Consider the following 144,179-nt stretch of genomic DNA (forward strand, 5'->3'; position numbering starts at 1 on the left):
GAAACGTCCTCAGGCGCATGGTCACTACACCTGTACATACATTATGTAAATCTAATACAGGTAAGAAAATAATCAAACATCAAAAGATCAGTAATTTTGTGTGGCCCAATTGTTTGTAGAAATCACCAAACCAACGATCAAATAAGAATCAATCAAAATGGATAGAAAAAAAATTACATGTATTTACCATAACTTGGATGTGATCCACATCTCACTACGCTTCACCACACCCGTAGAAAATAACTCCTTCAGAGCCATGCCAACCTGCATCACATCCAGTAGGTAGAAAAGTTGGGATTGTAGTTACGAAATAGATGAAATTAATTTTCACAGGAGATCGATCAAATTTGGAATGGACCGAATGTTCCTGATTGATTAGACACCAAAAACATGGACAATACATTTGTGTCGATAATATTTCTACCACATCTTTGCCGCATATTTCTACAAATTAAATCATTCACACTTGATATTCTTCAATTGGGCGATTTCCCTTTACAAGGAATTATAAAGTAAATCTTACCTCCTTTTCGTTATCATACACATAAGCACAGTCGATATGCCTATAGCCAGCCTGCACGGTAACAATAATGAAGATTTTTTTTTATTTTATTTTCGTCTTCTGATTTACTTTTAGCTGCCTGAAAACGAAAAGAAAAACAATAAAAATTACAGATTAATGGCGTCGTAAGAACCTTGACTGCTGTGATCACTGCGTCTCCGACGACACCCGGAGGAGCTTTCCACGTTCCCAATCCGACGGATGGCATCTTTGCCCCCGTATTTAACTCAAAATACCGAGGTCCAAACTCAGACTTTTCTTCTCTTTCCATCTTTCTGTGAACAAGATTAAGAACCAAAAAAAATCACAATCAAACAGAATCTGGAAATAGAAAACAAATGTTATCTTCCTCACCTCCCTCCAACAATCAAATTAAACACTTTACTGCTCTTATAAAAAAAGCCATTTACCCTCTATATGAAAAAAAAAGATGAATCAATGTTTTGCACCTGAAAGAAAAATCCGTACACAGAAACTACAATACAGCACTGACTGTGACTTGTGTGTAACTGAAGTACTGAACTAGAATTTCACAAAAGAATGAAAAGAGTTTGTAGATTTAGATTATAAATGTAACTGTGTGGTACTGGACAGACAACCCTTCTCTATTTTAGAAACGTTTTTGATGATGAGTTTTCCGGCTTTTTTTCACTTAGAAGGAGTTTTCCGGCTTTGATTTCGGAAAATAATGGCCCATGTTTTTGACGGTTTCTTATCCCGTATCCATTTGTCTTGCCGTTGATCGAAATATTAGCCGAATTTTTCGTTGTTTCATCTTTGATGTTTTTGCACGGCTCACATGATTCATCCCTTTCTTGAACGTTCAATCGCAAAGAAAAATTAAAAAAAAAGGTAAATTGCTGAAACCTCTCCCCTTACGTTTTTGGTTATTGTTAAAACCACCCTGAAGTTTGATAATTTCAATTACCTCCCCTAAACGTTTTGACGTAATTGTAAGCAGATTTTCTCCCTTGGAATATTCTAAAAAAATGTATAAAAATATCCATGCATTACTTCTAACAAAAATGTTTGTTTTCTAAGTATTCTTTTCACATAAATTAATATCCCAAACCTTTTCAATCTCTTTTCTGAAATTGATTTTTTTTTTTAGAATTTGCCCTTAATATCAATCACTCAAAGATGAAGGCACAACTTTAAATTCTTTTTGTTTTTGTTATTCATAAAGTTTTTCTTTTTTGCAATAAAAAACAGCCTCAATAGTAATTGTATGGATATTTTTGAACATTTCAACGACTCTTTTAGAAAATTATACCATAGGGGTCTACTTGCAACTTTATCAGAAAGTTAAGGAGATGTGATTACAATTACTAAACTTCAAGGGAGGTTTCAGCCAGTGCCAGAAACTTCAGAGGAGGTTTCCGAAATTTATTAAAAAAAAGAGGGTATTGCCAAGGAAAATAATGGCTTTATGCTCGTTTGAAAAAAAATAAATGCTTAAAAATAATTGCTAAATACTCAATTGCTCAAGCGCATTTGGTGAAAAATCACTTGCTTCAAATAGAGGTAGGTAGTATAGGCAAGGTTCAAAGGGGTTGGCCTATATCGGCATGCGCACACACACACACACACATACATACATACATGCATACATACATACCCTCTAAATCATGGTCTGACCCGAAACACCCCCTATAGGGGCGTGTTGAGAAGGCCACGATACGATACATATCGGCTACATATCGGTCGGTACGGACCAATACATAATGATATTTTGAACCTTGAATATAGGTATTTTCAAAATGATATAGGCCAAGACAAGCAAGAAAGCAATAAACTTATTCAATAAGCACTTAAAAATAAGCTAAATTTTGGGTTTAAGCACTCTCAAAAGTTGGCTAGGAGGGAGTTCACATCTGCATCCCACAATTTCCCACGGCACATCCTCACCTTCTATCCGAAACATCTCCCAATAACAAGTATGGGAGATAATGAGACATGGGGAGATGTTCCCAATAGGTGGTGATGTGTTGTTGGGCATTGTGGAGCGCATATGTGAACTCGCTAGGAGGCTAGGAATAAGAAAGAAAACAATGGCTCTTGTAAAAGCGTGAATCTCTTACCCATAAGCTCTTCCCACATCGCTACCCACAGGACACATCAGGTGCATATTGTGCATATTGTGAATATCTCTGATCTCTCTCTTCTCATTCATGCAAGAAATGTTCCCAATATACGACATCGTAGTGTCTTAACTCTTAAGGGTAAGAATGTGAGTAGGAGATCCAGAGTGCTCTGGTGAGTGTTTGATTTGGTGGCACTAATTTTCTTAATTATTTAATTTTTTATGTAGGAATAACCAAATCAAATCTATTGGTTTTTTAAAATTTCAAACCGAAATTGAAGCAAAAATCAACCGGACCAATTGATCTGTTAACCAGTTTGAACGGTTTGCTTTTTTTTGCTTTTTTGCTTTTTATATTTATATATTATAAATGTCTCTTAAGAGGCATCCAGGTTGGTTCAGTACTTCAGTTAATTGGATTTTCGAATTAAATTACCGGATTTGCCTCAGTTTTCTAGTTTCACGGTTTTTCAAAAACACCCCTACTTCCTAGGGTATTCCTAAAATGTATGTGAAGTTGTCAACCAGGATGGACCCGATCTCAATCTCAAATCAATAATGAAGGGAAACTTATAAAAACATCCCCTAGGTATTTTAGCAATGTTGATCTTATAAACCTTTTTATTGTTTTGACGTAACAAAAACTTCCCATGTAGATTACCAAAATGCCCTTATCTATATATTTATATTACCTATAAAAGTGTGAATAAGGTATTGGATTCTGGATTTTTTTTTACTAAAATACCCCTTCTCTTAAATTTGGTTCTCCTCTATTGCAAGGACATAAAATGTAATTAAAATAATACAATAAAATACACTCAATTACTTCTCATTAAGTCTCACATTTAATTCATTAAATAAATCACATCCTCTCTCATTGAATCCAACATTAATACTTTTGTTTCTCACTATTAAATTCAACTAATATATCTATACACAATAATTATTAATACAATGAAATTTGATATTTTTAAAATAAACCTAGAAATAAAATCATATTTTTCCATATAGGTGGTGGGTAAGTAGTTCAACCATTTGGGCCAAATGGATAATTTCATGATGTCATAAATAAATAATAAAAATTTAAAAATACAAAATATACAAAATATAGAAATTTTGAAAAAAAATTGGACACAATTATATTATTATATATTTGTCATATTAAAAAAATAAGTATGATAGGATAGACATAATTATATGAATGATTGACACTGAATATACAACTTAAAACTGGTGGGAAATGAAACAATTTCCTATCTAGGGGGTTAGTTACTGGTTCAACCTTTCAGGTCAAATGGGTTAACTCATGACGTATAGTTAAAAATAAATATTTTAAAATAGAATAATACAAAAAATACAAAAAAAAATTGGGCACATTTATTATAGGAGTGAGCATAATTCGGTTAAAACCGAATTGAAATTTTTGGTTTGTTTTTTAGGGTTTTGGTTAATTCGGTTTTTAGAATTAGAAATTCGGTTAACTAAATAAATTGGACTTTTATATATCATATGCAATATATAATATATAATATATAATATTATTTATATATTAATATATAATATAATGAAATTTTCTTTCATAATATATATTATATATTATATGTTATAATGTATATAATATAGTATATTAAAAATTGGTTTTAATCGAAATAACTAAAAGCCAAATCGAAAATTTTGGTTTTTTTTATTATTCGGTTTCGATTTGGTTATAAAAATTTTCAATTTATTTGGTTTCATTTTAACTGAATAAACCGAATGCTCACCCCTACATATATAATATATATTTTAATCATATAAAGAAAAATAAATATGATGAATAATAATTATTTTATTAGTGATATAAATTAAATGCAAATTTTAAAACTAGCCTGAAAATGAAACCATTTCCATATCTAGATGGTAGGTCAATGATCTAATCTTCCAGGTAAAGTGGGTCAACCTATGATGTTATAACTAAGTAATAAATATTAAAAAATATATATAATCTCAAAGAAAAATATAAGCTTTGTATAAAGCATTTTGATACAGTTCTAATGCTATATATTCATAATATTAAATATGAAAATAAGAATTACTTTTATTGATGATGGAAATGGAGTACAAGATTTAAGTAGAAAATGCAATTAAAATAATACTATTAAGTGCATTCAATTATTACCTCTCATCAAGTCTCACATTTAAGTCATTAAATAAATCACATTCTCTCTCTCTCTCTCAATACAACATTTATTCTTTTGCTTCTCATCATTAAATTCCACTAATAAATCAATACACAATAGTTATTAATATAATGAAATTTTATATTTTTTAAAATAAACCTAGAAATGAAATCATATTTTTCCATCTAGGTGGTGAGTAAGTAGTTCAACAATTTGGGTCAAATGGACAATTCTATGATGTCATAAATAAATAATAAAATTTAGAAATATAAAAATATAGAAAAGAAATTTTGAAAAATTTGGACACATTTCTATTATTATATATTTGTCATATTAAAAAAATAAGTATGATAAAATAGACATAATTTTATTAATGATGGACATAGACTATAGAACATAAAACCAATGGGAAATGAAACAATTTTCCTATCTAGGGGGCAGATTAGTGGTTCAACCTTTCAGATCAAATGGGTTAACTCATGATGTACAATTAAAAATAAAATTTTTAAAATAGAATAATACATAAAATACGAAACAATTTTTGGCACATCTATAATATTATATATTAATCATATAAATAAAAAATAAGTATGATGAATAATAATTATTTTATTAGTGATATAAATTAAATGCAAAATTTAAAACTAGTCTAAAAACGAAACCAATTTCATATCTAGATGGTAGGTTAACGATCTAATCTTCTAGGTCAAATGGGTCAATCTATGACCATAACTAAGGAATAAATAATAAAAAATAAAAATATAAAATTTTTTATAAATTTTATGGAAATTTTTGAACATGTATTAATATTATATATTCTTCATATTAAACAAAAAAATATTTGAAAAAATGAGAATTATTGTTAGTAAAATTAGAAATAGCTAAAATACAAAAAAAAAACAAATTAATGTATTAACCATAGCCCATTTTCCTGGTTAAATGTTAGTGGTTCTACCAGTAATGACCTCATTTGGTTCTTGACCAATTCGATGTTTTTTTTTTTTTTGCAATAAATTGTTTTAGGTTAAAACATAATAAAAAAATGTGTCCAATTGACAAACCAATAAATCCAAATCTATGGTTCAACCGCATGTTGAAAACTTTGGTAGAAACTATAAAAACATTTGAAGTTAGGTCTTTGAGTTGAACAATAATATATACAATGCCATGTACAATACGCGTGCACTTTTACTAGTCACCGTAAAGGTGCAAACTCTTCAGCAATGCATTAAATTTTTAAATACTAAATTTACACTTGACCAATTTCATTCAAATGTACATTTACTAAAATATCCCAAAAAAGAATTTATTCAGCTTCTTTAACTTAATCCCTCTTACAAGAATGGAAAGAATTATTACCCTTTTGAAAGTTGGAAGCAAAGCATAGTATTAAAGGATAAAGTTGAAATTTTAAACTATGTATTATGATAATATTTTCATGGTGATGAGGGCATTTTGGTAACTTTAATTACTCTATTTCTAAACATATGGAAGTTTAAACCTGAAGGAGGCTTTTAGAATGTTCCCATAGGCTCAATTTGGAAGGAGTATAAATACATATATGTAGAGTGCAATGCCTTGTATTTTGTATTATTTAGTAGGTATTTGTATTGTACATATTTGTATTTGTACTCTTTCCAAACTAAGCCATCAAAACTTATGGACATAGCCCACAAGTCAGGTTGTCTGATTTGAATAATTTCAACTACATCATGCTTGGATTAGGGTTGGGGGCCATTGAAATTTTAACAAATCCTCAATCCAACCCAACCCAAGAAGAACAAAGATTAGCTAAACGCGATGGCTGTTCTACAGGTTGTGAAACCAATGATAATGTTTCACGCCAGAAATAAAATACATAAGATCTGCACCTTTCACAGTGGGGCCCTTGAATTTATTACTGGTGTTGTACATTATCATTGGTTCCATGCACCCCTATAAAAACATATTACATGTGCAGACCTGGTTCAAACCAGAGGCAGACCCAATAAGATCTAACAACTCTCTACAAGGCACAAATTTAGGGCCTATTTGGGAGGGCTTCAGCGTTGATTGAGCTATATTGATTGAACTGCTTCGGAGAAGTTATCAAAATTAGCTTCATGAAAAGTTTGTCAGCTCAATTATATTTTTTTATATTTTCTGGGTTTTTTACTGATGGTGTGCAATCTGGAGGGTCTTCGCTGCATCATCTTCAGATACTCGAATATGGGTGGTTTCCTCCACCGAGGCAGCTCACTCCTCTGTATGCTCGGGTGGAGGCTCTAGTTCAACATCGTCTACCAACATCACCTTGCCATTCAGCACGGCCACGTAGCACTTACGCGATTCCAACTGGTCACCTCGTATAACCCCTACTCCATAGTTTATTGGGAATTTCATTGCCAAATAGTAGGTGGACACGACTGCGCGAAGGGCATGCAGAATGGGTCGACCTAGAATCGCGTTGTAGGGGGGACGGAGTCGCAACCACGAGGAAGGTGTCCTTGAAGCGCACTAAGTTGGGCCATGTTCCCGCTGCAACTGGCACTGTGATGCATCCAAGGGGATTGATTACTTCACCGTTGAACCCTACTAGAGGCGAGTTTATTAGCTGCATATCACTTCATTGTAGTTGTAGTTTTTTGAAAGCTTCCAGAAAAAAGATATTCACTAAACTGCCTAAGTCCACCAATATCCGCTTTACCTCAAAGTCATTAATGACTAGTTTGACAACGAAGGCATCATCATGCGGATACTATATCCTACGAGTGTCATCCTCCGTGAAGTAGATGGGTTCTTTTATCTGAGGTCTTTTCAGTGGATTTTCTACTTCATGTTTGAGCTCCTGAACCAAGGTTTTTCCTGTCGCAATGGTACACCCCGCAACAATAGACCCATCGGTGATCATGTTGATCACCCCGCGGATCGGTTGTCCTCAGGCGGCTGCTGCTACCGAGGTGGTTGGTCATTTTGCCTGTTTGACTTTGGAGCTTCCCTTCTTTGGTCGGCTTGATGGTCTGCTAATTCTCTGCCTTCGCGCAAGATGTACTTCTTCATGTACCCATAGCGAAGAAGCTCTTCAATCTCGTTGTGGAGGTTTCAACAGTTCTCAGTGCTATGCCCGATGTCACGATGGAAATGGCAATAGTAGTTTGGGTTCCTGGTCACCGGATCTCCTAGCAACCTGGGTGGCCACTTGACAAAGGAGGAATCCTTGACCATAATTAGGATTTCTCCTCGCTTTGTATTGAGGGGGGTGTAGGACGCTCTTTCAACAGGTGGGGTCCTGGATCACCAACCTGATCTAGAACCCCTAAATGGAGACTTACTCTTCTTTCTTGGAGACATGCTTCTCCTTGGTGACTTACTCTTCTTTCGTTGATGCTTACTGTTGCTAGCTTCTTCATCTTCCCTTTTTCCTCTTTTCTCCTTACAGTACCTCTACGTTGGGGTTAAGCGCCTCCTTAGTCTAAGTTTTCAGCATCGGAGAGAAACTTCTCGATGGTCTTTGACGGATAAACACTGAGGTGCCATGCGAACTCTTTGTTCTTGACTCCCTTTGTCACCGAATAGCTGGTTCGAGGTTCGGTATCTGTAAGCATTTGGCGTTGAAGCGTGCAATAAAAATTCGGATGTTCTCATTCTCCCTTTGTACCACGTTCAGAATGCTCGCTTGGGACTTCGGGCACTTCTTACAAGTGATGAAGTGGGAATTGAAGCAATCGGAAAACTAGGCCCAGCTAGTAATTGAGCCTGGCGCTAAACTCCTATACCACGTTCTAGCTACCCCTCTGAAAGTAGTAGAAAAGGCGACACACATGCTCGCCTCGTCTACCCCGGCGAGGAGCATCTGAGACTGGAATGCATCGACATGATCACTGGGGTCGTACTTCCCATCGTAGGTCTCCAAAGTTGGGACCTTGAAGTCCTTTGGTCTTGGGGCTGCAAGGATCTCTAACGACAGGGGGGGAGGTCATCTCATCATAACTGGATCCGGCTGTGTAGCTACGGAGCTCACTTCCTACCGCACCCTACTCTACTGCAATGGTTGACTATTCCTAGGTGTCGGGCTATTCCTTTGAGTCCTTGTTGCTTCCACGTTGGTGTCGTTCACCTCCGTGTTGTCTTGGACTTCAATCTTCGTCCACTCACGTTCCCGAAAGCTGTCGCGAGGTGGGAGAGGGTTCCGGCTTCCCACTTCTTCGCGGTCCCAAACTTGCTGATGGATGTTGCGAGGCTCAGAGGGGACTCAACATGAGCCTGCACCTCTGGCCCCGAGTTGTTGTTGATCACTTACTTGGGGCTCGTGGTTCTCTCTCCGTGAATGTTGCTACTGATCGGTTTGTGTCCGGTGGTTGACCACAAGCCGATCGTTCTGATTTTTACTCAGTCCTGTCTCGAGGTGGCGGCTGGTTCCGATGAGGAATTGGAACTTGGGGATTTCCCACACCCCAGGGGGGAGACCGGTGCACAAATTTTGTTGCTGGTTCGGATTCCTATTCAGGTTCGGGTTCTAGTGCTGATGCTAATGTTGTAGCAGTGGGAATTACTGCTAGTAGAAATAGTACTGTTGAAGCTGTCGGAATTGGTGCATTTGATTCATCTGTAGTTGTATGGTTCGAACGCACTGGATTAGTTCGTCGAACTACTGACGCCCGACTCCAAGGGGACCACAGAAGACTCCGACATGGAGAAAGTGGTGCTCACTGAGGTAGCGAGACGTTCAGCAGTTGTGTACCATAATAAGTTTGTTGAGGAGAAATCCCCGAAGTCATGAGGGGGATAGTGAACTGGCTGATGTAGACCGAAGGGAACTCCAGGTTGGTTGTGCTTTGATCTTGTCCCCCAGAGACAATCACCTCGGCACTCTTTCCAGTATTTCTTGAATAAGCCATTTAGTAGGAAATAATTGGAAGGTAAAGAACTTTAGCTTTTCATACGGTTCCTACAGACGACACCAATTGATGGTGTGCAATCTGGAAGCTCCTAGCTGAAAGATTACCTGGAGGCTGGTCGCGTAGCGAACTGGGTCGAACTGCAAGAAAATGAATCAGAGAACCCGGGGAGGCTAACTCAGCGAGGTCGCTCTGATGCTTAAGTTAGTAATGTGATCTTGATTTCGAGCTAAAAGCATAAGTATAAGAGAGCTAGTGAGCAAGTAATCATGCGTACCTTGTGCTAGGGGATTCAAAGTCCTTATATAGTTGAACTGTTGTGAGCCCGAAGGAGCCTCTCTGGGATCTTCGAAGTAAGCGGTAGGAGTCCGTTCTGTTTCGGATGGTGGCCAACGTGCTAGTTGATAAGGCTTATCGTTTCCATCTGATTCGGGCAAGATGAGGATAAGTCCTACAATTACGCGGTATGATCCCGAAAGGATTGGGAACAACTGACGAGCTTCTAGAATCCATCGTGTTCCACCTCGATGCATGCAGCTACCGAGATCCCCTGACTCTGATTTTGTCCGAGGTGACAAAGGTGCCCGAAGTGGCCTGGTCTGCTGAGGTGGCGAGAAGTGTCGAGTCATAGCCTGGCTGGAAGGTTGCATCCACGTGTCTTCTATTCATTAGGTCGGGCCAAATCACCCCTTATCATTCACCAAACACAGCTTCAAGGCTTTATATGTGAGGCCTACCTTGCAACACCGGAAGTCGTTGCATGAAATCCCTTCCAAACCAGCAAAAAATAAGAAAAAAAAAAGTATCAGCTTCCGCAACTGCTGCCACAACCACCACCACCACTATTGGTTTTTTTTTCTCACAGAAAAGATCCAACAATTCCAAGATTATGATGATAACCTTGATGCCAATAGGCCCAATACCTTTCAATTTGGATCTCCTACAATCATGTCCATATCTACCCACATGATATTACAACTGTACATTGGAAATATCTCTCTATGAATAATAACATATAAATACAAGAAATATTCTTAGCGTGTGGCTATAATATGTAAGAGGATGAAATATTTCCCATGTGTGGCTATGATGTTATGAGTAGGTGAGAGTAGAGTTGTCGTTAGGGTGAGCAAAAAAAACCGAAAAAACCGAACCGACCAAAACCAAACAGAAAAATTGGTTAACTGAACTGATCGGTTCGGTTTTCAGTTAACCAGTTTAAAAAATTGACGGTTAACCAAACCGACTAGTATACATGTTTTTTATATATTTATGTATATTATATATATTTTATATATTATAAATTAATAAATACACATTATATATATAAATATATTTATAATATATTATATATTACTTATTATTTAAAATATAATATTTTGTATATATTTTTATAATAAATATTATAAAGTCAAAAAAAACTGAAAAATTAACAAACCAAACCATCAATTAATCAAACCGGTCAACCAATGTTTCAATTCAATTCTGGTTACCGATTTTCCAAAAACCAATACTACCAGTTCAATTCACAAAAAAGGCTCACGGTTCGGGAGCAACCCGAAATGCAGACTCCCTTGTGAATAGGACATCCGAAGTGAATACCTGCACCGACTATCCCATAGCTTTCGCCATCTTCCTCCTTGCAACTACGGAATTTCTGATTTTTGTTCTTTTCTCTTGCGAGTTGGTATATATTTGAAAACTGCTACGTGGATTATTCATCAGTTGCTGCAATTTTATTTCCTTATAAATGTATTTTAATTAGTAACATAGAGTATCTATAAAAGATAATAATTAATAACAAAAAGTTATACCTTCACAGGATAAAGCTAACATGAAACATCACGGAGAATTTTCTTTATAGTGGAGGCACAGAGTTTATTTCAAAGGACAAGAGTTGAGAGGAGATGGTGAAGAGAATCAAAGAACATGGCTTTCCTTTGTCGACACCACCCTATTTTATTTTATCTTCAAATGACATTTGCACGGGGATCAAAATATCAGGCGTATTTGTATTTATAGAGATCCTATTCCCATAATCCTTATAAAAGTAAAAAGAATATATATGAAATTTCGCTCATATCACACTCGTATTAATATTTTTATCCTTGCTCGAAATGGGTTATCAGCAGCCACCCCCGCACCCACCACCACAGCCGCCCCCACAGCCTCCGCAATCACCACCACCACCCCCATCGCCACCTGTGCCACCATCATTACCACCGCCCGCGATGTCTAAAGCGGCGCCTGCACCCACCAAAAAGACCATGCCACCGTCTTTAGCGTCATTGCCGCCGGTACCTCCGCCTCGTTCAACATCACGGGAAACATAGTAACTCGACGAAGGCGTAGAGCCTACCGTGCTGGCTACCTGAGGGCGGTTTGTTTGCCTCCTCTTACGACCACTGCCGCGAAGGCAAGTTAATACGTAAATTAGTAGAATGGCGCCAATTGCAGAGGCGCAAGCAATCAGTGCAATAGCATAGGCTTTCATCTTCCTTCTGTAACAGCTTCTCTACAACTCTGTATTTATATAATATATTTATACAAGCTTGTTCAGTAAATGTTGTGTCATCATGACTTGGTAACACAACAATTTCTTGTTTAATTCGTTGGATTTTTCAAGGAAGGCATATTTGAGATTTCTTCTTGTCAATGAAGTTTAAGGGGCCTGAAATTTAGGTGAAGCATCAAGGAAGATTTCTTCTCTTTGTTGACCCCGTTGGATCAATATCAATAGAAAGCTTCTGCTCCTTGGAAATTTCCTGGTGAGACACAAAGTCAGACGTAGAGGATTTTTCTTTTTTTTATTAATTAACTACCTTGTCTATTACGTGTTAACTACCTAATCTTAATCCATTATAATATTCCCTAATAAAACTAGCATAGCTAGCTATTGGAATTGATAGTATTTCTTTAATCAAAGAGCCAGTAAGAATTGAACTTGAACTACTACTGCCTCCAATAGAATGGGGGTATTATTGGTTAAGAGGGCACATCTGCAGGCACCATTACTGAAAATCTTATAATTATTTTTATCTATTATCTTTTCTACCCTATATGATTAATTATTTGGTAAGCTCTATTTATTTTATTTGTTTTAATGATATTCGTATTACTTTCTAGGGTCCATAAATTTGTGCTCTAGAGAACAAGTTTTGAGTTTTGATTTTGGACATTCATTAATTTTAGTCTATGGCAGGTTTTAAAACATGCACAAAAATAAACATTTTAAGCCAAGCTTCAAAAGAAAAGTTTAAGCCAAGTTATATGGAGACTTAAGAGCTGTGGTGTTGAGAGTGAACCAGTGAACCTGAATGGTCCAATAGTCAGTGTGGGTTAAATCTGATGCCCTAGACCATCACAAGCTGTAGCTGTACCCCCACCCCATACAAATTTATACATATATAATGGATCTGGATGATCAATCCTTGCTAGGGGTGTAAATGGATCGGATCATGATTCGATTCGATCCAATACAGGATTCTATTTGGTTGAATTCGGATCATCCTTGTTTGAATTTTTAGATCAAATAGAATAATAGATTCAATCAGAAATTGGATTGGATTCGGATCACTCCTTTCCAATCTAAGAATATCTGATTCGATATATTATATATTTATAAATAAATATATATATATATATAATACATATATATGTTATTTATTTATTTATAAACATATTTTTATAATTTTTTATATTATTTTATTTTTATAAAAAATATGTATATATTGAAAATAATTAAAAATAATTGTATTTTTTTGTTTTCACATTATTTAAATTAGTATTTTTTTATTTTTTAATAATTTATTAATTTAAAAAAAAAAACAAGTCGAATTGGATTCGATCCGAAGATCCGACTTACTGGTTTGTTATAGCGTTGACGTAGAATTAGACATAGCAATTGGGTTGGGTGGGTCGGGTTTAGGTTGGGTCAAGGTACTTCGGGTTGATTTCGGGTCGGGTTATCAAATGCTAGACCCTAACCCTAAATGTTCAGGTTAGGGTTAACCCATGGGTCAATTCGAGTCATTCCAAAAAACAATTGAAATTTAAAAAAAAATAAAAAAAATTACATGAAAAATGTTAAAATTAAAAGAATTAACCTTAAAATTCCAAATATAAAATAAAAAACTTGAACATTTAACAATTTAAAGAGTAAACAACAAAAAGTAAAGACTAAATAGAAAAAACTAAAGAGTGGAAACTTCTAACAATGCATAAATAATCCCAATTAGACTTGACAATCGGGTCAGCGGGTTGACCCATGACCCAACCCAACCCAATTTTCGGATCGGGTCGGGTTGGTCATTTTCACACTCGAGTAGCTAATATATGAGACCTAACCCTGTTTTTTCGGGTTGAATTGGGTCGGGTTCGTGGGTTGGGTCAACTTTTTGCCAGGTCTACATAAAATTAAATTCCACAACAGCATTGGAAAAAAAAAGAAGGGGTAATGGTGCATGGCACCGAAAACCAGGGGAAAAAAAAAACTTCTTTCTCTTCTTTTCTTATAGTTCTATCTTTGATTTAATATTCCGTGTACAGCGAAAAAGAAAGAGAGCACTGAACAAGGTGAGAGATAGTGCTAACTTAGAAGTCTTTTTTCATTTACTTTTCTCTTTTTGCTTTTCAGTATTAACTATAAAGTAAAAAAGAATAAATGATCTATAACCCACAAATCTGTCAGCAGCAAAGCTTAATAAAAATTAACAAAAAAGGGTCGGGATCTGCTACTCACACATGGGCGCATCACAAGCACATCCATGGTGCATTTGGAACATCTCCCGTGAATAATAACTTATAAGTATGGGAGATATTCCCAATGCATGGTAGGATGTGTGTGTGAGGTTGGTATGAGGCATCCTATGTGAGGAGCAGATCTGGTCTCTACTACTACTATATAAGCAGAGAATAGAATGGTGAAAAAAGGTGAGTAGACCTTTCTTATGTTGCATTCATGGTTTTCAAAACCATACTGGACTAGACAGTCGGACTGGAAAAATCGGGAATCGGTCAGGTGACTGATTCTGTTTTACCCCAGAGCCGTTATTTCGCTAAAAAACATTGATTTGGTCAATAAGTCGTTGATCCAGGTGGTCAAACCGTTTAAACCGTCCAACGATTTGGCTGTTTTTTATTTTTTTAAAAAAAAATAGTTTTTTGTCAGAATGGGTCATCCGTTCAATAAGAACGGTCGGACCATTCGACCTGTGAACCAAACCCCTGACCGGTTTGTTGTCATATTCGGTTTTAAAAACCTTGGTTGCATTCTCCTTGTTTCACCTTTTCTCTTCTTTTCTTTCTTTTTCTAAGTACATTCACTTACTTCTGAGTTCTAAGACATCAGAGACTGTTGGTCTAAGAAAGCTCAATGTTAGGACATTTTTTTTCTTTCTTGTTATGATTGTTGTTAGTAGATCCTTCTATAAAAGATAATGACGACTAGAATTTACCAAATCATTTTAAAGGTTTATCAATGACATGCATTTTTAAACGGTAAAAGAATCTCAAGTTCTCAACAATCAGTAAAAAGTACAAATGGCCTCAAGAATATTTTTGGAATTTTCTAAGGACAATATTTATCCCTCTATATTTAAATTTAATGATAAAAAATGAGGGCAAATAGGGTAATTGGTTCTTGATATTAAATGAGTTAAAAATAGGTAATTTAAAGATATTCAATGCATTCAATCCTCTCTCATTAAATCCAATATTTAAGTTATTAACTTGCACTCATGTTCATTGAATCATATATTTAAGTCATTTTTATTTCTTCCCATCATTAAGTTCTATTAATTAAATTCATACTTAATAAATTAATAATTCCAATAGCATAAAAGCTTATACCTTTAAAATCTACCTAGCAAAAATAGTGTTTTCATCTAAGTGGTGGTAAGAAATTAAATCATTTTGGGTCAAATGGGTTAATCCATGTTGCCACAATTAAATAATAAAATAAAAAAATAGAAATTAAAAAAAATTGAGAACATTTTTAACATACATATTAAATAATAATGAGTATGTTAAATAAGAAATGTTTTTTATTAATGACAAAAATGGAATGTAAAATTTAAAACCAATTGGAAATAAAAATATTTTCCTATTCTCTCATTAAATCCTATATTTAAAATATATTTTTCTCATCATTAAATTCTTGTAATTAAATCCATAATATTAATTTTAATAGTATAAAAATAAATATTTTGAAAAGTAATTAGAAAACAAAACCATTTGCTTCCCTCCCGGTGGTGGGTAAGCAATATGACCATTTAAGGTCAAATGGATTGATAAATAATGTCATAATTAAATAATAAAAAATCAAAATAAATAACTATGAAATGTAAGAAGTATTTTTATTAATGATGAAAATGGAAAGTGAATTTCAAAATCTACTTAGAAAATGGTGTCATAGTCAAATAATAAAATTTTTAATAATAGAACATACAAAGAACCACAAAAATAAAAAAAATAAAAAGATAAGAGAAAATTTTGGGCACATATCTAATATTATATATTTATAAAAAAGAAAATATTTGGTACATCTCTAATATTGTACATTCATTATATTGAACAAAAATAAGTTTTATACATAAGAAATAATTTTATCAATGATGGAAATGTAATACAAAATTTAATGTCAACCTAGAAATCAAACAATTTTTATTTTTAGATGGTGGATTAGTGGTTTGAGTAAAATGATACCATAAACAAACAAAAATTAAGTGTAACAAGTAAAATATATTTTATAAAATGTAAATGAAATATATAATTTAAAGGGAAATTATAATCAAAGTCGGTTGTGCATTTAAAATTAGGTTGCAGGTTGGTCTACAAACCAACCAAACTCTGAAAAATGACTATATTTCAAATTATAAAAACCTCTGCCATGTCATCAGAGGCTTATGTGGCTATTGCCAACATGGGACTCTTATTCCATGTTGAACACAACAGAAAACCTATATTGAAAATAGGTTTTCAGTTTCTCTCCCACTCCCTCTGTCTCTTGATCTCCCCCCCCCCTTCTCTCTCACTTTCACAGTCATCTCTCGATCTCCCGCTCCCTCTATCTCTCCCACTCTCTCTGCTTTGGTCTGTTGCCAAATCAAAACCTCCCTATTGTTCTCCCTCAATTTTTCTCATTCTTCTCCCTCTCTCCCTCTCGATCAAAATCTCCTTCTCCCTCAATCTCTATTGTTCTCCAATTGGTGTAAATTTCATACCCAAGAGTTTCTTGTGAATTTTATCAATTTGGTATAATAATTTTCGAACCATACCAAGTTGGTCTCATGTTTTTTTATACGATCTGATTAATACCATATAAGTGTGTAAGAAAATAAGAAAATAAAAAAAAAAAACTAGAGAGGAAGAGGGAGAGAAACTGAAGGAGAACAATAGAAATCATAGTTTTTAAAACCAAACCGGTTAGGGGTCTGGTTACGGGTTGAACGGTCCGACCATTTGAACCAAGCACCCAGCCCATTTTGACAAAAAATTAAAAAAAAAAAAGTGATCACAATCGTTTGAATGGTTCGAATGGTTAACCGCCCGGTTCAGCGATTCGCTGACCAAAATCAACGATTTTGGGGGGGAAATCCAGTTTTTGGGGAAAATGGAAATGGTTCCCAGTTTTTCCGATCCGATCTGGTTTTGAAAACCATGATAGAAATTCAGGGAGAAGGAGAAATCGACCGAGAAAGAGAATGAGAGATATTGAGGGAGAACGATAGGTAGAAAGAGAATGAGAGAAATTGATATAGAGAACGTAAATACAGAAACCAAAAACCATTTTATTTATTTTCAAATCACATAGTTGTTGAGCAGGTAAAGATGACTATGAATGAAAGAGTGTGAGGAAGATTGACAGAGAGAAAGAGAGAGAAACTAAAAACCTTTTTTTTTATTTTCCAATCACCCAACATTAAAGGGCAATTTTAGTATAAGTTTTTTATTGTGTCCAATATGGATTAAGAGTCCCATATTGGCAATAGCCACATAACCCTCCGATGACATGGTGAGGGTTTTTATAGCTTGAAATGTAGAGTCGTTTGTTAAAGTTTTGTTGGTTTACGGACCAACTTGTAACCAAATTTTAAATGTACAGCCGGCTCCGACTATAATTTTCCCTAATTTAAAACTAATCCAAAAGCAATGTTATTTCTTATCTAGATGGTGGGTCAATGATCCAACTTTTCAAAAAACGCATGATGTCATAATTGAATAATAAATATTTAAGTTTACTTTTAATCATATTGTTACTTTTTTTTTTAATTTTCAATTTTTATCTTAACTATGATATATCTAAAACTCAAGTAATTAATATGAAGAAAATTTTCTCACGTGCAACGCATGTGCTTAATTATTATTAAAATAATATATATATATATATATATATTAAAATAAGTTCTTCAGGCTACAACCCCCACCATTCAAGACACGTGGTCTTCTCATTTTTCTGAAAATCTAGATATGTGGCATTTTCTGAGAAGTTGCAACATGTTAAAGTTCACAATTCACTACCACCATTCAGGCAAGTGGCCTTCTCATTTTCTGGAAAGCTAGACACATGGAAATTTCTGATAAGTTCCTGGTAAAACCCACATCCCACTACTATAGCCCCCCACCTTTCATACAAGTGGCCTTCTCATTTTTTTGGAAAGATAACACATGGCATTTTTTTGAGAAGTTGTTGCTAAAGCCCACAACCCACTACCACCATTCAAACACGTGGCATCATATTAATTTAATAAATAGGATTCAAAAAGTGGGTAGTTTCACTCTAAACATTCTAAATAGACAGTTATTCATTAGCTTAATACATGTTTATCCATAGTCTATTATTAAATACAAATGATGGGACCCATTAAAAGATTACCATAAACCTACATTTGTTTTCAAATAAATTTTTTTCAAAAAGAAAATACTTTATTAATTACAAACTTGATTTAATTTTTAGAAAGCAACCTAATTTAACTTTTAAAAATAAATAACTCAAAATAGATCTATTAAATAAATAGTAAATACCAAATAAATCGGATTATTGTTAACCAATAAAATCTCATTTAATATCTTAAATCAAATTAAAAAAACATAAATTAATAGTGGGTTTCAAATAAAATTGAACTATTAATAATAAAGACGCAAAACCCATATCAAATTTCTTTTAATTTAATTTTTGATAATTAAAAAATAAATTTCAAACTAAACTAGATTTTTTAATTAGTACGGGTCATTCTCTAGTTCACATATCAATAGAAAAGAAGTTGACAATTTGTCATGCAGAAACGGCGCTCATCACCTGATACAGGGCGCATGCAGTTCCATTAGGCTGTGTTTGGTTTGTATGATTTTCCTTGCCTAGTCTTTCAAACCAAACACAGCATTACTGTCCCACTACAATGTTTGCCTTTATTAATAGATTTCTCTAACTAGTTAGACTAGTTCTCTTTCTTGAGATCACATCTGCGCTCCACATGCACGTCTAATCGTGCAGAACATCTCCCAAAGTTGTCAGTGAGAGATGTTCCAATACAGGTTGGGAGCGTAGATGTGAATTCCTCTTTGTTGAACCAAATATAAATTTTGCACCTAGTTCAAATTTGTATCAATTTATTTGTAATTGTGATTTATACCATGCAAAATTTGCATTTTCTGTCTCATACTCTCATTTGCACTCATTTAGTACACCACCTTCCCCCTACCTTCTTTTTGCCTTCATTTTCTTTGGTTTAAACTTTAAAGTGGGAAACTGGGAACCACATCATTCCACTTCCCATTTTACTTCTCAAAAACATACAAAATGAAGTCAACTTCATTTTCCCTATACAAATTTAGTAATAGTTACTTTGTTCTACTTTTTAATAAAGTATGCTTTTGCGCACCCTTCACAAGAACAGCTAATGAAAAAGTACAGTGAGGATATTAAGTTAATGTTAAAGTGTTTTTTTTTTTTTTTCTTTTGGTAAAGAACTCTTTAGATTTTAGAATTGAATCCCTAGGAAAGCCCATCTGTGTGCGCAAAAGCCTAAACCCATGCTTGTTAATAGTTAATGGTGGCATGGTGCTTATCATTCTTCATTTTTGCCAATAAGGAGAAAGACGTTTTTTGATATTATTAAAAAGGGGTCTCCAAATTACCACCTTTTTTTTTTGGGTTGTTAGGCATGCTATGCAATTTAATTTGCATTCATGCAAAAGTATATAGGAAATTAGTTGAGTAACTTATTTTGTTTGTTTGCATTTCAAATTAAGTGAAGGCTGAAATCAGGATTTTGCACACTTCTCATTTACAACACCCGTGCATTCGTACAGGTAGGGGTGGATTCGAGCCGATATGAGCCGAGCCGAATAGTACTAGGCTCGAGCTCGATTCAAGCCAGAACCTTGAGCTCGAGCTCGGCTCGAGTCAAAAGTTTATAAGTTTGAGTTTGGTTCGGCTCGGCTCGTTTTATATTTTATAAAAATATTTATTATATATTTTATAAAAATAAAATTATATATAAAAATTTTATTTTATATTTAAAAATTAAGAATTATAATAATTAATAATTATAATATTTTTATTATATATATTATTTTCTATAATTTTATTATATATATTATATATTATATATATTCGAGCCGACTCACAAGCTGAGCTCTAGTAGGCTCGAGTTCGACTCGTTTATTAATCGAGCCACTAAATTAGGCTCGAGCTCAGTTGAAACCGAGCCGAGCCGAGCTTTTCATGAATCGAGCTCGAATAGCTCGTGAAAAGCTTGTCTCGTTGACACCCCTACGTACAGGTACAAATGAATTTACGGGAAAAAAAATTGAAGCCTTAGCAGTTAGGCTGTGTTTGGTTTGACAAAAAGGGAGGGAAAGGAAGGGATCCCTACCTGTTTTTTTTCAAACCATGCAAACACATCCCTACTTTTCTTTCAAACCAAACACAGTAATCCCTTCCTTTCCCTACCTTTTCTTCCAAACCAAATGCAGCCTTAATGTAGTTACAATTACTGTGATTTCCCTTAAAAACTCTATAAACAAATATCTTGTTAACTTTTTTGAGAAAATACCAGACCAGACCCATCATCATTTTTCCTGCTTCAGGCTACTTTATCGGCCACAGAATTTGCTTCCCATACTATTCCTTACTTGTCAGAAAAAATAAAAGATTTGGACCATTTCACCTTCCCTGCTGCCTTTCTATGCCAATTGTTTGTAACAACCCAACAAGGTGCCCCAGAGAGTCTAATGGTTATCTCAGCTTCCTGTTTTGCTGATCACAGAATGGATAAATGTCTAAACTAAACGAAGTCAAATTGGCCACGTCTTAATGGGGATTAGGATTTTTTTCTTAATTTATTCATATGGATTATTATAGAAGGAAAAGAATATTTAATTTGAACTATAAAAGTTTGAACAGCTCAAGTGTTGGGAAAATCGTCAGTGCAATCATGGTGATGGTGGTGGCAATTGGAGTGAGCAATCTCGTTCCAATTTCCGGCCCACCTGCACATGAAACGCTTGATGCCGGTGAGTAGATGGTGGCCGGGCTTCTCTCTTGTAATATTCCTAATATTAATTAGAAGAACTCATTGGATCATGCAGCTTCAATATATTCTATTCGGATATTCCATTACATCTCTTTCTAGCAAGGCAAGTAGGTGTCTTGCACTAAACATCTTTTTTAATGACAAATAACCATTTGGACTGTTGGAGTTTGGCAGGACCCATGCAACTGTATTTCCTTCCTTTTTCTTTCTAAGCAAAATGGGTTTATTTAGATCATTATTTCAATATTCACAACCTTTCGATTTCCTGGAAACTCTGACGATGAGAAGTCTCTGGTTCAATGTATAAACCAAACCAATTATTACAAGAAACCCAATAAAAGGAGAAAAAAAAAAAAAAAAAAAGAGTGAGTTTCAGATGCTTTGTTTCTTTCGGAACGTGTATAATTAGGAGGAAAAAAAAAGAGTGAGTTTAGTCACAGATGTGAGAATGGTTCACCGCTAGCTTCACGGTTGAAACACTGTGAAAACAAAGGAAATGAATAAGATGGTGAAAAGGCAGAAAATTTATTCAGAAGAAGTAAATAATAGCCAGAACCTAAAAATGAACTGAAATTTCTCTAATCTGTACAAAATAAAAAACTGAAACAATGGTGGTAGTGGGCAGTGGCCTTTGACATCAAACACCATCGTAACCACCGCCGTCGCAACTGCAACCGCTGCCGCCGCTGCCGCTCTCTCCATGTTGGGCAGGTTTAACACCAAGGCAACAGCACATCAGCCCTATCAGTATCATGAAACCCCAAGCCGAGGCCAAGGCCTCCGCCCAATTCAAGTAATACTCCATCTCCTCTGTGTTCGCCCGCTCCCTTCAAGGCGTTCGAGCGTTTCATTATCTCAATCTCCAGCTATCTACGTTACAAGACACAGATCAAATGAACCCACAAGCCATAGTTGAACTCCTCCGCAGGGCCATTTATTACGATAGCTCTTCAGCGACCATACCAGCTAAACTGATCGATGTTCCTGAGCAGACCACAAGAGAGAGAGAGAGAGCGAGAATTAGCTGTAGAAACTAGAGAAAGAGAGCGACGTTTTGTATTGTAGAAATAGTAGTGGTGGTGGCCCGGTGCAAATATTGGCTGAGCTTGAGAGACAGGGACCAAAACAGCTTGGACCAGCCTGTGAATGTAAGAGGAAAAAGTATCTAGCCTCTGCTGGCCCAAAGAACAGACATTTTTTTCTTAAAGAATAAACTAAATATGAAGCACTTTAATAAGATACTGCTTGGTGAGCCGAAATCAAGTAATCAATTTGAAAGCATTGTGTACAATGGATTAAAAAACTCAGGAAAAAAATACTAATTTTGATTCCTAGAAGACCCACCATAGCTTTTATGTAAAGAGTTAAATAATTAGGTATTAAATCAATTTGATTAACAAATTAATGGCATAAGAAGGAAAAAGGGGAATCTTGATCGCTTGGTTTGAACTTTGAAGCATCCTCTCAACCCGAACTTGAGTGTATCATGACCAAGACATCCTCTATTACGCTACTCAAATTGCAAACGGAACAAAATCCGTTGTTTAAGAAATGCAATGCTGGATTGGACCCAGTTTGGGAGGTGGGTAAAATGGAATTGGAGCCTGTAAAAACATCAAAAATTGGGTTGGAGCCCATTAAAAGCATCAAACATCCACACGTTTCATGGCCCAAAACCAAGCAATAAAATTATGGCCCGAAAAAGGGTTTAGAGGAAGGTTCATTATCTGGTTGGTCCCACTTAAGAGATCATGTGGAGTCTAAGAAGTAAGAAACGAGATTGATTCCAGATGACTTCATTGTGGTTTCAACCCAGAATGCCATAATTTCTACAATGACGTCGTTTTTGGATTATAGATTGTCATTTCTCAAGGGTGGAATGTTCGAATAAATGCACAGATGATTTCATTGAACTTTTTGTGATCCAAAGTCCAAAGTTCAAACAATCAAAAATTTAAGTGCAAGTATTGCATATCTTAATGGTATTCCCAAGTCCTAATTAATGTTGGGAGAATCACGAAATCAAGCAAACTCTAATCAAGTTTCAAATATTTTTCTCCCTCTTTGTGTGAATCTATTAGGAATCAATTTAGTAGAGCTTAAAACAAAAAACAAGCACACAAGAACACAATCAAATTTACGTGGAAAAACCTTTCCGGTGTGGGAAGATAAAAAAACCGCGATCACCAAAAACTTCCACTATCAAGAAAGTGATTGTACAAGTGTTCTCTCTATATAAAACTAGAGGCATATAATCAGCAAATCATCAAGAAAATACATTCCTTGGAAACTAACTAATATCTCAAGATAATGGAGAAATCTCACTCAAAACAGAGGTATTGTTCACGGACTCAAATCTCACAAACCAGTTATCCAAATCAGATCTTCACCGTTCATATTAAAGAACATTAAGTCGCGAACATGCCTGCAAAATTTCAACTCAATCGGACCACAAACGACCTTCGATCGAAGCACAAGATGAAAACTGTGCAGGCTGGAATTTGAAAAGTCTGCTCCTTTTCTCTCTCTGTTTTTACACGGGATTCTCTTCCTTTCTCTCTAATCTTCCAGCAGCCAACACCACTAGAAGGTTATTTTCTTTGACTATTTTCATTTGAGCAAAAATACCCTCATCCATGGGCTCAAAAATACCACATGGGCTTCTTGGGCCATCCTCCACATAAGAGGGAAACCCAACAAATCTCCCCCTTTCCCAATTAGGTGGAGGAATTTGCCAACCCGGCGACCAAGCGACAAACCTCAAGTTTTTCTCTTGGTAATGATTTTGTTAACATATCAGAGCCATTATCATTTGTGTGAATTTTCTCAAGTTCAAGTAATTTGTTGTTTAGAGTATCTCTTATCCAATGATACCTCACATCGATATGCTTTGACCTTGCATGAAATGCTGACTTCTTAGCCAAGTGAATAGTACTCTGATTATCACAAAACAGGACATACTTTTGTTGCTTGAAACCAAGCTCTCTCACGAACTGCTTCATCCATAACAATTCTTTACAAGCTTCTGTTGTTGCAATAAACTCTGTCTCTGCTGTAGAAAGAGCAATACACTTCTGCAACCTTGACTGCCACGAAACAGCTCCATCAAAGAAAGTAATCAGATAACCTGAAGTAGATTTACGAGAATCCTCATCTCCTACCATATCTAAATCTGTGTATCCAACTAACACTGGTTTACCACTACCAAAACTAAATGTTAAATTGGAAGTACCTCAAAGATATCTCATTATCCACTTTACTGCATCTCAATGCTTTCTTCCTGGGTTCGAAAGGAAACGACTAACAACTCCAACTGCATGAGCTATGTCTGGCCTTGTACATACCATTGCATACATCAAACTTCCTACTGCTGAGGCATATGGAATTTTTTCCATATCTTCCTTCTCTTTATCTGTTCAAGGGCCTTGATCTTATCTTAACTTAAAGTGGTTAGATAAAGGAGAAGAAACCACTTTAACTTTATCCATATGGAACCTTTCAAGTACCTTGTTAATGCATCGTTCCTATGACATGTAAAACTTCTTCTTTTTCCTGTCTTGACAAATTCAAATGCCAAGAATTTGTTTTGCTGGTTTCAAGTCTTTCATGGCAAAGGACTTACTTAACTGCTTCTTCAGATTCTCAGTCCTTGAAGAATTTTTGCCAACAATCAACATGTCATCAACGTAAAGTAATAAGATAATAAAATCATCATCAGAGAATTTCTGCACAAAAACACAGTGATCAGAAGCAGTCTTATTATAGCCATGCTTCCCCATAACTGACTCAAACTTCTTATACCATTGTTTGGGTGCTTGTTTCAAACCGTAAAGGCTTTTCTTCAACCGGCAAACATAACCCTATTTTCCTTTCACCTCGAAACCCTCTGGTTGCTCCATATAGATCTCTTCCTCCAATTCACCATGAAGAAAGGTAGTTTTCACATCCATCTGCTCAATCTCTAAATCCAGGCTAGCTGCTAAGCTTAAAACAACACGTATGGAAGACATTTTCACAACAAGAGAGAAAATTTCATCAAAATCAATACATTTTCTCTGACTGAATCCCTTGACAACCAATCTGGCTTTGTATCGTGGTTGTGAAGTATGTCCTCTTGCTTCACCCTGTAAACCTACTTGTTCTTCAAAGCTCTCTTACCCTTAGGCAACTTTACCAGCTCAAACGTGTGATTGTCATACAAAGATTGCACCCCATCTTCCATAGCACCAACCCAATGAGCCCTGTTTTCATCTTCCATGGCTTTTGCATAACATTGAGGCTCTCCCTCATCTGTCAATAATGCATACTCATTTGCATCATACCGTGTGGAATGAGGTCGATCTCTAGTAGACCTTCTGAGTGGAATTTCTGGTTCTGGCAACTGATCAATAGTCAGATGATCTGTCTCGACCTACGTAGGAGCATCTACTTCATTAGTACCATGTTGATCATCCTGAGTATTTTCCATCTGTGCTGATAAAGGAATCAGATCCAAGTCAATCAAACCATCACTATATTGATGGACTGCTTTTTCTGTCTTCTCAACATCTTGTATAATCTGATCTTCTATAAATACAACATCACGACTCTTAACTAGCTTCTTCTCAATTGGATCATATAATTTGTACCCAAATTCATCTAGATCATAACCAACAAAGACATTGCCGCGCCTTCACATCAAGCTTAGACCTCTCGTCTTTTGGGGTGTGCACAAATGTCTTGCAACCAAAAACACGCAGATGATCATAAGAAACATCTTTGCCAGTCCAAACTCTGTTTGGAACTTCAAACTGAAGAGGAACACGTGGTGTGAGATTAAGAACATGTACAACTGTATTCAAAGCCTCACCCCAGAAAGATCTTGGCAACTGAGCCTGCGAAAGAAGATATCTTACTCTTTCAACTAGAGTCCTATTCATTCTCTCAGCCAAACCATTCAACTGAGGAGTCTTGGGAGGTGTCTTTTGATGTTGAATGCCTTGATGCCTGCAGTACTCATCAAAAGGACCTAAATACTCTCCCTCATTATATGTTATGATGCATCGCAATTTCTTCCCAGTCTATCGCTCAACTAGAGCCTGAAACTGCTTGAACACGTCTAACACTTGATCTTTGCTCTTCAAAGTGTACACCCATAACTTTCTTGAATAATCATCCATGAAGGTCACAAAATAACAGGCACCACCCAGAGTTCGTCTTCATAAGACCACACACATCTAAATGTACTAGATCAAATATACTGTGTTTTCTTCATAAGACCACACAATACTGTCAAGCATTTCTTGCTTATGTGAGCAAGTCTCTTATGCCACAACTCTGATGTAAGCTTATTTTTCACAGCATTGATAGCGTCTTGTGAGAGTCTTGCTTGCAGTATATACAAGCTAGAATGCTTGTTTCCACGAGCAACAATCATAGCACCTCTAGTAAGCTTCCACTGGCCATTACTGAAGGTGTTGCAATATCATTCATCATCAAGTTTACTTGTAGAGATCAAATTCAAACGAATGTCAGGAATATGCTTTACCCCTCTAAGAAGTAGCTTCATGTCATTATTCATCTCCAAGCACACATCTCCAATACCAACGACTTTGGCCAAGCCATCATTGTCCATCTTTACTGTACCAAAGTCACATGTCGTGTAGGATGTAAAGAAGTCCTTTCGAGATGTGGCATGAATGGAGGCTCCACTATCAATAACCCAACTGGTCTCATGACATGCAACATTGACAACATTATTTTCATAAACAGCAAGAAAGTCTTTAGTAGAAATGGTAGTAACTCTATCATTTTCCTTGTTATCACCACCCTCTTGTTCTTTGCTTTTCTTCTTGTTCTCCCGTTTCAACTATCTACAATATTTCTTAATGTGTCATTTCATGCCGCAATGATGACACTCAACATTAGCAAACCTATTGTACTTACTTCTTCCTTTATCTTTGTTCCTGGAGTCTTTGCTCTTACTCCACCCTCTTCTTTCTGTAACCAAAATCTCTGACTACTGAGACGACCCATGTGACTTTCTTCTCGTTTCTTCATTTAAAATACTGCTCTTAATCAAATCCATATTGATTATACCATTCAGAGCTGAGTTACTCAATGACATTCTGAATGTTTCCCAAGAGTCTGGCAATGTACCCAATAGACGCAACCCCTGAATCTCATCATCAAACTTGATGCCCATTCCAGCTAGCTGATTAATTATACCTTGGAACGTATTCAAGTGATCTGTCAACGGAGTTCCATCTCGATACCTCAAAGCCATCAACTGCTTGATGAGAATCATTTTATTATTTCCCGTTTTCCGAGCATACAACTCTTCAAGTTTATTCTATAGTGTACGTGCATGTGTTTCTCCACTAATATGATTCAAAACATTATCATCTACCCACTGCCTTATATACCCACAGACCTGTCGATGTAACAAGGTCCATTGTTCCTAAGACATATTATTTGGCTTCCTAGTGGCAAACACCGATAAATGAAATTGTTTAATATAAAGGAGATCTTTCATTTTTCCTGTTCAAGTATGGTAATTTGCACCATTCAAAGTAATCACTAGTCAAATTAGCTTCCTTATTCAACACAAGATATTCAGTAACAATAACCACTCTAATACCACTTTGTTGGGAGAATCACGAAATCAAGCAAACTCTAACCAAGTTCCAAAACAGCGGAAATAATATTTTTCTCCCTCTTTGTTTGAATTTATTAGGAAACAATTTAGTAGAGCTTAAAACTAAAAACAAGCACACAAGAACACAATCAAATTTACATGGAAAAACCTTCCCAGTGTGGGAAGATAAAAAAACCACGGTCACCAAAAACTTCCACTATCAAGAAAGTGATTATACAAGTGTTCTCTCTAGATAAAACTAGAAGCATACAATCAGCAAATCATCAAGAAAATATATTCCTTGGAAACTAACAAATATCTCAAGATAATGGAGAAATCTCACCTAAAACAGAGGTATTGTTCACAGACTCATATCTCACAAACTAGTGAGTCAAACCAGATCTCCACCGTTCATATTGAAGAACCTTAAGTCGCGAACATGCCTGCAAAATTTCAGCTCAATCGGACCACAAACGACCTTCGATCGAAGCACAATATGAAAATTGTGCAGGCTGGAATTTGAAAAGTCTACTCCTTTTCTCTCTTTGTTTTTACACGGGATTATCTTCCTTTCTCTCTAATCTTTCAGCAGCCAATACCACTAGAGGTTATTTTCTTTGACTATTTTCATTTGGGCAAAAATACCCTCATCCATGGGCTCAAAAATACCACATGGGCTTCTTGGGCCATCCTCCACATAAGAGGGAAACCCAACAACTAACACACACGGCGTTGCTTGGAGATGATGAGACCTCCGTTCTATTTATTTTTTCTGCAGGTTGTTTTCACTTTCTATGAATTTTATTCTTTGTACATTATAAGAGTGTAACCGAGTAACCGACCACAAACGGGCTTCCAAAAAATATAGGGAGAAAGACGATTCAGCCTAAGGTCAGAATTTATTGGTACAGAATACTGTTAATAGGTGGCAGTCTATGTTAATTCATAGGCGGGTATTAATGCATAGAACGTGGATTGTTATTTATAACTCTCCAATGGAAATCAAAAATCTATATTGAACCTGTCTGTACTTCTATGAAAAATATAAGACGGCATGAAGAATTACTACATGACGAACTGGCTTCCAAAAAATATAATACAATACATCTTATACAATACATATCATATTAACACTTTGAACCTTGCGTTGGTTTTTTACCCAGAAAACTCCAATCTGATGCTATGCTTAAAAAGGCTCTGACAACTAATTTACCCAATGCTGGTCCTACATGAATGATGTTTTGGGAGGGGTGAACTGGACACCGACCTAACCTTTTAGCTGCTAATGGCTGACCTTAAAAAGAACAAGTGTTAAACCAAAATTATCTCAAAAGAACCCAAAATGGTCTTATCAATTATATATACTAAGGCGGGAAGGACCTTGGTCAAGACGACGTGGCCTTCTCTTCCCACAGAATAGGGTATCCGCACGTAAATTTTGTAGTAACGTATGAAGAGATGAGGAATGAGGTCTGGGTTGATGTATTCACACATTTATTCTTGTCTTTTTAGTTAACCATCTCAATCACGTGTAAATATTACGTTGTTCTTCCTCTTTCACTGCAAGTCTCCAACTCCCGAGCTTCCCTGCAGAATTTATTTGCCATTAAGTCTCCCACAAGCTTCCCTGCTTGCGGACTCCGGCGCTCATGGCACCACCCAAGTCAGTGAAGGTGGTGGAGCTATGCAAAGTCGCTCCTGCAGCTGGGTTATTCAGTCATCGAAGTATCACCCCCACTCTTTTTCTTTGACTTGTTCTGGTTGCCGGTGCCACCCAAGCAACTACTTTACTCCTACCGCTTCTCTCATTCATCTAGTCACTTCAGATAGAGTCTCCTTCCCTGCATCAAACACTCACTCTTTCTCACCCTCCTCCACTTCTATCTTTTTGCCGGACATCTGTCATGGCCACCGGAATGTCCCAAGCCCATGATCCATTACGCCCAAGGCGACTTGTTTTCATTAGCCATCGCCGAGTCAGACGACAACTTTGTACAAGGACAAACAGCTACCACCAGCTTGCCTGTCGTCCTTCACATTGCTGTGCGCTTATATCTGGGTATCCTTGGTTAAGTCCGGGGATCAAAGGGTTTCCCATAGTTTTAAAAACCGGATCAGGCCGGATGGTCGGATCGAAAAAACCGGGAACCGGTCACCTGACCAATTCTATTTTTTTCCCAAAACCGTTAATTTTGATCAACAAACCGCTGAACCGACCGATTAAAACCGTTCGAATGGTTTTGACCGTTTTTCAATTTTTTATTTTTTTGTCAGAAACACGCCGACCATTTGGATCGAACGGTCGGGCCGTTCGAACCAGTAACTGGACCCCTGACCGGTCGATCACCGGGTCGGTTTTAAAAACTATGAGGTTTCCCTTTTCGTTCAACGTGGACTGTGGGGCTCGACAGAAGCCTCCGGTTCCCGCCACGTACTTTGGCAACTGCGTCGGGACTCGTGTAGTGACGGCCGAGAGGGCTGATTTGCTGAGGCACGATGGAATTGTCGTTGCAGCATGCTTGATCGAGGAGTCCATTAATGGGTTGGAAGATCCCGACTTCATTGGCGGTTCATCAGCTTTGTGAGAATTGAAAAAGGCAAGATAAAGAAAAAGAAACAAAGAAACAAAACAGAACTAAAATACCTACCCAGGAATAGGAACCGCCGAACCAGGAACCGAAGAAGTTATTTGAAGTAATTGAACTGTAAATCGTTAAAACGGATTCTTGAATCTGATGCCATTAATGCATTTTCAGTCCCAATTTTGATTTTGGTCCAATTTGATGGTCGTTTTCTTCTTCATTTGTTCATTATTTGAGTTTGGCGCCACTGTTCCAGAACAATTTCTGTTATCGTTGGAGCAAATCTCGCCATTAAGGTTCTGTGAAGCGTCGTTGGTCATTTATTACAATTTATTCTGAGGCTTCTCGTAGACTGATAAATCAATCGCTGAGAATTTGAACAGATAAATTTCAAACAACTACCTTCCGCTCCGGGTTCTCTTCCATGGCCAATTGGAAAGTTTTCTGGCATCTAGAAGCTCCTCCTGGATGGGAATTTCTTCTCCCGTAGTATTCCGGCTGAATTAGGTAGGAACAGTTTTATGGTGAAGCGTCGTTGGTCATTTATTACAATTTGTTCGGATTTCTTCCCGTAGACTGAATCAATTGCTGAGAATTTGAACAGATAAATCTTTCAAACAACCAGCTTACGGGTTCTATTCCACGATCAATTGGAAATTTTTTTAGCATCCAGGAATTCTTCCTGGATAGGAATTTATTCTCCCATAGTATTCGTATCGCTCTCCCGTGCTCAGTACGGGTTACTCCGTTTGTATACTGTCTATAAAATTTACCCTTTTATACATGAAATATAACAAAAAAAAAACTAGAACTTTATATATTATTAACTATAATAAGTTCGGGTCTTAATCAATTTAACAGTAAGAACTGGTCTCCACCCAATTATTAATCAGGACAAAACCACAAAAGCAAAACCCACCTAATTGGTTCAGCATGTTGGATAGACCCGACCTGTTGACAAAACCACACACTTCTCAATTGTTTTCATAAAACGGGAGATATTAAGTGTTAAATTAGATCTGCAAAAGATTTACACACACACGAGGGGAATAGATTATCGGAAACAAAAAAAAAAAAAAAAGTAAAACGGCGTGATTTAATTAGTGTTGCACCCTGGAGAAAGTCCAAACCATCACAAGGGGGAATTGAATATAGAAAATAAATCACAAGCCCACGCTATCTAAATTCAAGTCTCATTCATAAATAATGGTGCTACAACCAGATAAAATCATCCAAGAATGGGTGATTGCTTTCCTAAATTGAAAAGCATTCCTAGAAGGCTCAAAAATCCTGAAGAATTTCAGCTCATAAATTCTCAATTGTTTCTCCATAAATGGGAGATATTAAGTATTACACAAATTAGATCTGCAAAAGATTTACATCCAGCGATCTATACGGATATGCAGCTACTTAGGGAGGGGGGTCTGCCAATAACAGCATTTTAGAAGAACAGTGCGGCCGCAGCAGCAATAACCGGTAAAGCCCTTAGCTCAACTTCAGAACACAAACTCGTCAGCCAGCTTACAACCAATTGTAGGATTCCTATGCAGGAGTAGACAATTAATTAGACTACAACTTACATTAACTATAGTCAGGTGTCATATTTCATTCAAATCTAAGCATTCGTGACACCGAAATGAAATATAACTACATAAGTGGAGTTGTTACATTTAAAGAGCAACATATAGCAACTGATAAGGGGCAATTCCAACAGACACTGCCCATTCTGATCACAGGGGAAAAAACAGTTAACATGTAGAAACTAATGTTGCATGGACGTGAACATGAAAATCAGAAGCATACGTGTCTGGAACTCTGCAAGATGATAAACAAAAACTCACAGACACATCTATAAATAAAATATATTCGTCCTCCAAATCTTATCCCAACTACATGGGGTTGGCTACATGAATCCTGTTTCATCATTCCGTTCTGTTTAAAGCCATATCCATTGTTAAGTTATTGGTACTTAAATCATTTTTTACTACTACCCAAGTTCATTTTGGTCTACCCCTAGCCCTTATAACCCCTTCAACTTGCAACAAATCACTGGCTATGCACATAACCAAACCATCTAAGTTAAATTGGGGCTTACTCCTATATTCCTATGAATAACTTCATTTCTGATCCTATCCTTTATAGTTTTTTCACTCATCTATCTCAGTATGCACGTTTCTACCACACTCATTAGTTGGACATGTTGCCACTTGTCTGCCCAACACTCTACTCCATATAGCATAGATGGCCTTACAAATTTTTTATAGAATTTTCCCTTTGATCTAAGTATTCATCTAACACATAAAACTCTAGATGCACCACTTGTCCATCCTGCTCTAATTCTATGGGCAACATTATCCCCAATCTCTCCCTGGTTATGAATTATCGAACCAAAGTACCAGAAAAGGTCGCATTGAGTTATCTCTTGTTCTCCAATCATAAGTGTACCCTGATTTTCACTCCTATTTTTATTATTAAATTTACATACCATATATTCCGTTTTAGTCTTCTTTTTGATAGACCTTCTGTTTTAGTCTTTCAAAACCTCTTATTTACAAGGCATTTGTCCATAAGCTTCATTTTGCATTTAATCCTTCATTAGTTTCATCAATTAAAACAATATCATCAGCAAACAACATGCACCAAGGGACCTCCTCCTGAATGTGTTTGGTCAATTCATCTATGATAAGTGCAAATAAACAAGGGTTAAGTGCCTAGCCTTGGTGAAGACCCACCACAACTGTAAAGTTTGATCTCTCCCATAGGTGTTCTAACATTAGTTGTTTCACCTTAATAAATAAGTATAAACTATTTATACTCAATGTTTAACATTATAAACCTATAGAAAAAATTTTTTTTTTTTTTTTGCTTTTTGAAAGGCAATTTGAACCTAGAGAAAGATAATCTCTGTTAATAAAATTCTGTACATTGTTGCACGGACACTGACACAAGAATCAGAAATGAAAACATGTCATAGCACCCAGACACATAACATAGTCCATATTTTTCAAATTCAAACTATTTACATAGTCCATACTATCAAGAAAGGTCAAACTTTAGCTTTGTTATTTAATAATGGTTTCTAGAAAAAAAAGGCATCCATCGTGTGTATTAATTATTCCTTTATATCAGACAAGTATAGCAAAATGTTTTGGTGAAAAGTCCAACAAGAATCCAGGGAGTGTTGGAGTCCAATGTGTGTCCAACAAGGACACTTCATTAATTTAGGAAAGCCCATGCAACATTGGCAGAAATTGACATAAAAATGCCAGTGATGAAAGACAGCAGTGGTGGTAGAAAGTTTATTCAAAGATAAATGATATAACGAGTGGTTAAAGGTAGCAAAAGGCACATACACACCTCCACAAGGTGCGTTATTAAGAACCTAAGCTCAAGGAAAGACATTCAAGTTTAACTCACAAGCTTCTGGAAGAGTCGGTATCCCCATTCCCCACTACATGGTTGTCTATACACGTGCTGCACTTCCACTAGCATAAATTAAAGCCATACTTTTACATGCTAATAGTTCTACCAGCATAATATGGCTGCATCAAGTCTCTACCTTGCATCCTACTTGACTAGAAGTAGCAGAAGATTCTCAGGTGGAGATAAGGTTGAAGAGCACCTTTGGAATTCAAACTGTATCAAAGAAGTAAAATTTCCTTCCAACAATTTGAACATCTCACTCAATTTGGTCAGTAAAACAGTAAATAAGAGAGGAAGTTTTTGATGAATTCTTCGAGAGGGGTAAATTCAACTCAGGGGAAAATGCCACTTTTATCATTTTGATCCCTAAGACCTTAGATGCCTCCCACCCAAAAGATTTTAGACCTATAAGCCTTGTGGGTAGCATGTATAAAATTGTCTCCAAGGTGTTAGCTGAGAGGATTAAAAAAGTTCTTCCATCTTTAATCTCTCCGAATCAAGGGGCTTTTGTGTTTGGAAGGCAAACAACAGACCAAATCCTTATTGCAAATGAGTGTGTGGAGTTTAAAAAATGGAGAAAGGAAAAAGGGCTAGTTTGCAAATTGGACCTGAAGAAAGCCTATGACTTGGTGGATTCGGATTTCCTTCTAGAAGTGTTAAGGTTGAGAGGTTTTGGAGCGAGATGGTGCAAATGAATAAAGGGTTGTATTTCCTCCTGTCATTATTCCATTTTGGTTAACAGAGTTGCCAGAGATTTCTTTCCAACTAAAAGGGGCCTTCAACAAGGTGACCCCCTTTCCCCCTTCCTCTTCACTCTAATAGCAGATGTGTTTAGTGATTTGATTTCAAGGGCTGATGCCAACAATTTTATACGAGGTTGGAGAATTGGGGGGAATAATGTGGTGGCTACCCATTTACAATTTGCAGATGATATTCTAATCTTTTGCGAAGGAGAAAGGGAGGAAATGACAAATTTACAAAGGATGGTATCCCTTTTTGAAAAGATCTCTAACCTCAAAGTAAACCGGAGCAAAAGTTGTATAGCAGGGTTAAGTAAGGAGAGAGGAGAGGTTGAAAGCCTAGCTAGTTTGTTGCAATGTGGGGTAGGTGAGTGGCCTCTATAGTACCTTGGTCTACCCTTAGGGGGGAACCTGACTTTTGTTAACTTTTGGGATCCGGTAGTAGAAAGATTCACAAAAAGGCCTGCTGGCTGGAAGAGAAACTACATATCTCTAAGAGGTAGAATAACCCCAATAAAGTCAACATTGACTAGTTTGCCAGTCTATTACCTCTCAACCTTTAGGATCCCCTTAAAAGTGGCCAATAAACTGGAGAAACTGATGAGAGACTTCTTTTGAGAGCCAGGGGATACAAAAAAGGTCATTTGGTAAAGTGGGAGGTGGTATCAAGGAGTAGGGATAGGAAACATCAAACTTAGGAACTTGGCACTTCTGAGTAAATGGCTATGGAAGTTTCCTTTGGAACAAGAGAACTTATGGCATAGGGTAATTGTAAGTATTCATGGCATGGTAAATAATGGATGGGACGCTAGTCTTGATCCTAGGGCAACAAGGGCTTCTCCTTGGAAAGAAATTCACAATTTGTTACCGTTTTTCCTTCAGCTGGTCTGGTATGATGCTTGTATGGGTAACAAAGTTCGTTTCTGGGAGGATATCTGGCTTGGGAACATTCCTCTCAAAGACAGATTTCCACCTATTTTTTCATTGTCCCTCAACAAAGGGAGAGTGATTTCTTCAATGCTTGTTAATGAAAACTCTTGGGATCTAGGATTAAGGAGAGGGTTAAGGGAACATGAAATGGGCTTAGTAGATGAACTAATCTCCATTCTTAATACTGCATTCCTGGACCTCTCTTGCCAAGACAGAAGGATCTGGTCAGAGTCCCCTCTGGCTCCTATACCTGTGCCTCTTTTTTCTCCACCCTCCTTCATTCCTCGCACCCAGGAGGCTCCTTTCCTATAAAGGAAGTTTGGTGCAGTCCTATACCCCAAAAAATAAGAGACTTTTGTTGGGAGGTGGTGCTCCAGAAAATTAATACTCTGGATAATTTACAAAAAAGAAGGATGAATCATTGCCTCTCCCCTCATGTATGTTGCCTATGTTTGGGAAATGGTGAGATAGTTACACATCTTTTACTTTCTTGTCCCTTTGCTTCTTGTGTGTGGAATTGGTTTTCTGCCTTATTTGGTTGCAGATGGACTCCTCCCTCAGATGTGACAAGTCTATTCAACCCAAGTTTTTTCCTACTATCAAGAAAAAGGGGAAGAGTGATGTGGAGGGCAACAAGAGCAGCCATCCTTTGGGCCTTATAGGAGGAAAGGAATAACAGAATGATCCAAGGGGCACAAAGATCAACAGAACAAATCATTGACTGCATAGCCATTAAAGTCATACACTGGCTGAAAGTAAGTGACTTATTTAAAGACTTTTCAGTGGATGATATACAAAGGGGTTTCATGTCCTTCAGCCTTCTTGAACACCAGCAGCACAACAAAGGGTAAAATTAAATTTTGATGGAAGCTCCATGGGTAATCCAGGACCCTCGGGAGTTAGGGGAGTCTTTAAGGATGGGGAGGGCAGAATGGTGGCATTATACTCAGGTCCCATAGGAGTGGGAGACTCTAGGAGAGCTGAAATTTTGGCTCTCCTACAAGGCCTGAGATATGCCAAGCAATGGGAATTTCAGAACTTGGAGGTGGAAGGAAACTCTAAATTGTTAATAGGGTGGCTGCAAACAAAGATGTTGGGTGTATGGAAGTTTAGACAGCAAATAAGGGAAATAATCTGCTTGGCAAGGGAAGTTGGAGTAACATTCAAATGGGTAAGGAGATCAGCAAACTCTGTGGCAGATGGCTTGGCAAAATAGGGGACTTTCAGGGAAAACTTCTTTTGGGCTGTATTGTAATTCTTAATGTTATTTTGGGGTCAACACTCTTTGTTTGAGTGGTTGACAGTGTAAAATGTTTTTGATATCCTTGATGAAAGTTACCGTTTCCAATAAAAAAAACAGTAAATACCTTACCGACTCTCTTTTTGTAGAAGGATAATGAAGGCAAGAAAGAGTTTTTACTTTTGTCGTCTTTTTTCTTATTTAGAAGCTTATAGAAAAGAAAAACATGATAATAAAATTCAAGCATTTATCTTGTTCCCTATGTTACATGACATCAGCAAGGTGCCACATAGAGAATTTCCTCTAAAAACTAAAATGTCAGACAGGTCACTGCACCCTTTTTCATCAAAAACATTGAGGGAACTTTATTCCATGGAGAGAAAAACAGCACATCCAAAATGAGATCAATAGATGCAGATAAAGACATGGTCGTAGCACACATGTTGGGAATGGGGGAAGTCGGGCTTCAGCGATGGAGTACTCCACTAGAAGTAACGTATTTCACTGATCAACAAAATTTCGAAGGTCAGTTAACAATCAAGAAAATTAACACCCAGTGACCAAAACCTTGTGAGCTTCCAAGTTTCAATTTTATAACAAAATTAGGGTTTTGTTCAGTATGCATTTATGAACTTTACCACACATCTCGACAGCATCAAGAAATCATTGTATCTTCTAATTTCATTTTGATCAAATTCCAAATTTTTTAACTTATTAAAAAACTATTTAGCTATCAATTTAGAATTTAAGCAGGACTATAGTCCAATTCTCAAAGATCTTTAATAGAAAATTTATCAGAAAATACAGAAAAAAAAACATGGTACATTAACAATTGGATACCAGAAAATCAAGTGTGTGCATGTGTGTATGTATATTTTGCTTCCAGTTAATGAGATAAGTGTTCCAGAGAAAAATGGAAGGAGAAAATTCCATGTACAATCATCAAACCAATCATTAGACTATAATCAGAAATATTCACATCTATAGATATATAGTACAACCACTAGTGTAAGACCCCCAAACATAAAGATACAGAGTGAAGTTTACTCACTTTTATGAACACATAATGCACCCAATTACAGTTCACTATAATTGCGCCACACTGCACGAAATTCTTCACGGAATGTGTTCAGGCGTGCTTTTAGATTAGGTGTTCTAAAGCTTGCATGAAGGATGGTTGCTGCAAAAGAGGCACAATTAGCCAGTAAAAATACATTGCCAAAGAAAAAAACTTAAAAAAAAGTATAAAATATGTTGATGATCATATACCAAGAAGGCCAATGGCAAATGCCCATAGAACTGTAAGGAGACCACAAGACGTGATCCACAGAATGCAACTAACTGGAAAAGGAAAAATAGTCGATTAAGCGATATCAACAATATTATTTCATGGCTAATTTTATACATATGAACTGACTTAAAGTCCAAATACCTGCTGAAAATATCAAGACAAACATCCAACGAGGCTTTCCACATATATGAATTGCTTTTCTAGGTGATGGGCGCCCCCGAATAACAGGCCTGGGGATAAATAGACTTTAAGATAAGCAACAATTCAACTACCCTGAGGACACAAATAAGAACACAACCTCACTTACACCATAGGTGGTCTCATCTTTGCAGCTAAATGTGGAGAGAACTGTCTCACAGTTCTTGTTACCTTCTCATTAAAAGTAACTGCAAAGCTGTAAAACCAGTTGTCAACAACAATAATAATACCATATATGAACAAAACAATTAAAATTTGACTTCTATAAGGATGATGAATCATCACAGCCACTGAAATTAGGTAAACATAAGCAAGATACGACGAGAAACAAATGGATTAAAAATGTTCCTTTTCCTAGCTTTGTTATGCCTTCATTCTATTTATATACCTTATTAACCCCAACCACATGTAATCATGGTTACTTAAAGCAATTGATTTACATATGCAGTGTTATTGTATATATTAGATACAAATGCAAACAAATGAACTTTACAATAACTTCATGGTCAACCCAACCAGTCAATAAGGTACAGCTCTCAAATCACTGGACATTGATTGGTCAAAACTTTGACAACACTGATACCCGATAATTTCTTATCACTAAACTTGTGCTTCCCCTTTCTGAATCAAAAAGGAAGTTATTGTATATACAGTTAGCTTCAACTCAGTAAAGAGGTTCACCAACAGCCTAGCTGATGTTCTTGCTAGGCAAGTGAGTCCACAGAAGCCAGCTGTTTAGGGGTATAGTCCTTATGGAGGAATTATTGTATATAAAAGCATAATGGGCAAGGTAGTTTGGGGTCTTAACTTCAAGGGTTGAGGCGTGCCACTTTGAACTGTATATAAAAGCATATTATGCACTGGCAGTACTGCTTGTACATGACCACGTGAATCCTGTTTTTAAGCAAGAAAACTTTCTGTTATTGATAAAAAAACTTTAATTTGTCTTACATCCTTCTCTATTCAAGTGTTTTCTAGCTATACTTTACAATTTCCAGTGTTTTAAGATTTCTTTGATAGTTTTGTACTTTCTTTTCTTTATTAGTATTCATTAACGATATTCTTTTTTATTAATTCCTTAATGGTATTCTTTTTGCTTTTTTATTACTTCCTGCAAAGCATTCTCAAGGTTTTTTCATTTTGTTGCTGACTTATCCCAAAAACGGACTGATCAAATAAAACTTTCCTGGAAAGCAGATTAAGTTTTCTTATCAAAGCTATTTAAGTTTTTGTCCAAATAGATAAAAGCATAAAATAACCAAAAATGGTAACTGTTGCATTTTCCATATATGACCTTAACCATTTGAGCCCTGGTTTCCAACCATGGATATGGATGTGAAGTTAGGGCATGCCATGGAAAAGGTTTCAACCACAAAATTACATTGCGAATTAAAGCATCCAACACAGACAGATAACTTGGTTGCCTATGAAGATGATAAAATGGTAAGCATAAAGGTTTAATGCTATACAAAGAATGAATTTGAAAAGAAACTTTAGCTAAGGCTTTGGATGGCAGGGAAATTAAAAAAAAAAAAAAGTATTTTCAACAGTTAAAATGAGATGGCATTAAACTAAAAATCGGAAAATTCTGTTTGGAGAGGTGGTAGAGATGGGACCACAGAATTAAGTAACTACATGATTGGCCGGGTCAATCCAATTTGAGGGTGAGACATGGTGCTAGATGGCATGGACTATTACAGATCCCCTCAAAGGTTTAAGATCCCCTCAAAGGTAGAGATGGGACCACAAATTCTGTTTGAAGAGTCTCTCTCATTAAATCTACCCTAGCTAACCTTCCTGTTTACTTTCTGTCAGTGTTTAAGATCCCCTCAAAGGTTTCAAACCTTTTGGAAAAATTAATAAGGAACTTTCTCTGGGAGCCTGGAGAGGAGAAGAGAGATCATAGGGTGAGTTGGGAGGTGGTCTCTAGGTGTAAAACATTAGGAGGTCTAGGGATTGGTAATTTCAAGAAAAGGAACATGGCTCTTCTGGGGAAGTGGTTGTGGAGGTTCTCTTTGGAAATGGATAAATTGTGGACTAAGATTGTGGCTAGCATTCATGGGTTGGAAGACAATGGCTGGGATCCTGGAATCTTGGCAAGGGCTTCAGCAGCTTCTCCTTGGAAATCCATCCACAATTTGCTTCTAGTTTTCTCCCCTTGGATCAGGTATGGCCTAAACTCTGGTAACCGAATAAATTTCTGGGAACATCTTCGAGTCGGGGATTCTCCTCTGAAAGACAAGTTTCCTTCCTTGTATGCTCTTTCAGACTTGAAAAATGAACCCATTTCTTCTTTCTTAGTCCCTTCAGCTTCCACTTCGGGCTTTGGTTGGAACCTTGGCCTGCGTAGGGCAATTAGGGATACGGACTTGGATAGCCTGGTAGCTCTGCTAGCCTCCCTTGAGGGTGTCTTCCTAAACCCTGCTAAGGAAGACACCAGATTTTGGACCCTTTCTAGCTCTAGTACATTTTCTTGTGCTTCTTTCTTTGAAACTTTAACTCAGTCTCCTACCCCCCTGGGGTTGTCCTTTCCAGTTAAGGAAATTTAGAGCAGACCTATTCCTCCTCGGGTGGGGTTTTTTTGTTGGGAAATTTTCCTAGAAAGAATCAACACTTTAGACTTACTCCAAAGAAAGAGACCCAACTATTGTTTACTTCCTAATAGATGTGCTCTTTGTAAAGCTGATGGGGAATCTGGCTACCACCTCATGGTCTCTTGTAAGGTTGCTAAATCTGTTTGGGAGTGGGTTTTCTCCCGTTTTGGGTGTTCTTGGTATCCTCCGGAGACTGTCCAAGGTTTGTTTTCCCCATCTCTTTTCAGTTGGCCTAAGAAGCGAGGGAAGACTATGTGGAGGTGTATTAGGGCAGCGGTTTGCTGGTCTTTGTGGGAAGAAAGAAACTCACGCATATTTTCTAACAAGGAAAAAACTTTGGAAGACTTGTTAGACTGAATCCTTATAAGAGCGGTCCACTGGCTAAAATCTTTGGAGTCGTTTTCAGATTGTCCTATGGACAACTTGCTAAGAAACTGGAAAGAGATTACTTCCACTACAAGATGCAAGAGGACTCTTTGTCTATTCTGGTCCCCTCCCCCCTCGGGCTTTAGAAAGCTGAATTTTGATGGCAGCAGTGTAAGGAATCCAGGGCCCTCTGGGATTGGAGGAGTCTTCAGGAATGAGGAAGGGATTGTTACTGCTTTATTCTCTGGCCCTATTGGAGAAGGTGACTCACTTAGGGCTGAGATCCTTGTAGCGCTTGAAGGAATTCGAAGAGCAAAAGATCTAAATATTAGTCGTTTGATTCTGGAAGGTGACTCGAAGGTGGTGGTTAATTGGTTGAAGACAGAGGACAGTGGTTTGTGGAACTTTAACAATGAGAAAAAACAGTTCTTATGGTTGGGTAGGGACATAGAGATTCAGTACAGCTGGGTGAAGAGGAGTGCCAACTCATTTGCGGATGGGTTGACCAAGCAAGGAGTGACTAGGGAGTCTGTTTTCTGGGCTAGTTTTTAATTTTCTTTGCTTTCCCTGAGTTTTCTGTTTTTTGGGGAGCTAAGTTATTTTATCTCCCTCTGTATTCCTTTCCCTCTATTCTCTTAATTTAATGAAATTGATGTTATTGATCAAAAAAAAAACCACCTTGGAGGTCCAAATGGGCAAGGATATGTTTTAAAGAGGCATATGAATAATTTTAATCAATGGGACAAGTGGGAGTGGGTAATAACGTGGTACCCCCAAACCCATTCTTCATCGTCTCCTTTGAGACATTTTGAGGATTTTGATAAAAATCTAGGCTTGCAGAAGGGGAGAGCACAAACAAAAAGGATCTTCAAGACTCCATTGAGCAGGTGCATAGGGAAGATGATGTATCTCCTCATGATTGTGAAATGGTGGTAAGTGGTGAAGACTTGCACCAGGAGCAAGTTCTGTCCAATAGTAATAGCTCTGTGGTTTAGTTGGTGGATGATGTGGATAAAAGGTGAGGGCAGGAGGGATTGGTAAATGATTGTTACAACAAAGCCATGAACTCAGGTAAAGTGTACCAAGGCAAAGGTCACAACGAGAAAAAAGAGGCAGATGGTCGTGATGTGCTTGCCTGGAAAGATATTGATGGAGGACAAAGGAACTAGACTAGACAATGGGTGCTCAATGCCATGAAGGTTAGTCTCAATCTTTGTGTCATGTAAGACCAGCAAGTAAAATGTGAATGGAATCTTGGACAGTGCTTTGAGAGTCAGTGATGAAGGTAGAGCACCAAATATAAAGGTTTTTTATGATGTCTCAATCTGTAATGTGGTGATGGACTTGGTCCGTAAAAGGACAGCTGCTTAAGGAAGTACATTGATGATCAATCATGCTGGACTGTCCTAGTAAGATAAGAGTATTAGCATTGAGTGAAGAATTAAGGTCATAAATGTCAAAGCCTCGAAGGTTCTCTTGTCTTAGAAGTGATCTTTATGGGGCTGGACTTCGTAAGATGTTTAGGAAAGTTTAAACATGAAGATTTTGAAGGAGTTCTCATTTCATAAAAAAAAAATCTACCAAGAATAAGAACAGAGAACACTTTGATTCATTATTAGTGTTTCTTCCAAACAACAATGGTCTTTGACTTTGGAAAATATATCTGAGGTTGGAGTTGGCTGTAATCAGGGGCAAGTTGTTGCCACACATCCATTGCCGTTAATCACAAAGATGGCAGGTGCATCAAGCTGAATCAGTAGAAGATGGTGTTCAGAAACTAAAAGCTTAGAACTGAACCTGCTTTTGACAATTTCGACAGATCAAGCAGAGAATGTTTAAATGTTGGTAAAAATATGATAAGGATGGGAGAGGAATAATGAAGATGTTGATGTATTAATTAAACAAAAGTTTAAGGTAGGCAATCGTGTGGATCTTAACAAAAGTTTAGGGATATCCTTTTAGGAGGTGGGAAACAGACTAAAAAGGTATTTGGCATTAGAAGAGAAGGAGAGGCTCAATCATCCTAAATCAGCATCTTCAGTACACTTTTAGCAGCCAGATCAGACGTATTGGAAATGTGAGAATGCAGTTGATATTGAGATATAAAAGGAATGTTCAAAGATATAACAGTGTGGTTTTTCTACCGACCTTGTAGGGTCTGCAGAATGAGGTTTTGATTATGTGAAGAAAAGTTTTGGGTATTTGAGATGACAAGGACTGATTTGTTTTGGGTCTGAGAATTGATGATGGGTTTTAATTGGGCTTGGGTGGTCAGTATGTATGTTATTCTATTTTGTCTAATAAACCTTTTTTCTTTACTATCACAAAAAGAACCCACCCATTTTGCAGTGTCTATGTAAAATAGGTTCTTAATACAGTGCTTTGATTCTTTTTCCCCTCACCTAGTGTTAGTTCAACCCTACAACCTTCAGATGGCCTAAGAGAAGGGGCAAGATCTAGTGGAGATGTTCTAGGGTTGCCCTGCTGGTGTGGACAATGTGGGAGGAGAGAAATGCTAGAATTTTCAAAAATAAGGAGAGGAGAGGAGTGAGGAGTCTATTTGGGGCTGCATTTTAAATATCCATTGGGCTAAAACTCTGGATATTTTCCCTATTTTCCTATGATGATATTTGTAGGAATTGAGGAGTTGTAGCAAGGAGCTCAGGAATAAAGGTTAAAGCTGGCTATAGCTTGGGTACCTCCTGAAGAAGGTTTCATTAAGCTTAACTTTGATGCTAGCAGCTTGGGGAATCCAGGACCCACAGGAATTGGGGGTGTGTTAAGAAATGCATATGACAGTATAGTTGCTTTATGTCCAGGTCCTGTTGGTGTGGGGGACTCTCTTCAAGTTGTTCTGCAGGGGGCACAACTTGCTAGGGAGTTAAGGGGGACTTGAAGCTGATAATTGGGTGGCTAAGGAATCCAGATTCCAGACACTGTTGTTTGGGCCTACAGGGAAGCTATGAAAAGAGTCAAATGGTTGACCTCCAATATGACAGTAAGAGTTGGCTAATGGGATAGCTGACTGTTTAGCTAAGTAAGGGGTGCATAGGGATCATCTTTTCTAGGCTCAATTGTAATATGGTAATATTTGGTATTGGGAGGCTGCATCTCATGCCACCTTATGGGATGTTCTTTGTACAAATTGCTTCTGCTGAACTATTAATAAAATATTTCTATTACTTACCAAAAGAAGGCTCTTAATACCTAAAATAGTATCATTACAATCGGCAATGTTGTTACATTTATCAAACCCTTCTCTTCATTGCTCAGATCATCAAGTACTATCTGCAACTATACAAATACTATAATTCTAGCTTTTTCTCCCCTCTTATTCGCACAAGACCCTCCACCACCCAAATTAAATTTCTCTCATTTGATGATGGCTTCCATGGACCCCATTATAGTAAGATCAAATTAGAAGAGTATCTATCAAAAGCAAATTTACATCAATAACTTGGGTGAAAAAAGGCATGCTAGAACATATAAACAAGGATTAGAGATTGGGAGCAACCCATTAGGATAATTGTTACTCTTAGAACCGACCTGGAAAATCTAATAAAAAATGTAATAAGCCAACCATTATGTAAACGCTCCACCCACCACCAATAGTTACTTAAATATATCAAATAGAATGAAATGTTTAATGCATCTTGTTATGCCATGCATGACCTGCATTTGCTTCCAATATATCAATTGTTAATACTAAAACAGAATAACTTCTAAATATGCCAAGTTTATCATACATTACTTTGTTAGTTGCAATTGTTAGTCAAAATGCAAAGTTTTTTTTTATATATCTTTTGAAGGGTTACACAATGGGGGGTAGCCCATCCCCCAACCCAGGTGCAGGGGGGATTCAATCCCAAGTCTCCGCCACGACCAGCAGGAGACCTTACCAACCAGCTGGTTGGCACCTTGCTAGTCAAAATGCAAAGTTAATATCTTTTTAGTGAGCTTACTGGAAATGCGTAAGAATCGTTGAAGATATTAGAATGTTTATCGAGAATTTGAGCGTGTCATGAAGTCATTTGGGATTTTGATCCAAAACACCGCAATTTTCATGCAAGCATCCACTTTACTCTGTTTTATATGAAACTTAAAATCAAAGAGGCATGGTGCAAACCGAAAAACCATATCCATTTGCTATTGCAAGAAGAGCTATTCTGGTATTACTCTTAGTTATTACTTTATTGGAAAAACACACCTACAGAAAGAGTAAAATCACATACCTATCGTTCAGGAAAGCAATGTTTAGGGCTGTTACAAGAGAAGCAACAATGGCAAGAGGCCTCCTTAGAAATCCCATCCCTGTTGAAGATATAATCAAATTAAAATGGCATCCAACACACCAGTAATACATGCTAGCTATTGGGTAACCTTCCTGTTCTTACCAAGTATGAAAATTATCATGATGAAGTAGTTGGTCCGATAACTGTAAATACACATTAAAAAACAACTTTGCATATTAGAAAAAGAAGAGAAACCAAAATTTGAGGAACATGAAAAATCAAATGATAAAACTGATAAATAACCCAAATCATATGCGCAACAGAACTGCGTAAATCACGGTTTTATAAACTGCGTAATTCACGGAAATAAAACCAGAGCACATGGATCAAAAAGAATCCAACAAATGAACTGGGGTTTCTGATCGAGTTACAGAACCGGAAAACAGAGGAGGAAAAGAGGTAGTACTAGTAGAGATTGCACTTGAGACGACTGTTCCATTTGGCGTGTGATCTAGGGAAGGTGAATTTGGAGAAGAACTCAGCAAGGGGACGAGGAGGTGACGACCAGTCCACTTCACGAAGCGCATCGATCAGATCTTCCGTTGTTACGTTTCCCCAATCCATCTCTAAAAATGGTTCGTCCGAGTTAAGAAATTCAAAGAAATTATAAGAAGATTTGCAGACTCGATTTTCGATTTAATTTTTTTCTTAATTCGCAGAGGCAAAAGACCCTTCAATTCCAGAGACTGAAAGATCATGGACATAGACATAGGAATGAAGTTTGTTGTTGCATGATATTCGATACCTTTTTTTACGGTTTGAATTACGAAAGTACCCCTATCGTAATAGATAATTAGATGTTGCCTGGACAAAAATAAATTAAGGAACAGACAGCGGAATGGTGGTGATTCCACATTAGAGTGTCTGAGCCCGGGCTCGAACCGGGGACCTCTAGTGTGTGAGACTAGCGTGATAACCAACTACACCACCCAGACTTGAATGATCTGTCGGCCATTTCGTAATAATAAATTCTATTGACCGAGCCCATGTGAAATATTTTATACAAAGATCTCTTGTCTGAGCCCGGGTTCGAACCGGGGACCTCTAGTGTGTGAGACTAGCGTGATAACCAACTACACCACCCAGACTTGAATGATCTATGGCCGATTTTATAAATAATACTCCGTTCGAGCTCATGTCAAATGTTCGATGAAGAAGTCTCTTGTCTGAGCCCGGGTTCGAACCGGGGACCTCTAGTGTGTGAGACTAGCGTGATAACCAACTACACCACCCAGACTTGAATGATCTATGGCCGATTTTATAAATAATACTCCGTTCGAGCTCATGTCAAATGTTCGATGAAGAAGTCTCTTGTCTGAGCCCGGGTTCGAACCGGGGACCTCTAGTGTGTGAGACTAGCGTGATAACCAACTACACCACCCAGACTTGAATGATCTATGGCCGATTTTATAAATAATACTCCGTTCGAGCTCATGTCAAATGTTCGATGAAGAAGTCTCTTGTCTGAGCCCGGGTTCGAACCGGGGACCTCTAGTGTGTGAGACTAGCGTGATAACCAACTACACCACCCAGACTGGATGGGAATACATACAGTTGATAAAATGAAAATATGGATCCCATGACAGTAGAAATCATGTAAACTCACGAAAAAAGCACATCTGATCGAAAAAATGTCCTGTATTTATATGTTATATTTATGGGGAAATATTCTTTTTGAACAGCTGAATTTCATACTATACACAATTTTTGCTTTCAAGAGATCTCTCTATTCTTGTCTCATGAATAGAATTTTTGTTTATTTTATATATTTTGAAGCACTACACAAAGGAGGGTAGCCCATCGCCCCAAGTGCAAGCGTGATTCAATCCCAAGTCTCCGCATAGGAGACCTTACCAGTCAAAACCGGTTCAGTGACACCCCAATAACCAGACTTGTTCAAAACCCACTGAAAACTAGTTAATTAGTCGCAATTTCATGAAACTACCTAGGGTCCATACATAAGTGAAATTTTAAAATATTGTTAACAATACTTGAATTAAAAACCTCTTATTTTGACAAATTACTTAATTACCACTAACCCACCTCTTTTACTTATGCTACTTAATGACTATTTATTGTACATATTTCATTATCATGCACGTATTTAAAAAAAAATGCAAGTTAAAGGGCTTCAACCCTAGTCATTTGTTTTAAAAATTAGAAAACTTACCATTCATCCACAATATTTAAGCACATTAAAAGTTGTAAACTATATTATATATGGTATTTATGTGACTCGTAGTATATATGTATCACAATTCGACCCAGGTCAAACCTCTGACCCGTGAACCTCTCCCTTCTCTAGTTCTATGCCCAGTCTGATTTTCTAAACATTAAGAATAAGAAAGTTAGCGTCAACTTAAATTTTTTTGGAGTTCTTGGTAAACAAATGAGTTAAATAAGGACAAGGCCGCCTAAGTATATTCAAAGACGTATGTGTCATTCATTATCACATTGCTACTGGTGGCAAGTAATTTTGTTGGTAAGTTATATTATTTCAAATGGCAGCAAATGTAGTTGTAGTTGCATAGAATGTCGATGTGACACAAAAAGGACATGGAACAACCAAGCCCTTCCAAATCTGCTTCAATGTATAAAACAATAAAAAAAAAAACAGAAAATATGTACAATAATTTTAACACATCCCCAATATCATATAATCATCATTATTTAAAGAAGAAACAAATGGGTTGTGGGTTAGTGATTTAACAAATTAGGTCAACTTGATTAAGCCATGATGTTAAAAATAAAATAATATATAATACCATAAATAATGTGCAGAAAAATTAGGAATGCATGTAATATATTATAGGTTAGTAGTTCAATTGTGTGGGTCAAAATGGTTAATTGGTGATATCATAAGCAAAATAAATAATACATAAAAATTATTAATTGGTTTCATAAATAAAAATATAAAAATATAAGAAAATTTAAAAATAATATATAAACAATTCAGGCATGTATTTAATATTATAAGTTCATCACATTAAAAAGAGATAAGTGGGTTGTGGCTTAGTAGTTCAATTGTACAGGTTAGTTGGTTAGGAAATGTATAGATGAAGTTAAAGATGTTAGTAAGGGGTTGTTTAAAGTGAATAAAATCTAGAATCTTATTTGTATAGAACTTGAGAATTGAAACAAAGAGAAGGCATATTGGAAATGAGTGGTTATTAAGAGTTTTTTGCTAGGAAGCCACCAATGCTAATAAGGAAGAAAGTAAAAAACGAGAATAATTTCAAAAATTGAGGGAATGGAGAAAAGGAAAATAAGTTGGGAGGGAAGTAAGAGGTGAAAAATGATGTTATGACAAATGGGGAAAAGGGAAAAGAAAAAAAAAAAGAATGGAGGTGGAAAGGTTAATCTTTGATACTGAGGGAGATCTAGAATTTAGTGGTAAGGGGGACAGGAGGAAGTGTCTCATGTAAGGGATCAATGCAAGTGTATTGGGGAATTTTCTAAGTTGTCTCTATAAAGATCATTAGCTATAATGTGAAAGGCTTAGGGAGTGTGCAAGAAAGATGAGGATGATTAAGGATTTACTAAAAAATGAAAGCATGAAATTACGCTATTACAAGAAACAAATTTTTCATAATCAAGCGGAAGGTAGATTAGGAGTTTTTGGAGATATAAGGATGTAGGTTGGATAGTGACTCCATGGAGAGCATTAAGAGAATCATCACATTTTGGAGGGATAATGTAGTGAAAGCAGTGGAGGAATTGATAGGTATATTTTCAATTTCTATAGAGTTCAAGAATGTAGCGAATGGTTTTGTTTGGGTTTCAAACAATGTTTACAGCCCTAATAACTACAAAGAAATGAACACAATGTGGGAGAACTTGTATGCAATTCAGGGCTTATGAGATGACCCCTAGTGCTTATGAAGGGATTTTAATGTTATATGATTCACTAAAGAAACTAGTAGTTCCAAGTAGACAATAACAACTAATATGAAGAAATTCAATGGATTTATTGAATATTGTGAGCTAAAAGAAATCCCATTATTGCAAAGTGAGGAATTAAGTAGGGTAAAATGAAAGGGCATAAAATTCCATAAGAAATTGTAGTGACTAAAATGTAAAATAAAAGAATAGAATAGGTGCCACTTTTAAAGAATTGATGAATAAAAAATGAGATTAATATATCGGATTAAAAAGTTAGATACAAAGGAATCTCAAAATAATCTAAACGAGGGTGACGGAAAATTGAGAAATCAATTGAAGAACGACATGCAAAAAATGTTTTTGAAAGAGAAAATAAATTGAAAACAGAAATCAAAGAACAAGTGGATTAAGGAAAGTGATGAGAATACTATGTCCTTTAATGATTAAGCAAATGGAATGAGAATAAAGAATTTTGTAATCAAACTAGAATTAGGAGATGATGTGATTACAAATCATGATGAAATAATTAGAAAGTTTATTGACCACTTCAAATTCATTCTTATAAGAACTTTGGATGAGAGATTAGTAGTGGAAAGCTAGGTGATTAAAAAGGAATTTTGAGGAATAAGAGATTAAATAAGTAATGTTTTTAATTGATATAGCTAATGCTTTAAGCCCATATGGCTTCACAGTGGATTTCTATCAAAATTGTTGGAAAATGACAAAATATGATTTGCGTGATGTATTTAAAGAATTTGTAGAAAAGCACATAGCAAGTCATTGAGTTAATGTTACTTGTTTTGCTCTAATCTCAAAGAAGCCTAATGCTAGCCACCGAAAAGACTTTAAGCTGATTAGTTTAGTGGCAAGTATTTACAAAATCTTAGCTAAAGTGCTATCTTTAAATATTAAAATAGTTCTCCTCTTATTTAGCATCCAAGCCCAAAGGGGTTTTCATTTAAGGGCAACAAATAATTGACCAAATTAAATATTGATTGCCAATGAATGTGTAGACGATATGAGAAGGTTTAAGAAAAAAAACTTTGTTTATAAATTGAATATTGAAAAGGCCTATGTTTTGGTAGATTGGTAGTTTCTTTTAGATGTGTTGTGAAATTGCGGGTTTGAAGAGAGGTGCTGTGCAAATGGTGATGATTAGGTAATCTATCATTACTCAATATTGGTTAATGGAAGTGAATGATTTATTTTCAACTTATAGGGGTATTAAGTAAAGGCCCACTCTCACTTAATCATCTTTTATTTTTACTTTAGTAACTGATATTTTTAATAAAATCATCACTAAGGATGATAGTGAATATTTTACAAATAGTTTAAGGACAATTAGAAATTAGATTCTAAACACCCATCTTTAATTTATACATGACTTGTTTTTTATGATGAGGGTACTAGTGAGAGGGTAGCAAATCTATAAGAGTTGATTATAGATTTTAAAATAATTTACAATCTAGAAAGAGTTGTATAGCAAGTATCAATTTGAAGGATAGGGACGTCGAAGCTATTATAGAATGTCTTGAGTGTTCCATCTCCTTTTGGCCGTTGTCCTATTTAAGGCTTTCGTTGGGGGCAAACCTTAAGGAGAGTAGGTTTTAGACTTAGATAGAGAAGTTAAAAAAGAGATTAGCGTTATGGAAGAACAACTGTCTCTTTGCGTGGTAGGATTACTTTGATAAGAACTGCATTGGCAAATTTGTCTACTTATTTCTTGTCTTTAGGATACCATATAGGGATGTTAAGAAATCGGAGAAACTAATGAGAGATTTCCTTTGGAAATCGATACAAGGAAAAAATGACCACCTAGTTAAGTGGGAAATTGTGTAGAAACAATGAGGGTGGGTTGTGTCTAGGAAAGGCGATTCAGAAAAGTTAGTGTTATTGGAAAAATGGTTATGGTGGTTGCCTTTGAAGAGAGAGAGAGAGAGAGAGATTATGGTATGAAATGGTGGAAAGTGTTCATGGTAGTTCAAATAATGGGTGGGATGATAGTGTGTCAAGGCCGACTATTTCAATAATACCTTAAAAAGTCATTCACATTTTTTCCTTACTTTCTCAAATACATAAAGTATGACGTTTGTACTAAAAACACTGTCCAATTCCGTAAGGATATCTAGGTTGAAAATTCCCCTTTAAAAGACCCCCCTCACCCACTTTTCTTTTACTCTTCATATAAGAAATATGTTACTTCAAATTTTATCTCACTTGAGGGAACCACTTAGATCCAAATTGAGATTTTAGCTTTCTTAGAGGGTTAAGAGATGAGGAAATTGATTTTTTTTCTATTTTTCTATATTTATTTAATCAACTTTGCTTAGATCCTTCTAAGTCAAGCAATAGAATTTCGACCCCCAGGTCTAAAGAGATATTCTCTTATTTTGTTTTCAAATCCCTTTATTAGCTCTCTTCTCAATAGGTTTTACCTTCAAAGTAAATTTGGCACAAGTTGGTTCCCCCTAAGATAATGGCTTTTTGTCATGAAGTGTTTAATGGTGTACTCTTTGTAGAACTCATATGGAGGACCATATACTATTCTCTTGTTATTTTTCTGCAAAATTATGGGATTGACTTTTTTTTCGTTGTTTGGGTGCATGTGGAATATGCTAGTAGAAGTTTGAATGATCTTTAACCCTTTTAATTTCAGTTGCCTTTTTTTTTAAAAAAAAAAAAGAGGGAAGAGATATGCTAGAACAATCTTGTTTTGGACAATTTAGGAAGAAAATGACAAACAATAGAATTTTTCAATAGAATGAAAGGAATAGCCAATATGTAAAGGGTTGTGTATTGAATAAGGAATTCACTAGTTAAAGACCTTAAAATGCTTCCATTAACTCTCATTTTCAAATTTATAGAGAAAATAGTCAACGATTGCAACGTGTTCATCTAAGAAGACCAAGGCAGTTACAAAATGGAGTCCACCCTTAAAATTTTACTAAGTTGAAATTTGATAGGAATAGTTAGGGCAATCTAGGGTATTCTAGAATGGAGAGGGGATCTTGATAAATGAGGTTGGAGAGATTGTACTTCTCTACTTAGGCCCATTGGGATTTGGGGATTCAATCAGAGTAAAACTACTAGTAGTCTTACAAGGTGTGCAATTTGCAAACCAATGGGGTATAGGGCAGATTATTATTGAAGGGGACTCCAAGGTGGTGGTGGAATGGTTGAAAAACCTTGATGATACTATGTGGTGCTACAAAATGAAGTCATAAAATTTACGTGATTGACAAGGAATATATTCATTATTATACAATGGGTGAGGAGATCAACGAATGCTTTGACTGATGATTTAGCTAAGCAATGAGCAAATAGTGAAGGTGGTGGTGGAATGGTTGAAAAACCTTGATGATACTATGTGATGCTACAAAATGAAGTCATAAAATTTACGTGATTGACAAGGAATATATTCATTATTATACAATGGGTGAGGAGATCAATGAATGCTTTGACTGATGATTTAGTTAAGCAATGAGCAAATAGTGAAGTCTTGCTTTAGGCTAAGTTGTAATGCTTGTCTTTCTTTTTAGTTTCATTGTAGTCAAATGAGAGATGCTACAATTCATGCCTCTTAAGGGTTGTAGTATGAGTTTAAAGTTCTCTATTATCTTTTGAAGTAATAATATTTTTCTTTATTCATAAAAAAAATTAGTTGTACATGTTAAATGAGTCAACCCTAACATCATATTTGGGTCAAATGGATCAACTCGCGATGTTATAAATAAAGTGATTTTATATGAAAATATTATAATTATTGTAATAAAAGTAATTAGTAAAGAATTATGAGCCCAATTCTTTGTTATTAAAAGATATATTCCCTAGTGTGAACTGCCTTTTTTAAGAAAATTTAAAGAAATTTACTCTTCCATTTTCAATTGGTGTACAATGATATATTGCATGTGCTCGAGGTGTGGCATCTATTGAAAACAAAAAACTTTGCACAAGCATCCAACTAGACATTAAGAGCATATCCTCATGAATTTAACATGTGAAAGAAATTCCCAATATGCGGATAGATATTTTGCTCTTGATGCTTTGTACACATGGACTTATATGGGACCTACAACTTGTGTGCAAAATATTAGCATATTTATTTTTGATAAATTATCCAATCCACTTGCTAAAACTACGATACCAAATTGCCTCAAAATTAAAGAAATCTTGTAGTTGTTTGCTAGTGCCCAAAACACTTTAAATTGGTTTTTATATTCTCCAATAATATCAATTTTAAACTTCAAAAAATTATGTCTATAATGATGATAATCCCTTTGGATTCAAAGTTTGATTCTTATTTGGGAGCATCTATGATTACTGGTAGAGTAAAACAAACAAACTTACAATGAGATTAGAGAGTGAAATAATAGCGAATTGGTGGGTTGGAAGAATAAAAACCCTCTCCCTTGCAGGGAAAATCATTTTGTTGAACTCCATAATCAATTCAATGCGCTAATTTGTGATGAAATCGCCAACAAATGTCAAAGGAACTTTGTGTAGTCAAAATAATAATAGAAAAAAAGCTCATTTATTTGGTGAATTAGAAAAGAGTGTGCATGACCAAGAGATAGGGTGGGTTGGGTATTAAAAATCTCTAATGGGTCAATGAAGATAGTCTTTTTTAAGATTGGTTATAAAATTATCAATGAAGGTAGTGACCTTTGGGTGAGAGTGGTGACAAATATATTAAATATCTTAAAAATATATAACTTTTAAAATGTAAAGAAAAAAAACGGTATTTCTTGGGCTTGGAGGGAGTTTTGAATTATAGATGTCTTTTCTATGAGAGGTGTGGACTGGGTTGTGGAGGATGGCAAATTGATTAATTTATGGAGAGATAAATTAATGGATGAGTTAACGATTAAGAAATTGGTAAATCTTAGATCATCGAATTTTTGAGGATCTTTGTGTTAGTGATTGTATTGTTCATGGAATAATGGTTTGGAAAGAATCACAAATATGTAGTCTTATTCCTTTATCTATTTGGAACAATATCAAAACCATTTTTCTCTCCTCTTACCTTAAGTAAGATAAGTTGATTTGGAGGTTTGATCCAAAAAGGGGAAATTTACTTTTAAACTAGCTTATAATGAAGCATGCTCTTTAACTAAATGTTCAAATGGAATCAATCTATCTTTAAGTAAAATTTAGGGTCTTAAATCCCCCTCCCCAAGTAAATTTTTTGTTTCTCCTCCTCATCCATGGGTTGCTGTCAAAAGCCTTCTTAATTGCTAGGTGTTTTCATATTGATGGGTTGTGCAGCCTTTGTGGCAATGTTTTAAAACTAATTGGAATTGTAGCTGCTTTGACCACTGATTTTTGAGCCAATGGATTTACTCTTCAGACTGAACGGATGACCAATTGCAAATTTTAAAAAATAAAATAAAAACAACTAAAAACACTATACGGGTTGAATAGGACAATGGTTTGACTGCCCAAACTAGTAAATTGCTAACCAAGTCAATGATTATTGGCTAGATTCCGATTTAGGGGTGAAACGAAACCAGCTGGCTAGAGAGTTTATAGGCCAAACTGTCTAATCATCTAAGGCAATGATGGTTCAAAAACCATGATTTGTGGCAAAGATGACCTTTAGTTACGATTTTAAAAATTTATTCTTTTGCAAAACTAGTTTGAAATGTCTTTAAGGCCAAATATTGTGGATTTTAGAGACAATGATAGCTTTATGCTAAAATGTTGGAAGTGGCACAATACGATTAGAAAGAATAATCGCTCAAATCCTTTTTGAGAAGGAAAAATCTAGTTTAATCCTTTAGTCTCTATGGAAGAATAGAAATGATAAAGTCCTTAATAATAAAAGTTTCCCCTTATTTGTTTATTATTAATCTTATTCGCCTTTCCTTCCCTGACTCAAATCTTAGTACTTAGACAAATACTGAAATTATGTGTAATAGAGAACGAAAACCCATCATGTGGAGATGTTCAAATGAGAGTATGACATCTCGAGATGATAACGGGTATTGCTTTATTGCATGCATTGTTAAAAATCATTTTGGTGAGGTTGTGGACACAAATGCCTATTCTATAACACCACTACTATCAACCTTGTTGAAACTTGGGTCGCATAGGAAGTTTATAATGTTGCTTTGAATTTCAGGGGACTCGTTCATTGTCATTTCATGTATAAAGAAGAATGAGGAGGCGTGGAGATTAACCTTCATTATCAACAAATGTCTTAAAATTTATGAATTGCTAAATCACATGATGGTTTATTGTCATGCCTATCGACAAGCAACTCAATAAGGTAGCACACAATAATCTCTCCTTACTTTTCGTTATCGTTTAATAATTTTGTTGTTCGGGCTTGAAATCCTAAGGTTGTGTTTGGTTGCAGTGTAAATTTATTTGCACTGATGCAAAACTATGGCAGTGTAAATTTTGATTTATTTTTGTTTTAAATTTTACCTTATTTTGTTTGATTGTGGAACAAACAAAATAAAATAAGACCTAAATAAGAATAAAGTAAAACCCAAAACAAAATTAAACCAATTTTTGCATTTTTTCATTTGCACTCCCATATATTTGCACTAATATAAATAAAATTGCACTGCAACCAAACACAACATAATGTTATTGTTTAATGATTCTATTGTTCTTAGGGGCTTGTATAGCTCCTTGAGAATTTATCAAAACAAAATTGTTTGAAAAAATTGGAAGTGTTGATTCCAATCGATAAAGATGATGATGCAACGTTTTCAATTTATGTTGTAACGAAAAGACATGGCATTGAAAACTTTAATAGCATTTTAGCTATCATAGTTGAACTCTACAACTTATGATACTGTTCTAACGGTCCATAGCCTTTATTAAGTAGGACCACTCAATCTGTGGGGTCCAAGGAAAAGCATGAATGTACGACGTCCGACGTGCTTTATGTCTAATTATGGAAAAATTCCCGGTTAGCACCCTATACTTTGGGCCTAGTGCCACTTTGGTCCTTGAACTTTAAAGTGCAACAATTCAGTATCCAAACTTTCAAAACATGATGGTCCAGTACTTGCTGTTAATAGACCTGTTCACGGATCGTGTAGCCCAACGGCCTGGCCCAACCCGATCTGATCTAAGTCAGGCTTGGACAAGACTTCAAGCCCGTGGGCTCTGGCCTAAAATATCGGGCCCGACTCGGGCTTTCTCAAAAGAGCCCGACCCAAGCCCGAGCCCGACTTGATAATGTATTATACTAATAAAAATATATTTTATATAATAAAAACATATACATAATATATTTTTCTTCTCATTTTTTCAAGTAATAATGAGACTTTTCATTATTTGTAGGTTTTGAGGTATTTTAGTATAAATAAAACAACTTTTAATTGAATTAAAAAGGAAAATAATATTTTTTTTTTCCAAATTTCTAATCGGGCTTGGGTTCAGGCTCGGGCTTGAACATTTTCTATTAATATAGAGACAAAGCCCGACTCAACCTAGCCTGTGAACAGGTCTAGTTGTTAACTAGCCATTGAGTGGCATTTTAAAAAGACACAAATGCCTTTCGAGTGTTATCTAATATTCTTTATCAACTACCCAAACATTGACAAAAGTTTAACAGTCTCAAATCCATGCCTCTTCTATTCAAGAAAGAAGGGGTCACCAGAATGCCCACTCAAATATGACCCTAGCTTTCTTGAATGGAAAAGGCAAAGATTTATGACTATTAATTTTTTGTCAACATTTAAATGGTTGATAAAAAAAATTAAATAACACTTGAAGGGCATTTATGTTTTTTTTCAAATGTCACTTAAAGACTGATTAACAACTATTTAACGTAAGGTATTGAATTGACACATTTTAAAATTTTGAATACTGAATTATCGCATTTTAAAGTTCAATAACCAAAGTAGCACTAAACCCAAAATACATGTACTAATCAGGAATTTTCCCATCTAACTTCGTACTACATAATTACGTAACTACCAGATTTGATTCACACTTGGAATTTGCGCTTTACACCAACCTCACAATGTATCAATAGCATAAATTTTTTCACGAATGACAATATGAAGTATGGTAGATGTTATCGATCCACGGGTGTAAAGTTTACGCACATGCGCATATTAATTATAAAGTACGTATGGCATATTATTTCGGTGTACGGCATAAGATGCGTATTACACACAATTACACAGAAGAAAATTTTATCTATAAAAAATTTTATAAACAGTGGGTGAGGATGAGAAGAGAACTGGTAGATTATTGCCTATTATGATCCAATTACACGTCTTCCTCTTCTATCGGCCCTCGCCGTCTTTCTGAACTCAAGTCTCTAATCATATTTCTTAATTTTAAATTACCTAATATATATACTGTTTAATTCACTGTGAAAAGATCTTAAATGTATAATCTCATCTCTCTTACCAGAAAAAGAAAAGAAAAAACGGAGAAACGTTTTCTGTTTCCGTTTAACGATTGGATCAAATCATATCGGAGCTCGAATTAGGGTTTCGAGCTGGTTTTCGCGGGAGATTCCCACTTCCCAGGATTTCAACGTTGCGTTATTGTTTGTTAGGGCTTTTCCCCCTCTGAGAAGGATGACTCAATCGACGAGCAGAGCTAGGGTTGTTGGAGATTACATTGTTAGTCGACAGATTGGGTCGGGATCGTTTTCTGTTGTCTGGCACGCAAGGCATCGTGTTCAAGGCACGGAGGTCGCGATTAAGGAAATCGCCATGGATCGCCTGAGCAAGAAATTACAGGAGAGTCTCTTGTCCGAGATTTTCATCTTGAAGAGAATCAATCATCCTAATATCATTCGGTTGCACGATATTATAGAGGTAAGTAAAAAGTTCTTAGCTTGCTTAATTCTCGTGTTTGTTCATTCTTTGCCGAGCCGGTTATCGTCTGCTGCGTTCGTTAGGAAAAGTATAGTTGCAGGAGCTAATAACTTTGTCAGAAACAACAAATTACGAAACTTGTACTATGTACATGCTTTGAAGTTTTAAACACTTCAGTTTGTTGGAGAATTGCGCGAATTTGGGAAATATATTCCACACTGTTTGAAAGTGGTGCTTACGTTTTACTCCATATATGTTCCATTTAGATAAGAAACAGCTGGTGCATTTCATTTTAATTGGTGTTAAACTAAATCGTGCGGGAACTTTAGTAGCGCATTTCATTCGGATTCCGATGACCACGTATAATTGATTGGTCAACCAAGGATCTCTTTTTTGTTTTTGTTTTTTTTTTTTTTTGTTTTTTGTCTTTAAGCGTAAGCTGCACAGTTCATGGATTACTCTGTTTATTATGGCACTCAAGAATATACAGTATACTGTCTGAGTGTCTGGGTTAAGTGGCAAGGATTTTTTTCTCCTTTTTGTATATACATATTTTGGCGATATCAGTATAAGCTATCACTTCTTCCATTATGCTCAAAACCTAGTAATGAACTCGAGGTAGCATAACTGAGTAAACTTTCAAACATGTAATGGTACATTTGCTCCAGTATTTTCTTTTCGTACCTGCAACAGAAACTGGAGTCAGCTTGAGTTTGCCATATTTAACCAATTTAGATGAGGGATGCTCCTGGGGTATTCGATGAAATGGTGATTGGTTTTCTTGTGAAGGATCCCGGGATGATTTAATGCCATCTCAGATTGGACAGAGTGAGAGAGCTGGTCATATTACTCAATCATGGGAGGAAGATTACTGAGGGTGTTCTTAAATGGGATTTATTTGTTCAGCATAATAAATGGTGATCACCACTCCAAGTGACATTCTGAGATCCTGTTTTCTTTTTTGTGTTGGCCTTCTATATCTGCATGATCCCACCTCTCTTCCATACCTCCTGCAGAATAACTAAAAGCACATAAAATGGAGTTATACTTATACCACTTGTAAATTGGTTCTCTTTAAAAGGCTTCCACAATGTCAACCGAAGTTGCTAGACTTTGCTTTAGAAGTTTAGATAGAAAAATTTTTGGTTGTGGATGGAAAAAGTGGGTCTCTGCTTTAGTTTCTTCAGATTTTTTTTTTTTGAAGAAAGATAACTTTGTATTAAACACAAGAAGAAAAAGAGGAGAGGAAAGGTGTACATGAAAGGGTGTGCAAGCCTCAAAGACAAAAAAGAAAGTGGCAAGATTAGTTAGGCATTGTGCTTGCACTAAACAACAAATCCCTTCCCAAACCAGACTTTGCTAAATCATCAGCCAAAAAATTTAGATTTAGATATTTGAGTTATCTTCTTCTTCAGAGTTCAGATTGATCTTTATTAGTCATAAATTGGCGATGTTGGGGCTTTCTACTAAGCTAACAAGGGTATTGAGCCTTTTCCCTCTTGAAGCGGATCTATTATCCACAAAACACTACCCACACTGTCATCCTAAGGACGGATATTTAAATAAGGGAGATTGAGGGAATTTTCCCCTTAAATGTTTATGGAGGTTTCCTCTAGATTAGATCTTTGTGCAGGTTAATAGTTGGGATTCTGGCCTAGATAATAAGCTCTAGCAGATGGTGATGATGATACTTACTGCAGTGAGGTTCTATTGACAATGAATCTTCTGCTAGAGCTGAGGTCATGTTCCTACTGCAAGGGTTTAGGTTATTTATTGTTTTATTTGTTTTGGCTTTGAAAGTTGTAGTGAAAGGAGATTTATAGGTGATGATTGGATTATTAGGGTGTTTTGGGGATTTATGTTGTCTATTGTAGGGTTGTTCCCTTATATCTAGGTTGAACAACTTGTTCAGTTGGATGTTTATCTGCTAATGCCTTAGTGCCCCATTTGGGAGGGCTGGAACACAGTGGCTCTGGCTTTCCGATGTGTTCCCTACACTGACAGCCTTTAATCTATGTATGGCGAAAACTCTGGAGAGCCCAAATTGGCTGTCAGCAGTCATTTTTTTGGGCTGTTTGCTTCAGTCTCTTTAGGTAGATTATCTGGAGCATCTCAAAGCAGCATAACCAGCTTAGCTGAATATTCGGCTCAGCCCTCAGCCCCTCACAAATGGGGCCTTAGTAAAGCGACCAGAATAATTATCAAAAAAAAACTCGAACTTACCAGAATGGAGCAATGGCCGAGTATTGTTAGCCCTGGTTTTTGTCCTCTGTTTTCTTTCTTCCCAATTTGGCTTTTGTGTCATTGCTTTGATTCTTAGCCCTGTGATGATGTTGCCCTTGGTATACCCCCTTCCCCCATCCTGCAGCTTAATCTTGTATTAAACATTTAAGTGTTTATAAACCAGTGAAAAGGGGTTAAGTATTTATACCAGTGGATCTTCCATGTTAGTAGAGAGATTTTGGACCTAGTTGAAGACTAGTCACACTTTGGTGATTTCTTCTCTTCTCACCACATTGTATGAAGTTCCTGAAACTCTCTTCTTGTGTTGTGACGCCTTCATATACCCCATTTTTGATAAACTGAGATCCCTTCATGAAAAGATAAACAAACCACTGTTTTTTACAATAGAAGTGAAAACAACGGGGTGTTTTTGTCTTTTAACATATGGAGTGCTTGAGTAATTAGGGATGTGCCGTCTTTATCATAAATGGGATATTGTGCCCAAGTCACTAGCCATTTAGCCAAGCTAAAAAGCTAATTGGAGATGTGGATTCCATAAAAGTTGACATAAGGGCCCTTCTTGCATTTTGCTGGGAAAGCCTGGATTAGCTCTTAAAGGAGATTCATCCAAAGTATCAGATGCTGTCAGAATGTAAGGAGTGGTCCCTGGCATTTGGTTCGTTATCTATGTGAAATCAGAGAGGTTTTTCTTAATTAGTAACAAAGGAATCTTATTAATTCAGAAAAGATGGTTTTTTGTAAGAGGTTAGTAGCTTCCAATGAGCCAGTCCCACCCTCAACCAGACGCCAATGAAGCCCAATGCAAAACCAGAGAGAGAGAGAGAGATCTTGGATTGATAAAAAAGAAATATCAAAAGAATCAGAGAGATCTTGGGACTTTCTAGGGGCAAATTTTGTGGATACTTAGGTTAAGCAAAAGTATGGCAGATGGTCTTGCCAAATCTGGATTGACAAGACTTTCTTACTCCTTTTGCATTCTTTTGGAAAATCTGGAAGGAGAGAAACAACATATATTTCTTTTCTGTGAAGGTGGGGACATAAATTGGATAGGGAACCTGAAATTGGCCATACAATTATTTGAGCAGATGTCCAATCTAAAAGTGAACTTTGATAAGAGCTGTTTGGTGGGTGTGAATTTGGAGGAGAGAGAAGTAAGTGAATATGTAGGGTTATTAGGGTGTGCAATTTCGGATTGGCCATTGACTTATTTGGGTCTCCCCTTAGGAGATAATCCCATGAAGGACAGCTTTTGGAACCCGGTTCTGGAAAGATTTGAGAAAAGGCTTGCCTCATGGAGGAAAAATGATCTCTCTCTAGGGGGGAGAATCACTTTGATTAGGTCTACCCTAGCTAACCTTTTTGTTTACTTTCTATCGGTGTTTAAGATTCCCATAAAGGTCTCAAGTAGAGTGGAAAAGTTTAATGAGGGATTTCTTGTGGGAACCGGAAGAGGAGAAGAAAGACCATATGGTGAGTTGGGAGGTGGTAACTAGAAGCAAGCAGTTAGGAGGGCTTGGGATTGGGAATATCAGGAAAAGAAACATGGCATTGTTGGGGAAATGGTTATGGAGGTTTCCAATTTTAAGGGACAAACTTTGGACGAAGACTGTGGCTAGTATACATGGGCTGGAAGACAATGACTGGGATCTAGGAATCTTGGCAAGGACTACAGCTGCTTCTCCTTGGAAAGCCATTCATGATTTGCTTCCGGTTTTCTCCCCTTGGATAAGGTATGATATGAATTCTGGTAATCTCGTAAAATTCTGGGAGCAACCTTGGGTTGGGGACTCATCTCTAATGGACCAATTTTCTTCCTTATATGCTTTGTCAGATCTGAAGAATTAACCCATTTCTTCTTTCTTAGTTCCTTCTGATTCTAATTCCGGTTTTGGATGGAATCTAGGGTTGAGGAGAACAATAAGGGATACGGATTTGGGCTGCCTGTCGTCCTTACTAGCCACCCTTGAAAATGTTTTCTTGGAACCCAAGTAAGGATGACTCCAGAATTTGGACCCCATCCTCCAATGGTTCCTTCTCCTGTGTGTCATTTTTTGAGACTTTGGTCCATCCTCCTACTCCCTCTGGCCTTTCCTTCCCTGTTAATGAGATTTGGAGTAAACCCATTCCTCCTCGGGTTGGTAGTTTTTGTTGGGAAACTTTCCCGGAAAGAATAAACACATTTGACTTGCTTCAAAGAAAGAGACCCAATTCTTGTTTACTTCCCAATAGGTGTGTTCTTTGTAAAGCTAATGGGGAAACGGCTTACCACCTTATGGTTACTTGTCCGGTTACTAAAACTATTTGGGAGTGGGCTTCATCCTTGTTTGGATGCACTTGGAATCCTCTCGTGAGTTTGCAAAGCTTGTTCTCTCCTTTGTTCTCAAGATGGCCTAAGAAAAGAGGGAAGATCATGTGGAGAAGCATTAGAGCGGCTGTGTGCTGGTCTGTATGGGAAGAGAGGAACTCTAGACTTTTTTCAGACAAGGAAAGATCTATGGAGAACTTAACTGAATTGATACACTTAAGGGTTAGTCACTGGCTGAAATCTTTGGAGCTTTTTTCAGATTTTTCCATGGCTGATCTTTTGAGAAAGTGGAAAGAAATTGCTACCTCGGCTCAGTGCAAAAGGACCTCTAGACCTTCTTGGTCCCCCCTCCTTCAGGATTCATGAAACTGAATTTTGATGGTTGTAGTTTAAGGAATCATAGGCCTTCTGGGATTGGGGGAGTTTTCAGATATGAGACTGGGATTTTTAATGCTATGTTCTCTGGCCCTATTGGAGAGGGTGACTCTCTTAGGGCAGAGACTTTAGCAGCTCTGGAAGGAATCAAAAGAGCAAGAGAATTAAACATTCGGTGCTTGGTCATTGAAGGGGACTCGGAGGTGGTAATTAGGTGGTTGAAGGAAGACAACAATGGTTTGTGGAGCTACAGAAATGAAAAGAAAAAATTAAATGGCTGAGTAGGGATATTGAGGTGAAGTACAGTTGGGTGAAGAGAAGTGCTAATTCCATGGTCGATGGGTTAGCTAAGCAAGGGGTGCTTAAGGATTCTTTGTTTTGGGCCATTTTTTAGCTTTCTTTCTTGTTCTCTGTTGTGTGGGAGTTAAGATATTTTACCTCCCCTTTCTTGTACTTAAAGTTTCACAATTTCTATAATCTAATAAAGCATTCTGTTATTGATAAAAAAAAAGAAACAACATATATTTTTCAAGGGAAGCGTTGTTAGGCTCAAAAGATAATTAGCAAGATTGAAAGAAATGTTTTCTCTTGGGCCTCAATTTCAAAGGAGTTTGATATCTTTTCCTTTTCTCATTTCCGTAATGTTTGGGACAACATCATCTCTGGTGTGTGTGTGTGCGTGCGCTTGGGGGGGATTTGCAGGCATATTCTATTCTTTCTTGCTAAGGTATCCTTTCGTGTTTGGGGACTAGGGTGCCCCTCCTCTCCTTTTACGTTTTCAATGAAATTCCTCTAATTATCAAACATGAAGAAAAATTATCCATAACTCAATCAAGAAAATAGTGACACTGTTTGAAAATGCAATTTACTTATTTCTGCATATTCTGAATTTGTATCTTTTAAGCTTTATCTCTTTGCCCAACAAATGGAAACAAGTTGGAGGTCAACTATTATCAAATAATGCTAATTTTTATTTATATTTTCATCAAAAAATGCTAATTGGCAATTGATATAATCTTCCTTATTTTCTTCAGGTTCCTGGGAGGATACATCTGGTGTTGGAGTACTGCAGAGGGGGTGATCTTTCAATGTATATCCATCGTCATGGAAGAGTTCCAGAAGCAACTGCAAAGCACTTCATGCAGCAGCTTGGTACACACTTCTCATCTCTCATCTGGTTGCTGCCTTTATTTTCACTCAAGTCTGTTATATGTTGCCAATGAGTTTGTGAGGTAATGATGTAAGGTTTTGTCTTTGCAGTTGCTGGTTTACAAGTTCTCCATGACAACAATCTTATACACCGAGATCTAAAACCACAGGTCCATTTTTGCCTATTTTGCTTCAGATAGAGCACTATATTTTTTGTGTCAAAGCTCAGTCAAGCATTAATGGATATCTTCATGGGAAAAAAGTTAGGGTAAAATACAGAGAACTACCCTGTACTTTGGGGGTAGTGACACTTAGGTCCCCGAACTTTCATTTGCGCCAGAGAGCTACTCTGTACTTTCAAATTCCGACGCTCTGCTCCTGCTGTTAGCATTCCATCAGTTTTGAACTTTTATGAGACCATTTTGCCCTCTCCTTTATTGCATCTCCAAAACCCAAGTTTTGATAATTTCCTATCTTTTTTCTTTTCATTTGTTTAAGAGAGTGATGGAGAGTTGAAAGAGGTACAGTGTCTGCTATTGTTGTTTCTAACCAACAATAAAGGAGAGGGCAAAATGGTCTCATACAAGTTTGAAACTGACAGAACTCTAATGGTGGGAGCAAAGTGTTGTAATTCGAAAAGTACAGGGTAGCTCTCTGTTGCAAATGAAAGTTCGGGGACCTAAATGTCACTATTATGAACCATTGTCTTCCCATCCTGTTTAAAGATTATTAAGTTGGTGTAACACAACTTTTGATGATGTTTTTTTTTTCTCTCCCCTTCATTGCTGTTTTCCTATGGTATGTCGGCTATATGCCTATAGTAACCTTAGGCAATTCCCTAACCCCCTATGGAGAAAAGCCACCCCAAGCTATCTATCAAAAAAAAAAAAAAAAAAAAGAAACAAAACATACATAGCAGAAATATATAATGAGAAGCAAATGAAAAAAAAACTTTACACTGGATAGGAATCACCTTCTACCACAAGTGAAAATATTATACTTTGCTGGTTCCTCTTCCAAGAAATTTGTGAACTATGATATAGTGGTTGGTGTTATACTAATAGAGAGGTTTATTATCTATTATACAACTTTTCTCAGTTATTTGGCATATACACTCTAATGTGCATCATTTTTGGACAGAATCTTCTTCTTTCCACTAACAATGACCAGTCCATTCTGAAGATTGCGGATTTTGGCTTTGCAAGGTATTTATTTGTGAGGAATCTATGAGCTAAATTTGTTGGTATGACCTTTATAACTTGTTGAGTAATCAATTTTAGCCACAATATAAAAATTATCCTTTCTGTTGTGAGGCCCTCTATGATATGTTTTATTCCATGTATATTCAACAGGGTGCTGTGGTGTACATTGTGAATTTGTCTCTTAGTCTTAAAAATTAAAATTTGTTTTGTTATATTATTTTGATAATAAAGTAAAATATATTTTTTATCAAGAATAAAAGTTTACCTAATAAGGTGAATAGATTTCAAAATAAAAGGTTGAAAATAAAAATTTGCATGCTGATATGCCATCCATATTAAACCATCTGCCAAAATAAACTATGTTTGTGCATACTTCTAGAAGTACCGACTTTTCTGGCAAATTGTTGGGTGAAGAAGCATGCAAATAGGAACCATTATTTATTGAAAAAAAATTCAAATTCCAACTTGTGATTCTCTTGGATCTTCTCCTTTTTTTTTCCCTTTAAGATTCTGAATTTCTTCTTATTAGACATACTTGTGTTCTTTTCTCCCTATCAATTACAGAATTAGTATTGTTTTTTGCCTTTTTAAGATGAAGAACACATAGCGCAGATTAGAAACTGGGGGTGGCAAGAAAGGGGAATAACTTTTACAAGGCACCCACCAAATGCAGCCACCTATCTAAAGTTACTCTACAGAATGAAAGAGGCAAGACCAGACACTTATCAAGAGAAAAAAATGATCAATGATTATTGAGTGCTGCCCTTGAAACAATGCCTATTCCAAGTATCAAAACTCACTCAACAACGATACCGACTAACTATCCCTCTCTATCACAATATCAAGGCAAAGTTCATAAGCTCATAGCTCTTCAACCACTGTCTTTGTCCCCATCCATCAAATTCAATTGATTGAGATCAATGGTAGTAGGAGCAGCATTTTTCATAGTTTCTGACAAACCTATCATTCTGTCAAATTTTCCTTCTCTTTCAATTGCATATCCTTCCATTTTGGACTCTGCTACCAGTTGGTGCCTTTTCCTTTATACACTTAAAGTAAGTAGCTCATTGCTTATTCCCTTCAAAAGGAAGAAACCAATTGGTGTAATATGGGAAGGAAAACAGTCCTACTGGGGTGAATATGGTGGGTAAAGAGGGAGAATTAAGATCTGGATTATGAAATAAAGAGATCTAGATCTGAATAGAGAAGAGAGAAGAAAGAGAAGATGCTGGCAAATTCGTTGTTGACAAGGATTTCTTTTAATGTTCTTTGGTCACCGCTGGTTCTGAACACCATTAAATTGAACTTTAAATAAGATGAAATCGTCATATGGTGTGTGTGGAAAGGAGTAATGAGTTTGCAGTCAACTTTTTTGAATTATGTTTCATTTAAGGTTGGGGATGGTGCAATCATAAGGTTTTGGGAAGATGGTGATTTGTGCCCAAGACTTCATAGTTTGAACAGGAAGAATATATCTATTGCTGGTTGTTATGAAGTAATCCAAGGAAGAGTGGTGTTGCATCCAAAATTCAGAAGGCCACTTCTAATTGGGAAGTTGAGGAGTGTATGGCACTTTTAGCAAAATTACAATCCTTTCTCTCACAAAGTGTTTATCAATTTCAATATATTTAGTCGTATCATGCTGGACTGGATTTTTAATAATGTTAATTGCTACTTGGTTGTCACAATATAGATTTTGAGGTCCAGTCATACTTATCTCCAACTCATTTAGGAGTATTCAGAGCCAAGGTAATTCAGCAATACCATGGCCCTGTATTCAGCTTTAGCACTTGATCTAGCCACCATGGTTTGTTTCTTGTTTCTCCGAATAACGAGATTACCACTTACAAAGGTACAATATCTAGATGTAGACCTCCTACCCTCAAGAGGTCCGACCTAGTTAGCATCAGGATATTGGGTATGTTCTCAGGGCTGATTGGCAACGGAAACTCGCTGAAGGCTGAGCTACTGGCATTATTACAAGGGTTAAAGCGAGCCAAACAACTAGGATGCAGACATGTTGAAGTGGAAGGGGATTCAAAAGTAGTAATTTCATGGGCAACAAATAGCAGCCACACCCCATGGACGTTTAAATATGTGATTAGGGAAGTGGAGAAGATTCCCAAGGAGGTTGAGGCTGAATTTAAATGGGTCCGTAGAAGTGCAAATGAGCTAGCTGATGGATTAGCAAAACAAGGGGCATTGAGACAACAATTATTTTGGGCTACATTGTAATGAGGGATAAATAGAGTGAGGAAAAGGGATCAACAGTCCCATCATCAAATTGTATAAAATGTTTACAATCTGAATCTGAATTTTAATAAAACACATATTTACTGATAAAAAAAAAGTATAAGCTTCCACCTCAAATTTGTCATGTTTCTTGAATAATGATCCTTTTCCGGGGCATGTCTTGAGGTATCTCAACAAAGATCTTGCATTACCTTTTCCTGTTTTCTTCTTATAATAGTCTTCAAACCCAAAGTTATTTCTTCAAATTGTTGCTATTTTTGTAAAAATTGCAATTCTATATTTCATCTTAGTATCAGGTTGATGGTCCATCTAAAATCCTTCTGAGAATTATGATCCCTCTTTTTGAAGGTTGTCCAACACTCCAACATCTATTTGAGTATGTCCAAATATGTTTTTTTTTTTTTTCAATTCAAATTCAAAAAGTAGAGTTTTTCAATTGCAGGTCTTTACAACCAAGAGGCCTAGCAGAAACTTTGTGTGGTTCACCACTCTACATGGCTCCAGAAATAATGCAACTCCAGAAGTATGATGCGAAGGTGATACTTGCTACTTTCCATATGCAAACTCTCTTCCAAGTTCTTTCTGAAGATTTGATGTGGCTCACCTTGAACTGGATATGCAGGCAGATCTCTGGAGTGTTGGCACTATCCTATTTCAGCTTGTAACTGGGAAGACCCCATTTACTGGAAATAATCAAATACAGGTTTGAATTTTTTCACTAGTTCACATCTTAGTAGTTAGTATTATGCCTGGAATTTGGTAGGAAAAGAAGCAATTTTGCATGCCACTTTCACAGGATCCATAACCATGCAATCTCCTTATTTCTTGTGATCAGTTGCTACAAAACATTGTCAAATCAAATGAATTGCGCTTCCCTCCAGATAGTAATGATTTGAGTGTTGACTGCATTGATTTATGTCAAAAGCTGTTGCGCTGTAATCCAGGTATGCTCCTTACTTCAATGGAATGTGTGATTGGTTGAGGGAAGAAATGTTGGTTTGTATGAGAGAAGCTGAAAGTCAAGAGTTTCCTTTTTTTTTTTTTTTTAATTTTCTAAAAGAAATGTGATTGGGGACAACTCAAAATGACCTTATCTTTTTTTCTTTTGGTAAACAAATAGCCTTATCCTGACCCAATGATGCAAGCCTGTTTGTGTTACCACTCTATTGAAGGCAATATTCATTGTTAAGTTGTGACCCTCAAATCATTTCTTACTTCCTCCATCCATGACCTTTTTGTCCTATCTAGCTCTTTTTGATCCTTTTACTTGCAACAGATCCCTTCTTCTGGATGCCAAACTGTTTTCCTTTCTAGGTGATGGTTCAATGGTTTGACCGTTTGAGTCACAGTTTGACCTGAAATTGAATTTTTAACAACTGAAGTACATATTTCGAAAACCTAAAAAAGTACATAAATAAAAGAGGAGAACAATGATCTATCAAAAAAAAGGAGAATAATTAGCCCAACCACTAGGATGGTCCAATCTGATGATTGATCGGGGGCTGTAAGGTGTTTTTAGGGCCCCCCTAAAAAAATCTATTCTCAAAAAACATGAAGAAAATTCCTCCCCTCTGAAGTAATTTAGGTTGGAAATCCAGCATTTAAGCATTTGTATTGACTTATTAATTATCACCTCCTCAGGGTTTACTTTGTGATAAAATATCCTGCCAAATAGCCTATAAGACTGCAAGAGGCACTGTTGCCCACAAGGCTGTAAGATGGTTTTGTGCTATCAGGAGAACAAAAATGAGGGTCCTTGGATGCTTTGACAGCTGATCAGAGAAGTCATTGGTCCATTGCATTGGCATCCAATCCGAACTGCTTGTTCAGATGGACACCTCAATCCGCTAACTCAATAGCTGATGCTTTGGCTGATGTAGTTCTATGTGAATGCTAACAGATTCATTGGATTGTCGGCTTCCTGCAACTTAATGCATGGATTAATTAACACAGCACATGACACAGGGATTGTAGAGAAATGCAGAATAACATACAAATAGAAATGTAGAACAACTTACAGATAACAGATTGAAGGAAAAGAAAAAAGATGGGGAGTCCTTGCTGAAAGCTTGTAGATACTCACCAAGATTCTCACAACACTTATTTTTGTAGACACTTAAGATGCTCACAATACTTATCTTGCAGACACTAAAACAGACCTTGAGAAGATTGGAGGTCTTTGTTCCAAACTTAATAGCCCTTTTTATCTAAGTAATGCCTTATTTATAAGCAGTGTAGGAGGCTTCTTAAAATCTGCCAGGTTGGAAAACCAGATTCTTTCTGATCTTCATAAATGTTTCCCTTTGGCTATAATGGCCTCTTTAGGTCCAAACAGATTTTATGTCGAGTTTGAATGACTACCAGTGCCTTTAGTCACCTGTTACATGACCAACCAATCCTGTAGATCACACAAGATTCCCTGATACGATCAGCTTTAATTTTACTTTTAGTCATTTTATGTCTGTATATTCTTTGATTCTTCAACTAATTTTAGATGAAAGTTCTTTGAACCTGGTCACCTTCTTAGGTTTTCAACCAGAAAATTGCTCTAATTTTGGCTTGAGTAAAACTCAGTTCTTTGAATCTAGGGGTTGATTGCCCTTTCTTCTTCTAGGAATCAAAAGGTCTTGGAGGTGTGTTCTCCCCCAAGTGAAAGTTGGATGAAACATAACTTTGATGGAAGTAGTTTTGGTAATCCGGGTCCCTCTGGAATTAGAGGAGTGATTAGGGATGGGAGTGGGAACTTTTGTGGCTTGTTTTCAGGGCCTATTGAGTAGGGTGATTCAGTGAAATCTGAGTTCATGGTGGCTATTGTTGGGGTGCAAAAAGCCAAGGAAATGGGGATTACAAGATTGATAGTAGAAGGAGACTCAAAAGTAGTCATTGGCTGGCTGAAAAAAGGAGAAGGGGTGTTGTGGCACTTCAGAAATGAATTCAGGCTGTTCAAGATGCTGTCAAAACATTCAAATTCAGTTAAGTTGGGTTAGGAGGTCTGCTAATGGTTTGGCAGTGGATTAGCTAAACAAGGAGAGAATAGACATCATTTGTTTTGGGCTCAATGTTGGTTGGGTGGTGGGATTCTTTGCTGTAATGGATGTTATTTCTAACAACTTGTTGTACTACTCTCTTTTGATGATATAATAAAATTCTTTGTGTTGCTGATAAAAAAAAGAAAAAAAAAATCTCAGTGAGCATTTATTTCCCACTCCCTTTATCATTTGTTCGTTTTAGAAGTTAAGTTTATAACAGAGTAATCATCCTTGTTGCTTTAGCTGAGATTGATTTTAAGCATTCATTATCACTGTTGGCACACTTATTGGAGCTTAATAGTCTAGAAGCCATTAGGTTGACTCTATCATTTGAGAGATTTGAGAAAATTTCTCTGAAATGCTCCATATAGGCTTTATCTAGTTGCTCCATAACTTCATTTTCTAATAATGGCTTCTTGTTAAGTAGTTCTGCCAGGTCAAATTTATCCCACCATTTAATTATCAAAAAAAAACTCCCACCATTTTATGTGGATCTGCCTTTCAATTGGAAACCATGAATTGCCTATGGAATAATTTCATTTTAGGTTCTATGGTAGCTTATTTTCAATTAAGAAATCTATCTATGTGACATGAGGAAATGATTTAGTTCCTTAACAGATTTTTTTTAAATTTCTCTAATACTTCTGGTAGAAGAGTTTCATTTAGAGCACCAAGCCCACACTGGAAAAACCATATCAAAATCTTCTGAGAATCTAATGAACCAAGAGTGCTTTTAAGCACTATTTTGAGTCAAGAATATTTTATGACATGTTTTCATGTAATTCCAGTAGTTGTATTGTTTGGGATGTCTTCCCATTAGTTGAAGTAGGTATGCCTTTCTGGTGCTCCTCATTTTTCCGTAGTTGAAAAATTTGACAATGACTAGCTTAGAACAAACTATCTCTGTTTATTTTGTCCTGATAGAAATGTTGGATTTGGGATGATCCATAACCTGCGATAATTACCTCATAGTAATGTTTGTCTTTTCCAAGAGAGCAAAATTCAAGATGTTGTCCTTCAAAACATTTAAGGAATATCTTATGAATTTCTTGTTTTGATTTTTTTGAAGATTAGTAAATAATAAAATTTACTAGTAATAATAAAGAGTACAAGAGGAACAGGTGACATGGTATAACCAACCAAACTACAGAAATACACTCAGAAGATTAAAAAACTGAAGAACTTAAAATATCAGTTGAAATTCAAAGTGTGCCAGATGTCCGGGCCAATGTCTTCTTTTTTGAGGTCTTCATATTCTGGAAGAATTAACATCAAATGCATAAGCTTTGAACTAATGACTGGAACTAGCCTTTCCTTGCTCTTCATCTTCCCTTCAAAGATTCTTTTATTTCTTTCCTTCTACACTTCCCAACAAACAGCAAAAGGGATGCAGCTCCATAAAATTTTAGCTTTGATGTTCCTAGAAACTCTTGGCCATGAGCTGAAGATCTCCATAGACCCATTAGGAGATCATCCACCCATTCTGAAAAGCTTGAAGAAATAGCCCCAAATTCCTTTTGCAAAACTACACCTCGCCAGCAAATGAAGCTGCAGATTTGAGAGGACAAAGCCTGTCTATGAGATATTAGTCAGATAAGAAGCAGTTTTTCCTCGGACAATGTCTGTTGTATTATCATTCTTATTTTTTGAAGAAGGTAAAGTATACGCTCCTTCTCTAGAAATAGTTTCTGTACATCATATACACCCATTACGACCCCCCAAAAAAAGTCTGTTTTCAAAAAAAGAAGAAAGTTCCTCCCTACTAAAGCATTTAAGATTACAAATCCAGCTCTTGATGAGATCCACTGAAATGTTAATTACCATCCTCAGGGTTAGCCTTGTGTTCAAAAAAACTATTACTCTCCTGCCTAAGGGCCCACAAGACTGCTAGAGGCACAACTGCTTAGCAGTCTTTCCCTTTCTTAGACATACCTTGGATCTGCCATCCTGACAAAAAGTTTCTTACTGAAGCTGGGCATCACCAGAATACAGGAATTGCCTCATAAAAGTGGTTGCCATACTCTGTAAAAGTAGTCACAAAAAAGAAATAGATAACTTAGAGATTCTGTCTCTATGTTACATAAAGGACAGAGATTATCTGGCAGGCTTGCTTCCTCTGCAATATTTTTCCCTTGTTAAAATATTTATTCAGAGGATTGGTTAATCCTTGTTGGAACCCTTCTGCTACTGTTGTTGCTGCTTGTCATTCTTTCCCTGGAAAGAATTTCCGATTTTGAGTTAAAAGGAGAGAATTATTGTCACTTTTGATATATTTGATTTTAAAATCAAATGCTGACAGTATTGCCTACCATCTTGCAAATATCTGCTTAGAATCTTTAAGCACTAGATTTCTAGCATCCGTATTTATGATCTCTTTTTGCTAATCAGCAATCAATTCTTAGTATGAAATTTATTTATGCAAGTTACTTTGGAATTTAGCGAAACATGCTACACTGATGAACATTTTCTTTTTGACCATGGAATAATTTTTTCAGTCATTGTTCATTCCATGTTCCAGAAGTAAACCTGACTTATCTTTTCTTTATCATTTATACCTATTTTAGGATTCTACCATACCCTAGGTCAGAGGCATTGGTTTCCATTATTTTAGGTGTTTTTCGATTAAGAACATTTAAGCATGGTAATGCTTTTTATCCTTTGTTTGATTTTCTTGACTGCTTGGGTAAATTCATCAACCCATTCTGGTGAATTTTTTCTTAGCCTTTTTAATAGCAGTTGCCTATCTTTTGCTAGTTTTTTATTATAATCTACCACATATTTTAGGCATCCTAAAAGTCTTTGCAATTGCTGCTTCCTTTTATTTCATCAGGAAATTTGTCTGCAGACTCAGGGGCCTTAGTAATTGGAACTATGGTGCCATTAGAAATACCATGGCCTAAAAACCTAATTTGAATTTGCAATATTTTGACCTTTTTGGCTGACACAGACAATCCATTTCTTTTTACTGTTTTTAGAAATGTATCTAGATGTTTCCAATTCTTTTCTATAGATGGTGAGAATACCAAACCATCATCTATGCATACTAAGATGAAATCCATATAAGGATTAAATATATCGTTCATTATGTTTTAGAATTCGGATAGAATTCTTTAATTTGATGGGCGTAACATTCCATTTGTAAATGACCAGGTGGAACTGTGAAAGCTGTCTTGTAACTATCTTCTTCAGCTACTTGCATTTGCTAGTAGCTTGATTTCATGTAAAATTTTGAAATTATTACAGATTTATAAAGCCTATTTAACAGGTCTTATTTATTAGGCTTTTAATTAATTACTAGTAAGCAAACACCTCTTTCTATCTTTGCCAGCATTTTCTACATAAAATGTAGGGCAACTCCTAGAGATATACTTGGTCTTATTTGACCTTTATCCGATAATTCTTGTATTTCATTTTGACAAATTTCTAGTAATCTATTATTCATTTGTATAGGCTTTGCCTTTTTTGGGGTGTTTCAGATGATAACCCTTAATTTAAAGTTCATAATGAAGAAGTGCACATGAGAATCAAGTTACTTTTATTACTGATAAAAAAATCAAGTTACTTCTATTGAAGAGTATTTGATTTTGTTAGCTTCTATTCTAGTGAATTTCCATCTGTTGTGACAAGTGGAACTAATGGATAGAAAATATTTCTTTTGAGATCTCCTTTCCCGATAAAATGGTAACTAAAAAAGATGAAAAAAATTATTGCCCCAAAAATTGGAACTTGTCTTTAATCATCTCAATGGAGGATACTTTATCTTTTAATCATGAGCAAGATCTATAAGAAACCAATTCCATGTTAAGGTCTTGTGCTTGTCTTAGGTTGGAAGTGTTTTTCAAGTTAGCACATGAATATTCCACATATCACCATGACCACCATTTCCTATTTGATGTTCCAAACTGATGCTTCTGGCAGTATTTCTCTCAGTTTATCCACCAATCACAATGGGGGAGGGTGAGTACCCTGTGATGGTAACTACTTCTTGCAGGCACCCTTAGGCATTTGAAATCTGCTTTATATTATTATATGATTATATCTAACATGAAAATGCCTCATTGCATCTATGCCTGAGTGTATCTTACCAAGACCCCTACACTCTCTCTTTTTGTATCTATGCACAGAGGATAGTGTTGTACAGACTACAGAAAAACATGGGCCACTGCACAGTGCCTTGTGTAGCATGGAATACTTAGCTTTTATTTTGAGCAATACAATACTTTACCTCCCCCTCTCTCTCTCTCTCAAAAAAAAGCCTCAGTGTAGGGGTCTTGGTAAAATATATTTAATCATTCTCTGGTCCATCAACTCAAAATATGATAAGGCAAAATGGTTAGTAACTGATTTGGAAAAGAGGCAAAAGAAGAATAAAAGCAAATAGCTGGGAAACAAATGGAGAAAAACAAATAATTAGGGGTTTAGGCCTGAGCTTGTGAAAGAAAAAGGATAGGAACCTTAGACTTGAGATGAGTTGGAATTCCACTTTTATTATTGCATTCTTAAATATAAAAACCTTCTTTTTAATTTCTTACATCTGTGCCTACAGTGGAAAGATTAACATTTGAAGAGTTCTTTAACCACCCATTTCTTTCCAAAAACCAAATGATGGATTCATTAAGGTAAACAAAGCTCTTCAGACTTTTTTATCATTCTACAACCTCCATTCTGTTTTGTAGACATTAAAATGATGAAATCCTCTGTGAAATGCAGGAGTAGGATGGTCTTAAAGGCAAGAGATTGCATTCCTTCAGCTGAATCCAGTCCTGGAAGGCACACAGAAGAAAGCTCTCAAGATGATTGTCTTCCATTCCTTCTAGATGATGATTGTAGTGGTCCTGATGGGAGCCCAGCCTTTACCACAAACAAGGCCTCAATGAGGTCTACATATGGGTTTTCTCTTGACACAAAGGTGGAAAAAAGGGTTCCAGCTTCTACCCTGCCCAATAACATGGATATTGCTTTGAGATGTGGTAGTATCACACAAAAACTAGAAAACACCTGGTCCAAGGTTGATCAACATAGGCATTCAGATGCAAGCATCAAAGGGTCTGCTACAATTAGGGACCAAAGACAAATGAAGGCTGCACCCAAAGGTGATGGGATTTCCAATTATGTTCTCCTTAACTCTTCATATCCATATTGTTTTACCAAGGTTCATGATTTATTTTGTTACTTTATGTTCTTTTTCAGTATCTCATTTTCATGGATTTTACAGTTCTGGATTCACTGGAATTTATTGATCAAGAGTACGTCCTTGTGTCTGGACCTCCCATGGAGACATCATTGTTGTCATTAAGTGCATCGAGGCCACACCATTCACCATGCAAATCAGAGAATTCCCCAATAGCGTCTGCAAACAGTAATAGTGCATCAAGTTCACCAATGCCAATAATTGGTGCAGCAATTAGAAATCCATCTTGTGTTGGAAGCTTGGAGAGTCGTAGCTCTGCCCCTTCTGGGACTTCACAAGGATCCATGGATATGGGCGAAACTTTGGAGCAGCCTTCTGTTCATTGCCTGACAAGGATTAGGTCATTGCAGAAGTGTGCATATGCCATAACAGAATTAGTAAATGAGAAGGTAAATTTCGACAGCACTATTTGTCCCAGGCTTATTGCAGTGAAATGATAATGCTTAGTGTTCCCACCAGACACTTGTTAAAAAAACGAGATCAGAGAACAAAAAGAAAAAAAAAAAATCCTGTCTGAACTGTTAGTCCAGGTGGATCCCTAGGACTGCCAATGGCTTGGAAAATTGTAAACAGAAAATATATATGTCACACCAGCTTTGAACTGCTTGTAAACAGAAAATATACATGTCATGAGGCAGAGTCTTCTTTGGAAGATTTCCATTGTCTTTACCCATGTGCAACTTTAATCTATATATTCTCAAAAGTCTTCTCCTTTGACCTGCTTTTCTCATTGAAGATTCTCCCATTTCTTTGCTCCCCTATAGTCTATACCACTGCTGCCACAACTGCATTCCACATAATTCTCCCTCTCTTCCTTGGCTGTCTTAGGAAATTTGGATTGAAGAGTCTCTCTGCATCTTGGGGGGAACCCACCCACAACCAAAGAGCGAACAGAAGTACTCCCAAACATAGCTGTCAAGGTGACACCTAGGTGACAAGGCACCCTTGGACGCTCACCTCGCCTAATCGCCAAGAAGTTTTGAACACAGTGTTATAGAATACTTTTTATGTTCTTAATTTTTGAGGTTATAATTATAGAATAAACATTATTAAACTAAAATATTTATTTTGTGTTTATATATTCATTTCTTATTTGTTAGGGTTTAATCAACACAAACAATGCTAAATGCTGTATTGAACCCTCAAAGACTTCAAAACCTGAACCAATAAGTAAGGAAGAACTTAAAATGTTGTCTAATCAACTTTTTTTTTTGATCTCTAATGAATATATTTTCTTGTCTAATCAAACCCAACAATGCTAAGTAAGGAAGAACATATTTTCTTCTTCCACCTTTTCTTTTCTTCTTTTCCTACAACAAAAATAGGGGTTCAACCCCTATATTTTTTGAAATTTCTTTGTTCTTTTTCTTCTTGGAATATGTTAATTTTCTATACTTCAACATGAAGTTTATACTTATGAAATTATGGATAATTATTAAGGAAATTGGTTATGGAATCTAGGGAACTACCCTAGGACATATGTTTTTTACTTAAAAAAATCCATTGCCTAGGTGACAAGGTGCCCCCTTGTTGCCTAGTCTCACCTTGGTACCTTGAAAAATATGCTCCCAAACGCAATGCATAAAAGGCTGATAGAGCAACCTTTCAAATTTATTGCTAAGGTACTGTCCAAAAGTCTGAGAGAGGCACTTATACCACTAATTTCTCACTTTCAAGGGGCTTTCATTAACGATAGCCAAATAATTTGTCAAAGTCTAATAGTTTGGGTGTGCAAATTAGATATAGAAAAAAAGCATATGTTAATGTTGACTGGTCCTCCTCAATGGATGGGTTTGACAATGTGAATTTAGAGATAGATGAAAATTGTGGATCAAAGGATGTTTAAAGTTGATCTAATACTATGTCCTAGCCAATGGGGTGATTAAGGATTTCTTTCTAGCTAAGAGAGGACTAAGATGAGGAGACTCCTTATCTCCTTTTCTTTCACTCTATTCTCTAATTGCTGATATAATTTCTAGGATAGACAGCTTTGGACTTATTAGAGGGTGGAGAATTGGTAGAAGGCAGATTGTGATAACACACCTATAATTTGTAGATGACATTGATTTTGTTCTGTGAGACCATAGTTGTAAAGGTGACACTTAGGCGACAAGGCACTTACGGAGGGTCACCTCATTTAATTGCCAAGCTAATTTTTGAGATAATAATAATAAAACAAACATCGTTAAACTAAAATATTCCCATTTTGTGGGTTTATATACTAGTTTCTTTTTATTATTTTCTTATTTGTTAGGTTTCAATCAACACACGTATTGCTGAATGCTGTCTTGAACCTTCAAAGGCTTAACAATCTGAACCAATAGGTTATCTGTGTTCTTGGTTAAGCGTATAAAGGGATTATAATGGTGTCCGACTTTTATCTTTTTTGCAAGCTGGAACTTTTTTTAACTGATTACACAGGTCTTTTTGTATATTCCCCAATGTACAATCTCTCATTGTACATAGGCCAATGTATTTGGATCTCTTTCTTTTGCAATATAATAGCTTACCTTCTTCAAAAAGAAAAAAAAGTGAAGAACTTAAAATTTTGTCCAATCAACACATTCTTCTTCTTCTTCCATCTTGCCCTTTCTTCTTTTCCCACGAAAAAAACAGAGGCTCAATCCCTTTATTTTCCCCTATATTTTTTCTGAATTTTCATTTTTTTTTTCTTTTTTTTCTTCTCATGAATATGAATATGCTGGTTTTCTATACTTTCATATAAAGCTTATACTTTTATGAATGAAAATTATAGATAATTATTAAGGAAAGATGGTTGCTAGTTGCTATGGAACCTAAGGAACTAGCATAGGATTCATGTTTTTTATTTTAAAAATTCATTGCCTAGGCTACCCCTTGTTGCCTTGCCTCGCCTTGGTGCCTTGAAAACTATGGAGAGGGGAGAAGAAGGGGTTTGGAAAATGCAGCAGCTAATAGGATGTTTAAGAAGATATCTAATTTTTGAGAAAAATTTAACCAGATTTTATTAAAGAAAGAAGAGGTACATGAGAATTACAGAGGAGGAAGCTTGTCGCTATACAATTGATCCAAAAACATGCCACATTTGGCTAAGCCATCTGCTATATGATTTAGTTCCCTAGGAATCCAAGCTAATTTTACATTTAAACAGTCCACAGAGTCCCTTGCCTCTGCCAAGTAGTGGCTCAATCTCCAAGGTCCCACCTCCTTGCCCATTTACCATTTTATAGTATTTGCTGAATCACCTACAATAGTACAATGATTAAGTTCTGGATTCCCTGATTTTTTATTATTCTGATTCCTGTAAGATCTGCCAGCACTTTAGCCTTTGTGGAATCAACCAACCCAATTGGACCACTGAAGCCCAGCAAATGTTGCCCCTTTCATCCCTAACTATGCCTCCAATTCCAGCTAAACCAGAGTTAATGTCTGAAATTAACTCCTCCAGGGGCCTGAATTTGTTGTCAAAGAGACGTTTGTTTCTTTCATCCCAGACTCCCACAATACTGCACGTAGCACAGATTGCCAATGAACTTTACCCCTTTTACTTAAACCTGTTCCTTGCCACTGATGCAGAAGGTCCAGAATGTGCTCTGATATAACCTAGCTGTAACCTGCCATTTTCAAGTGGAACCAAATGCTTTGGGTGAATTTGCAATGATGAAATGTATGATCTGCTGATTCACCTCCACTGAGACATAGAATGCAAACATGAGGAGAGATAGACAATCTTCCCAAATACTTCTTCTGTAAGAGATCATGAGTATTTAATTTCTGAAGACAAGCTTCCCAGACAAAGAAGATATCTAATTTGAATGTGAATTTCAAGTAGAGCTGTGTAGCAGGTGCTAATATGGGAGTAGAAGAGCTAGGGAATTATGCAACTATTTTGGAGTATGAGAATATTCAATGGTCGTTGAAGTATTTGGGTCTCTCATTGTGTGGGTCTTAAATCTAGAGGTTTTTTGGGACCCAATCCTACATAGGTTCAACAAACAGTTGGCTAGTTGTAAGAGAGCATGCATTTCCTAAGGTTGGAGAATTGCCCTCATTAAATTGACTTTGGCCAATCTCTCCATTCACCTCTCACTTTCAAAATACTGGAAATAGTGGCAAATGACCTAGAAATAATAAGAGGGACTTTTTGTGGGGATTGAGAGAGCAGAAAAGGTCATTTAGTCAATTGGACAATAGTTTTAAATGCAAAAAGATAGAAGTTTTTTTTTTGAAAGGTAAGGTAAAGCTTTATTAGAACATCACACAAATATTACATCGGCTCCCAAGCTACATTAGACTTGGCCGGAAAAGCTGAGACAATTACAGATTACAGATTCCAAATGGAGTGTGTTCTTAACAATTGAGATACATTCATATTCTTAAACTCAGCATTCACACAGACACAGGAGATCAGCTTGCAAACAGCAAAGTGAATAAGGTCCTCTTAATTCTTCACTTTGTTATTGAAAATCCTATTGTTTCTTTCAGCCTAGATGGACCAAAGAACAGCAGCATGAACAGATTTCCACACAATCTTTCCTTCTTTCTTCAGTCCTTGAGCATTCCAGCTGCACAGCAACTCCTTAACTGAATTTGGCATTACCCAGCTCAGTCCAGCAGCCTTGAGAAAGTGACCCCAAGCCTTAGAGGTGACAGTACAGTGGAGACTAAGATGGACAGTGGTTTCAGGCACAATACCACAGAGGCCACAAGACTGATCCTGGATCTGCAATGCCCTTCTCTCTAGATTTGATCTTTTGAGACACTTGTCCAAAGTCATTGCCAAGACTAGAAAAATCACTTTTGAAGGGGGAGCAGGATTCCAAATCTGCTTCCAGGGAAAATCTGAAATACCAGATCTGTTTTACTTAGAGGCCAAAGATCTAACCATGAAGCAACCATCACCATTCCACTTCCAAAACCACTCGTCCTTCTTGCTGCAGACAATTTCCTGTCTCTAACAAATTCAGCAGCTCCACTACTTCACCTAATTCCCAATCAAACAAATCTCTTCTGAAAAGAGGATGCACATTGAAAGAGAAGAAGGTAGGTCAGACTCTAGGATTTGGGGTCCTAATTCTGATGGGTCGTTTTCTTGTAAATCCCTTCTACAATCGTTGGTTGCCACTCCCTCTTTTCATCCTTTCCCAGTCAAAGAAATTTGGTGCCCTCCTACTCCCCCTAAAATCAGTGCTTTTGTTGGGAAGTATTTCACGGTTGTATTAATACCTTTGATGTACTTCAAAGGAAAAGACCAAATTGGTGCTTGTTCCCCAACTGGTGTGTCCTGTGTAAGTTGAGTGGTGAGACTACTTTCCACCTTCTAATATCTTGCCCTTTTGTTAGTTTTATTTGGAATTGGTTTACTTCCCTTTTTGGGTGCAGGTGGTCTTCTCCTGACAGGTTGGAAGGTTTATTCAGCCCTAATGGTATTAGTGGCATGAAAAGGAGGGGTAGGATTCTATGGAGGTGTACTAGAGCAGCAATACTTTGGACTGTTTGGGAGGAAAGAAATGAAAGAATATTTGAAGGAAAAGAAAAATGTAAGGAAGCTTTAGTCAAAACAATAACATTGAGGGTGGCACATTGGGTAAAAAGCTTGAAGTTGTTTTCAGCTTTTAAGGTCGAAAACCTTTTTTAGGGTTTGGGGACTTATTACTGCCTCTTCATCTATGAGACAACAATTTTTTGAGGGGTGACATGGCAGTTGAAGAATGATTTCCGAAGACTTAAATGGATGTCAAGGAACAGTCAATCCAGGTGGGATGGGTTAGGAGATCTGCCAACAGTTTGGCGGATAGTTTAGCAAAGCAAGGGGTTCAAAGAACACATATGTTTTGGGTACATTTGTAATTCTGTCCCAGGTCAGCTTACTAAAGCTGATTTCTTTCAAAACTTCTTGTTGTATCTTAAAGTTTTGTAATTAATGAAATCTTTTCAGAGTTATCGATCAAAAAAGAAAAAAAAGAGGGAAGACCTCTGCCAAGGAGTAGTTCAAACACCAGGGGTCTTTCTAGAGTTTAACCCTGCCCCCTCTCCCTATCTTAAGGATCACCCCTTCATAGAAATAGGGAAGGCACTTCATAATTTCTTTCTAGACGGAGCAACCCCAATTTGGGAGGGAATCATGGGAGTACCAACTCCCCCAATTCACGCCAAACTTGGCAGCTATAAGGCTTCTCCACCAAGAGTTCCTTTTGGTACCAAATCTCCAAATCCACTTGCTTAGGAGGACTGTATTAAACACTTTTAATTTCCTGATTCCCAGTTCCCCTTCTTCAATAGGAAGACAAACTTGTTCCCACTTAATGAGGTGGATTTTCTTTTCCTCTTCCCAACCTCTCCAAAGGAAATTTCTTTGAAAACTTTCAATCTTTTCAGCAGTCTTAGCTGGGAGTGGGAAAAGGGAAAGAAAATAAGTGGGCATATTAGATAAAGTACTTTTAATTAGAGTCACTCTGCCCCCCACTGAAAGATATTTTGCTTTCCATGAAGAAAGCTTTCTCTCTAACCTCTCAACCACAGGGTCCCACACTGCGGCCGAAGTACATTTCACCCCCAAAGGGAGGCCCAAATACTTAACAAGAAGGGGCTCCACTTTGCAAGCCAACACTCTAGCATAGTTCTCCAAGTTAGCAATTTGACCCATTGTACTAATCATGCTTTTACTCAAATTGACCTTTAGGCCTGAAATCACTTCAAACCAACACAGAATTCCAAGTAACACCTCTAACTGCTCAAGAGCAGCATCAAGAAAACAAAGTTTGTCATATGCAAACTGGAGAATATTAACTTTTCTTCATATGAAGCAATTGCAAAACCCTCCCAAAGCCCAACCTCAGCAGCCCTTCTGGCAAATTGGGTAAGAATTTCTATTAGACAAATGAAGTGGAGAGGGGAAAGGGAGTCACCCTGTCTCAGGCCTCTAGTGCTTTCAAAAAAACCCGCAGTCTGACCATTTACCAGAATAGAGAACTTGGGAGAGGAAATGCATACTTTGATCCAATTTCTCCACTTTTGATCAAAACTCATCTTCTCTAACACCAAGTCCAGACACCTCCAATTCACATGATCACGGAAGGGCTCATGGTAGTGGTAGATGATTGAGGCTCTTGAAAGGCTAAATTTTCTGCATTAAACTTCCTCTGACCTTGCTGTCCTGGCTTCTTATTTTGATCCAGTTTTTACTCATTTCCTGAGCCCACTTTGGCTTCCCATGAAGCTCCCAACATGTCTCCCGAGTATGTCTAGACTTCTGACAGTGTGTACACCATAGTTTATCTTTGTCATCAACTTTCTTCTGGAAGTCACTCTTCTTGAAGGAGTTTCCACCACCCGTAGGCAACACTCCCTTTAGTTGCTAAAGCAACATGCTCTCTCTCAGGATTATTCATCACATTCCGTCTGCTCTCTTCTGATTGTACCAGAGCATATACTTTTTGTATTGATGGGAGATCTTTACCCCCCAATATCTGAAATCTGATAGATTCATATGTGGAATTCAGCCCTAAGAGAAAGACAAACACTCGTTGCTGGGAAACCAGGGACTTGTATGCTTTGGCATCTGCATCACATTTCCAGTCTATTTTCTGATAATGATCTAGTTCATTCCAAATAGAAGTCAGGTCTGAATAGTAGACGGAGAGACTCCTCTCCAACTGTTTACAAGTTGAGGAGGCAGCTTGCAACTGATATATTTTAGCATAATGCTGTTGTTTGGAATATGTAGACTGTGCCTGCTCCCATATCTCATGAGCTGTTTCTGCTCACATGAAGGTTTTTCTCACTTGTGGCAGCATAGACAATAACAGCCATGACATCACCATGCTGTTTTCCTGGTCCCACCTATCATGTTCCACACCACTAGACTGGGGTTCTCTGATTCTACCATTGATATACCCCACTTTTCCCCTTGCAGTTATATAGAGCTTGATTCCCCTTGACCATTCTAAGTAATTGAGGCCATCAAAGGGAATCACAGCCATGGGGAAACTCATGTCAAAACCTCCGCTCATCCCACTCTGACTAGAGGTAACACCAGACATACCAGAATCCTCAGAAGACAGAGAATCTGAATCTGTTCAGTCACAATCCAGCTAGAGAACAAATTTTCAGTTCAGTTCAGACTCACAGTAGTCAAACAGGTTGAAGTCTCAGTTCAGCCACAACTCTGGACACAAGAAAACTTGTTCTAACACAAAGAAATCAAAACTGGTCACACACCATTACTGTTCTCAGATTTCGGCCCTACTGAACCATTTCAGATGTGTAAAGCATATCAAAGAAAACGGGTCTGACCATTCCCTCTAGCAATAAATCAACTTTCACACAGCAACTTAGGTTCAATATGAACAGAAGAAGGAAACAAACTGCTGTCACAGCAGTTACAGATCTGCAGACCTGAAGAAATAACACCTTTTAGGGCATAAGGAGGATCACTCGATCCACGTACATTGAGAGAAGACACTCTTACACCAGCCGCAGGTCATTAGACCCACATAACCCACTCATCTGGGTACAAAAGGATCAGTTCGATCCACAAAACTGAGGAAGAAAAATGAAAAAACCAACTCACAGCATTTGGTTTTCCTCCCCCTTGATGATTTCTGGGCTCACGACCAAGAGAAAAGAACTATTTTGCAGTGAGCTCCCTCACACGTCCACCAGAGATCTTTTTCTTTGGTTCAATCACCAATAGACAAAAAAGGAAAGAAGCACCACCCTGCTCCTAAGATTGGATCTGCCGCTCTGACATCATATTTTCTTGGTGCAGAGGTGGTGCAATTCCAGAATAGAGAGAAGAGAAGAAGGAGAAGAGAGAAGAGAGAAAGGAGAGACAGGATTTGAGAGAGCCAAAAGTCAACTGGAAGCACCAGTTTATTTAATATTTATACTAGGGTGACCATACAGAAATAAAAGAAAAGAGAAATTACAAATGTGCCCTTGTGACGCTAAACTTAAAAATAAACTAAGTTATTCAATACCCATTAAAGAATTTGGGGTAGACTGACACCTCCCAAAGTGAGGGCTTTTTGGTGGGAAGTATATCACTTAAGATTAACATATGTGAGAAGCTACAGAGGAAAGGCATGGTCAGTGTTTACCTCCACATGTTTGCCTCCTTTTTAATGCAAGCAGAGAGAGACATTGGAGTCTTCCTTCAGAAGTGGCATCTCTTTTCAGTCTACCAGGTAGGAGGGGAAAATGTTAATAGAGATGTGAAAGGCCAGCAATTGTGTGTTTTGTTTAGGAAGAAAGGAATTGAAGAGTGTTCAGATCCAGCACAGAAATGACATCATAGAACACATTACAGTGAAAGTTGTCCATTGGGTAAAAAAAATGAGGCTACTTAGCTCTTGGTTGACTGGTGATTTAATAAGTTGTCCATTGGGTCAAAACAATGAGACAAACTCAACTACCATTAAATCTCTTGTTTCTCCTCAATAGGAACCACCACCAACACATTAATCAAATTAAATGTTGATGGATACAGCAGGGGAAATCTGGGCAATCTAGAATAGGAGGGGTGTTCAGAAATTATAAAGGAGAGGACTGAGAGGTTCTAGCATCGTTTTGGGCACAGAAGGTCACAGGCATTCTACTAGAGCAGGAATTCTGGCAATACTGCGAAGTTTGAGGCTAGCAAAAAGTCTCAACCTTGCCAATTTGCTAATAGAGAGTAATTCATTCCGAAGTTGTGGTGGGATGGATTCAAGAGGCAAAATCAACTTCCTGGCAGTACAGAAAGTTCATGAGGGAGATAAAGGAGCTAAAAAGCAATAGAGTGCTTTATGCGTCTTGGGTATATAGATCAGCAAATGGGATGGCAGATGCTTTGGCAAAACAAGGGGTGGAAAGAGAATTTATTTTGGGGTGTGGGGTAAATATTACAAGCTTGCGATAGGCATCCCAATCTCAGGGGTAAATATGTTTAGTTCATAATAATAAAAGAAAGACTGCCATTTTTTGTTCTCTTTTCTAACTATCATAAATTCCTTCTTTATCATAATTATTTCATTTCTCCAGTGCACTCTTCTGTCCACCCATCAAGTTCGTCCCCAAATCCTTTCAACCATCAAGTTCTCTCATAAACCAGGTTCCTTTCCCCACTTCTCTTATTTTCAGTCCATCATTACTTTCTTCCTGCAGGAACCACTTTGCTTCAATGTTAAACACTGTCTTCCAGTGCAAGACCCTTTGAAATTAATTATCATCGAATGTCCAGGAGGAAGTCTAGAATAATTGTTAGAATCTTGGGACTCAGGTAATATGCTGCAAAGGAAATCTTTTTGGTGGGATCCATTAATTATTACACCTTGCATTTAGTATGTGTGCCACATTTAATACTAAGGCCCTGTTCGTTTTCTCTTAATGCCTCTTATCTCTTATTTCTTATCTCTTAATACCTTTAAGAGGCATTAGGAGTGTTGGGAGTTAATATAAACAAATTAAAGGTATTAAGAGATAAGAGATAAGGGGCATTAAGAGCAAACGGACAGGGCCTAAATCTTGGTTGACCACCCCCATGATCTATCTAATGGTACCTCCTATTTCTCCTCTGTTTCGATTTTGTTTTAATTACTTATGTTCTTCCTTCTATGGTCAAAGATTGAGGCAGGTAGGAAACTAGAAGCTTTCTCAATTCAGCTGGTAATTTTGGCAATTTGGAAGCAAGCCCTTCATATTTGCCACACACAGGCTGCCTCAGCTTTAGAAGGAAGTCCGACTCAAGAGAGTAGTCGAGTTAGAGGGGGCACCGGCAAGAAGCATGAAAGTCCAAATATTCAAGAATTTAATAATGTTATTCAAACTCAAGGACCTGAAGCTGTTTACCCCCAGATCGAAAGGGAATTTCTCCTTGAAGTTGGTCATGCTGAGGAACTTGCCAAGGATCTTGAGCCAATTGATGGTATGCATATATTCTTGATCCAATGCATAGTTCTGCTATATGATTTCAATATTGGAAAACAAATTTCTAACCTACTTGTATGATACATTTCTTTTCCTACTTAAACTGTGTATCTTCTTGACTTCTAGAATATTATTATTTATTTAGCTCATGAAAAATACAGATGAATGCTAAAGTGATGCCTAAGCCACTGCCTCATGTATCTAGGACCCTACCAGATGCATTTGTTATTAGTATCTATCAGGCATTCAACCATTCTAATAAATAAAAACCATATTAAGATATTATATATGACATTAAATATTTGTAGCATTTGATTATGTGAAATTATTATTGGCATCATTAATATAATTAAATATTTAGTCTTCCAGATAAGGTGTTTAAAGTTCAATTTGACTGAAAAGCTAGCACTAAGAGGAATAGCAGAAGAGAGTTTTTTCATGCTTGCTTTTACCATTTAAATTTGCAATAAGTGGGTCAATAGAATTGTTTTGTTAAACAAGCATGTCTAGGTAATGCTTTCCCTCATAGGGACAGAATACATAGGTGTTGCCTACACTACTAAACTGATTTGGACTCATATATTATTTACTATGCACTAGACTTGGAGTTTTGGAAAACTAAATTTTGTTTCTTAGTTTAAAGAGAACCGGTGCATGGATAGTCAGGCATTAGATATCTTTATTTACATTTGTGTGTTGGGTCTCCCGGAAAAGATACAGTTAGCATCCCTTTTTTCCTCATCCACATGTATGCACTTGGCTATTTCTGCTTTATATTCTATGTTACCCACATATATAGCAAGGGTGTGGCTCGGTTACAGAATTTACACTAAAAATTGAAGTATCCACATGATACAGCACTCTTATACAGGTATCTGGGTAACATAGCTTGTATGATATCTACAACCATGAAGAATCTATAACTTGTTTATGCGTGGCATTAAAGAAATAATTGCCAACTAATGGTGGCTTGGTAAGTTCTCTTGCTGGGTGTGGCAGAAACTTGGGATCAAATAGCACTGTCACCAGTGTTGGATTATGGATTTGGGGGGACGGACTATCCCATGTTGTGTAGCTCCACAAAAAACATTAAAGAAATACTTCTGTTAATATCCTTTTGTGGTAATTTTAATAGCATTGGTTGCAGGTGGCACGGAAATGCCAGATGCCATGGAGACCATATTCCAATCTGCCCTTGCATTTGGCAGGCTTGGTGCTGTGAGTATTTTCTTCTTCTTTCGCACCTTATTTAGAGCATCACAGACTGATTAAAATTCATTTATTTTGATCAATACTGATTAAAACTCATTGAGTAGTAAATCCATGGAAAAATTAAGAATTGGCATATATTTGTAGCCTAAATTTTATATGTAAAGGGGAATAGCATTATCATGACAGTAGGAATCCCTCATTTGGCATGGTATAGTGGAATGTTACATGGACATCATTGGATTTGAACCACCTATAATGTTTGTTTGTTTGCTGTTATTTCTCTTTATTTTTAGGATGAAGGAAAAGTTGTAATAGTGTGGGTGGGTTGTCTTTGTAAGGTTTGGTTTCAGGGGTTGTCTCTTTTTGTAGGTGTTTGGCATCGGTGCTGGGAACATTGCACCGTTTTCTTAGAAAAACGGTGCTGTGCATGTGGAGTTGTAAGCACCGTTTTATTTTTTGTTTGGAACCGGTGCTGCCACATAGGCGTTTTTTGAGAAAACAGCACTGGTTTTGTTTGGTACCAGTGCTGGAAGCAACGCTTTCAACATTGATCTTATTATCCAATGTCCAAGATGATGCCACATTGATGCCATGTCATTGCATTGTTGGCAGCAATGCACCGTTTTCCCAGAAAATATCAAATTTGGCATTGCTCCAGACCACACTTTCCCAATTTTCAAGGTGTGGTCTGGAGCAACGTTTTTTCTGAGAAAACGGTACCAAACAAGAGGGCGTTGGTTCCAACACCGTTTTCTCTGACGTGGTGCCTACATGGCATTGTTTTCTCAGAAAACGGCACTGATGCCAAACACCGCCTTTATCTTCTTGGGGTGCAAATGAGACAAAAAGAACAAATTTTATATCAAATGGGAGTGCAAATCATAGTTACATATATTTGGATGCAAAACTGATCTAGGTGCAAAATTTGTATCAGGTTAATTTTTGCACCGCAAACAAACAGAGCTTTAGAAACTCTTTAAATAATTAAAATTGACTTCCATTTGCACCGCTTATCATTCTTATTTCTCCTCATTTTGAAGGCAAAAACATGAGTCTAGGACCACGGGACCTGTGAAATGGTCCTAGGTTTCATAACTAGCAATATGTCCCATTCCAGAGGATAAGGACTTTGGGGGTTAATGGGAAAAAATCAGCTTGAAATATGAACAATACTAAGAGTCTGCTACGATCATTGGAATTGCGGAGGAAGTCAAAGCATAGATCGGATGATAAAAGTCATCTGATCTCGCTAATTTTTGGTACAGGCACTCTTGGGTATAGCTGAAGCTGATGATGGTTATGATGTACTGAATATTATACCATCTGGCTAGTTATGAGGTCTTTGGACTGCAGATACTGGTCACTGGCATTACAATGAGAGAGCTCTTTATAGTGTTAAGAAGATGTCATGAACTGATGAGCCTTTTTATATTTATGTGGCAGGTTGAGGAGCTGATGGGTGAGATGGACAGTGCAGCATCTTTTTATTCAAAAGCAGTACGCTTACTAGTCTTTCTTTTAGTTGAAGCACCATCCCTCATCGTGAACCCTCCTTTTTCTCTCACAAATTCAGATCTATTTCGTCTTCGGACATACATTGACATCTTGAATAACAGACAAAGCCAGTCTAGGTCTCAAAGAATGGCTCTTCTCAAGTGTGAGGGTCAACAATGCCCACCTTGAAGATGGGCGTCTCTGCAAATACCTTGCCTGCTAACCGGCAGTGTTCGTATATAAAAGTTTATTTGTACAGCAATTCTTTTGTTGCCTCCTCTTAGGTGACTATGGAAGGAGTATACTTGTATATGGGATGGATGATGTTAATAGTTTCAGAGAAATCAGAGAAAACTTGCAAGATGAATGATGAGCCTGCGTAGTCTTCGTTTTATTGTACCTTGGAATTTTCTTGATCTTTGCCCGTGTTGTGTATTTTAGTTGGAAATTTCGAATGCTGTGGCTACTGTTAGAGAGCTAAGCTGACCATTTTATCTGTTTTAATAGATTTGTAAACCCCAACACTCTAAAAATCTCCCACAATGTCATCTACATATGTTGAAAATAATATTTCATAAACCATAAGCACACTGCACACCCATTGGCTAAATCAGGAGAAATTAGGCATCAAGTTATTGCCTGCGGACTGCGGTACAACTGGAACTGGGTGGGTTGGGTTGGGTCGAATGCGGGTTGATGAGCAACCCACCCATTAACCCATTTAAACTGTGCTACTCAGCTGCATTAGCTAGAAAAAAATTACATTAAAACGTGGCAAATCCTGATGATTGAAGAAGAAAAGGATTGTGGTGCCCGGCTGCTTCTGCTTCTGTCCACGTTGAAAAATGAAAACTGTGTTCTGTAACAGGTAAAATGAGGGGAGGGATCACATGTAAGTTTGGACTTGTATTGTATGATGCAAGGACAGAGATGACATATGACGAAATACCGAGTGTATGTCAGCGACAGCGGGATAATCTTGTACTCGCTCCAGCCGCAATTCCCTGTATGATCCAAAGGCCATCTTGAGCCATGTAAGGTGTATGTTCATTTGGAGATCTAACGAGTCCCCCGAAACGTGACCCATTTTGATTTTTGACCATCTGACACATAATATGCAAAGGGCACTTCTTAACAGATTGACAAATTCATGATTTAAACGGTTAAACCTGAAACCATGTTCACCCAATGGATGATTCACCCTATTTTTAGGGTCCATTTGGTTTATAGTTGAAATTGGAATTGGAATGGTCTATTCTTACTTTGGTTTAGACAAGAATTAGAATGATAATTAGAATCAGTTTGAATGAAATTTCATTCCCAAAAGAGGGGGAGGGAATGACCATTCCATCAAGAATGGGATTCCGATTCTATCAAACCAATAATTAGAATCGGAATATCCCATTTTATTTTCAATTCCATATTCCTATTATCAGACCAAATGGGCCCTTAATCTGTTGAGTTAATGAATGTGTTTGAATGTTATAGGCTTGTAGCTTATAAGTGGATGGGTTGGATAGATCAAGGTGGTGTTTGGCATGTCTTTTGGTTTGTGGGAAGATCAAAAGACCAAAAAATGGTCTTTTCCGTTTGGTATTGCATAGATAGGAAGACGTGAAGACAAGCACACAGAAAGATTGAAAAAGCAGAAAATCAGGAAGCTCCAAATGAAGCTTTTGGTCTTTTTGTGCTGAAAATAACCTTCTCAACTGTTTTTAATAGTCTGGTAGACCATAATGTGAATCAAATAGTCTTGGATCTTTAAAGACAAGATCCCAAAAGCTCAATGTATTTTCTTTGTGGACTGTTGAAAGACCTGACTTGCCAAACAGCCCCCAATTTGGGTGGATGAAAAATTGTCACGGGTTGGTTTTTTATTGTTTTTTGTTGTCTTTTATAAGCCCTATAAAAGAATCAAGAATGTAATCATTCTTTTCTTTTTTCTCTTTAAGCTCCCGAGCTTGCAGAACGGCGTGGATTAAGACAAGACCTCCATCAGCCATGCATTGCGTCATTGCTGCAGATATTTGGTTTGTTTTTCAGGAAATCAAGGCGTAGATGGCTCTTTTGGTGTTGCATGTGAGTCGAATTGAAAATTGAGAGAGAGAGAGAGAGGAATGCAACAATCACCGAGTTATGTAATTAAATAATTAATAAACATTGGATTCTTAAAATTAAACTTTAATAGATGTAGTAGGGGAAATCCGAGACAATCGAGGATTGGAAGTGTTTTTAGAGACGAAAATGGGGTCATCTCTACCATGTTCTTAGGCCCAATTGGAGTGGGTGACTCCCTTAGAACTGAGATCTTTACAATTATGAAAGGAGTCCGGAAAGTTAAGGAGTTGAACATCAAGAAACTCATAATTGAAGGGGATTCAGAGGTGGTGATAGGGTGACTGATTAAAGATTAAAATGGTTTATGGAAATACAACAATGAGAGGAGGAAATTCATGTGGCTGGTGCGGGAGATGGAAATTAAGACATGTTGGGTTAAAAGATCGGCTAATTCCCTAACTGATGGTTTAGCTAAACGAGAGACAAAAAGAGATTCATTGTTTTGGGCTAAACTGTAACTTTAGTGTCTTCTTTTCTCTTTTTCTTATTTTTTTCCTTTCATGAGGCTCTTTGTGGCTCTTGGAAGATAAGTGTATTTGTCTTCCTCCTGTAAATTTTCTACTGATTAATGAAAGTGTTATTGATAAAAAAAAAATAATAATAAACATTTTCAAGGTTAATTCAATCTTAATATGGATGAATGATGAATCATTATTTGGTAAAGGGACTCGATATTTCCACCATCTGGCCTTGGTTTAAATTAAAAAGTACATGGTCAGATGGGATCAAAGAAAGCTTCAAGCATATAACTGATTAAATGACTTAATTCGTACATGTTACAATTTTTTTCCTTTCTTTTTTGTCTGAATCAAATTCTCTTTGTCACTACCTGGCAATTGGAGCCAGAAAATCACACCCTCAAAGCCCAAGCCTATCAACTATAGGCCACAAACAAGAACCAGAGAATAAATTTGTCAATTAAGGCATCATCAAGATTCTGGACATTGATGACAATTTTCACCATTGCTCAAAGTAACTGACGTAGTTGCTGATTTTCTTTCCTAAGAGACTGAACTTCCTTCATCAGCTCAGCTTGCTTTTCCAGAATTGAGTTCATCACGGTCGACACTTCCATCTGTTCAATGGCCCTATGAGAAACAAAAACAAAAAGCAATGGAAATGTTTAAAAACAATAATCCCGCTGTATACCTCTTGTATGTGGAATTGTCTGAGTATCTCAATATGAAGGTTCCTCATATCCTCATGGATGGATTTCTGGACTGATGCCAGAGTTTCTTCAAGAGTACGCTGAACCAGCTGAAGGGTAAACGAGGAGGCACCTTGCTGTGTATCTGCCTGAAATGAGGCCTTCTGTGGCTGTGGTGTTCCTCCCTGTTACAACATTATCATCATCTGTTTAACCAATAAACAAGTGGATAGACATTCAGGAAGAAAAGAAGTCTGATACAAAATAAATTTTAGCTAAAATTTAAATGCACCCATTTGGTAGTTTTTACATTTATTGTTTGTTGAATTCCTGCTCCTGTGGCAGCTGAGGTGTCTGATCTTGATAACAAGCTATTCAAAAGTTCTTCTCGGGTTTCTGCTCCTGTTTTCTTTGCTTTGGGGGAACTCATTGCAAGGGCTGTTCCTTCACTAAAGGAAGAAGTAGTACTTATTCTCTCAGCGTAGGTAGAAAATCTTCGAGGGAGAGCTAATGATGCAGAACCCAGAGATTCAACGTTGGCCTGTCCTATGATGCCTTTTGTCCCTAGGGATGTGGATATTGAACTAAAACGACTGTGTTCTGAAAGTCCCAAGGACATTTCTTGACTAGAGATGTCTCTGGAACGGAGGCCTGTGTAGCTCAGGCCTGAATTTGCCAGGGAACTTGTACTTGTGTGGCTTGTGGACAGAGAAGAATCCTGTAGACCAGCAAACATGGAGCCAGATGTCAGGCTCCCAGAACTCAACATCCCAAGGCGAGATGGCAGAGAAAATGGCTGGCGGTGGTGGGTGAGCTTATCAGATGACACCTCACCACCCCAAGCTTCAGGAGTGGGGGCAAGAGAATCATCAGTCTTAGAAGATGAAACAGGTGTAGGCCCAAGAAGTGACAAGGAAGTTCGAGTCTCATCCTGCAAGAAGTGCTGCTGATTAGAATCTTATCAGAAAATGTGAACTTCATAAAGTGATAGAACATGAGCTTTTAGGCTGCACTTGCTTTGAAAGAAAAATAGGTATAGGTTTGTACAGGTTTCCCCACCATTCCCTACCTTTTCTTTCAAACATAAGATAATGTTATAGTAGCATAACAAGACAGACCATCTGGAAAATATGATTGACAATAGACAATGAGGAAAAATGAACAAAGTCTTTTATAGGAATGGCACACAGAAGTTCTCTTGTTTCTGTGGTAAAGATGAGTTTCAAACCTGTCTATTGGTTGAAGAAGATTTCCAGTCAAAGATTGGGTGAGAATCAGCACCCCCTTCCTCTGCAAAGGGAAATCTCCTACCAGACAAAAGAGAGGGCTTTTTATCAACAGAAAGGCGTTCTTTCTTAGACTCATCGTGATCGTCCCACAACTTATCAAGTGAGGGGGTAATAGGCTGAACATCTACTAGTGGAGAAAAAACCTCCATGTCATCCTTGAAGTTATAACTAGTACGAGGAGCCTGTAATCTTGCCAAAGGCCCACCCGTCCACAGATGATTTCGATGAGGGGTTTCTTCTGCTTTAGATAGGTATGTTGTGCTTGAGATGTTGCTGGTTGCAGAAAGAGAAGATGCATCAACAGAACCTAAACCCCCAAGATTCCTAGAACTAGGGACTGCTGCGGGAAGAGAAAGGTTTGATGAAGTAATGGAAGGAAGTGGGTCGGGCATAAGAATTGAATCTTCACCAGCACCACCCAAAAGAGCAGTCTCAGCAGTACAGTTGGTTTCATTTACAATAGTGGGTTTCGATCTTTGCCAACACAAACTTGTAACAGCCTGGTCAAATTCAAAACCACAGAAACATTAGCATTAGTGAAGGTGAAGAAATTTGTTCTTACCAAATTGATGAAACTGAGAAACATAATTCTGACCAGATAGATTGCTGCTTGTGAAAGATACAAGTAAATACTACTTACATGTTCTAAGGTATGTGAGTATCAAACCAATAAAAAATAAAATACAGAATCAGATTTAAACCTGATTATCCATGAGGTGGAAAACCAGATTTTATTTTAAAGCTATTTTAACGCATGCATTTGGGGTAACTCTGACCAAGTTGACATTACAAAGAACCAGCAAGCCAAAAACCATTCTGGCTACCCATTCCTGGTCTGAATGGTCTGATTATCTGGCCTAGTCCAAAGACAACATTGTTTACAACAAAGGATCTGACATATACTTGAAATAAATTCAAAGAACCTTCAGGGAAATAAATCATAGCAAAAGTGGTCAAGGTACTGTGACACACAATAGTGGCATTATAATTCAATTGAATGGCATCTTTAAGAGCATGCAAAGAGGTTTTGATGCAATGGGATATAAAAAATATTCACAAAATTCAAAAAACGAATTTATTCTTATGAGTTGGAAAGTGATGAAGACTAAATGGAGAGACCATGAAGCAGGAAGAAAAAAAGCCTTATGATGAAGCTGAAATTGGCTTTCCCTTTAGAAGACACGAGAATCTGAGTGAAAGCATTATTCCATGTTTGTATTCTCTGAAGTTTTCAAGGTTTTATTCAATCAATACAAAAGATACATCTGTTGACAAGAGGATATGAACGTATGGCATGAATAAATTGTGGTAAAAACCTGAGTACTTTGCATGCATTGCAGAATATTCCAAGGAAAATGATGTAGCAGGGTTTGGGGTGGGGGTATTGGTTTAGAATATATAAACAAAAAGAGTGAAGAAACTATTATCCAAATGCACATGTTTTGTAAAAAATGGAGATGATACTTGAGTTAATATGTTCTAGAGTTATTATCTTCAAGACTTGAACAAAAAGGACAAATCATATTATATTAGTGGAGATTAGATATATTATTTCTTTTACCCAAGGTTAGATGTAGTTCTAGTATGAAATAAGAAGGTAATAAAAGAAATAATAATGCGTGAAATCATGCATACAAATAAGGTACTACAGATTCAATGAGCAATTCACAAGTCAGAATGTGAAGATCATCAGATCAAATTTGGTAATGGAATGCCTTCCTATTGGGGACCAATCAACTGGTGGCTTCCGGTCCCCTTTTTCCAGCAAAAACCAGATCCTCACAAAACAATTCTTACATCAACCCAAGAATCTTTCTAATTGGCATATCTATCTAACTAAATATTGCTGTAGAAACCTAGAACACTGTAAGAAAATATAGTTGCATTTACACCTTACACACGACACTAAGGAAATGAGCAAGACTGCAAGAAGATAACACACACACACACACACAAAGGAATTTTCAAATGATAGATGATTCTTCAATAACAGCTTGAAAGAAAAAAAAATTGACCTCTGAACTACCGTAAGCCCGAAGAACAGTGAAAGGCTGTGGTTTTCCACGGACATCATAAAAAACTACCCGTCCACTACTTGTTCCGGCTGCCAGAATCCAACCATCATCTCGAAAAGCCAATGAAGAGAAAGGTGCCTCATAAGGAATGCAAAATGCAGGTTTCTTAGTCCCAGAATCAAAAGTGTACAACTTCTTATCTAGACCAACACTAGCAATTATCTGTCACCAGAGGAAAACAGAAATTGACAAAAGGAAATGCTCAAATTAACATCATGTATTCCAAATTTGAACATTAAGGTTCAGTTATCAAATATACTTGTCCAGATGACCAATCAAATGCATAGTTCAACAAAATAAAATGGAGACCTTGTCATTTGATGGTGAGAAGCTAACACCAGTTGTTGGTGCAGAATGTTGCTTTAGCCATGACACCTGATAGAGGAAAATTGATTGTTTAAGTACCTTCACATCTTCAATGGCATCAAAGAAAATACTGAATTGATCATTATCTTATCAAACAAAAAGGCAACACACAAGTATTAATTCCATTAACATATTTGGTAAGTCTGGATGTTTTAGAAACATTGTTGCTACATGGAAATGCCATTTAAGAATATGATCTCTTTAATCAAAGATCCCATTTTTCTACTTATTTCTGTGCCTTCTCAGTGAAAATTTTATTACAAACCTTTGGACTGCGACCTGTTGTATCCCATAGATGTATGGATCCATCATCACCAGCCATCACTAAAAGGTGTCGGCTAATACGAGAATAATCAAGCACTCTCAGTACCTGATCTTCAAAACCATTAGATTTATAATTAGAATTTCACAAAATCACAGGATCCAAATAAAAAAGAAATATGACATATCAACATGAGAATGCTTGGTAGCTACATCCTACATATTACTATGAAGAACCAAGTTTAAAACAGTCAGTAACCTGCTCATTTGGGTCCTTGAGTTCAGCAGCCTTCGCTCCAGAAGCAAGATTATGAAGAATAAGATCACCCTTTAAACTGATAGAAGCCAAGTGTTCATCTTTGCAATTGTAAATTGCACCTGTAATTGTATCAGTGTGACCCTTCAACCACTTTATACAGCGCTTCCTCTGCAAATCCCATATTCTTACAACTTGACCAGTTCCTCCAGAGCAAATATACCTAGAACCCTTGTTGCTAAAGCTGATAGCCATTATAGATTCCTGCACAAAATGAAAAATTATGACATAATTTAAATAATTTAACCTAGAAGAATGCCACTTGTTTTCCTTCGCCCAAAATCGAACTTGTTCACTTCTACACACAATACACTGCCTCAGTTTACTTACATCAATATTGTCTCCACTATCACTCCCCGAAACCGGAACAGTCCCCATACTTTGCCCATTTTTCCGCCATAAAGAGATCTTCTTATCATCTCCAGCACTCGCAACAACTATATCTGCACGCATTGCGCCCATTTGAGGAGAGTGAAATGAAAAATACGAGGATACGAAAATTTAAGAGGAGTTAACTAAACACAATTATCCTGTGCTTCTGAAGGAATGTCGAACTGCGGAATCGGAGCTTGGGAATAAGGGCACTTGAAAAGACAACCGATAATGGAGTGTCAACTTACTGGTGTGATTCCACTTCACTGAGTTAACTTGTGACCCAGGAGAAGGTGTGTAGCTCAAGGTGCACGGATCACCCGGCTCCACAGAAACATCGAAGAGCTTAACAGTGTCGCCGCCGCAAGCTGCTAAGATGGCCACTGACGGATCCGCAAAGCTCATCATTGTAAAAGGCTATTCTTCACGCTTTACTTCCTCCTTAGATCCTCTAAAAGAATCAGCAATTTCTTCCCCAAATCAGTGCAAATAAAGATTTCTATCTTTGAATAACAGGTAATAAAAAAAAAAAAAAACAAGATTTCCACAAACATGTATGTAGAATTCTAGAAAGCATGAACTCAAGTTTCCCGACTTGGGAAAATAGAGAAAAGGGAAACTGAAATCTACAATAACTTGATCGAGAAGGCAGAAATTATCGATAATTAAGGCAAAATTCTTCGCATATTTTGAATTGATAAATCAAAATCTGTCGTTAAGTGTTGAGATAAATGTATAATTTTTCTACAAGAAAAATGAGGAAGAGATCAAAATGAGTACCTTTGGTTTTATTTCTCGTCCTGTCTTCTTTCTCTCATCTTCAGTTGGTTCGATCTATGAAAGCCTACCTGCAACAGAAAGAGAGATTTGAAAAGCACAGCGAGCCAAATGAGTACTCGAACAACAAATACTCGATAGGTTTTGTTTGTTAAAAATTTTCAAATTGGAGTCTATCTATACGACGCCTTCTCCTAATGTACGCATAGTGCTTAAAGCGCACATGGTCGATTTTAAAATTGGGTAAATTACAAAGACCTCCATATATGGGTTTGTGACAAAGACTCCCTATACTGATCATGAGACAAAGACCCCTTTTTGTTAGCCTTTTATTAAAGTCTGCATTGTAATATTTTTTAATCCCCATACTATCCTTATAATAACTATTGGAAAAAAACATTATTCATCTTCTCCAATCTCACGATACACGAATAATAGCTATAGCAGAATTCCGAAGTCCTCCCTCTATCTTCCTCCCTTTCTCCCCTTGATCTCCCTTCTTCCCCTTCCCCTTTCTTCTTCTCGATTTCCTCTGTTTTCCATTCTTTGTAGGTGAATGATCTGAGCCAAATGAGGAAGTGTATCCTCCTTGATATTGTAGTCTTGTGGGTTTTGAGCTGAACCACTCTCGAGCCTTCCATTTGGCCCTTTAGAGAGTTTTAGAGGTGATGTCCAACGACGAGTTGTGCTGGTCTCAATTGTTGCATTATCCTCTCCACTTATGGACATTCTCTCATGTTTCAAAATTTCTGCTTCAGAATGCAGTGGGAATAGTCTCTACACAGTGGGAGAGGATGAAGGAGACCTCTCTTCCAATGGATTACTACTGTCTAAGGAGAAATGTCTCCTGGAAGATCCCAATTTAGGTAGGTTGCCACCCTCTAGAGAGAAACTAAATAGTTGAAATGGTAAGCTTGGTCTAGATATGTGAACTTGGTAATCTGGAGTCTCTGTTGGAGATTAAGAGGTACTGTTACTTCTCTCTCCTCCAATTGAAGGGCACCTAGAATTGGCTTCTTCTGTAAATAAAAACCGCCAGCTCGGTCAAGGGAGTTCAACTTACTTTTATCATCATCACAACTTTTGCTATTTCTTTGAGAAAGAAGTGCAATAGTATCAGGTGTAGCTGCTGCCAAAGCAACAAGCAAGTTCATGATAGAGGGAACGGGTGTATTTCCATTTGTTTTGCTCAAGCTGTCTGAAGAAGCTTCTTGTGAAACATTCGTCAAAACTACAAGGTACATGCAATCTTGAAGTAGAATTTCCAGAGAAGGACAAAGCATTAATCTTGTTAAGAATTTGAATAAGTCGTTCTCTATCTAGAGTTCATGGACCATTGGCACTTTTGTCCACATTGTTATCTGTGATTGCAATGATAGTTGGATCAAGTGAAATCCTATGTGATGTCAAGAACTATTGACACCATGAGAAAGTCCATCTTACCTTGGAGCCGAGATAAAATTGTTAACATATTAACAACGTCCAAATTCCCACTACCAAAATTCTCCAGGTTTCCAGGCACCAACAACCGGGATAAAATAGTTACTCTCTGTTTCTCTCTCGCTCTCTCTCCATCTGCAAGGAACGGAAAACAGAGGAAATCGGGAAGAAGAAAGGGGAGGAGAGAAAGGGGAAGGGGAAGAAGAGAGATTGGGGGAGAGAGAGAGAGGACTTCATAAGTCTGCCGCTGCTGTAATAGCTACTGCCACTGTTGTTCGTGTATTGTGAGGTCCGGGAAGATGAACAATATTTTTCTCCAAATAATTATTATAAGAGTAATATGGGGATTAAAAAATATTGCAATGATGGACTTCAACGAAAGACCAACCGAAGGGGACTTTGTCGCAAAGCAAAATACAGGGGGGTCTTTGTCCAGACCCCATAGTACGGGGCGGCCTTTGTAATTTACCCATTAAAATTTGCCATTTGGGTAGCCCACCTTATTTAGCTTAGAAGCCTTGGCCCACTCCATCTGTAGCAGTAAACCGTGAAATAATCGTCTGGGCCGACTACAGCCCGAATTTCATGTAGGCCCATTTGAACCCATTATTTTTAGGGGCCCATAACCAGATGGGGTAGGAAAATGGTTAAAAAAGTTTCAGGTAGTCATTAGGCAATTCGTTATTGGAGCGGCCACCATTGACGTCGGACCGCGAAAACCAGTGATTGGAGATTACTCGCTGGCACCGGCATACGTTAAATCGACGTCTCCGGAGCCGGAGGGGAAATTCTAGGGCATTAGTTGGTTTTCAGTCATGGAGGCACGTCATGCATCTCTAGGTCGACGAACGGTACGAATCTCGTAATCTTATTCGTGCTGCAATTTCCATCTATATTATTTCGTTTGATCTCTGCAATATCTTTCTTTTTCATAGTAAGTTCTTGGAAAAACTTTTCAAAGTTAATTTCTTTTTAATGTTATTCAATATTCAGTTGGAAGAAATTCGTCAAAAAAGAGCAGCAGAGAGATTAAGCAAAGCTTCCTCAGGATCAGATCTACAGGCTTCGAATGCGCAGGGTCTGTTGATTTGGCTCTCTGTAAATGTCCTATTATTCTATTGAAAATATTGCATGTTTATGTTTAAAGTTTATTTGTTGATTTTTTTTTCTAATTTTTGCCCGAAATTATGCAGGCATGGTTAAATCAGAGAGCACAAATCGGCTCTCCGAGGTAGGGTTTACATCATCCATCTCTAATAGAATTTTTTTTTTTGAAGAATATACTGTGTTCTTGGGAAGTTTTTCTTTGTGAATTTGATTTGCAAACCCCATGTTTTTAGTTGGAATATATATATTTTTTGAAAACTGTAGAAGGACGTTGGTGCTTTGGTTGCTCAACTTAAAGACTTCGAGAAGAAAAATAACGAACTCGAGGAAGAAAACAAGACATTATTATCTAAGGTACTATTTTTTTTTTTTGGATAAAAATGTTTCTTTCCTAAATTTGAAAGCCAAAGTACTTGCAGGCAATTGTTGAATTTTTCTGAGAATTTGCTATTTACTACTTTCAGCTTCAGGCAAAGGAAGTCGAGAATGATACACTGCAAAAGCGTTTAAATGATTTGGTAAGTTCTTGGGCCTCAATTTTCGGCATTGTTTAATATGGCCTTATTGATCCAGCACTATAAAGGAATTAGATCATTGTGCACAAAATTTGTGGAGAATGACCTAGAAAAAGAATAGCCTAAACAAAGGATGGTTCTGGCTAGGTTGAGTGGTTTTTTGGCATAGGAGACTTCCTAGGAGAATCCTAGAGTCGTGGGTCCTGTTCCTTTCATTTGCGTCATGTTTAACACTAAACTGGTTATTATTTGCTCAGTAAGAATACTGGAAGTAGCGTGCCTTAATATAGTCTTTTGCCTTTTTTTCCCTGGTTTTGCTTTACTACAGGAACAAAATACTGTTCCATCACTAAGGAAAGCTCTCAGGGATGTGGCAATGGAGAAGGATGCAGCAGTTGTTACACGGGTATATATTAATCATCTAGTTTGTTATTTTACCTATCATCTCCTGCATTTGTTTGTGTATATGCTTCATTTGCAAACTTGGATTCTTTAGTGTAGGAGGATCTATCAGCACAGCTTCGGACACTCAAGAAACGTTTAAAGGAAGCAGAAGAAGAACAATATAGAGTATGCAAATGATTTATTACCGTGAGTTTTTAAAAGCAGGTTAAAAATGACTTGGGTCTTAACTTCTTATGGAGTTCTTTTGGAATAGGCTGAGGAAGATGCAGCGGCCTTGAGAGCAGAATTGAACTCATTACAACAGCAAGCAATGATGAATCCACTTGGAAGCATTCCCCTTATGGATAATTCATCAAATCATATGCAAGCCATGGAAACGGAGTTGACCAATTTAAAATCTGAGCTGCAGGTTAGAATTTGTAATTGATTTTTCCATATTGTATCCTTGAGATGCTTTATTTGTGGGTTCCTGATGGTTGTTAAAACCATAGCGAGAGTCATTGCTGCGGCAGAAAGAGCAACAAAGATTTGCTGAGGAACAAGCCCGGGTATCTGCCCTCGTATCTGAAAAGCAAGAACTGGAAGCAAAACTTGCAGATTTATCCAAGAAGGCCTCAGGTACTTAACTTGTAAAGAGTTATTTGTCATTTTCTCTTTTTAGCACTTCTTTTCATTTCTTTCTTGGCTTTCTTTTCTCTCTTTTCTTGGGGGGGGGGTGACAAGAAAGGAAGCCTCAGAGGTTTGTCATTTTCATTCAAATTCAACTAATAGCTATACTTGGGCTAGCTTCACCAATCTGTAAGATTCAGTCACTGGATGGGTCATAGTCCACAGCCTTTCATGTTTTAACCTCTACATCAAAAAGAACCAACTGAGATTTTCAGTTTTCACATGGAACCTTTATATTCTATTATGCTACTCCTTTTTCTTTCTTTGAAGACAAGTCTTCTCATTAATAAAATTCACATATGCCCTTTTTTATTTGATTGATTCACAGGATGGTTTTTAGACATCCTTATAACAATTGTTACTTTGGTATGTCAAATGGGTGCAAGTATTAAGCTGTTCATAGGTGTATTCACACCGAACTCCAAAACTTTTGGTACAAGGAAGCACCGATAAATAATAGAGAAAATTATTCAAACTTCTACACTTTTTTAAAACTGGCTGAAACTTTCCCTGTTTTTCAGAAATAGGCTTAGGTATCCCCTGTCTCATATGTTTTCTTAGCACAAGCCTCCCTCCAGTAGATATCCATTAATGTACTAACATAATGCCATTATGCTACTTTAGAATATTTTGTAAATCCAAAAATACCTTGTCATTGTACAGGGTATTTTATTTTCTCTTTAATAAAATCATACTTTATCTCTTCCCGAGAAAAAAAACTTGCCATTGTGAATTTAGGTTTTGTTAAGCCCTTATGTGGTTGGATTCAGAAAGTATTTACTGTCGAGGATTCTGTTAACGAAAATCTGGAGAATCCTCAGAAACTACAAAAGAAAGAATGGATTTTGATTTCAACAAAAAAGGCATAGGTTTAGTGTTAGAGATTGATTTCTAAAAAGAATAAATTGTTTTTTTAAAAAAAATGATCTTCTGAGTTTCCATACTATTTTTGTTTGAAGAGAGACCACAATCTGATACTTGAATCCTGGATATGATAATTGATACATTAAGGATCTATTACATAAGGGTATGGTTCAGAACTTTAATTGATTGCATTTTTTATCATTTAATGGGAAGGTTTTTTTTTTTTTTCTGTCATTACACATTTCCTCTTGTAGTTTAACAGAGATTCTCTAATAGTGGATGTCCGGGGCTCTAAGCCTATTTTGAAAAGCAGGGTTAGTTTTGGCTGGTTTCAAAATGTATAGGAAAAGTTTGAATAATTTTTTCATAAATAACATTTAATTATATGAATAATTTAAGACTATAGTGAAAAAAAGAAAGTTCAAGAGTTCTTTCCTTATTGGATATGCCCCTTCTAGTGATATTAGTGCCAACTGCCAAGGCAGGTGGAGGTTGAAGGTGGCTCTTTGTTAGTGGTGGGTTGGTTAAAAACTAAAGGTCAAGGAAGATGGGTGTATAAACAAGAATTGAGAGAAATCAGAAAGATTGCTTATGTGTTGGGGTCTCTTTCAAATGAGTTAAAAGGTAAGCAAATGGTTTATCTGATGCATTAGTCAAACAAGGGGTTTCTAGGGATTAGGTGTGATAGGCTGCTTCAAATGATAATTGAGGGTTGGGCCAACTTTATGGAGCTGATGGTTGTATTTCTTCAATGAGCTTTTAATTTAATAAAATGTTTTGTTATTGATAAAAAAATCTTTGAGATGTTGCAAGGAGTGTCATGCCAAGTGCTGGCATAGTTAGATCCTTTTGTTTTGAAGTCTAGGTAACACCGCTTATAGTGTAGTTAGAGTTGCTTTCTTTATAGTTCCAGCCAGAATTCATCTAGACCAAAAAATTGTGGCCTTTTTAAATGGGCACGGAATTAGACAATGCAAAACCAAGGCCCCAATGTATGGTAGGTTATAAGGAAAATTACATTTATGCCATTTCAATTTTAACATTGTTTTGAGTGTTTCAGTTTATATGTTGGAGGTGGTTATGTGTATTCAGAAAACAAAATCTGCTTCCTGGTTTGCAGAAATCCGTCGTGAAGAATGGGATTATATGATAAGCTATGGTTTAAGCACTCATAAATCATAATTTAACAATGGATATGGCATTAAATAGAATGGAAAGGCAAAACAGGATTCACGTAGCTGACCCGATATGGTTGGGATAAGGATTAGATGGTGATGATGAGATTATATGATATGAGCTAATAATCTAAAATCTGGCTTAATATAGTATGAGATTTGATGTAGGCACTTCATCTGCACTTGTTGGTAACTTGGTATTGTATTCTTTTTTCCATGTTGAATCACTTCTAATGGTCCAACATATGCACTGTCTTGATTCTCTTGTTAAATATCAGTTCAGAAATTCTTCAGAAAAGTCCTTGTGTAGTAGAAATTCAGAACCCTTTTCATATTGCTTAGCAATTGGTTTCATGATTTGTGGCTCTGCTTTTTTTTCTGATGCAGAAGAAACCATGGAAGAAGCATCTCATAAGACATTTTCAGTGGTAAGAGTCAATGCCTTTGGGTGAAGTTCTTTTTCAGACAGTTTCTTAAGAAAAGAAAACTAATGGTTAGCTCTGTCAATTATCAAGTTGATATAATATGGCATTGCATGGATTGCAAGAGATGGTCCATGGTTGATTCTTGGTTACATATGCTCCATGCATTTTTTATTGCCCCTTTGCTACATTTGTTTTGTGATAAATCATAGCATAATGCGCTAGTATATCCAAGGCTCCATGCTTCATTATCCTGGTACCTCTTGCAGCAAGACAAGGAGAAACTGGAGCAGCAATTACATGATTTGGCAGTGATGGTTGAAAGACTGGAAAGCAGTCGGCAGAAACTTCTGATGGAAGTAATTTTTTTTTCTTTATTTTTTATCTCAAGTAATCTGAATGGGATATTTTGATGCATTCACCATCTGAAAGATATAGTTGTTTTGTCATCTTTCCTGCAGATTGATTCACAATCTTCAGAGATTGAGAGGCTTTTTGAAGAGAATTCTAGTCTTTCAGCCTCCTATGAAGATGCGATGGGGGTAGTGGTACAGTGGGAGAACCAGGTAAGCACAAAGTCTGGAGTTAGGAATCAGAATGAAGAGAAAGGGGCATTGTAAGAAACATAGGAATGACAAAATAGCAAACTAGGTCTCAATCAAATTGCTTTGAATCATATGAACCATATAATCATAAGATTGACTATTGGATAATAAGCTTAAAGCAATAATCACAAGGCTGTTACAATAAATGTAAGATCTGAATTAGAACCCTTTGGATTTAATTTGAATTTTGACTTGTATTGTAAAACATGCAATTTTGTCAACCATATTTGCATGTATATCACTAAATGATTATTATTGGATAATCATAGTCATTTGATCTTTTGAATTTTCTTTTTTATTTTTTGGTAAAAGAAGTTTGTCATGTGGGTAGGATAATCTGATTGTATTGATGTTTGCCATGTGGATTTCCTATGCAGTACCTGTTGAATGGTGAATGTTTTAAACCTCTATTACAGATATTCTGCATTACATTGGATCTAATGACTAAAAATATTTTTTTTTGGATAGAATAGTGCAAGGTGAAGGTTGTTTGAAGGTCAGCATGTTAAGAGGTCTTGAGGATATTCCTAATAGATGATTTGCAAGTCATGCTCATGTGTGTGACCACATGTAAAGTTATGGAAACAAAACTTGAATGTGTTGCTGCATGCCTGGCTGATATAGTATGAAAGTTTTTAACAAGGAGATAAAAAAGGATGGGTCAATTGATGTTATTTCTTAGTAATGTGTAGACTTGGGTTTAGAAGTGTACATTTCTTCTTTCCTGTCAAAAAAAAAGTGTACATTTCTTTGTTTTTTTAACTATTAATTTCTGTAAATACAATTGATGTTATTCAAGCAATGCATTTCATAGCTTTGGAAAGGTGAAAGGTTTGATTCAAGGGATTTATTGGGCCCGTACCTTCAGTTTTCCATTTCTTTGGAACTTGACAGTAGTTAAATAAGCTACTAAGAAATAATCTGCACTTAGACCTAAATTATTTCCTTCTACATCTCCAGCCTAGGTCCCACATCTATTTTCCTTCTTTACTTTTGCTTTACTAGTAATTAAGTTGATTTGGCCATATTTGTCATGATATGGTTTAGTACTAGGCAATCTATTTATATTGTTTAGTTGACTTTCTTGATTAACATTGCCACTTGATTTTCAACATTTGCCATGTTCTTAAAATTGTCATTGTTGCTGCTATTAGCTTGGTGTCTCTATCTGGGTGTTGGGCTCTTTTGTATATTAATCTACTGACACATTATTGCAGGTGAAAGACTGTCTTAAGCAGAATGAAGAGCTTCGTGGCCTGCTAGATAAATTGAGAGCAGAGCAGGCTAATTTGCTGCCTTTAAATGATAATCTGAGCTTGTTGGAAGGTGGGAAAAATGGTGCAAATTTGCAGGGAATGCAGGCATATACAGCTGAAAATTTCTCTCTTAAGGTCTGTTCTTAGGAAAAATTCAGATGCAATGTTATTCCTTTTTTCTGGTATATATGCTTATCTTTTCTTGATGAATAACTTGCCTATTGAAAGCTTTAGATCATCCTCCAATATATAAAAAAACAAGAAGGAAAAGAAGAGACATAAGGAGACAAAATAAGGTTGGGCTAGGCAATGAAGTCTCTTTTACAGCATTCATGTCTGAACTGCTGTCTGGCCCAATTCTTTTATTGATGGTTAAGATATGAACATAGCTTGAAATGACTTAGTTTTACTTACCTAGTGGGAGTTACCTTCTGTGGTAGACCTCAATAAAATTACAAACACAAATAATCTGGTAATAATAAAATCAACCCAACGCAACAAAAGCCTTGTCTCAATTGCAAACTATACTGGTTCTGCCATTCCACTCTCTGAACCAAGCGTAGTAATGTATATTCCCTTTAAGAGCTCTGACTCCCACCTTAATATTGGCCAGACTTGAAGTTGGAACTGAACTTAAGGTTCAGTAAAAGTTCTGTGGGTACTAGCCTGATGACACCCTCCTTTATCCTGGCATTGAGAAAATTAATAAAGACAGAAAGTAAGAAGACAATATGCTTCTTTCTTTTTGCTAATTTCAAAGTATTCAATGGAATGTGGTGAAATAAGGGTCAGTTTGTATATGAACTGAGATTGAAAGAACAAATTCTAGTGATAATACATCGTTGTTGGGCTGCATCTGTCATGTCCCATGCAGAAGAATGCATGGAGCCTGGATGGCCTATTAACATCTTAATCAGGAGCTCTGCTGCTCTCAATATCAGTACGCATCTTGTGAATAAAAAGAATCTAGTAGGATTCACGATTATGATTTTCAGAACATTGCCTATAGCACACAATCTGCCAGCATAAGATTATAAATAACCTCAAATACATGATAACAGCTTATTCCCTACTTATAACATTCTAGATAAAATTATCTTTAAATATTAATTGAACTAAACGTAAAGGCCATATTGTTGGGATAAGGCTTAGATGATAATGACAATGAAATATAAAGGCCTTTACCCAATGTTAGTCCCAGTTATCTGGGGATTTGGGGAGGGGTAGACTGGATACTGTCCTCGGGCAATTTTTGCACAATGTGATTGAACAAATATCAACAACCAAATTGATATTAGTATAACTATCGAAAAAGAATAAAAAAATTTAGTATTTAGATGAATAGATCTATAGAGTAAGTAGTATCCTGTGTGCGACTTGTGAATTCTTGGTCCTGGCTCTCTCTATAATCTATACATCCATGACACATGTGAAGGCTAGAACTGTTTTTCTCTATTAAATTCTTCAAATTCAGATTATGTTGTATTTATTATTACTATAATTTTTAATAAACAGGGGAGTCCAACTTCCTTTTTAAGCAACTTTGCTAATTTTTATTTATCAATTGTATAGGGGCAACTTGCAAAAGAACAGAGCAAAGCGGAGGCACTCTCTGCAGAGGTCATGCGGCTTTCTGCTCAACTTCAACATGCCATACAAGCATATAATGGTCTTGCTCGCATGTAATCATTTTTTTATCACTGCTATAGTTTTCCTTCAAACCAAACATAGCCTTATTGATTGTAACAAGTGTCTTTTTTCTCAATGTTATAGTTTTGTTGTCAGTTAGAGAGGTTGTTAACTCTCTCTCTCTCTCTCTCTTCATGCAGTTACAAGCCAGTACTACGGAACATCGAGAGCAGTCTCATCAAAATGAAGCAAGATGGATCGGTAAGAGTCCAATGAATTGAGAGATCAAACTGTTGTTTGAGACTGCCTTTTCAGGCCATTCCTTTTGGAGGATCTCCTCATTGAAACTATGTGGAACCAACATTTTTGCATTGGTGGGTTGTGGATATTTTTCCAATATATAAATGCGATTGTTGTAGAATGTGTGGCAGTGTGGGTTTTCTTATTTTTTGTTTTTTTGGCATATTTTTTTTCCTCTTGTGGCTTTTCCTTTGTAAACTGACAACCTACAGGAGGAGCTCAGCTTACTTTGTACAATCACAACATGATTAACACAGCTAATGTGTGATACCTAGTAGTTGGTGACTTTCAATTTTACTCAAAAAAATAAAAAAGAAAAGAAAAGTTGGTGACTTTCATCTCTCTCTGGCAGCCAAATAGGCTATATTAAAACAAGTATTAGTTGGTATTTGGTAAGGTCTCTTTCTGTTTGTAACAGAGACTTGGGATCAAATTCTATCTGTTGGGGGTTTATGGGTTAGGGAATGGGCTATCCCCCTTCCTTGGAACGGGATCTGCTCCTCACATGCACATCCACCGTGCATTGGGAACATCTCCCGTGAATAATAACTTAAAATACGGGAGATGTTCCCAATGCATGGTAGGGTGTGTGTGTGAGGTGCATATGAGGCGCCCTTTGTGAGGAGCATATCCGGTCTCCCCTCCCTTGTGTAAAAGGAGTATCAGTACATATCGATGTCACCAATGCTCCGTTTTTTGGTGCATCATATCTAGGTAGTAGGTACACCGAACACCGATATGGATATGATAAGCCGGTATTACTATTTCGGAGAAGTACGGATTTGTCTAATGCAGATTTTTGATTTTCACTGTAGAGCTATAAACATTCAAAAGGTCAACAATTCATGCTGGTGCAGGCCGTGAATTGGCATCTATCCTGACAGTACTTTGAGCCTACAAATTCTGACCCTGGGCAGATCGGTCATTCTTCCTATTTTAATCCTTGCAACTAGCTAGAGGAATGAATTATCTATGCCTTGAAGCCATAGGCAATGTTTTTTTCTTGGATTTGACAAAATCCCAAAAAAAATATTATATTGGCGTAAAAACGCTTCCCCCCAAAAACAATATGAGATGATGTTTTCTAGGAAAATGACTTTTACATAAATCAAGGCAAAAAATTGACAATGTTTTTTTAGAAAAAAACGAAAAAGTACGGACAGGCCCAATGCAGATTTTTGATTCCCACTGCAGAGCTATAAACATTCAAAATGTTAATAACCCACATTCTATGCACCAACACCTGCCCGTGAATTGGTATCAAACTATCAATTTCGAGTTGGCACCAACCCCAACAATACTTTGGGCCTATAAATTCTGACCCTGGGCTGAATGGTCATTCTCCCAAAAGGGAGAATAGCAGATAAAGGCAACCTTTTGCCTTTAATATCAATAAAAAATAATATTTTTATATATTAACTAAAATGAGATATCTTTTTTGTAAAAATATAAAAAAAGGGCAATGGTATTCGTCTTCCTCCTCTGCCTCTGTATTCATCCAAATGAATCATAAGATTCCGGTCAAATAACTGAAATTTTGTCCAAGTGTCCATCTCCAAGAACTCACAGAACCTCCGAAAGTTTTGTGACATAAGATTCCGACCATTCCTTACGAATCCATTGCTTGTCGGAGGACTGTGGATCTACAACCCACAATGCTTGCCGGAAGATAATAAGATTCCGACCATTACTTATGAATCCATTGTCCTTTCATTCCTCTTTCTTCTCTTGCCCGCCCATGTTGGTGTGGAAAACAAGACATGAGAGGAGGGTTCATCCTCACCTGATGCCGTTAAGGCGTTCTGCCCAAGCCTCGCTAGGTTTTTCTCACGTGCACAGCCCAAGCCTCGCCAGCGTTCCGTCATGGCGTTCTCATGAGTGGAGGGCTCAATCTTTCTGAAATTGCTTCCGATACTGAACTTGGAAGACCCTTGGTTCTCTTGCTCTGTGCAGATGAAGAGTTCGACTCCACGTCACGACGAAGACGCCCCACTACTGGTTTGCTTTCTGGGACGTGAAGAGCATTTCTGGTTATTACTTGACTGGAATCTTATTATCCATTAGCATGAATATAGAGGTGAGAGGAGGATGACAAGCAATAGTGTCAAACTGCCCTTTCTTGATATTTTTCTAAAAAAAACTATCCTATTTTGATTAATATATAAAAATATTATTTTTTATTGATATTAAGGGCACAAAGTTATCCTTATCTATTAAAAACCCAAAAATAAAAAATTGCATCAACCAAATAGAAACCAATAAAAAAAAACAGCAATAGTACCAAATACTGATTAATATATAAAAATATTATTTTTTATTGATATTAAGGGCACAAAGTTATCCTTATCTACTAAAAACCCAAAAATAAAAAAAATGCATCAACCAAATAGAAACCAAGAAAAATACAAAACAGCAATAGTACCAAATACTAGGCCACTGCAATTTCATAAACATAAAAATAGGTGTTTTTACCGCTGCTGAGAATATCTCACCGTTTCTTATAAAAATGGAGGTGGGCGTGTGGAGTTGAGAAGAGGATGTTTATTTTTTGTTTGAAACTGGTGCCGTTTTATAGGCATTTTTTGAGAAAACAACACTGATTTTGTTTGGTACCTGTGCTTGATCTATATTATTCGTCCAAGATGATGCCACATCATTGTATCACTGGCAGTAATGTGCTATTTTCTCGGAAAACATTGAATTTGGTATTATTTTTTTTAGAAAACATTGAATTTAATGTTACTTCAGACCACACTTTCCCGATTTCTAAAGCATAATTTAGAATATTTTTTCTAGAAAAACGGTACCAAGCAAGAGGGCATTGTTTGAAGCACTGCTTTCTTTGATGTGGTGCCTATGTGGTACTGTTTTCTCAAAAAACAGCATCAATGCCAAACATCACCCAAATGAAGCTGTGATGTGTCAACTAGGACCTATAAGAAAATCCCATCACTAATTTTGAATGGATGGATGAGATCGCAAATTGGCTTTGTCTCTCAGGGTTCCGCTCCCAACTTATCATTGTATCAGGCTATCAGCAAATGAACGGCCTGGGTTGATGATTTGTGGAAGTTAAAGTTCAAATAAGAACAACAATTTCTATTTATCTGCTAAAATAGTTGTTGGTTTTTGCTTTTCAGAGAATGCGTTGAAGGTTACAGACAGCAAGCTAAGGAGCCCCTAAAAGGGAGTTTGAATAACAGTACAAAGCAAAGAGACAGAAAGGTTCCAGGTTTGGATTTCAGAGAAGTTAAAAACAAAGGCAAGTTTAGGCTTGGAGTTGAATTTTGAATGCACAAACCATCTTATGCCTTTTCTTTTTTGTAGATTGGCTTGAGCAGGCATTCAAACCCGGTGGAGAAGTATTTATTAAAAAATGAGGAAAAAATTTAATAAAAAAATGACTTGTTCAATTGTAAAATCTCCAAACCAGCTTCTTCAAGATGGAGAAGTATTTGTCATCAAAGAGAAAACCTGAAAAATGTTTACATTGGAAAATTGTCAACAGAAGGACCTGTAGACTATGGAAAGACATTTGGATAGGGGATAGAGTCCTAGAGGATTCAATCCCAAATTCTTCCGAGGATCAGGAAATGGAAAACCAAAATCCCTTTCAAAGACGAAATGATATCGAGGGCAAATCCGTCTGAAATCTTTTTTTGGTTAAATTTGTATATGCCATGATAAATAAGGAAGAAGAGGAAAATATTGATTTGAGAAGAGCCACAGAGTCTATAGAAAGAATTGACTGCCCTCTAAAGATCAGGTTCATTCCATGGCTTTTCTTGAGAGGAAAATTACCAACAGAAAACTCAACTGGATAGTAAGGGGCTCAACTGTGACTTCGAGTGTGTATTATGTGGAGAAATCGAAGTTCGAAGATGCAATTCATATATTTACAGTGCCCGTTGGTTATTCGAATTTGGCTACCAAATCCCGATCCCAGCAGTCATACCCAGTATCCACACTTATCCATGCCTCCCTACAGTTTGTACATTGATAACATCTTTCGTATTTACATGCTACTATTTATGAGGGGATGTTTCTAATGTACAGCCTGTCATGTAATTTAGGGGTCTCAATTGGACTGGATTTGGTCCAATCCGGTCTAGTCCAATGTGAGTCCATTATAAATGGACCTGGTCCTATGAATATTTTGGACTATTTATTATGGATAAACCGGGTCCAGAGATTGTCCAACCTGTTCAAATTCCTGTTAATTTAGATTGATTTCAACTAAAACCTGGTCCATTGACACCTATAATCTTATCTTCTATCAATGGACCTGATATTGACTCAATCCAATATAAATTTATTATGGATAAATCGGGTCCAATCCAATATATTATATTGATCCATCCAGTCCGTCCAAATTTAATATGTCTTATTGGTCCTTCCAGTCCACCCAAATAGATTTTGATTTGGACGAAGTCTAACCCAAAACCGGTCCATTGACACTTCTAAATGTAGGTCGGTGTGGACTAAAAATCTGAATTGCAAAGAGCATGGGAGTGGGCAAAATATTCTGCCATGTTCGTGGTGGACTAGTATGTTAGATAAAAAATCTGGTGTATTATTGGGCAGCTTTTGGGAAAAAAAAAATCAGCTTCTGGCTTTGGTTCATTTGGAAATATGGAAAAAGAATCTTTAATAATAAAAGTTAGAATCCCTCATAAGTTGATAGAAAGCAGCCTTATATTTAAAAGGAATTCAAGGAGGCAAATTGTGATAAACCGAATAGAAAAAAAAAAGAAAAGAAAAACGAACATACTATTTTTTATCAATAAAAAAATCTTACCATCAAATGGATCAAATAGGTCCCTCCAAAAGAAAATCAGATTAACATAAATTTTGATGCGTCTGGATGGATGGATAGGAATATATTGTGCTTTCGGGTGCATTGTTAGGAATCATAAGGGCAAGATCAAAGATGATCAAAGCGTACATGGGTTCAATCGAAATTACTCCAATAACAGTAGTCAGTAGTGGAGACGAGAACAGCTTTGGAAGCTGTTGGTGCACCTTTACCACATAGAGATGCAAGAGCATGAAGGAGCACTCCAATCAAATAGCTCGAGACCATCGACTTGTATCACTTAAAGGTGTCAATAGAACGGTGTTGGATTGGACCCTGTCCAGTCTTAAATCAATTTGGACTGATTGGACGGACCAACCAACAAGATATATTGGATTGGATCAATCTAGTCCAAAATATTTATTAGGTTGGATTAGACCTGATCCGTTTATAATAAATTTATATTGGATTGGGTTAGATTAAGTCAATATCTAATCGATTGATATAATATAAGAATATAGGTATTGGTGAATCGGATTTGAGTTGAAATCAATCTAAATCAAAATGAATTTTAACAGATTAGACGGTTCAAATATTGAATTGGATCGGTCCAAAATGATTCAAAATATTCATTGAATTGGATTAGACCTAATGCATTTATCCTGGTCCATTTATACTAGACTCACATTGGATTGGATCGGATTGGACCAAATCCAGTCCAAGGTTCAAAGTATTGGAAATGCAAGGTATATTGGAAAGACAATTTTAAGAGACGTATCAGGATACACTTTGGATATGTAGATACACATAAATATGGTAAAAAATTCAAATAAATCTTAAAAAATATATTACTAATTATATTTACAAATTTTATATAGTTGTAAATAAGTCATTTGAATGTAAAAAACCATAATTTAATGATTTATATAAAGTGTGACATATCGGGACACAATTAGTAACTGTTGAAAAAATGATGGAATAACTAAAATGTAAAAAAAAATAAAAAAACTAAAATGTGAATGCCGGTTTTCAAAAAAATATAATCACTTTTAATATTTATTAGTATATAAATTTTAATAATTAATTTTAGCATTTATTAATAAAAACTTCTCACTCATTAAGAAAAGTGAAAATTATTTAAAATTAAAAATACATATAATCATATCAAATAAATATGTTTGGCTTATTTGCGAACTTGTGGTTGTTAAAACTTAAAAGCAAGTGACCCAGGCTCGAATCTTGCTATAGCTAAAATTTGAAGTTTTTACACTAACAAAACGAAATTAATGATAGGGGATCATTAATTAAAGGAATTAATGAGAGAATTTGGATTAGGCGCTAAAATTAAAATTTGCCTTGGAGTAATTGGCTAATTAATGAAAGGGAAATTAGACTTAAATAAAAGACATTAATGAGAGATTGAGTATTAAATATGGATTAACGAATAACGATACATATTCGGATTGTATCGGGCCCCTATCGTCCGATACAGATCCAAAACAGCCCAATTCGGACTCGTATCAACTGATATGTACGAAAAGAAACAAAACGAATGATTTATACACATTCTGTGTATCGGATTCTTGTCAAAATGATACATATCAACTGATACGTTGCGATATTTTAAACCTTAATCTAGTCCAATTGACACCCATAACTATCACCTACACTCACATTCATAAAAGGATAACCAAGTAGCAGATTGGCTCGCAAAGGAAGAAACAAATAGCCCGAGATCATCATAAACTTACTATCATTTACTCCCCCACATTCATAGAAAGGGTTATCAAGCAGCAGATTGACCCGCAAATGATCGACACTCCCATCCCTTGGGATCTAAACTACCTTTTTCTTACCGACTTTTTAGGATGTTCTTTTGCCAGTTAACGGGGCACAGGTTAGACATTATATTTCTTTTTCTATTTTCTGGGTGTTTTTAATAATCTCCATTGTTACTAACAATAATTTTCATTCATTACACTTATTTTTATTTAAATATAATGAATATATAAGATTAGAGATATGTCATAATTTCTTTATTTTATTTTTTGCATTTTATCTTTTATGTTTTTATTATTTGAATTATAACATTACAGGTTAACCCATTAGAATTAGAATGGAATATTTTATCATTCAATTTAAATAAAAATATTGTTATTGTTACTAACATTGGTTTATGATGGATTCAAGCGGAAGAGAACATCGGTTTTAAGGAATGGGTTATGCTTATGATGGAATATTATTCCATTCTAAAACATTGGTTTTAAGGAATGTGTTTATCAGCAAAAGATATGATATCTGAGTAAATTTTCTGATCAATCAACTAGAATCATAAAGGTGATGGCCAATGAGGTGTTATTTATCAAAATTTATGGGTGGGTTTTAATTGATCAAAACTCTTCTCATACTATATCGTTTTTTTCACATCATAAATTTTTCTTATAATTTAATATTGCCCGCCTGGCATAAGATAACCTCCTGACAGTTTTTTTTTTTTTTTTTTCCTTAGTCTACGGTTCATATCTTGAACTGGAAGAAGCTTGTCCGCACGTTCATGCCTTTTTTTATTTTCATATTTTGTGTGGTGGGGTTCTTTGAAGTCCAAGTCCAAGCTCTAATTAAGTCGGCGTCTATCTAGGCGGCTATAGGCCCCAAATGGCAAATCACTCTGCCTTCTGAAAAATAAAAAACGGCAAATCAGTGGGTTTATCTGGGTTGGCCGGAGGAGGAAGTGTCTGATCAAAGTCACGTCGTTTTAACTTATATATATATATATATATATATATATATATATATATATATATATATATATATATATATTTCACATCAAATAATGAGAAATTAGTATGTAAAGGAATCTTGAAGAAATAACTTCTTTTTTTGGATAGAGGAAATTTTGTTTATCAAAGTCAAGTCGTTTTAAATATATATATTGATGGAGGGTGATTTGACCGACCTCGTAGCACAGGGACACGTGGACGTGACTTGGCTTAAGTGATGATTCAGCACAACATAATTGTAATTCGGCGGGAAGAACCCGTCGAGTCCAACCTGGCAACTCGGCGAGTTAGGCAACTCGCCGGGAGTTAGCTCCCAGCTTACCCCGAGTCTAGCAAAGGACCCGAGCTCCTCCCAGTTAGCTCTAAGTCCTTCCTGGGAAGGGAACACCCTGATTCGCACTTAGGCGTCCTGAGGTAGAAACACCTCGGGACGACACCATTGGCTCTCCCAACTGCTAAGGGTACACCTCAACTAGAAAGCAGCTCGACGCATTGCCAACACCTCGACACAGTGCAGTTCGGCTCTAGATAGCCCGGTGGTCCAGAAAATATCTGCCTGGCATAGCACGTGTCGAATCTGAAGGTTGCACCCACGTCTCTCGTTAGGCGGCGTCATGCTTGCCACTTCTGAAAGGTGTCTTACATCTGACAAGTACGTACCTTGCAGTGATGGTCTGCGTCTGCCACCTCAGCCCTGACAGTAACGGCCGCAACAGATGGACAGTGGCGGTTATGGCTGACCTGGTAGAGGCGGTTGCGCCTGATTTGACAGAGTTCCGTTATAAAAGGGCCCCAACCCTCAAATGGTAGAGGTAATCTTTTGATCCCGCGCTTCTTGCACTCTAAGCTTTATTTGCAATCTTCACCTCTCTCAGAAGCGTTCTAACTTAAGCATCGGAGTATTCCCACTGGGTAAGCCCTCGGGAATCCTTCACCGTCTTCTTCTCAGGTACCGTTCGTCGCCAACTAGGGGCCAGCTGTCCGCCAGCTAGGAGTGCCCGAATTGCGCAACATCATTTGGCGCCGTCTGTGGGAAACACTTCAAAAGGCCTTCCTCTAAGCTTTTACAGTTCCTTTTCGAAACTCAACATTCATGGCCTCCTCCAGCAACGCCGGACGTGGTGCCAGTCAAAACGCTCCTGGGGAGCAACCCTAACTACCCACTGTCTGTATTGGACAGTTCACCGTCCCCCTCTCCGTGGACGGAGTTCCCAGTCTGAACGTGCCTCTCACAGTGGCACCCGTGATCGCCCCACTCCCTTCTACGATTGGAGCAACCTTTGTTGAACCCTCGGTTGTGCCCCCAGTGGCCAACCCGAACTAGTTGGAAGATTTAATGCAATGCATGCAAGCCATGCATGCCCAAATGCAACAATTTCAGTAGTTCCAACTCTACCAACAACAAGTGCTGCACCAGGTCTCCTAGTACCAGTACCAGCAGCAGTTCCCCTCCTTGCCTCAGGCCCAGCCGCCGCTTCCCCCTCGGCACCCGGCCATGAAACAGACCAAGCCCTCCTGCAAGAGCGAACGACCCTGCCGAGGAGAGGCCTCCCAGGCCCAGGATCCCGCCAAGAGCCAAGCCTCTTTCCATAGTAGGAAGGAGAGGCCGACCAACCCCACCTCACAGCCTGTGGGTAGGTCGGGGGCCTCCCAGCCAACCAAGCCTGCATCGCCCCAGCACTCGCAGTTCGAGCTCCCTCTCGCAGAGAACCCATTTGAGGTCCTAGCCGCAGGCTATAGGCAGGGCCCTTCGGTTCAAAACCACCACCACCAGTAGTCCGAGCCCATCGAGCTCGGCGACACTAAAGCATCAAGCTCCAACGCCAAGCCAACAAAGCGGCAGCGAAGACGCCGGAAAACTCGCCGAACTGCTACTCGAGCCTCTCTCGAGCTCAAAGGAAAAGAGGAGGTAAGCTCAAGAGAAGTGAAAGCTACCCCTCTCCTCTCGGTTTCTTCCCCGTTATCCCTAGAACTCCTTGCTGTCCCCATGCCAAGGAACTTCAAATTCCCTCCACTGGACAAGTATGACAGATCCTTCGATCCGAATGATCATGTGGACGCCTTCCAGTCCCAGATGCACCTGGCAAGAGCCAGCGAGTCCTGCATGTGTGTGGCCTTTTCAACCACCTTCAAAGGGGTATCCCGCACCTGATATTGAAACCTCGCTCTTGGTTTGATAAGAAGCTGGACGCAGTTCGTGCAAGTTTTCACCTCCCACTTTGTCACTAGCAAGAGGTGCCCGAGAACTCAGGAAAGCCTCCTCGGCATAGTTCAAAAGGAAGGGGAGTCCATTCGGAGCTACGTCAAACGGTTCAACGACGCTTGTCTGCAGATACCCGACCTGGATCCTGCAGTTTGCCTCACCGTAGCCAAGCGAGGTATCACCCACAAAGAGTTCAAGTGGCACGTAGTTGTCAACCAGCCCAAAACCGTGACCGAGTTCCTCAAGCTCGCGGATCTATTCATAGGGACGGAGGAAGAAATCAGCCAGAAGGGCGAGCAGGCCCTTGAGAAAAGAAAGAGGGAACCAGACCCCCCATCTCAGGGCGACAGCAGGAAGAAGGACCCAGCTCAGGGGGTGAGGCCGGTTCAGCCCTCCCGAACTCCGGCTGCAGAAAGGGACTACACGCCCCTCAACACAAAGCGGGCCGAGATCCTCATGGCAATCAAGGATGCTCCGTACGTGAAGTGGCCACCTCGGCTGAAGGCCGACCCTAATGCTAGAAATAAAAATTTGTATTGTAACTTTCGTAAAGATCACGGTCATAGCACCGAAAATTGTAAGAACCTCTGCGATGAGATAGAAGAACTCATCGGTTGCGGATATCTGAGAAATTTTGTACAAAGTAATAATAATAGTAATAAAACAGGTCGGCAAGGGGAGCAGAGTAGGGACGCTCCCGAGTCCAGCAGGCCAGAGGAACAGCTGCAGAAGCAGCCCCCCGAAGAGAGACCAGTTCGGGGGACCATCCATGTCATAGTTGGAGGTTCGATTGTGGCGGGCTGCACCTCAGCTACAGCTCGTGCATCAGCTCGCAAGGCCGCCAGGGAAGAGCAGAACCCCCCGAAGCGGCCAAGGATGGAAGCCCCCATCCTCTTCACAAAAGACGACACATGCGGGGTCCACTACCCCCATGATGACGCGCTCGTCATAAATGTGAAGATCAATGACTTCGAAGTTAGGCGTGTCCTCGTCGACTCAGGCAGCTCAACGGACATTCTCTTCAAAGCAGCCTTCAACCAACTTCAGCTCCAGGAGAGCGACCTAAGGCCCGCGAACATCCCCCTAGTAGGCTTCAGCGGAGAGGAAGTCAGGCCCCTGGGAAGGATTACGGTACCTATGGAAGTCGGCACTTGGCCTAGCATAGTGAGGCTCAACCACGATTTCTTGGTGGTCGCAACCCCTCCTTGTATAACGCCATAGTAGGTCGTCCGATTACCCATGCCTTACGGGCTGTGGTGTCCACTTACTAGTTGGCCATGAAGTTCCCCACGGACATCGGGATCGGGATAGTGCGGGGTGACCAACTTGACTCTCGCCAATGCTACGTCACTGCCCTCAAAGGGAAAGCCAAGGTGGCCGATGACCTCGAGCTGGAGCGACCTATGGAGCAGAGCGAGGAGCGAGCTGCGCCCACAGAAGAGACAATCTCCATCCCAGCCTTAGCGGAGGATCCAACCCGAACACTTCAGATCGGCGCTTCCATTGAGGAGCCTCTGTGATCTAAACTGGTACGCTTTCTACTTGAAAATTTAGATATTTTTGCATGGTCTGCGGCAGAAATGCCCGGCATAGACCCTAGCATCATAACTCATAGACTTAACACTGATCCTGTAGTTAGGCCCGTTAGACAGAAGAAACACAACTTAGCCCTAGAACGCTGGAGAGCGGTTGATGAAGTGGTCGGGAAGCTCCTTGCAGCCAATTTCATAAGAGAAGTCCACTACCCGAGCTGGGTGGCCAACCCCGTTCTGGTGAAAAAGGCTAATGGTAAATGACGTATGTGCGTCGATTATACCGACCTGAATTGAGCTTGCCCAAAGAACTGCTTCCCACTCCCCAGGATCGACCGACTGGTGGATGCGACCTCAGGGCATGAGTTGCTGAGTTTCCTAGACGCCTATTCGGGCTACAACCAGATCAGGATGGACCCAACGGATGAAGAAAAGACCGCCTTCATAACCGATCTTGGATTGTACTGCTACAAAGTCATGCCCTTTGGGCTAAAGAATGCTGGGGCAACCTTTCAAAGACTTGTAAATAAATTGTTTGAGCCATTAATTGGCCGAAAAATAGAATGTTATGTAGACAACATGGTCGTCAAAACCCAGTTTTCACATGATTTAATACAAGACTTGAATTCAGTTTTCGAAATTCTACGTAGATTTAACATGAAATTGAACCCGAATAAGTGTGCCTTTGGTGTCACCTCGGGTAAGTTCCCGGGGTATATCATTAACCGGCGCGGCATTGAAGCCAACCCGGATAAAATAGAGGCCATCCTACACATGAGACCACCCCAAAAGATGAAGGCGGTTCAAAAGCTTAATGGCCGAATAGCCGCTCTGAGCTGCTTCATGTCCAAGTCGGCAGACTGCTGCCTACCATTCTTTAAGGCAATTAAAAGCAAATGTTTCGAGTGGACCGAAGCATGTAGAGGTGGACCTATTCTGTGATAACAAGGCTGCCAAAGATATCTCCCATAATCCGGTCCAACATGATCGAACAAAGCATGTGGAGGTGGACCGACATTTCATCAAACAAAATATTGAAGATAAGATCATTCGATTTCCTTTTGTCAAGTCTGAAGACCACCTGACAGATATACTTACAAAAGTTGTATCCAATAAAAACTTCTACAACTAACTTGACAAGTTGGGCATCCAAGATTTATAAGCGCCAACGTGAGAGGGAGTATTGGCATGAACTGTCAAACTAGAAGAATATCCCTTAATTCAAGGGACAATTCTTATCATATATGTACACAAGCTGTGCGACTTTTGTTTGACATAGTGATTGAGATTGTGACCCGTAACAACGACTCCATGCCTTTAATTGCCAATATATGCAGAAGAGGCCCATTATAGGGGACCGATCGATAGTTGCACCAGGCACCAGCTTAATTCGTCTCCTAAAACCGAAAACCGTGACAACTTCTGAACTTTTTTTCTGGAGGTTCAATCATGAGATTTCCTCCTGCCATCGTTTCAATTGTTTTCTTTCTGATCTTGTCATACTCTTCTCTTGCCTCTTCAGTAACGAAGAAAGATTTCATGTACAAAGGATCTTCTCTGTTAGTTGAAGATTATGGCTCGGACCTTCTCACCTCCCCAGACGAAACCTTTGCCTGTGGATTTTATCAAGTCGGCACAAACGCCTACAGTTTCTCAATCTGGTTCGCCAAGTCCGCAGAAAGGATGGTGGTGTGGACGGCCAACCGAGACCATCCAGTGAACGGCCGAGGCTCCAGAGTTTCACTCCGTCGAGATGCCACCATGGTCCTTACCGACGTCGATGGTTCAATTATCTGGTCCACCAACACCACCGGCACCATGGTGGACAAAGCTGAGCTCTTGAACACGGGGAACCTGGTTTTGAAGGACCCATCTGGTAATATTCTTTGGCAAAGCTTTGACTCTCCTACTGATACCCTTCTCCCTTCACAGCCCCTCACCAGACACACCAAAATGGTCTCTGCAATGGCCATTGGAACTCATGCTTCGGGTTATTTTACTTTCTATTTCGACAACGACAACGTTTTGAGGTTAACGTATGATGGGCCTGAGATTTCTAGCCTATATTGGCCTAACCCTGATTTTGATGTATTCACGAATGGTAGAACAAATTACAACAGTAGCAGAATTGCGCTACTTGACGACATGGGTGCTTTTCTATCAAGCGATAGAGCCAGCTTTTTTGCCTCTGATATGGGTTCTGGGATTAAAAGGCGATTAACGTTGGATTATGATGGTAATCTTAGACTCTACAGCTTGGATGAGTCAACCAGGTCATGGACGGTGACATGGGAAGCTCTCCCACGACCGTGCGATGTCCATGGGCTGTGTGGTAGGAACGGTGTCTGTACTTATACACCAAAACCCAAGTGTTCATGTCCGCCAGGTTATGAGATAGTTGACCCGTCTGATTGGAACAAAGGTTGCAAGCCCAAGTTTAACCGGACATGCGACCAAACCCAGCAATACGGATTCGTGGAGGTGCCACATACAGATTTCTGGGGATTTGATCTTGATTATAATCCATCGTCGTCGCTAGAACATTGCATGAAACTCTGCTTGGAGAACTGCTCCTGTGAGGCTTTTGTTTATAGGTTAACCGGAGAAGGAACCTGTTATACAAAAAGTGCGCTTTTTAATGGGCATAGCGCTTCAGATTTCCCAGGCAGTGCATATTTGAAACTGCCGAGGAGTTTGAATCTAACATCAGCAAAGGCAGCAACTCCCACTCTCATAACATCTGATCCCGATTGTGGATCTAACAAGGCTGATGCATTAATTCAGGTGGTGGGTTTCTCCCGGATGTACAATACAAACAACAGAAGGACGAGATGGGCTTATTTCTACGATTTTGTTTATGCAATCGGTATTATTGAAGCTCTCTTCCTTGCGTCAGGTTGGTGGGGCCTTTACAGAAGAGGAGATGGAGTGTCAAAGTCGATGGAGGACGGATACCGCGCAATATCCAGTCAATTTAGGAAGTTCACTTATGCTGAGCTGAAGAAGGCAACCGAGGTGTTTAAGGAAGAGTTGGGGAGGGGAGGCTCCGGGACTGTTTACAAGGGAGTTTTGAAGGATGACAGAGTGGTAGCAGTAAAGAAACTGGGAGACGTAATTCAAGGAGAAGAAGAGTTCTGGGCTGAAGTAAGCATGTTTGGGAGAGTCAACCACATGAACCTAGTGAAAATGTGGGGGTTCTGTTCTGAAGGAACCCACAGGCTATTGGTGTATGAGTACGTAGAGAATGAGTCACTGAACAAGCACCTCTTTTCTAATGCCAGCGATAGCAATAGCAATAGCAATAGAGGAGCTCGTTTACTGAATTGGAAGGAGAGGTTTAGAATTGCTTTAGGGACAGCCAAGGGTTTGGCTTACCTTCACCATGAGTGTCTGGAGTGGGTTATTCACTGTGATGTGAAGCCTGAAAATATACTCTTGGATAACAATTTTGAACCTAAAATAGCTGACTTTGGACTGGCAAAGTTGTCTCAAAGGGGTGGATCTGGTTTCCAGTTCTCTAGAATCCGAGGAACAAAGGGGTACATGGCTCCAGAATGGTTTCTAAACGTTCCCATCACTGCAAAAGTTGATGTTTATGGTTATGGAGTTGTACTTCTAGAAATTGTAAAGGGCAGTCGACTTTCAGACTGGGTGATGGTGGATGGGGAGGAGGAGGCTGATTTGATGAGATTCGTTTGGGTGGGGAGGAATAAGATTGATGAGTGCGATGACGATGACGACTCATGGGTTGAGGATATGGTGGATCCGGAATTGAAAGGGCAGTTCAACAAGCAACAAGCAGCGAAAATGATTGAAATAGGTATCTCTTGCGTGGAGGAGGATAGAAGCAAAAGGCCAACCATGGATGAGGTGGTCCAAGCTCTATTACAATGTGAATGCGAAGACTGAAGACGCTCCATTAATAATCACATCCGATTATTAATCAAATGCAATTTCCAACATCCAAATTTAAGATATATAATTGGATTCCGAATCTTATAAGGCAACGGACTTCCGGAACCCGTTAGCAGTCTTAACTCATCCCCCCCCCCCCCCCCCCCCTTTGCAGTTTTTATTATGTGCGCTGTGCGCACTTTTTGACTCTATTTATTATTCCAATTGCTGCTTTATCACAATTCTCATCAATATTCTCTCTTACACGTTTTGCTTTCATTTAACAATTCTTGTTCAGAATTCTATTAAACTTAGACAAGAGATGCAAGTTGGACTAGATTAGATATATCGGGTTGAAGCTAGACTTGAAGTCAACCCTAACCCAACTTGAGTTGTGGGATCCTGTCATTTATTCATTAACTCTAATCCTAACCCAGGGTTGTAGAATTGAAGTCAACCCTATCCCAACCTAAACTGTTAAATCCTATCATTAACGCTAAACCTAACTTAAACTTCAAGGTAATGACATCAGGTTAGTTTGTATATATGCACGTATCTGAATATATAAAAAACAAAGTTATGGTTCTTTAGGAATACCATCATCATATCGGTGCAACAAGGTTTGAGTTATTCCAAATTTCACTCGAAAAAGGTTGGGTTGTGTACATATGCATGTATCATGTATATACATCAAGACACATTTTAAAAGCCCAATATTTTTCATGTGTAGCATAACTATAATACTCTAAGGCTCAGTTTGGAAGGAGTACAAATACAAATTTATAAAATGCAAAATCTTATATTTTATATTATTTTGTATGTATGTGCACAGTACATATTTATATTTGTATTTCTACCAAACTGAGCCTAAACACCATAATTTTGTCTTAAATACACTAATTCCAAAGTTAAGTAATCTTAAATGACCAATCCTGTTGAAAAATCGGGAACAAGAATGAAGATGTATGATTGTATTAATATTGCCGGTTATTGTAAGTTTCCTTTTTATTGGGCTTAAGTGGGTAAAGTGTAGAACTGTTTGGTTTGCTGATAGAATTGAAATTGAAACCCCCTGGAATTGGAATGGTCTATTCTCCTGCCTATTAGATTCAGATAGAAGTCAGAATCGGCTGGAATGAAATTTTCATTCTAGGAGATTGTTCCAGCTCGTAATTTTATATGGATTGGATTTGAATTTTTGGTTGGGTCTAAAAATTTGGGCTTTTTTCTGGTCTTATCCCAATCCGAATTTTGCCTAATTATATAAATGTATATATGTATATATATAGAGACATAATTGCCTGGCCCAGGATCAATCTTAACCCAAGTGACTGAGTTCGAATTGGATAGTTTGGGCTTGACCTTGAGCTCAGGCTTTAGGCCCAATTTTTGGTGTTGGGCCTGGATTGAACTAAAATTTTGCCCAGCTTGTCCGACTTGCACCCTTGACAATCATCTATTCTAATTCAAATAAAAAGTCACTAAGTGGCAGGACAAGTCTTATGACCTCGGGGGCCAATGTTAAGCCTGACAACCCAGGTGTTAGTGGCATTGGATCATATGACCTGAATGTGCTTAACACAATTGTAGCCAATGCTATCTACAGGAGGAGGCACCTTAAGGCTATGTTTGGTTTGAAAGAAAAAGTAGTGAAAGGAAGGGAAAGATAGGGACACCTTTACAAATCTTGTATAGATTTCCTTACCTTTCCCTTCTTTTCCCTACATTTTCCCTCAAACCAAACATAGCCTAAAAGGGGAACAAAGCAGACAACTACTTGGCCAAAGACACACCTGAGATATTTGGCAAGGGGATGGTATGGATATGGCACAAATACGGCTACCCCACATGTTAAACCTCCTTCCCGAGATGAAGCGTAGTGGTGATTCATGCATTGTTTTCATGAACTTAAATGTGTGCCCATGATGCCATTTTGTAAGATAGTTCAGATTAGTTGAATGCAATGGCTGTTTAACTGTCTGTTGAACCAATAATAATATTTCACATCAGTAATAAATTCATGGATCTCACTGTAGAATGTAAAATGTGCAGGTTCCGTGTATTTTATTATTGACATGAAACATTATCATTGATTTCACAGACATATACAAGGAAAACTCATAGAAGCTCACATTTTGCATAAAAGACAAGCTCAATCTCCTCCTAATGAATTCATTTTCATTACTTTATAAAGGGGGAGTAAATTCTTAAACAGTGAATAATAAAGCCCGCCTATGTAATTATGTGGGGATTCTTATTCCTTTTATTTTTAAGCTGGTTGATTTGATAGAAAATAAGGCTTTCTTATGTGTATGGTTACTCATATGTCGTCAATGCCTTAGTAAATGTAGAAATATGGAACTTATTAGTATGACAAAGATGAAGCCAGTGCAATTTGCGAAATTACTTTAAAACTGTATTTACTTGCGGTTTAATTTTTAAGATCAAATAGCCCATAGACTTTTAGATGTGCATTTAGTCATCTGTCCTATTTAAATTGTTTACATTGAGATTGAGAGAACAAAAGAAGAAACTATATTCGGAATAGGGCAAAGAATTGTCTCATCAGGTTGTTTAACCCTCTATTCATAAAGAGATTATAGACGCCCAAATGGACGGGCAAAACAGCCCAAGAGAGTGATATTCTCTCATAAAATAGAGTATCAAGCATCTGTTTGCAGAGACACAAGGAAGAATGGAAAATAAATAGAACTGTTTAGCTAAAGAAATTTAATTTAAAATTATTTAAAATGGTAAAGAAGTAAAAGGATATGGTGTGGCAAGCTTATACACTCACATCCACGCCTTGACTCCAGCTTGGCTTGATGCACCCCTTCACCCCCTAGAAGGATGTGAAAACAATATATAATGTATCTTCCTTGAATGGGTCCTTATTGATAAAAGAGAAAAAAAAATTATTAGATGAACATTACATCCTTTTCCAAGCAATGTGAGGCAAAGTATTTCACATGCTACAAGAGGCTAGGAAAACAGCAGCTAAGAACAATTCCATAAATGCACAAAGCACAATAAGAAATAACACAAAAGACAAAGGGCATAAAAGACAAAACACTTACAAAGAGGAGGGAAAGATTCATGCATTTTGACCTTCCTCCCAAAACCACGAGTTGTTCTTCCCTCTTTGATCAAAAGACACAAACATTCTATTGGGTTGTCTTTCTCATCTATCCTGTCTAAATTCAAAGGAACCACAGTAAAAGATTCATATTCCCTCTCTTCCGTTAAAACCTCCTCTAAAACTCAATCTCCCCTAGTGGAAGTGGAACCAAAGTGGGGTTGTCTTTCTCATCTTCAGCGAATCAAACATGGTAAACCCCATTATCTCACAAGTAAAACACACTCTATTGAGATCATCTTCTCCCTGAAACTCATTCATAACAACTGAACTGAAACAGGGTTGTCCTTACCTGTTTGGTTCGTTGTAACTGAGCTGAAATGCATCTGTGGCGACTCAATTTGCATTGAAGGGTGGTGAGGCACTGAGGTGGGGATTATAGAGATTTAAGTTCTTAGGATTATATATAAAACTCCGGTCCACTCCTATCTCCAATTTTGATTTCTATTTGCTTGTATTTTACTAGATAGTAAAGTGAGAGGAGCCATCTTGCCCATTATACATTAATCTGATCGATATGATGGAATGAAAAGATGTGTGGACTAATAGTTTACTTTAAGAAAGCTAAGGGTGTCAATGGACCGGTTTTGGATTGGACCCAGTCCAGTCTAAAATCAATTTGGACGGATTGGATGGACCAATCCAGTTCAAAATATTTATTATTTTGGATAGGATGACCTGGTCCGTTCGTAACAAATTCATATTGGATTGGGTTGGATTAAGCCAATATCTGGTCCATTGATATAACATAAGAATACATGTATCAATGGACCGGATTTGAACAGACTGGATGGTCCAGACATTGAATTGGATCGATTCAAATTGGTCCAAAACATTCATTGAATTGGATTGAACCTGGTCCATTTATAATGGACTCACATTGGACTGGATCGGATTGGATCAAATCCAGTCCAACTAACACCCCTAACGAAAGCCTCTTTTGTTCAAGGACGAAATAATTCCCCCTGTCAAACAGCAGCAAAGAAAAATAGTAAAGCAAGGACATAGAAAGAAGAAAGAACAAAGAAAAAAAGCACAAAGGTTTAATGTGGTCTGGGGAGCCAAGCCAAAAAAAAAGAGTGAGATTGGGAGTAGAAGAGGTAGCGTTTAGAGAAAAATAGAATGAGAAGGTTTACAGATTTTTATAAAGAAAAAATAAAGTTATTTTTAAAATTTTGGGAGTTGGTTAGAGAAAATGATACTTTACATTTTTTTTTGCGGGAGGAGGTCCCACTTTATTACATTTGATCCTGCCTCCATTTGCTAACCATATAAATAATGGTTTTAACAAAAAAGTTTGGGTGGGGGGCAAGGACCCCCACCAATTTACTTGGCTTTGCCTAGAGATGGCAACTTTTCCCATAAAACTGGAGCCTCATTCTGCCCTGTCCCGAATTGGATGGGTTTTCCCCGATCTTAAATGGGGATGAGGAAAATACTTTTGCCCTGAACAGAAAACAGGGTAGAAACAGGTATTGCATATAATTCTCCAAATCACCTTTAACTAGTTCTGCCCTTGCTTCAGATTGATAGCCTACATGCACGAGAGAGAAGGAAACCATCCACCATAGAAGAAGAAAAGGATTAACTTAATTGACTTAATCAAGAAGAGTAAATTATTACTTTAACACTAAATTAACTTAACTAATAGTAACTTAATTAATTTACTAAATTAATATAGTTAACTTAGTAACTCAATTTGCTTAATTAAACTAATTTACTTAATTTCTTTAATTACTTTATTTACTTATCTTAATTTACTTAATTAATAATAACTTAGTTTACTTAATTGATTTAATCAATTGTTTAATTTACATAGTTGTTTTAATTTATTAATTTTCTTAATTAGTGTAATTTATTATTTTATTTAACTTAATTACTCTATTTACTTATTTTAACTTAAATGGCTTGATTAAATAGTTAATTCACTTAATTTACTTATTAGTTTAATTAACTTAGTTTCTTTAATTGCTCTATTTACTTAGCTTAATTTATTTAATCAATTCACTTAATTGCATTGTTTTAAAATCATCATTAATCTATACGATTGAATTGTTTGACCTAAGAACTGGTTAACTATCTATTTCTATTTTATACTTGGCCTAGAATTTAAAAAAAAAAAAGACTTAATCAGCAAATCGTTGATCCGAATGGTTGAACCACTTTCGATTTTGAAATCGTCATTGAAGTGGATGGTTGGACCTCCCGACTCGAAAGCTGGTCAAGAGACTAGCTCCGTTTCTACCCCAAACTACTTTTTGCCCAAAAGCTGTTGAATTGGCTAATGATAAGGGTGGCAATTTTTAACCCAACCTGCTCATTTACATGGCGGGTTGTGTGATCAACCCATCGCCCGACCCACCCATTTAAATGGGTTGGGTTGGGTTGGGTTGTGGATAACCATTGGATTAACCATTATAGACATAAGTATTAATTCCTTAGTTTTTTTTTTTAATTTTCTTCATTTGAATTAAATAATTTATAATTAATGCATTAATTTTCTATTAATAATTGACTAAATTTAGTTTTGTATTGAATCAATACACTTCACCCAACATAAATCCAAATCAATTTGACCCAAGTTCGGACCAGTTCAATGCGGCCCGACCCGATCCAACATATACTGATATGGGTCGACCCGAATCCGTAATAGACCCTGGGTAGGATGGTTCGGTGCCGCTTGCTCTGTCCGAGTTGGGCCGTCCGGTCCAACCAATATTCACACACACACACACCAACCTGACCTGGCACAACTCGATCCGGGTCGACCCGAATTCGAAACGGTTTTGGGCGGGATGCTTCGACCTCTGCGTGTTTTGCCCGATCTGGACAGTCCATATGACCAATATCCACGCGACCCGAAACGAATCCGGGCTGACCCGATTTAGCTACATTGACCCGGTTCAGGTCAGCCGGTCTAGTCCCAAACCAATGCACAAACCTGATATGGTTTGGTCCAAGTCAATCCACCATTGACTGAACCGGTTCGATCCGGTCTGACCCCGATTGATTCAGATCTAAACGGTTCAACCACCCTTGAATTTAAGTGGTTTAAGTTGGTTTGATCGGTTTGAACCTAAGTGGTTTGGTCAAACCCGGAATCCGAACATAATTAGATGGCTTAGCCGCTTGTGTAAAAATAACATGCATGTAATGCGATTTGAACCTTCACCACTTGTGTAAATAATAACTACAATAACAACCAAGCTACAACCAACTTATTTGTTAAAAGAGAGAGAGTTTATTTTTTAAGTCTATAAAAATAAGATTAATGGGTTTGGGCGGGTTGGATTGGGTTAAAGCGGGTTTGGGTTGAACCCAACCCATTTAATTTTATATAACTGGGTCATTAATGAGTTGGCGGGTTAGATGGATTGGTTTGAAACTCAACCCAAACCAAACCCAACCCAATCCGCCCAATTGCCACCCCTTCAATGACTTGTTGATTGGCCTAGTGGTAACTATCAATCCGTTTGACTTCAACAACTATTTTTAGGAAGTTTTTTATTTCAATTATTTTTTATCTTTTAATATTTTTCAATTGTCATAGGTTGATCCGTTCAAATTGGAAGATTGAATGGTTGACTTAAAATCTAGTGGCCAACGTGATTCCATTTTTGGGTTAATTTTTAAAGTTTTGCTTAATTGGCTTAATTTATTTATTTAGATATTACTTAATTCACTTAATTTCTCCAATTAATTTAATATACTTGTTCAGTTGCTTAATTTACATAAATGGTTAATTTCCTTAATTATTTTAATTAGTATAATTTATTTAGTTTACTTAATTAACTTTGTACCATCATATATCCTGAAGCAGGTTACTTTCCTAATTTTATTAAAATGGGCTTTTTCAAACTTTAGGGGTCAAAAGTGGCCTTCAAACCTGAGTAGTGCTACATAAAAATGTTTTTATTAGTTTATACTTTGTCTAATAAATCTGTCAATGGCATCTTTAACGTTGTTTGTTTTTATCTTAAAAGACCTTTCCATTATAATTCAAGGGTTAAAATGGCCCCTTTTAGTTTTTTGAGTTCTAAAGTGTTTTTTTTTTTTTTTTTTTGAAAAATTCAAGGGTTGTCAGAGCCAAAATCCACTTTTTAACTAATAGATTTTTTTTTTAACATCTAATGTTTTTTTTTTTTAAACTTTAGGGTCAAAAGTGGTGTTTTCAAGCTTAATCAATGTAACATAAGTATGTTTCTATTATTTTATTCATTGTTTAAATAATTTTCAATGACATCTTTAATGTTGTCTGTTTTTGCCTTAAAATGGCCTTTCCATCATAATTCAAGGGCAAAAATGGCTTTTTAAATTCTTTCAGATAAAATTGATTTTTTTTTATAAATTTCAAGAACTGTTAGAGCCAAAAATTTTATAAACAATACTCGAAACTCATTTTTGTAACTAGGACTTAAATCTTGGAAACAGCCAAAAATGCTCCATTATAACCCAAGTGACTAGGACTTAAATCTTGGAAACAGCCACTCTATGTATGCAACGGGTAAAGCTGTATATATTTGTCCCTCCCCAGACCTCATATTGGAGGGTGCCCCGTGTAATTGCCTCTATGCAATACCCGAAAGAGAAGAAAGCTAATGATTTCTAATACATACAAGGTCGATCAAGCTGAAAAGGACCCGACTGAAGGATGACATTGCTCGAAAGAGAAGGAAGCTCATCGTTCGACTTTGTTTGAATCGTTTCTTTGTGCCCATTTCCCTGTTTCTTACTTTCTCCTTAGTTTTGCCTTTTAGGGTGCAATAATTGGATGGTCCAAATTGACAAAACAAATGTAGATATTCAGTTATTTTAATCATGAAAATAGTAAATGTCAATTATAAATACGTAATTGATGTTTGCCATCTTAATTTTTTTTTTGCCAAAAAAAAGCTCATGTTAACATATTAAAATGCTGTACATCCAATTCATTGAGAAGAAGTTAAACCTCCTCTCTTTTCCTTCCCTGCATACTCTATATGCTGTGCCATGAGCGATACTAGTATTAATTTATGAGCATTTTAGCAGGGGTAATATCGATGTTTTTAAAATTATGTGATGAGCCAAGATAGGCCAACAAGAAAACTCATTTTGGGTTGATCCATATAAATTGGTGAGACATGTGTGCGCTATTTAAGCTACAATGATTAGACTTAGCCCCTGAGCAAGAATTTCTAGAAATAGGCTCTCACACATGCATTTTTAAGATATGCCTATTTCAATCATAATAGCCTCAAATAATTTTATATTAATCAACCCAGAACATGTTTTATACCAAATGCAACCTTAGTTAAAAGAAAAATTGATATGAAAGTGCCAACCAACTAGCTAGGTGGGGGGAGACTTAGGATTGAATCTCACTTTTACCTGGGTTTGCTTTTCATTAAGTTATTTACCCGGGTAAGTGTTTCCTAAAAAACATTTACTTGGATAAGTGTATTTATCCATGTTCTTTTATTTCTCAGATAAATAAAATAATGACCATTTTAGCCATAAAGATTTCATTATCAAAAGGGGCATTTTTGTGCCATCTAAGTGCTGACAACTTTCCTCGGGGGTGGAAAAATAATTTACCCTCCTACTTGGGAGATGGACAACTTTTCCTATTCCCCACATAAATCTTAAAAAAGAAAAAAGATTTGACTAATTTTCCCCTCTCAAAATCCAAAAAACAAAGGCCCCCTTGGTGTATGACTTGCTATGTAACCAATCAGGAGTGAAAACTTCAATGTTTTGAACATGAAATCTACGTATTCACTTGTAATAATTAATTATGTAGCAAGACATACACAACAGATCCGAGCTGTGAGGGCTACCTCCTGTTTGTCAAGAATTGGAGCCGCTAGTTTTGTATCTATATCTAGTACAAGCTAGTGATGGCGTAAGAAGCAGGCGATATCACTTAGGTGATAAACTAAGGCATGGGCTATTAGGGCTGTTTACGGGTCGGGTTGGGTTGGTTTATTGAGATTTTTCCAACCAATCTAACCTGATCGGGTTACTTGAAATTGAAACCGAAACCAACTTTGTGTTAAGCAAAACTAACCTGGTCGGTTTGAATTGGGTTGGGTTGGTTTCGGCTCTAAGTTCAAGCATGGTAATAAATTGAAATTTCAAAATTTTGATTCTTGAGAGTCAAATTGTATTAGAGATTGTGCTTGAGTTGAGGGGTTAAGGGGGGTGGACCAAGTTAGAGTAGAAGTTATCAAGAAAATAGAAAGTCAAACTGTATTAGAGAAAAAAGACTAAAATTTGTATATTTCAAGAAACCTTTTAATTTAAGTAAAAAATGATACAATTCTAATTGTAATTGATTGTCTATTTGGTGTAAAAAACCTTAGAAATTAGGATCCTTTGATTCTTTTTTTTTTTTAACTTTTCCAAAAAAATTCATTGTCTAGTTGTCTTACAATACTTGCCATTAATGTCATTCCTAACTAGAAGATTAGAAATTAAGTTAGGCTATAACTACGATAGAGACAACTTACTTAAGTAGGGACTAAGTAGGTGTAACTATTAATTAGTTCACTCACTCATTAGAAGACCCAAACCGACCAAACCGACCAACTCGGACTAACCCAACCCGAGTCAATCGGATTTTCTTTAGCACCGGTCGGTTCGGGTTGTAAAAAATCATAAACCGATGGTTCAGGTCGATTTCGATTTTCATCGGTTTATGATTTTTTACAACCCAAAACCGCCCGATGCTAAAAAAAACCCGACTGACTCAGATTGGATCGGTCCGAATTGATCGATTTGATCGGGTCGGATCTTCTTATGAACAGCCCTATGGGCTATCAAATGAGTGAGTGAACTAATTAGGAACCCATTGTGTATATATAGACACGCAAGCATACAAATAAGCCACACACCAAGGCTAGCTAGGTAGGCTTGGATCGGCAGCTAGCTAGCGATAGCTATGGCGAATGTCAATCAGCTATTTCTGCCCAGATTCCATCCCCATTCCCTATTTCTTGTGCCCGAACCCAGTCCATTCTTCTGCAATGTATGTAACCAGTCGAGGTCTGGCCTTCGGTATCGCTGCAACGAGAATTGCGATTTCAATGTAGATTTCTACTGCTTAATTAACCACCTTGGTTTTGTTCTTCCACCGTCACTACCTCCTGCTCCACCACCACAACCTCCTCCTCCTCCTCCTCCTCCCACCTTATACACTCCTCATGCTAATTGGAACGTGCCCCATCCTCACACTCCCGTTCCTCCTGCTCCACCACCACAACCTCCTCCTCCCACCTTATACACTCCTTATGCTAATTGGAACGTGCCCCATCCTCACACTCCTGTTCCTCCTGCTCCACCACCACAACCTCCTCTTCCCACCTTATACACTCCTTATGCTAATTGGAACGTGCCCCATCCTCACACTCCTGTTCCTCCAGCCAGAAATCAAATTGGTCAAATCTTGGAGAAGTATGGTCCTTTGGCTGCCTTTCTTATTGGATCAACGATTGGAATTCCATTTTCATGAAATTGATCTGATATTTACCAAACATTTTTTTCTAAATAATGTTTGATATATCGATATTTGTTTGCCTTTATTGTTGTGTGAAGGAGTTCTTTCCCCGTTTTCTCAATGCTTTCTGCTCGCTATTAAAGAAAAAAAAAAGAATAAATTCATCCATCTTGTATGTGAGATAGTCATTGGATATGTGGAGACAGGAGGTACAACAATGGTTTGGTCAGTGGCTCATAGAGCCACCACCAGCAACTTTGTTGCTTGGCTCCATTAAATTGTTCCTTTATGTTATTTTCCATCTACTAATAAAGTAATGTTGGTTTGTGTGTGTATACGCTGTTATCTCGATTCAAATTGCTCCCTTTTTGTCTTTGACTTGTGACGAATTCACTCAAAAAAATAAGGGTTAAGTACTCTGCAACCCACCCAATGCAGAATTCTGAACGACAGCCTAGTAGCCTCCCTCATATAATCCGCATCCTGTCCGTAAATTTGACATCGATTCTCCCAAAAATAACAGCGTGACCTTTCCATTGTACCTTTGCATTCATTAACGAATGAGCGAAGTTACGAAAATCAGGGCTAAAAACATAGATCAAGAAGTAAACACATCAGTATCCAATGATAAGAAAGATGTGGAGGTGCTAAATAGACGAAGTCACATCTGCCCCCTCAAAACGTTCCACAGCAAAAACCAGATTCAACAAGTATAGAATCTGTTTCAACAGCTATTATAGTCTTGCATTGGAAATATTTCCCCATGAAATAAAGCACAGAAGTAGGAAGATATTTTCATACATGATTGTCAAGGCTGTTCAAATAGTATTCAAACGGGCCTTGCATTGGTCGAAGCCTATTTCTCTACAACACATTCCAATTGTGTATTAAAAATATTTCTCAATTATAAGCATGGAAGATGTTCTTAAGGCACGCTGAGATATACATGTGGGGCATTAAAAAAAAGGGTTCGATTACTATGATACGGAAAAGATATTACATCATTAATTTGTGATCCTTCAGCAATTTTCTCCTAAATAGTGAAACTTCTCTCCCTGTTTAAAATGGATTAGTAACTCCCTTGTCATAGTCATATATGTCTTTTTGTCTTGTTAAATTTTCAAAATAGTGGATTTGTCTCTAAATAGAAAACAGAAACTGTCCCTTTCGGTTCATATTTCCCTCCTATTTCAAGCAACAACAATTCAAATCAAGTAATTCCATCCACTCCTCATACTAGCTAGTTTCATGTATGTTAGCGGGGACTCGTGTGATGAACTAGTTTTATTAAGAGCTGAAACAATTGCATATTTAAGAGAATCAAAAGAAAAGGTCAATTGCATATTTTATGAAAATAATCATAAACATTATAATCTATGGAAGTAAAGTTAATGTAGTTCAATAGGCCATTCCTATTATTATTATTATTATTATATAGTTTAATATTGTTTAAATTATATTATGATGATGATTTTATTATTATATTAAACTATATTAGTCTTAAATAGTATTATTTAATTGTTTTAAATTATTATTGTAAACACAAATTTTGTGCTAAATTTGAAGCACAAAAATTAATGTGGACAAATTTAAAAGAATTATTATTTTTTTTTTGCAGAAATGTAAGTGGGATACAAATTTTCTTTTTCTTGGCAAAACAAACCCTCTGAATTGTCTTGGATGAAATCCGAAACCGTGACTAGAGCTTACAATTAGGAGAAACAAGTAACGCCCAAACTTATGCGAACAAAAATTTATTCACACTCAATCAATGATTAGAACGTAGCTGAAAGCAATGTCCTTGCTTGTAGAATTGACAGAAGCATTTTGAATTACGGGAATTTAAAAATTGGAATTTGACGGATTAATATGGTAGCAATTTCGATGCTTCGACAGTTGAAGAGTTGAAACTTTTCTTTTTTTCTTCCTTGATCTTAGTGCAGCCTATTTCTTCTACTTTTTTTTCAAAAGAAAGGGCAGCGATGGGAGACGAACCCGATGGTTAAAGGGGAGAGCCGAATGAGAGAAAAAAACCATCCCCAAAGGCAAATATCCCATTCCCTATTACAGTGGACCTTGTTTGAAGAGCCCGCCCACATGTTCCTTGAAAATCAGACATTCAATTCGAGGGTCCTACAAAATTAACTATACATAACCATCAGTAGATTCTCTCCACCGATTTTGGATTTAATGCAATTAAACTTGATTGGTGAGAGAAACGGGTAATTGGCAAAGGTTTGACTTCAAGATTTTAAGGATTTTGTAAATTCGGTTAAGTTATCTATTAGACAACTGTATTTCCTTATTTAAGGATAATAATCTAAGATTGACATTCAATTGGGCCCACTAGACTGACTGATTTGTTAATCAATGTTGATGGACTCAACATGGCAAGTAATCCCATTTAATTCGTTGATGGGCTGGTGGAGTAACTCTACCTTGGTCTGAAGGATTGGTGGCCCCCCTATAGTCCCACCATGATGCAGCCATTTGTTGACCAAAAAAGATGCGGACTTGGCAAAGGGATTGGTCCATGCATCATTTAGTGCATTGACCAACCATGACTTCCTTAATTGGTTGGCCGATACCTTATTTGCCTTTTAAATGAGATTCCATATATCCTAATTTAGGATTTAGCCCATTTATGACCCCATGACAGATTTGAATTCAAAAAGAAATTTCTTTTTCTCGTATTGGAATTTTCTATTAGACTCGCCAATGTTTTTTTGGGCTAATTGGGCTGATACTTTGGGTCCTACCAAGAGGCCTTTCATCTTTAATGGGTCCGACAAGCCCTCATTTGATCTCACTAACTGTTGGGTTTAGGCGTTAACCCATTTAATCCTTGTCATTCTCTCTTCTTAGTCGGTCCAATCGATCCTTTTCATTTAATCTCATATTGGGCTCTACTTCACTTCATGGGCCCAAAATTTACATACCAACAATTATTATTAATGTAATTGATATAATTATTATTATCATTAGTATTATTGTTATTGTTTAAATATTATTATTATTATTATAGTTTGTTATTCCTATTTCCTATTATTACTATTACTATTAAACTATATTATGATTATTATAATTTTATTATAATATAGTTTAATATCTTTTAAACTATATTAGTTTTAAATATTATTATTCTTATATTTTATTATTATTATTATTATTATTATTGTTTTTTATATTTTATTATTTTGTTAATTAACACCTCCAAAAATAAATGTGGGACTAGGAAGCAATGATACCACCGGATAGATGTCAAATTAATTGATCAGATGGTTAACGGAATATGACCCACCAAAGTCCTCCTTGTTTATTCGTAGGTGACCTACACGTGGTGTAGAGATGGGCTCTCACAAGTCCGACTGTACTCCACAAGCCCAAAGGTGGGCGATGGATTAGACTCTCGACAAAGAGTTGTAGAGGAAAAAGAAAAAGTTCTTGTTGCGTTAAGGAAGGGTATTATTGGTAATTAAGAGTTCAAGATGGAGCAATTTATTAGTGTAATACGTCCCGCTATTTTCGCGTGCTAAGAGTCTAAGCTAAGACGTTTGGGCTCCCAAGTCCCAATCATAAATGACATAGAGTTATTAATAAGTAACTCATTAAAAAAAATAACTTAAAAAGCCAGAAGACAGCAATTTACGCACCCAAATTAACCAGAGGCAGCAAATTGCGCTCCCGAATTAACCAGAAAGCAGCAATGTGCCAGTTCGCTACATTGCAGTTTAAGATATAGATATAAAACTAAAATATATCTGAATTTGTTGCAGTTTTTGTCAATTTGCAGCACTTTTACGAAAAAAATAACTATGTTAGGGCCATTTATACTGCAACTGAATTTTTTATAATCCCAATTTTGCCTTCAATGTTGGCAAAATAAAAAAAAAAAAAAAACGAAAAATCAATTCTGATTAGTCTTCTCCTTTAACACTAAAATCCACACCTCAAACCTCCTTTTCCAGAAAATGGTTTTGGGTAGAATGCATCAGCTATTCAGCTGCAAGGGCTTCTCAATCAATTCTTGCTCAGTTGGCCACCGGCATGGCCAAGAACAGTAGAATTGTCGTCCAACCGTCTAGCCTTTACCGAACATCGGCAGTGGAACCTGAACATCGCCTTCATCATCTTTGACAACTGCTGCCTTTCGGGGTAGTAGCTCCCATCAATTGATTGTGGTGTTTATTATACGGTTCAAATTAAAATCGAATAGAATTAAACTGGATTTATGGTTTGGTTTGATTTATATTTGGTTTGGTTTGAGAATTTTCTAAAATTGTGATTTATGGTTTTAGTTTATTTTATTGAATTTTATAAATTGAATCAAACCGTAAACCGTAAATCAAAATTTTATATACATATATATAATATGAATATATGATATATAAACATTATGTATAATATATTTAAATGGAATGCATAAAATTATAAATATATAATAAACTCTTTATTTTATAATAAAATAATAAATAAAAATTTCAAGTTTTAGTTTTTAGGGAAGCTATTTGGGCTTTCTAATTGGGTTAAGCCCAAAAGAACCATAAAATGGTCCAAAGTCCCCACATCGTATTAGAAATCACACCAAACCGTAACATTGTACATGCTTATGGTGCTTTGCTGTCTTGAGTGCATGAATGGGGACGTGCTGCTTTGCTGTTGATGTATACACACCCGTACAAGACACGGTGTCGGCCTACGTGCAGCCGAGGCCCTGGGGATGTGCCTGGCCGAGGTCATGGGTGTTTCCTGTCTTGGTGAAGTAACTTATCCGTTCTCTAGTGTGTTTGTTCGCTAGGTAGTGGGCCGAAGTCGTTGGCCGATACCGTGGCCGAGGTCCCCGGGGTTTCTTCCCACTTAGGGCCAATCTTTCCAACATTGGGCCCGAGCATTGTGACCTTCTTGAGGATGAGGTCACTTTCTTTAAAGTGTCTCTCCTTCACTCAAGAGTTGTAGTATCGGGTTACCCTCTACTAATAGGCCACATCTCTGAGTTGAGCCTACTCTCAGACGCCTTCCAACAGATCCAAGTTGTTTCTAAGCTCTTCATTATTCTTGGCCTCATTGTACGTTTTGATTCGAAGCATTGACTGGCTGATCTTTGCTGGAATGACAACCTCAATCCCAAAAGTCAAGTTGAACGGGGTCTCACCCGTCGCGGTTCGAGGTGTCATCTGGTATGCCAATAGGATACTGTATAGCTCGTCTGCCCAAAGGCCTTTGGCTCTGTCTAATTTTGTCTTTAGCCCGTCCAAGTTTTGTTGGTGACCTCGGCTAAGCCATTGGTTTGGGAGTAGCCTATCGAGGTGTGCCTTTGCTTGATTCAAAAGATTGCACATCAATCTCTAAACCTAGCGTTGTCGAATTACTTGCTGTTGTCAGTGACGAGCATGTGGGGGATGCCAAATTAACAAATGATGTTCTTACAGAAAAAAGTTCTAGATCATCTTGGTTGTGATAGTCGTCAAGAGCTCGGCTTTGACCTACTTGGTGAAGTAGTCACCAACAAAGATGATTCTACAAACAAAGATGGCTAGCTACGCTATCCATGTACTCACCAAAGACACTACACCATAAATGTAACATCACATGTAAATACCGAAGCCATTGCTTTTTCTTTGATCTTATGCATTATTTTTCAGCGCTTTGAAAAATTTAATACTTCATCCTCTAATGAATATTTGTGCAAAAACAAAAATTCTGGACACCATCCATTGTGATACAACCAACCGAGTGAAACGATATTATCATCATTTAGGTCATGACTGATGATGCAAGTTATGGTCTCAAGATCCTATCAGGTGTTCATGATGGGACTTGTATTTCTTTGTTGGGCCATGAAATAGTTTGGGTAGCCCAATAAAATATAGGGATAACTACACTGCACTTCACATCAGAATTCTTAATTTCATTGTAGACTTACAACAATTCAAAATTTCAAACAGTTTCCCCTATAACATCAATACCTGCCTGTGTATTGGCATCAATTTCGAGTTGGCACCTACCCCAACTGTATGGTGAAGTTAAGATTTGTTGGGGTGGACTGAATAGTAAAATCCCCTAAAATGTATAAATATCTTTTGTCTTGATTTTATGTTTAGTCGGGCTCAAACGTTAGCCTCCTCTTTGAAAAGAGTTTATCTTTACATTGGATTTGCATCCTCTTGATGTTGTCCAACTTGTGGTAATCAAATACGCATGCAACAGATATTCTACTAATTAGATGAAGCCGAGGTGGAAGGAAATTTTCATTAGGGTGGAGTCAGGAAATTTTCATGAGGGGGCCGAAACCTAAAGTGGATGGGGGAGAGGGGAATAAATATAAATGGACCCATAAGGGGGCCAACCATTGTGTTGGGGAGGGGGAGGGGGTAATTTATAGGGAAAATTGTGTTACTAATGGGAGATTTTTACACCATAGGGGGCCATGGCTCCCCTGGGTCCCCCTAGCTCCACCCCTACCATGCACCGAGGTCTATAAGCAAAGAAGAATCAAAGGTTTGAGGATGTGAAACTTGGGAAGGCACTCCGACGCTCAAGTCAGTGGAGAAAAAGTTATTTCTTACGAGACAAGTTTATCTTAACATTCGGTCAATTTGGTTTATAATTAGAATCGGAATCAGAATTTGAATGGTCCATTAATTCTCATTGTCTGTTTTGTTGAGATTGGAATAAACTGGAATAGGATTTCATTCCCAAGAGTGGAGGAGGGAATGACCATTGCCTCTAATGGGGGAATTATGGAATTCCAAATTTGTCTAGTCAAACAATTGGAATCAGAATGACCCATTCTAATTCCAATTCCAAACCCCTATTCCTGCAAACCAAACAAACCCATTGTTTTTTTTTTTTTAAACTTTATCTTTAGTTCTTTACATTGGGTTTGTAAGCATAAATCCACAATTCATATTTGGTGAAATGTTTTCAATTTCTTTTGTAATTCACTTGTTAGTGAAACTATTAGTGTTATCCAAGAGAACATGTATCTCTGGATGCAAATACCTTTTTTTTAAGCCTAAAGGCAAATTTTCATTCAAAGGCCATAGACCATGAGAAGTCTGATACGATGGACCAGGTCATGGCTCTATCATGCCTAATAGATAACAGTATATTGAGCAAGCCCATGAACTACTTGGTTACATAAAACAAGATAGAACATGCATAAAACACAGAGAAAAAGTAGAATAGAGGTTGTGGCAATCAATAATAGTGGTAGTTTTTTTTCAACTCAAATACCCATAGAATTTACAGAATGATTTCCAAGGCCTTGAAAATTCGAAGGGTAACAAAGCCGGGTGTGTACTGGGGGCTCCCTCCTGACATGGGCAGGTCAAAAAGAGAAACCTTTAATTTCCTTTTAGACTGGGTCACCAATAGATCGAATGGTTGGAAATAAAAGCTCCTTTCTTCGCTAGTAAGGAAGTTCTTATTAAATCTGTCTGGAATGCTATTCCAGTCTATACACTCATGTTTTCTTCTCCCTAAATCCTTGTGTTAAGAAATTTATCGTGCCCAAAGAAGGTTTTGGTGTGGTTGCTCAACCTCTGGGGGTAAAGTCAATTGGATCCTCTGGGAAACTTTGCACAAGCCAAAAAAGGAAGGAAGACTTGGTTTCTGAGATATGAGAAGCGCAAATCTTGCCCTCCTTACAAAACAAAGTTGGTCCCTCCTTCAGAAACCAACCTCCTTGTTAACTCAAGTCTTGAAAGCAAAATATTACCCCAAGACTGGATTTCTTGATGCCAAGTGTCCCCCCAAGTGCATCTTGGGGGTGGAAGAGCATATTATGATGGGAAGGAAAGTTATTGAAAAAGGAGTTATTTGGCAACTTGGAAGTGGAAGTAGTATCAATGTTTGGAAGGACCCTTGGATTCCTTCCTTGATAAACTTTAAAATTATAGTTGATAAGCCTTTAGGCTGCGATTTGGAGGTTTCTTCAGACTTCATTGATAGGAGAAATCGAACTTGGGACTTGTCTAAGCTGAATTCAGTCTTTCCTCAATGGATTACTCATGAGATTGTTAAAATTTATATACCCTTGTATTAAACAGAGGATAAGCTGTTGTGGTTGTTTGATAAGAAAGGTTTATTTTCTATGAGGTCAACCTATTATGTGGCGAATAAGGAATGTCTTGGGCTATTGAGAGTTGGGGCCTCAGACAGCATGGGAACTTTTGGACTAGCTGAAAGTGCACTCTGGTGCTTCATCTGGGGAATGAACACAATCCCAAGAATTAAAACATTCTTGTGGAGGGCCTGTCATAATAGCTTACCGGTGTGCGTAAACCTTCATAGTAGAGGCATAAGACAATCTGATGTGTGTCATGTGTGTTAAATTTGCAGTGAAATGGTGGAGCATGCTTTACTCCATTGTGAAATAGCTACGATAATTTGGTTTGGCTCTCAATTGGGGTGCCGTTTTCGGTCAGATGGTCATACGAAACATTAAATCCTTGCTTTCATCTTGGCTTAATGACTCGAGGTTAACAAAGTTGGAAAAACAGAACCTCGGATTGTCTTTTGCTATAACAACTTGGGTCATTTGGAACTGTAGAAATGATTTCTTGTTTAATGGTCAAGTTTTAAATCCACATTATACTCTGTACAATATTAATAGGTACCTCAATCAGCCAACAGCGCCGAGTCAAGCTCTCAATCCAAAGTAGAACAAGTTTGTAAGATTGATTAATAACTCCCTTTGTCCAGGTGTGACCCATGTATGTTTTGAGATTCTACTGGTGGACGAAGCCTTCTCTTCCTCTGGGTATGCAGGTATTGGTTCAGTTCTTTTTTATACAGATGGCCATTTCAAAGGCGTTATTTCTTCTATTGTTCCCCCAAGATCACCTCTTTGTGTTGAATCTCAAGCTTTTCTCACGAGTGTCAAACTAGCCAGAAGACTAGACATGAAGTGCATCTAGATCTTCACTGACAATTTAACTCTGGCTCAGGCGTTATCAAGTGACTCAACCCCTCTTCCGTGGGAGATCAAGTCCTTTTTGCTGGATATCAAGGTGGAGTTTGTCTTTTTTGATGTTGTTTGTCTCTGCTATTTATCAAGGGAGTTGAATTTTATCGCTCATCTTCTTGCTTCTCAAAGTGTTGTAAGGGGGAATGGTTCCCCCATTCCCCATCATGACTTCTGCCATTGCTTGGTAATTTTGATGTATCATCTTTAGGCCATCTAGCTTTCTTCTTCTTAATGATATCCTCGTTTATTACCAAAAAAAAATTGCAATGTGGGGTCTGTATTTGAAGAGATTATCTTATTGACTGCTTTTATATCAATTTCTAGCTTAAATGGCATCCATTGGCATGCTACAAGCAAGCTTCAGTCCTTCGAGCACCCTAAGAGCTTTGGGTTCCTTTAGTGTAGAGCAAGAAACCAGGATGGCTCGGACTACAATGAAATTCCCAATGTGATTTATAGTTATAATTCCCATCATTTATTGGGGAATTAATCATTTTATTGTTGCAAAGGCTCAGTTTGGAAGGAGTATAAATACAAATATGTACAGTATAAATATATAGAAGGTTTTGCATTCTATATATTTGTATTTGTACTCCTCAGTCTAAGACTTAGTTTGAAAAAAGTATAAAGTACTTTGTACAAATAATATAAAATACAAGATTTTACATTCTACATATTTACATTTGTAGTCCTAAGGCTAAGTTTAATTTTGATGGAAAAATCATCAATGTAAAAACTCAATCAGTATAAAAGTCGATTGATGGGTTTAAATTTTAAT

At 37.3% G+C, this 144,179-nt stretch overlaps 6 protein-coding genes and 5 non-coding genes across 13 annotated transcripts in view; 3 read left to right on the forward strand and 8 right to left on the reverse strand.

The window, feature by feature from the left end:
- The window catches only part of LOC104601125 (NADPH-dependent aldo-keto reductase, chloroplastic-like), a 2,654-nt gene extending 1,503 nt beyond the window's left edge, over positions 1 to 1,151 (reverse strand). For 2 of the 3 annotated variants that reach the window (XM_010264336.3, XM_088898246.1), the window contains exons 1-5: positions 1,012 to 1,151; positions 696 to 837; positions 524 to 574; positions 188 to 264; positions 1 to 30 (exon numbers count right to left, since the gene is read on the reverse strand). The exon at positions 1 to 30 is cut by the window's left edge and continues 58 nt beyond it. In XM_010264336.3, the coding sequence (XP_010262638.1) occupies positions 1 to 30; positions 188 to 264; positions 524 to 574; positions 696 to 833 (296 nt within the window). In that variant the 5' untranslated portion in view covers positions 834 to 837; positions 1,012 to 1,151. Of the gene's footprint in view, positions 31 to 187; positions 265 to 523; positions 575 to 695; positions 838 to 972 lie in introns of all 3 variants that reach the window. The other variant, XM_088898245.1, reaches the window with a different exon arrangement.
- A 30,410-nt stretch (positions 1,152 to 31,561) lies between these two features.
- LOC104601126 (PRA1 family protein A1) lies at positions 31,562 to 46,200 on the reverse strand. The gene is made up of 8 exons (XM_010264340.3): positions 45,897 to 46,200; positions 45,593 to 45,633; positions 45,431 to 45,509; positions 38,348 to 38,434; positions 38,182 to 38,270; positions 38,019 to 38,090; positions 37,801 to 37,929; positions 31,562 to 31,958 (listed from the first exon to the last, which is right to left on the reverse strand). The coding sequence occupies exons 1-7, from the start codon at positions 46,052 to 46,054 to the stop codon at positions 37,826 to 37,828; spliced, it is 630 nt and encodes a 209-aa protein (XP_010262642.1). The 5' UTR covers positions 46,055 to 46,200; the 3' UTR covers positions 31,562 to 31,958; positions 37,801 to 37,825.
- A 151-nt stretch (positions 46,201 to 46,351) lies between these two features.
- Positions 46,352 to 46,425, reverse strand: TRNAV-CAC (transfer RNA valine (anticodon CAC)). Its single transcript has one exon. It is a non-coding gene; the product is annotated as a tRNA-Val (tRNA).
- A 79-nt stretch (positions 46,426 to 46,504) lies between these two features.
- On the reverse strand, positions 46,505 to 46,578 carry TRNAV-CAC (transfer RNA valine (anticodon CAC)). The gene has a single exon. It is a non-coding gene; the product is annotated as a tRNA-Val (tRNA).
- Positions 46,579 to 46,653: 75 nt separating this feature from the next.
- On the reverse strand, positions 46,654 to 46,727 carry TRNAV-CAC (transfer RNA valine (anticodon CAC)). Its single transcript has one exon. It is a non-coding gene; the product is annotated as a tRNA-Val (tRNA).
- Positions 46,728 to 46,802: 75 nt separating this feature from the next.
- On the reverse strand, positions 46,803 to 46,876 carry TRNAV-CAC (transfer RNA valine (anticodon CAC)). Its single transcript has one exon. It is a non-coding gene; the product is annotated as a tRNA-Val (tRNA).
- Positions 46,877 to 46,951: 75 nt separating this feature from the next.
- Positions 46,952 to 47,025, reverse strand: TRNAV-CAC (transfer RNA valine (anticodon CAC)). The gene has a single exon. It is a non-coding gene; the product is annotated as a tRNA-Val (tRNA).
- Positions 47,026 to 57,569: 10,544 nt separating this feature from the next.
- On the forward strand, positions 57,570 to 90,041 carry LOC104601127 (serine/threonine-protein kinase ATG1c). Its single transcript, XM_088898474.1, has 14 exons — positions 57,570 to 57,655; positions 57,755 to 58,167; positions 64,126 to 64,243; positions 64,352 to 64,410; positions 65,381 to 65,445; positions 68,138 to 68,231; positions 68,318 to 68,398; positions 68,531 to 68,639; positions 75,271 to 75,343; positions 75,435 to 75,817; positions 75,940 to 76,304; positions 86,500 to 86,800; positions 87,950 to 88,020; positions 89,458 to 90,041. The coding sequence occupies exons 2-14, from the start codon at positions 57,925 to 57,927 to the stop codon at positions 89,695 to 89,697; spliced, it is 2,202 nt and encodes a 733-aa protein (XP_088754600.1). The 5' UTR covers positions 57,570 to 57,655; positions 57,755 to 57,924; the 3' UTR covers positions 89,698 to 90,041.
- Positions 90,042 to 92,346: 2,305 nt separating this feature from the next.
- On the reverse strand, positions 92,347 to 98,530 carry NEDD1 (Transducin/WD40 repeat-like superfamily protein). The gene is made up of 11 exons (XM_010264342.3): positions 98,233 to 98,530; positions 97,701 to 97,903; positions 97,411 to 97,523; positions 97,024 to 97,284; positions 96,769 to 96,873; positions 96,447 to 96,512; positions 96,078 to 96,299; positions 94,002 to 94,562; positions 93,084 to 93,704; positions 92,776 to 92,958; positions 92,347 to 92,701 (listed from the first exon to the last, which is right to left on the reverse strand). The coding sequence occupies exons 2-11, from the start codon at positions 97,858 to 97,860 to the stop codon at positions 92,594 to 92,596; spliced, it is 2,400 nt and encodes a 799-aa protein (XP_010262644.1). The 5' UTR covers positions 97,861 to 97,903; positions 98,233 to 98,530; the 3' UTR covers positions 92,347 to 92,593.
- Positions 98,531 to 100,336: 1,806 nt separating this feature from the next.
- On the forward strand, positions 100,337 to 108,952 carry LOC104601129 (myosin heavy chain-like protein). The gene is made up of 15 exons (XM_010264343.3): positions 100,337 to 100,520; positions 100,663 to 100,747; positions 100,863 to 100,900; positions 101,041 to 101,130; positions 101,241 to 101,294; positions 101,620 to 101,697; positions 101,793 to 101,861; positions 101,950 to 102,105; positions 102,188 to 102,314; positions 104,792 to 104,832; positions 105,096 to 105,185; positions 105,288 to 105,392; positions 106,649 to 106,822; positions 108,260 to 108,369; positions 108,517 to 108,952. Exons 1-15 carry the CDS (start codon positions 100,485 to 100,487, stop codon positions 108,590 to 108,592), a joined length of 1,329 nt encoding a protein of 442 aa, XP_010262645.1. The 5' UTR covers positions 100,337 to 100,484; the 3' UTR covers positions 108,593 to 108,952.
- Positions 108,953 to 121,165: 12,213 nt separating this feature from the next.
- LOC104601130 (putative receptor protein kinase ZmPK1) lies at positions 121,166 to 124,084 on the forward strand. The gene has a single exon (XM_010264345.3). The coding sequence runs from the start codon at positions 121,376 to 121,378 to the stop codon at positions 123,833 to 123,835; it is 2,460 nt and encodes an 819-aa protein (XP_010262647.1). The 5' UTR covers positions 121,166 to 121,375; the 3' UTR covers positions 123,836 to 124,084.
- The last annotated feature ends 20,095 nt before the right edge of the window (positions 124,085 to 144,179 follow it).

This window comes from Nelumbo nucifera, chromosome 2, assembly GCF_055504915.1.
Source record: "Nelumbo nucifera cultivar China Antique chromosome 2, China Antique-T2T, whole genome shotgun sequence".
Taxonomy (NCBI): Eukaryota; Viridiplantae; Streptophyta; class Magnoliopsida; order Proteales; family Nelumbonaceae; genus Nelumbo; species Nelumbo nucifera.

Excerpts from the sequence above, each read along its gene's own strand:
- LOC104601127 (XM_088898474.1), top strand. The coding sequence starts at position 57,925 with ATGACTCAATCGACGAGCAGAGCTAGGGTTGTTGGAGATTACATTGTT. Across the intron at positions 68,399-68,530 it reads CTGGAAATAATCAAATACAG|TTGCTACAAAACATTGTCAA; the intron begins GTTTGAATTTTT and ends TCTTGTGATCAG. Across the intron at positions 75,818-75,939 it reads AATGAAGGCTGCACCCAAAG|TTCTGGATTCACTGGAATTT; the intron begins GTGATGGGATTT and ends TGGATTTTACAG.
- LOC104601129 (XM_010264343.3), top strand. The coding sequence starts at position 100,485 with ATGGAGGCACGTCATGCATCTCTAGGTCGACGAACG. Across the intron at positions 101,698-101,792 it reads ATGCAGCAGTTGTTACACGG|GAGGATCTATCAGCACAGCT; the intron begins GTATATATTAAT and ends TCTTTAGTGTAG. Across the intron at positions 101,862-101,949 it reads CAGAAGAAGAACAATATAGA|GCTGAGGAAGATGCAGCGGC; the intron begins GTATGCAAATGA and ends CTTTTGGAATAG.
- NEDD1 (XM_010264342.3), bottom strand. The coding sequence starts at position 97,860 with ATGATGAGCTTTGCGGATCCGTCAGTGGCCATCTTAGCAGCTTGCGGC. Across the intron at positions 94,563-96,077 it reads GGGCTTACGGTAGTTCAGAG|GCTGTTACAAGTTTGTGTTG; the intron begins GTCAATTTTTTT and ends GAATTTGACCAG. Across the intron at positions 93,705-94,001 it reads CTTCTTCAACCAATAGACAG|GATGAGACTCGAACTTCCTT; the intron begins GTTTGAAACTCA and ends CACTTCTTGCAG.
- LOC104601126 (XM_010264340.3), bottom strand. The coding sequence starts at position 46,054 with ATGGATTGGGGAAACGTAACAACGGAAGATCTGATCGATGCGCTTCGT. Across the intron at positions 45,510-45,592 it reads CATGATAATTTTCATACTTG|GGATGGGATTTCTAAGGAGG; the intron begins GTAAGAACAGGA and ends TATCTTCAACAG. Across the intron at positions 38,435-45,430 it reads ATTGCTTTCCTGAACGATAG|CTTTGCAGTTACTTTTAATG; the intron begins GTATGTGATTTT and ends CTGGTTTTACAG.
- LOC104601130 (XM_010264345.3), top strand. The coding sequence starts at position 121,376 with ATGAGATTTCCTCCTGCCATCGTTTCAATTGTTTTCTTTCTGATCTTG.